General features: G+C 45.2%; 1 protein-coding gene across 1 annotated transcript; it reads right to left on the reverse strand.

Moving 5' to 3' along the window:
- Positions 1-7118: 7118 nt before the first annotated feature.
- Positions 7119-110384, reverse strand: STK24 (serine/threonine kinase 24). The gene is made up of 11 exons (XM_068267957.1): positions 110032-110384; positions 62806-63036; positions 31774-31830; positions 23601-23709; positions 23357-23514; positions 16705-16890; positions 14706-14848; positions 11041-11158; positions 10400-10486; positions 8853-8989; positions 7119-7598 (listed from the first exon to the last, which is right to left on the reverse strand). Exons 1-11 carry the CDS (start codon positions 110071-110073, stop codon positions 7562-7564), a joined length of 1305 nt encoding a protein of 434 aa, XP_068124058.1. The 5' UTR covers positions 110074-110384; the 3' UTR covers positions 7119-7561.
- Positions 110385-144179: the final 33795 nt, after the last annotated feature.

The raw sequence follows: 144179 nt of genomic DNA on the forward strand, positions 1-144179 counted from the left end.
TTAGAAATGTATTTTCTTCACAGTATAAAGGGCAATCTTATCTAACTCATTAGAAAAACTAGTGCTCCAGCTGGTTTTTGTAGACATTGCAAAGTTCATACTGATTTTTATTTTGTAATGATAAAACAAAGCGTAAAAGCTACAACCAGGTAGCATTTCTCTATAAATAAGCAGCCAGCAAGACGCTATATTAAGGCTTTTAATAGCAGCCAATGTCCTGTATGGCATCATAAGCTATGTAAAACCTCAGTTATTGGTGGCAGATTGGCTATTTCTATTAACCCTCCTGGCGGTCTATTAAAATCCGCCAGGAGGCAGCGCAGCAGTCTTTTTTTTTTTTTTTTTTAAATGTTTTAAATTATGTAGCTAGTCCAGGGCTCGCTACATGATAGCCGCTGTGCAGCGACATCCCCCTGCTTCGATCAGGAAATCCCGTTCAAAGAACGGGATTTCCTGGAGGGCTTCCCACTGATTGGCCAGGCAGCGCACGGGGTCTGGGGGAAGGGGGGGCGGCGCGACGGATAGCAGCGAATCGGAGTGGCGGCGATCGGTGTGCTCACGCAGCTAGCTGCTAGCTGCGTGCAGCAAAAAAAAAAAAATTATGCAAATCGGCCCAGCAGGGCCTGAGAAAACCTCCTGCGTGGCTTACCCCGAACGTAACGCCAGGAAGGTTAAAGAGGAACTGTAAGGGCCCTTTTACACTTAATGCGTTAATGTGCGTTTTTTCCATAGCAGTGCACTGTGAAAAAGCTTTCAGTTAAAGCGCGTATAGTGGAAACTGAGCCATAGGAAAACAACTGATTAGGTATAAAAGGGGCCATAGGTGGAAATGAACTCACCACCAGTGTGAAGCTAATGGCAGGTTTGTCAGGGAAAATCCTGCAGCCTATGGAAATCCAGCTGAAAAGGTGAAACTTCCCCCACTCTGTAGCCCTAGCTAACCACTTGAGGACCACGGGGTTAAACCCCCCTACAGACCAGGCCATTTTTCATAAAATGGCCCACTGCAGCTTTAAGGACTCGCTGCAAGGCCGCACAACTCGGCACGCAAGTGCTTTTCCCCCTCCCCTTTTCTCCCTGCCAACAGAGCTCTCTGTTGGTGGGGTCTGATCGCACCCCCAGTTTTTTTTTTTTTTACAAATATTTTTATTTATATAAAATGCCTATTTTTTTTTTTTTATAAATTTTCCCTCCCCCAGTCAGTCTATCACCGCCGATCAATTCTGTGCCCCCAGGGGGACACAGCCGTGTCACATGGCTACCTTATGGTGGCCACTAATGATCCAATCTTTTTCATCCAATCTTACCAAATCTATGTAGTAGAAGAGTAAACTGATGGAATATATTAATCGGATACTATATAGGCAGTTCCCTTATATTAGATAGAAATGGTAAGATTGGTTGAAAAAGATTGGATCATTTGTGGCCACCATTAGACCAGTACAGCGCTGCCAGGACCTTCCAAGCAAATTTAAATATCCTGATTTAAATATGCAGATATTAAAGGCCGTATATCTCAGCACTCATATCTCATACAATCCAAATTTTGAGTGTAGGGAGATGACCCCGAGTTACATCTGTGCTAAATTACAGCCCCCCAGTCTGGTTCCTGAGTTAAGGTATAATGGTTCACAAGGTAGCTTCCATATACCCTATCTCAGGAACCAGCGGGACTGGGGGGCAGCAATTAAGCACAGATGTAGTTCTCTTTAATACCCTTAAAATTTGGAGTGTGTAGGAGCTATTAGTGCTGAGATATCAAGCCTTTGATATGAGTAATCGAATATAATACTGTAGGCATAGGAAGATCAGACACAGCATCAGCACCTAGTAGAGGGCAGAAGATTAACAGCAGCAGCAGAGGATCACACACAGCACTGACATAGCAGCCTAGTGGAGAGTAGAGAAATAGCAGAAAAAAAATTCTACTTGCAGTTCCTCTTTAAAACACTCCAATTTAAGTCTATCCTCTCTCTCACTTTCCAGGAGCTAGGCCAAATTAAAGGCCAACTGAAGTGAGAAAACTATGGAGGCTGCCATGTTTATTTCCTTTTAAACAATACCAGTTTTCTGGCAGCCCTGCTGGTCTGTTTGGCTGCAGAAGTGTCTGAATAATACCAGAAACAAGCATGCAGTTAATCTGTACACTCACCTAAAGGATTATTAGGAACACCTTACCAATACGGTGTTTGACCCCCCTTTCGCCTTTAGAACTGCCTTAATTCTACGTGGCAATGATTCAGCAAGGTGCTGAAAGCATTCTTTAGAAATGTTGGCCCATATTGATAGGATAGCATCTTGCAGTTGATGGAGATTTGTGGGATGCACATCCAGGGCACTAAACTCCTGTTCCATCACATCCCACAGATGCTCTATTGGGTTGAGATCTGGGGACTGTGGGGGCCATTTTAGTACAGTGAACTCATTGTCATGTTCAAAGAACCACTTTGAAATGGTTTGAGCTTTGTGACATGGTGCATTATCCTACTGGAAGTAGCCATCAGAGGATGGGTACATGGTGGTCATGAAGGGATGGACACGATCAGAAACAATGCTCAGGTAGCCTGTGGCATTTAACCACTTGCCGACAGCACACTCGTACCGTGCGGCGGCAAAGTGGTAGCTGGAGGACCAGCGACGCACACCTGCGTCGCCAGGTGCCTCACTAATTAATCAGGAAAGGCCGCTCTCGCAAGCAGCCGTTTCCTGTTAGATCACGGAGCGGGTCTCCGTGAATAGCCTGCTGATCGCGGCTCGCAGACTAAATGTAAACGCAGGAGACGTTTGTCTCCTTTGTTTACATTGAACGGCGCTGCTGCTACAGCAGCGCCGTAAGGCAGATCGGCGATCCCCGGCCAATCAGCGGCCGGGAATCGCCGCCATGTGACAGAGGACAGCCTGTCACAGGCTGCACAGGACGGATAGCGTCCTATGCAGCCCCGATCACCAGGGGTGAGAGGGAGGGGGGGAATTTCGCCGCGGAGGGGGGCTTTGAGGTGTCCTTCCCCCCGCAACACCCAGGCAGGAGCGATCAGACCCCCCCCTGCACATCATCCCCATAGGGGGGGGGAAAAAGGGGGGCGATCTGATTGCTCTGCCTGCAACCTGATCTGTGCTGGGGGCTGCAGAGCCCACCCAGCACAGATCATAAAAAACCACGCTGGTCCTTAAAGGGGGGGGGGGGTAAACCCCTGGACCTTAAATGGTTAAACAATGCCCAATTGGCACTAAGGGGCCTAAAGTGTGCCAAGGAAACATAACACCACCAGCCTGCACAGTGGTAACAAGGCATGATGGATCCATGTTCTCATTCTGTTTCCGCCAAATTCTGACTATCGAGACTCATCAGACCAGGCAACATTTTTCCAGTCTTCAACTGTCCAATTTTGGTGAGCTTGTGCAAATTGTAGCTTCTTTTTCCCATTTGTAGTGGAGATGAGTGGTACCCGGTGGAGTCTTCTGCTGTTGTAGCCCATCCGCCTCAAGGTTGTGCATGTTGTGGCTTCACAAATGCTTTGCTGCATACCTCGGTTGTTATTTCAGTCAATGTTGCTATTCTATCAGCTTCAATCAGTTGGCCCATTCTCCTCTGACCTCTAGCATCAACAAGGCATTTTCGCCCACAGGACTGCCACCAGGGATGGTCGTAATCAGCCAACTTCGCTACGCTGGAACTACGCGTAGTTTTACGCAATTACGCTTCGCCAAACTACGGCTTTGAAATAAAAAAATTCGCTTCGTATGCATTTCGTAGAATACGCGTTAAAATACGCAATTACGCGTAGTGCGAATCATAGTGTATGCGAATGCTTATGCCTGTATGCAGAAAATGTTACGCATTAATTCCTCTTTAGATGCTTATTCCGGGATCTCTTCTATGCGTACATTCCCCTTTCCAATGCGTAAATTTGTAAGCATACAATCGTACGCGGAAAAATAGACGCGAGTAATGCATACGTAGTTCACTACGCAATACACATGTTAACTGCGCATAGTAAGCTACGCGTAGCGGTAATTCGCTACGCGTAAATTCATAAGCGTAGTTCTGCAACTTCACCTACGAACTACGATGCGTAAATTCGCACTGGCGTAGTTTCTGCTCATCCCTGACTGCCACATGTTGGATGTTTTTCGTTTTTCACACAATTCTTTGTAAACCTTAGAAATGGTTGTGTGTGAAAATCCCAGTAACTGCAGATTGTGAAATACTCAGAGCAGCCCGTCTGGCACCAACAACCATGCCACGCTCAAAATTGCTTAAATCACCTTTCTTTCCCATTCTGACATTCAGTTTGGAGTTCAGGAGATGGTCTTGACCAGGACCACACCCCTAAATGCATTGAAGCAACTGCCAAGTGATTGGTTGATTAAATAATTGCATTAATTGAACAGGTGTTCTAAACAATCCTTTAGGTGAGTGTATGTCAGAACAAACAGTCTCTACAACAGTTCCAAGCAAGCTAGTCAGACTTTATAACTACATTAGAGTCAAGATTATGGCAGATTTTGGAAGGTCTGCAACGGCAGCCTCCACATTTCTCTCATGTATGACAGATGTAATAGTAAATGCTAATGGGTAGGAAATACATACAGATGAAATAATAAACTTCAAAAGATGCATAGCCATTCTCTCCTGTGAGTGTGAAATCTGGAGATCAGCAAATATTAGTTCTGCAGGAGACATTGGCGACACCCCTGTATGCAGTCACAGTCTACTTCCTAGCCTTTGCTGGAAATGCATTGACTGGAATAGGGCTGGTGGCAACAGAGGCATGTCTGGGTTATCACTATTCTTGTGATAGACTACATTCCTAACACCGCTCAGTGTAATGTCCCACTGCACTCCCCTCAGTTAGCACTGTCCCACGGCACTCCCCTCAGCCAACACTCTCCTCCCACTGCACTCCCCTCAACTGGTCTAGCACTGTCCTCCCACTGCACTCCCCTCTCAGCTGGCACTGTCCTCCCACTGCACACCCCTCAGCTAGCACTGCACTCCGCTCAGTAGCACTGTCCTCCCACTGCACTCCCCTCAGCTAGCACAGTACACCCACTGCATTTCCCTCAGCTGGCACTGTCCTCCCATTGCACTCCCCTCAGTTGACACTGTACTGCCACTGCACTCCCCTCAGCTAGCACTGTCCCATTGCACTCCCCTCAGCCAGCACTGTCTTCCTACTGCGCTACCTTCAGCAAGCTGGCACTGTAAAAACTGCACTCCCCTCAGCTGGCACTGTCCTCCCACTACACTCCCCTCAGCTAGCACTGTCCTCCCATTGCACTACCCTCAGCTAGCACTGGCCTCCCACTGCACTACCCTCAGCTAGCACTGGCCTCCCACTGCACTACCCTCAGCTAGCACTGGCCTCCCACTGCACTACCCTCAGCTAGCACTGGCCTCCCACTGCACTACCCTCAGCTAGCACTGGCCTCCCACTGCACTCCCGTCAGCAAGCACTGTCCCACTGCACTCTCCTCAGCTAGCACTGTCCTCCCACTGCACTTCCCTCAGCTAGCACTGTCCTCCTACTGCACTTCCCTCAGCTAGCACTGTCCTCCCACTGCACTTCCCTCAGCTAGCACTGTCCTCCCACTGCACTTCCCTCAGCTAGCACTGTCCTCCCACTGCACTTCCCTCAGCTAGCACTGTCCTCCCACTGCACTTCCCTCAGCTAGCACTGTCCTCCCACTTCACTCCCCTCAGCTAGCACTGTCCTCCCACTTCACTCCCCTCAGCTAGCACTGTCCTCCCACTTCACTCCCCTCAGCTAGCACTGTCCTCCCACTTCACTCCCCCCAGCTAGCACTGTCCTCCCATTGCACTCCCCTCAGCTAGCACTGTCCTCCCACTGCACTCCCGTCGGCTAGCACTGTTCCCCCACTGCACTCCCGTCAGCTAGCACTGTCCTCCCAATGCACTCCCCTCAGCAAGCACTGTCCCACTGCACTCCCCTCAGCTAGCACTGTCCTCCCACTTCACTCCCCTAAGCTAGCACTGCCCTCCCACTGCACTCCCCTCAGCTAGCACTGTCCTCCCACTGCACTCCCCTCAGCTAGCACGGTCCTCCCATTGTACTCCCCTCGGCTAGCACTGTCCTCCCATTGCACTCCCCTCCCACTGCACTCCCCTCAGCTAGCACTGTCCTCCCACTGCACTCCCCTCAGCTAGCACTGTCATCCCATTGTACTCCCCTCGGCTAGCACTGTCCTCCCACTGCACTCCCGTCGGCTAGCACTGTACTCCCATTGCACTCCCCTCCCACTGCACTCCCCTCAGCAAGCACTGTCCTCCCACTGCACTCCCCTCAGCAAGCACTGTCCTCCCACTGCACTACCCTCAGCTATCACACCCCCCCGCACTCACGTCAGCTAGCACTGTCCTGCCACTGCACACCCCTCAGCTAGCACGGTCATCCCAATGCATGCCCCTCAGCCTGCACTGTCCTCCTACTGCATTCCCCTCTGCTAGCACTGTCCTGCCACTGCACTCCCATCAGCTAGCACGGTCATCCCAATGCATTCCCCTCAGCTAGCACTGTCCTCCCATTGCATTCCCCTCAGCTAGCACTGTCCTCCCATTGCATTCCCCTCAGCCAGCACTGTCCTCCCTCGACTGCACTTCCCTCAGCTAGCACTGTCCTCCCTCCCCTGCACTTCCCTTAGCTAGCACGGTCCTCTCTCCCCTGCACTTCCCTCAGCTAGCACTGTCCTCCCTCCCCTGCACTTCCCTCAGCTAGCACTGTCCTCCCTCCCCTGCACTTCCCTCAGCTAGCACTGTCCTCCCTCCCCTGCACTTCCCTCAGCTAGCACTGTCCTCCCTCCCCTGCACTTCCCTCAGCTAGCACTGTCCTCCCTCCCCTGCACTTCCCTCAGCTAGCACTGTCCTCCCTCCCCTGCACTCCCCTCAGCTAACACTGTCTTGTACACTTTACAGGTGACAATCCAGCCTGACAGCAACCATCTGCTTTCCTTAGAATAACAAGGACAGAAAGCTACTTAGAACCATTCTAAGTTAAAATATCCTATTCAACGTTTGAGTGTGAAATTTGCTTCATGTAATATTTTTCATTCATCGTAAAAGACAAAGTAGAAAAATTCATTTGCCAAACAATTTTAAATTTACAGTTAATAAAATGGGTAAAACTTTAATCTGGCCTTTTAAATATTTGATGCAATAACAGTATGTACAGATGCCTTGGGCCATGCTGACAGAGGTTCAGTAAAAATGATGCTATATACATTTCTGTACACAAGATCCAGTGCGGCTTTTAGTCTCCCTCTTAGAGGAGCTGCCTGCTTAACACAGGATACCTGAGGATTCACAATATCTTCATCTGCCTTGTCACAGTGCTGCTTGTACAGATCTGTTAATATCTGCACTAGGACTACAAAACAAGAAAACCATTAAAAAAAACAAACAGAGCTTTCCAGAAGAAGTGTTTGGCCATCCATAGAGTCACCTATAATTAAAGCTATGTCCACTTCCTGTGACTCTCTGCATGAAGGGGCGGAGCCCTGATGGAGAGAAAGAAGGTAACGTCCGACTGTAGGGATTCAGACTTCAGTGTGGCGAGGAGTTTGCCCCATTGATGGAGTATCTGAAACCAGAACCAAACAATAGCCTGTCAGAGTGTCCTGTCACTCAATGACCATTTTGATTACTGACAAGATACATGATACATAAAACCAAATACATTCATACAGTGTTCAAGGCAAGAACATTTCATTACCTTCTGACTGGGATGTTTAGATTTCAATTTTGTCTCTGTATTTGAAGTTTAAAGCCTCTGCTCATTTTATTTATTTATTGAAGCAGAGGTCTTCCCCCACCCACTAGAGATGTATAAAACTCTGAAAATGGTTTTCAATATTTTTTTTATATCAAACATCTGTGGTCATGTGACTTGTGGTTTACATAGCTCTCCGAAAGCTGTAGAAAACACCCCTCCCCTCTACTGTTTAAGTGACACGTTGGCCATGCCCTCTACCCCATCCTGACTGAAAGGGCTAGTAGGCGGCAGCTTGGCCACACCTCTCTTAAAGAACGTAGTGTGGCTAAGAGGACTTTGGACCAACGTAGCTCAGAGACAGCCAACACCAAAACTTAAAGTCCAATTAGACCCAAAAATAAACTAGGCAAATTCTAATAGCTATTTGGTTGACAAGTGAATATCCAAAGTACATAGAAGCAAAGCGGTGGACAAAATATCTTTTTCATGAGTAATAATCTGCTTGGAGCTGCAATATGATTTTTTTTCTTTTTGTACATTCAGCTGGCAGGTGGCTCAATCAGGAATGATCATGTGACTGTTAAAGTAGGAAAAACAATAGATGCCAGACGACATTTCCCAGTGTCTCAGGAGAAAACACAAAGGTGGTGGAAAATGGCAGGGACTGAGGCAGAGACAAGGGTGGAGTACAGAAAGGAGTTGCACAGTTTTTTAGCTGCATAGCACAGTTCACTGCCAGTCTCATCCATATTCAGCTGTCTGCACAAGAGATGGGCAGAATCTTGTGTCACTCACAATGCTGACACAATCTACAGTACACTTGGGTTTACAGGAAGCATCATTTTAAGCCCCACTTTCTAAACTGAAAAGCAGTCTCAGTCAGTCTGTATCTGTATAGATAGTTCTACGGCTGCAGATAAATAAGACCAAGATCACATGGTTTTAGACAGTAAATTTGTCTTAAACAGAAGGACCTCTTCATCTACAGCAGCGATTCTCAACATCATTACAGCATTTTAAAGATGGTATTTTGTAGTGTAAACAACAATGAGAATAAGAAAACTTCAGATCTAATTGAGAACCTTTTTAGGTCTTTGAATGGGTTTTATTAAGTATTTTTACCTTTCAAATCGCGTGAGAAGCTGTACTACCATGTTGTCAGAGATGCCCGGACAGTCCTCTTCGGCTAAGTAAATCGCTTTACGCAGTTCTTCTATAGACCCTACATTGCCACCAGATGCTTGACTCCTCTCTTTTAACTGACATATGAAAATAGGATATCATTACAGTGTTTTAGCAGCAAGACTGCAAGGTATGTCAACACACATACAGGTACATCATCCAAACTGAGTACAGTAAAAACAGTAAAATATGACATTGGTTATTCAAAGTTTTACAAACATAGGTGCAGGCTTTAGATTCTCCTCAGATGAAACGTTCATTCCTGATTGCTTTATCTGAAGAAATGAAGTGTGTCTACTGTGACAGATCGCTCTTGCCCAAAACCTAACCAACGCCTAACCTACCCTTTCCCCTCCTTTAACCCTTTTCAGGTGTCCAAACCTAACCGCATATTTACCCTTTTCAGAATTCCTAAACTTCCTTTCATTATGGTATCGATGTACAAAATGGAGACGGCACACAAATGGCTTCAGTAGCAAAACTGTATTAAAGCATGTAGAGGCACACACGACATGTTTCAGGCGGAGCCCTTCCTCAGGTGTGCCACACCCAACACCTGTGACCCTTAAATACCCACCCACAAAAAGTCATGAGACCAACATAGTCATATGACCAATTGACATCACTAACAAACAATACAATTTCCATCTGGGGAACTACACTAACAGTGTCTACCCCAGTTAACTGAGGAAAAGATCACCCAGATACTGATATGGTATCCCCTTCCTGATGCCTATTACTAACCATCAACACCTCTCCTTACCCTTCCCTCAACACTAATCTTCCAAAACTGCTGATTAACCAATAATCCTAACACTGATATAATTAAACACCAGCACACAAATCAGCCTCCTCTTGGGTACAGGCACTGACCGTTAGGGCTTGTTCACACTACAAGAGCTTTTCTAAGCGCTTTGTGATTTTAAGAGCTCTTGCTAATGCTATCCTATGTGTGTGTTCACACTGGAGCGATAAGATTTTGTACAAATCCCCCACAGCATTGCATTAGCAAGAGCTTTTCAAATCTCTAGTGTTTAAAAACCTCTTGTAGTGTGAATCAGCTCTTACAGCCAAGAGAACAGCAAAACACACACTGCTTCACCTCGGCAGCCCCACAAATGAGTAACTTTTGCCACAGGCAAATATGTGCGATGTGGTCCTTGTAGTAAGCCTCACATGAATATAAAATAGGGTGCCAACATTTTCTGGCATTGAAGATGTGAACTGACAGCCTGAATTTTAACACCACTTTTTAAACAGGCCTGTCAGTATAGGGAAAACAGTTTTCTAAATACACTAATTGTGAAGCCATGTTATGAGACAGCAAAATGTGTGGGTGTTCCTGATCTGACAGAAGAGGAGGTAGAATTCTAGATCTGTAATTATCTGATTAATTAGAGTGTTCAGTCATGGTAAGCATTCACCTCTGTGGGTAAATATTAGGAATATGAATCATGAGAAGAAATGCAACATTGCATTCAACATACCTCAGCAAATAATGGGGACAGGATAGTAGACAAACACTGAGACGGGGGTCTCTTCTGAGATGGGGCTCTCTTTGGGACAACAATCACCTTGTATAGAATGAGAAGACACAATGAGAATCAGTAATATTAGTACATAGGAATCCAGTGAAGTACCACTTCTAACATTACCTATTTTGGTCTCTCTAGTAGTAATGCTAATGAAATGACAAAGTCTTCTCATCATGGTAACAGTTTGGATTACAGAGCAGACAGTGATGACTGATCTAATTCTATAGCAGCTGGTTATCCAACCAGTTCATATGGCATAAAGAAAACAATATGTCCAAAATGCTGGCAAAACTGCAAGCACTTTATCCAGGCAAGAGGGATGCATGGAGGAAATCACTGTGTTGTATATATAAAAGCACTTTGTGTGGAGCAAATGCTAATAGATATATGCTATGTCACCATGTTAGTGTCATGGCTCAGCCTGCCACCTTATCATGGAAAGCCAGAAACATTCCTCATCCTCTGACTTCTAATTACACAGAGGTTACCAATCCAGTTTGCAGATTGTAATAAGGAAGGGTAGGGAGCCTTCAGGGATTCCTGCCATTCCAATAATGATGTGTTCACATTGCATGTACATTACACAAACTCACTACAGGTTTATCCAGGTTTTCAGGTTCTACAGGCTCATTTTCAATTTTCTCCTGGTCCTCGTCAATAATTGGGAAAGTCCAGGGCTTGGGGCCCGGTGAAGGCTCCTCCACATCACTCCTTCAAACAAACAAAAATCTCAAGATGGCATAGTACACATAACAGAGCAAACAACAGCTGTTTTCTTTTAACCAGTTCACCCCCAAGGGTTTTTATCCTAACGGACCAGAGCAATTTTCAGTTGTCAGTGCTCCTCCCTTTTATTCCCTAATAACTTTATTACTACTTATCACAAGAAAATGATCTATACCTCATTTTTTTTGCCACCAATTAGGCTTTCTGTGGATAGTACATTTTGCTAAGAATTTTTTTTATTCTAAATGCATTTTAATGAGAAAAACTGAAAAAAATAAAAAAAATCATTATTTCTCAGTTTTCAGCCATTATATAGTTTTAAAATTAAACATTTTCCTGTGGATAAAACAAACACGTTTTATTTGCCCAGTGGTCCTAATTATTAAACCGTTTAAATTATGTCCCTATCACAATGTATGGCGACAGTATATTATTTTGAAATATAAGTGTTATTTTTCTGTGCTGTTTTTTTTTGTTCTGGCCATAATTACAAGCCCCTATGTAATAAATTAAAATTCATTTTCCCCCATAAAATATAGAATAAAAAAGCTGAGTCCCTAAGGCAACTATTTATTTTTTTAAGCTGATTTTTTTTTTTTTTTTTTACAAGTGATTTTTTTTGGGGGGGGGGGGGGGAGGGTTGGAAGTGTAATTTTATTAATGATGTGTATATACTTGAAAATGTATGTATTTTGTAGGTGTAATATACTTTTTGCCCACAAGATGGCGCTAGTGAACACTCGTTATAGGAAGTGTTCCCTTTTTTTTTTTTTTTTTTCTTTTTTTTTTTACACTTTGTTACATTTCCTGTTTTTACGAATGGACGTAGCCGCTGTTTGCGGTCACATCCATTCACTCCAGGCACTGCGATTGGGTAGAGGACCGTTCGGTCTTCTTCCCCAATCACCCAGCACGGGATCGCGACAGAAACAGCGGCGGTAGCGGCGCGCAAATGGCGGTAGCAGTGGCGGGAATGTGCGACGTATTAAAACGTCATGTTGCCGTTAATAGCGGTAAGCATGACGTTTTAATACGATAGGATGTCTGTAAATGGTTAAAGAGGAACTCCAGTGAAAATAATGTAATAAAAAAAAGTGCTTCATTTTTACAATAATTATGTATAAATGATTTAGTCAGTGTTTGCCCATTGTAAAATCTTTTAAATCCCTGATTTACATGGTGACATTTTTTACATGGTGACATTTTTACTGTTGGCAGGTGATGTAGCTGCTGCATGCTTTTTTGGCAGTTGGAAACAGCTGTAAACAGCTATTTCCCACAATGCAACAAGGTTCACAGACAGGAAACTGCCAGGAGTACTACGGTCCTCAGAGTTTGTTGTGGGAGGGGTTTCACCACAATATCAGTCATACAGTGCCCCCTGATGGTCTGTTTGTAAAAAAGGAATAGATCTGCGTGCCGCTGCTCTGGTCTAGACCAGACTAGCGGCAGTGGAGTGCTCCCTCTCGCGCCGGAACGAGGAAGAGGTAAATCCCGCCCGCTGCCAGCACATTTTAGTTCTGGAGGGGAGAGTGAGGAAGGGGGAGCACCAAGGTGAGGGAAGGGGGGGGGGAGAGACGTACCCCTTCCCCACCACTGTGCCAACAGCTCCCCTTTACTACGCTGCTCCCCTCCTGCTGGGGGGAGGGGGGGACACACCTGGCTACCTATTCTGAGGCCTTATACTCCTGACTACATATACTGGGGACTACTATACACCTGGCTACCTATTCTGGGGACATTATACACCTGGCTACCTATTCTGGGGACAACTATACTCATGGCTGGGGACACCTACAGACCTGGCTACCTATGCTGGGGGTACCTATTTTGGGGGAACAGCTGTCAGATTATCTGCATTTTTGTGGAACCGCTGTTAACAGATTAAGTGTACTTTGGGGAACTGCTGCCAGATTATGTGTATGTTAAGTGAATGACTGCTGCCAGATTACGTGTATTTTGGGGAACTGCTGCAAGATTGTGTATGTTTGGGGGACCACTGCTGCCAGATTACATGCGTTTTGAGTGTTACGTGTATTTTGGGTTGTCTGCTACCAGGTTTCGTGTATTTTGGGGAACTGCTTCCCTATTATGTGTATGTTGGGGAACTGCTACTGCCACATTGTCTATTTTGGGGGAACCACTGCCATATTATCTGTATTTTGGAGGAACTTCTACCAGATTACATGTCTTTTTGGTGAAATGCTGTCAGATTACATCTATTTTTGGGGATACACTACAGCAGAGCTCAAACTTCACCGGCAGACCTTTTACATCACTGCTAAGGTCATGTATATTTAGCCCCACCCATGACCACGCCCACATTATGCTTGACCATGATGCCCATTTTGGGGTGAGTCCACTCACCTCTTTTCCCACGACTAGACCCCTGACAGTAGCCTTTTAAATTTCAATAGGCTAGGTTTCCGAATCTGAGTTTAAACGAGGGGAAACATAGCAAATTGCCCCGAACAGAAGGAAGCCCTAAGCTTCTCAACTGTAAATAATACAATTTTCATGGATAGAAGTCAAGAATTTAGCAGCAGTTACTTTCCACCCTTAATGCAAAAATGGACATGAAATTTCACAAGCCTGTGCTATGAAAAAAAATAAAGCCACCCCAACTAGCCATTCATATAACTAAACAAAAGGAGTGAGTAAAGACAGCCATACACTGGTTGATTGCCACCAGATCAACTAACAGATAGATCCCTCTGTGATCTAATCTGATCACAGAGGGATCTTTTGACTGCCTACACTGCAAACAGATTTTGAATCGATTTCACTATGAAATTGATTCACAATCTGTGGAGCTGCCGCTGCCCCCAGCATGCGTTACCTGATCCGACCGGCTTGAGTCCCCTGGTCTCCGCTGTCTCTTCTCCACTCTGGGCTCCGGCTTCACTTTACTTCCTGTCGGGGGGAAGTTTAAACAGTAGAGGATGCTCTACTGTTTAAACTTCCCCCGACAGGAAGTGAAGCCAGCCGGAGCCCAGCACGGAAAAGAGACCGCAGGGACACGCGCCGGCAGAACAGGTAATGTATTGCCGCTAGCGTCGGTCGGACATTCGAACGTCGCCATCGACGCACTCCCGACCCGCCGGCGATCGAACAAAATTTTCTGCGCTGACATGACATATCGACGGGATCGATCGATTTCGGAAATCGGTCGATCGGTCAGCGTTTGCATATCGTTTTCACAGCAGATTCGATCATAGTGATTGAATCTGCTGTCTATAGGTGGAAAATCGAGTAAGTGTATGGGCACCTTACACTTAAACACAAAATATTCAGCAAGGCACTTCATAAATGAATGAGCACATACAAAGTGCAGTAATACATGGTAACCAACAGCTCTTCACTAGACTTTTACTGGCCTCTGAGGTACACTTGGCAACCCATCATTCTGCATTTACTTCCTTCCTGGTGAAGCATATCAGGGTACATGTACTTTAATCCTGATTTCAGTCTAATCATTAGAATAAAAGTCAAGTTTGGTTTAGCAGAGTTGTCCTCTGGGCTAAAATCTTACCCATCAGAATCAGAACTGGAGCTATCCTGACCTTGCTCCATCTTCCATCGCTTATACCGGTCTATCAGATCTGTTAGATATGACGTCTTCTTGGCATTTCGCACAATATATTTGTGTCTCAGAAGGTCTTTTGCTGTCGGTCTCTGCATAAGAAAATGTCAGATTGAAGTTTGCCAGGCAATAGCAATGGTGTGAACTGTTATAATCCCTGACTAAACTTCCACAGGTGGAGATGCACTTGCTTTTACCATTTTACAAAGCTTCTCTCGGGCCCAAGTTGCATGTAAAAAAAGAGGATGAAGATGTAAGTCACACAGACCCAAAGCCTCCTCCTTCTCTCTGTGTCCTATTAGTTGCTGGCACAAAATCAAGACTGCCAGAATGGAGGCCACGTTTCCGTTACCTCAGCATGTTCAGCAACAAATCTAAATAGTATGGTAAGGAGATTCATTTGTGTAGTTAAATAAATCCTCAAATATTAGAAATACAAAAGAAACACTTTCTTTTAACTACAGATTTTAACTGAGCGGTAGTGCCACTTCTGCTCTAGTGTTCTGTGCACTAATGTTGATAAATGGAAAGCGGTATGCATATCAGGTGTCCTGTCTCCACTGGCTGCAGGCCTGCTACAGGTGCAGGAGACCCAAGCCAACTTCCACATACCGCTTACATTATCTTTCCTAATGGGTCTCTTCGCAAGTCAGGAAATCCTTCTCCAGTTCAATTAATATTTACAATAAGTTATCACCAGCCAAAGGTATAAACCAAACTTGCAGTGGGAGTGTCTTCTCTATAAGTAAATGGCCAGGGGTGCTGATAGAAGCAGGCTAATAGTTTTTACTGTTCCTTGTGCAATAGATTTTAATTTTATATACTGACAAGTCCTTTTGTTTTGTGTTTTCTGAGAATATTCAAGAAGTGCAAAAACATTTTTCTAAGCATTACCCCTCTCATATGTGAAAATGCACTTGCTGAATAGTTCACCTTACTGTGTATGCAGAAGGAGACGGTGCTCCAGCACTATTCTGAGACATGGCTGGGATGTGCGATCTTAACAGTGTATCAGCCCCTGCTCATCTTTCTTGGACTAAAGCCTGGTACACACTTTCAATTTTGATTGTCCAATCACTGACCAATTTTACTACCTTCATGTAGCAAGAGGGCCAACAGATATTGAATACTATATGAACAGATTGTTTAGGCAAGCTCTTACACTAAATGGAGGTGATAACATTGGTTAGTGAGTGGCCAAAGTTAACCACTTGAGGACTGCATGGCTAAACCCCCCTAGTGACCAGGCCATTTTTAGTAAAATTGGCCACTGCAGCTTTAAGGCTAAGCTGCAGGGCCGCACAACACAGCACACAAGTGATCCCCTCCCCTCCACCCACTTTTCTCCCCACCAACAGAGCTCTCTGTTGGTGGGGACTGATCGCTCCCCCCATGTTTATTTTTTTAAATAAATATTAGTGTTTGTTGTTAAAAAAAAAACCCTGTCTCTTTAAATACCCTCCTTCCCCACAGCCAGCCAATTATGGCGATCGGCTGTCATAGGCTTCTGCCTATGAGTGCTGATCGCTCTCTCTTGTCCCCCAGGGGGACAGCCGTGTCACACGGCTGTCCCCAGTGCAGCGCTGCTGCTGATCGCAGCACTGCACCATGTAAATAGACAGCGATCACGCCTTCTAACAGTCTCCCGAGAGACTGAAGGTGGGGCGGAGCCCCAGAACTTTACGCCAATCGGCGTTGGGCGGTCCTGGGGCTGCCGCCGCGGCCACGCCCATTGGATGTGCAATAATAACAAAAAAATCAGGGGAAGTAAATACTTATAAATAGATTTCCCACCAGCATAGAGGAAAAACAACGGGCACTGTGTGCATTCTGGATTTATTGATCACTACTAATGTGAGAGCATTCAAATATACTCAGCTGTGTCGGAATATGGATATAATAGTCAGTTCACCCAACATGTATAAGATATGTATCAAATAGAACTTACAAAGCTAGGCTCCTTGTTCAGACAGGCTTCCACAAATTCCTTCAGGAGTTTACTATAGTTTCCCTCTAATGTAGGGGGGTTGTTCTTGGGAATATGGAACAAGACTTTCATAGGATGCATTTCTGACAGAGGCGGTTCTCCTTTAGCCAGTTCAATAGCAGTTATACCCAATGACCATATATCAGCCTGTAGGCAAAACACAGCATAAATGAATAAGCACCCCAGAAGTAGTACTTAAGGTGCCCATTAACGGTACAATTTGTTCACCAAATGTGATCTTTTGATGCAATTTCTACGAATTGTATAGAAAATGTGCTGTTTAAGAAGGCAATCGATAGTGAACGATTCTTTGGTCGATTGCTTTATAGGATAAAATCGATCAATCGAATAGTTGGAAAATATGATCACATTTACTGAACGATTCTTTCTTCAAATGTGAAGATTTGATAAGTGCCTTCAGATTACTTACGATCATTCAAATCGCATCGAAAGATCGCATTTAGTGAAAAATTGTACCATTAATGGGCACCATGTTTATTGGTAAACATGGTACAGACATACAGTACAAACATTCTGCTTTGCTAATTGAGGCAAACTTACCATCATATGTATTCAGAAAAATGGAAGGCTGGACTAAGGCTTTTAAAGAGGAATGGTTGCGAAAGTCTCAAAATGTAAAACGCATACAAATAAGAAGTACATTTCTCCTATAGTAAAATGAGCCATAAATTACTTTTCTCCTATGTTGCTGTCACTTACAGTAAGTAGTAGAAATCTGACATTACCGACAGATTTTGAACTAGCCCATCTTCTCATTAGTGAATGGCAGTTGCTCTGTCCAACTGCCAAAATAGTCTGCAGTGAGCAGGGAAGCTGACCAGCATTATTGTATTAATCATTTTCAGAGAATGTCTTTATAAAGAATAAAGGCCATGCTGAGAATCCCCTATGGAGAGATGGACTAGCCCAAAATCTGTCGGTAAGTTCAGATTTCAACTGCCTACTGTAAGTGACAGCAACATAGGAGAAAAGTAATTTATGGCTCATTTTACTCTGGAAGAAATATACTTCTTATTTGTAGGCGTTTTAAATGTTAATATTTTCGCAATGGTTCTTCTTTAACCACTTAAGGACCGGGCTTGTTTTCTTAGATCTGTGCTGCATGGGCTCTCCAGCCCGCACCACAGATAGTGTGGCAGCCAGGGCAACCAGACTTCCCCCCTTTTTTCCCCACTATGTGTGACAAGCGGGGGGGGGGGGGTGCTCCGCAGCGATTTCCGCCGCATGATTTCCTCCGCAGCAGCGCCGTATGATGTAAACAGCAGAGATTTCTTCCCCACGTGTTTACATTTTTTACATTTAGCCTGCAAGCTGCGATCAGAGGCTTGCAGGCTGTTCACGGAGACACCCTCCGTGAACTGACATGGAACGGCCGCTCGTTCATGTAAAACCACTAACGACCTACCGCCGCCTATCGGCGTTAGGCAATCGTTAAGTGGTTAAAGGGAAAGTAGAGTGTCTTTAGTGCACTTCTTTAAAATATTTATTGCTACTAGCACTAAAAAAAAGAAAAGCATTTTTATTAAAAAAAAAATATAAAAGAATGTCTCAAGATGCCTATACACCAATCTATATTCCCAAACAGATTTGATCACTGTGATTGAATTTGCCAGAGACTGACGTCCCAACATTGCCGCCTGATCGTAATTGAATGATTTCTGGCCAAAATCAATGGAAATTATAGATAGGTGCAGATGGCAAATACTGCTTGAAAAGGGGCAGCACAGGGGCACAGCGGTATGTAATTGCCTGAAGGGTGCCAGAGCCTGTAATGGGTCTCCCCCAAGCTGCAGTGCTCCCCCCCCCCCCCGTGCCAATGCAGAGCACTTGCAGCAGAGCACACTCACCTCTAGTACAGAACGTACATGCTGCTGGGTCATCAGGGACAGGGACGGATCAAGACCAAGTTGTGCCTGGGGCAAGATCAGGTTTTGACGCCTAAAGATCAGGTTTTGGCGCCTAAACTGCCATTCATTTTGCCGCCTTTTTAAGAATTCAACAAACTGCGCCTGGGGCAAGATACCCGCTTGCCCCCCCCTAGATCCGTCCCTGATCAGGGAGATGAAGAGGGAAGGGAGCAGGAGAGTGCACTCTGCTGGGAGTACTCTGCAGGGGCCCAGGGGAGCACTATAGCATGAGGGAGACCTGCCCCCCCTCCCCCATTAACTGTTCTAGGGCACCAGGGATAACAAAGTTGGTGCAGCGATCCGGTAGATTTTTAAAAAAATTAATGCTGAAATCTATTACAAATCTATTTTCTGTGTGTGGCAGTAATCAATCCTCTTACATCAGGTTTTGATCCAAGCAGGATCTATCTTTTGGGCATGTCGGCTGGCCATCAGCTTGCGAGTGGCCACCTAATCTAATTAAACACAAAATGTCTGCATGACCACTTTAAACAAGATCATACTGGTTTGAAAGGAGTGAATTTTTCTATGGCTGTTTTAAAGACACAATATAATGGCAGATGGCCACTCGACGTGCCCAAAAGATAGATATGTCTGATTAAAATTCCATCAGAGAGAGATCTATTCCTGCCACACATCGCAAATATTTTTGAAAAGAGATCAGCTTGAAATCTATTATAAATCTGTGGAACGGCCACCGAAAAAGACCAGCTGGCAGGCCCTACTTCTCCCCCCCCCCCCCCCCCCGATTAATAGTGCTCCTCTGTTTCAATGCAGAATACTTGCAGCAGAGCGCACTCACCTGTCTGGCCGACGCACTCCCTACTGTATCCTTCTGTCTCCATCCCCACCGGAGCCAGTTCCCCGACTTTCAGCGGCATGTACATGTACTCAGGCCAGACAGGTGAGGGTGCTCTGTTGCAAGTACTTTGCCCTTAAACAGAAAACTTAAACTGGGGGGGGGGGGGGGGGGGGAAGGGGGGAGGGAGTGGGATCACCTGGTGGCCCTATAACCAGCCAATGATCTACCATTTGTGCCCGCTTTCCAGCAAGATCTTCTGTTCACTCCAGAGTAATAATTCCCATCAATTTCAGCAGGAATTCAAAATTACACTTGGGTGGCCATATTGGGGCATCAATCTCAGTCATTTGATCACAGTGATCAAATTTGCTGGGGAAAAGCAATACATTGTATGGGCACCAGATCAGTAGATACATAAGCACACACAAATAAAAAAAGTAAGCTATAGTACTAACCCTAATAAATAAAATACATCACCCTTAAATGTATAACTGTAGATCTTTGCAGGTGAACTTACAGAAAACAGTAAAAACCAAACTGGATTAAACTTTGTTTCCATTACAGGCTAGCGTTTTAAATGTGGGAATTTGTATGTGCGAAAAAAAGCAAACGGAAAATGCAGCGGACATATAGGACAACTTCCCTTAGCTCCCTTGGTAAAAACATATGGGAATTTTCGCATCACACATTCAGAGCCATTTAGAGTCAACTAGTGTGGCATGAGAAAGAAAACAAGCCCATAGACTTTCATTAAGATGCTTTTTTTTGCACATTAGAATGCAAAAAATAATGCATGTAGTAGAAGTGAGAGGAATGCGGAGGCTGCCATCTTCATTCAATTATAAACCATGCCAGTTGCCTGGCCGTCATGCTGAGCTTTTGGCTTTAGTGGTTTTTGAGTCACACCTGCAGCAAACATGCAGCCAAAGCATCTGATCTGCATGCTCATTCTGGGACAGTGACTTAAAGCGGACCCAAACCAAACATTTTTTTAATTAAAAATATTTAGTTGCACCACTCTGACACATACAAAGATAAATAAACACTCCTTCAAACCTATGAGCATTTCAGTGCATGCTTTTCACAGCTAGGGTTATACTGGGGGCAGCCATTAGCAATTCCTCCATTGCCACAATCTACTCCACCAGTTTGCCGGAAAAATCCCAGCAATTTGAAAGGAAGGGAGGGGTTTCTCCAATAAATGTAAAATATTTTATATGTGTCATCATCCAGCTGAAAAAAGGCTGCCATTTATTATTATAAATTAGAAAATAGATTTTATTTCTGAAATCTTGTATTTTTAATTTGGGTCCACTTTAAAGCATTAGAGGCAGTGCATCGGCACAGACATCAAGCAACTGGCATTGTTTATCAGAGAATGAAGATGGCAGCCTCCATATTCCTCTCACTTCAGGTTCCCTTTAACAAACTAATTGCAGAAGAAAAAATATATTATTCCCAACATACACATTATTTTATGCATTTAGCAATGCACATGGCCCATATGCAATTACCTTAGTTTTCCTGAGTTTTGTCCTAGTTATTTTCACAGAGTGACAACAAAATGCATTTAACCACTTGCCGACCGCACACTCATACCATGCGGCGGCAAAGTGGTAGCTGGAGGACCAGCGACGCAACTGTGCGTCGCCAGGTGCCTCCCTAATTAATCAGGAAAGGCCGCTCGCGCGAGCGGCCGTTTCCATTTAGATCACGGAGCGGGTCTCCGTGAATAGCCTGTGAGCCGCTGATTGCGGCTCGCAGACTAAATGTAAACGTAGGAGACATTTTTCTCCTTTGTTTACATTGTACGGCGCTGCTGCGCAGCAGCGCCGTAAGGCAGATCGGCGATCCCCGGCCAATCAGCGGCCGGGGATCGCCGCCATGTGACAGGGGACAGCCTGTCACTGGCTGCACAGGACGGATAGCGTCCTGTGCAGCCCCCATCACCGGGGATGAGCAGGTAGGAGAGGGAGGGGAGAATTTCGCCGCGGAGGGGGGCTTTGAGGTGCCCCCCCGTCCCCCCGCAACATGCCGGCCCACCGGAGCGATCAGACCCCCCCTGCACATCATCCCCATAGGGGGGGAAAAAGGGGGGCGATCTGATCGCTCTGCATGAAACATGATCTGTGCTGGGGGCTGCAGAGCCCACCCAGCACAGATCACAAAAAATAACGCTGGTCCTTAAGGGGTAGTAAAGGGTGGGTCCTCAAGTGGTTAAAGCCTCTGTCGCGAAATCTTAAAAGTTAAAATACATGTTAACATTAACAAATAAGAAGTACGTTTCTTCCGGAGTTACATGAGCCATAAATTACTTTTCTCCTATGTTGCTGTCACTTACAGTAAGTTGTAGAAATCTGACATTACCGACAGGTTTTGGACTAGCTCATCTTCTCATAGGGGGTTCTTAGGGTTTTCTTTAGTTTTAAAAGCTCTTAGTGAATGTCAGTTGCTCCGTCAAACTGCCAAAAAAGTGTATGGTGAACAGGGAAGCTGGCCAGCATCTTTGTATAAATCTTTTTCAGGAATGTCTTTATAAAGAATACAGACCATGCTGAGAATCCCCCATGAAGAGATTAACCCAAAACCTCTCGGTAATGTCTGATTTATACTACCTACTGTAAGTGACAGCAACATAGGAGAAAAGTCACTTATGGCTCATTTTACTCTGGAAGAAATGTACTTTTATTTATATGCGTTTTAAATTTTACGATGTTTGCATCAGCTCCTCTTTAAGCCTCCAGCAAGCAAGAAAATACCTCAAATATATTTTTTTCACCTACTTTTTGGTGCTTTTCTGGACCAGCACCCTCTGCCCCCTTAAGGACCAGAGGGTGCTGGTCCAGCAAACCGCCGCTTCCCGACGAACCGCCGCAAGTTACCGTCGCTCCCGCCGGGCACGTCACTCTGTCCCCGCCGCAGGCGTCATAGTGACGGCAGAGCGCTGTGCGCCGGTCAGGAGCCGCTTTCATTGGCTCCTGACCCTGTCATTCCATGTAAGCCAATGGGAACGGCTTACATGAATGACAGGGCCAGGAGCCAATGAAAACGGCTCCTGCCCGGCTCACAGTGCTCTGCCGTCATAGAGGCGGCAGGGCATCACATTGCGGCGGAGGCAGAGGGACCGAGCGACGGGGACGGGCGGGGGTGCGCGGTCAATGGGACATAGAGTTTACGTCCAGTCAGGACCGCAGCGCCCCCTGCCCGCCGTAGATTCGCACTCGCTCGGTCCGCAGGTAGTTAAGCAGAAGAAAAATGATTTCCTAGGAGAAAACTTAGGAGAAAAAGTGAATTGAATAAGGGATGAAAGTATGATACACAGGGACAACAGAAAGTGCATGCACGGTTTGATGTTCCCACTTACGGTATGTGCTGCTCAGCAAGGTTTTTTTGTAATGGACTCCTGCATGCATTTTTGTACACAACACACCACTGTTGTACTTCGTGTCACTGAATGGGATCCGCACTGCAACAGACACTGATGGCTTTTATTTACTTCTGACTACGTTATCTAAAAATAAGGCCCAACTCACACAAGTGACTAAGCATTAGTTACACGCACAATTACGTTTTCAACTAAATGTGTGCCATTATTTTTTTGAAACCTGAAAGTAATAGCTGGCATCCTTTTCAGTAGAAAATCCAGGCTGGTTAGGCCTCAGCGTGAGACCTTAAACAGTGGTGTACACATTACAAATGCTGTTCTACAGGTTTCCCCATGCTAAGTATTCATGAAGCCTTCAGTAGAGAGCACATGCAGGTCAGCCCTTAAATGGAACACAAGTAGACTGTGTATACACAGTGATTCATTATTCATGGCATGACTTGTGATCTTTAATTAAAGTCAGGCACAAGAAAGGCAAGAGCCGCCTTGATTCCTTACCTTGGAGTCGTACGCAGATTGCTTAATGACCTCTGGTGCCATCCAGAAAGGGGTGCCCACAAATGTATTTCTCTTTATCTGTGTGTCTGTAAGCTGCCCGGCTACACCAAAATCAGCCAGTTTAACATCCCCATTTTCAGACAATAACACATTGGCAGCTAGCAGAAGAAAAGGCCACAATTAGAATTCAGTTACTTATTTACAAGCTATGTATACAGTGCATTCTAACAGTTATGCCCTTTACCTTTGATGTCCCTGTGGATTTTCTTTTCTGAATGTAAATAATCTAATCCTTTAAGTATTTCCCTTAATATTGTGGCAATCTGAGTCTCATCTAGATGTCCGGGCTCCAGCTAACGCAACAAAAGAGACAACGGTCCATTAAAAAGTTAAAAACCCATGTATAATTATCATAAAGACAATATGCAGTACGGTCTCTGTGTTACTACATGGATATACAGTATACCTTTAATGCCTGGTACACGCCGTGCAATTTTCCATCAGATCGACGGGTTTAAATTGATAATTTCCAACAGGTCCAATCAGATTTCCGATCGTTTGTCCGATTGATTTTCCAATCACTTCTGTACAAAACAGTTCAGTAGCCTGATCGGACCTGTCGGAAAATATCAATGCGATCCGTGGATCTGACAGGAAATTGCATGGTGTGTACCAGGCATAATACTGTACATATAATATACATATAATACATTCAGAACTATCTGTCACACGTAAACATAGCTGTATGTCTGTAGATTTAACTTTTATGGCTTTTATTTATTTCTGACTACTCTACCTAAAAATAAGGCCCAACTCACACAAGTGACTAAACATTAGTTATACGCAAATTAAGTTTTCAAATAAATGTGTGTCATCATTTTTTTGAAACCTAATAGCATCCTTTTCCGTAGAAAATCCAGACTTGTTAGGCCCCTGCGATTATTACAGCAGATTATTAACCGAATGAGAGTCCTGAGACTACCGCTAATGAATCTGTAACACTGTAACACAGAGCAATAAATGAGTCATAGATATACGGTAAAACAGCTTGATATACAGTATTACAAACAATGGCTTTCTTTAGTTCTAGTTCTACATGTGAGGTACCAACAATCATTCCTACTCAACCAACTAAAAGGTTGGAAACTCAATAATATAAGTAGATTTAAAAAGGCTAGTATTGCCCAAAGGGAACCAGCACCTTTGCCTTCTGCCTACAACTCCTCCCCAAATAGGCATAAGCAGAAATGTTTAGCCAATCAAAAGTTACAAGCACAGTGGATTTTAATTCCTTGAAAATACAGTAGTTTGTGATTACTTCGGATGACAGTATTCCGTCAGCCTCTTAAGGTAGCCTTACATCGAGCGAGTTTGCCTGCCGATCGGCCAAGAGACACATCTCTCTCTGATCAAATCTGATTGGAGAGAGATCTGTTTGCCGCCATGAACCACAAGCCGATTCCCAGTCAGTTTCGGCATGAAATCTTTTGGGAATCGGCCTTGAGACACCAACACGCCACCCTTGCCACTGTCCCCCGAATGTATTATGCCTAATGACTGAAATTAGTCAAATTGTCAATCAGGCATGCACTTGGCAGCAGCGCTTTTCATTAGGTTCGATAATTATTGATCTGATGGTTGATCCATCCGCCAAGTCTATAGATGTATGGCCATCTTTATACTCTTGCAAGTATGTGTTCTGTACAATCTAAACATCATGAAGGAGTCCGCACACAGACTAATCGGAGCAATCACCATAAATTTATTGTCCCATCACATGTATAGATACATATATATATGTCTTTTCTGCTACCCGCCTTGATAAAGGGGACCCTGAGTGGCCCCGAAACGATTGTCGGCCTATGCAGGTCAGACTCTTGTATCTATACATGTGATGGGACAATAAATTTATGGTGATTGCTCCGATTAGTCTGTGTGCGGACTCCATGATGATTGGATGTGATGGCCTGGGAGCCCGGCACCAGCTTACCCACTGACGTGAGTGCGGTCTTTTTGATTTGTCTGTACAATCTGAAGGCGTGTAAGAACACAGACACAATAATAAACTGGACTGAGTAGCATTCAATTCTGCTTCAGCTGAGAATTGAGTGCATGCACAGATGTCCCTGCACTGCCTACAGTTACCACAAAAAGCTGCTGCCAGGCCACACACAATTCTGTCATATAACACAGATTCTCTGCCACGTCTGTTGCCTGCACTATCTACCTCTGACCTGGGCTAAGTATCAAATTTACTATGCACTTTCTTATATGGGCTGCTTCAGTTATCTAGCACTACAGTGGGATGCGAAAGTTTGGGCAACCTTGTTGAATCGTCATCATTTTCCTGTATAAATCGTTGGTTGTTATGATAAAAAATGTCAGTTAAATATATCATATAGGAGAGACACACAGTGATATATGAGAAGTGAAATTAAGTTTATTGGATTTACAGAAAGTGTGCAATAATTGTTTAAACAAAATTAGGCAGGTGCATAAAAAATAAATGAAATCAATATTTAGTAGATCCTCCATTTACAGAAATTACAGTCTCTAAATGCTTCCTGTAGGTTCCAATGAGTCTGGATTCTGGTTGAAGGTATTTTGGACCATTCCTCTTTACAAAACATCTCTAGTTCATTCAGGTTTTATGGCTTCCGAGCATGGACAGCTCTCTTTAAAGGAGAACTGTAGAGAGAGTTATATGGAGGCTGCCATATTGATTTCCTTTTAAACAATACCAATTGCCTGGCTATTCTGCTGAGCTATTTGCCTGCAGTAGTGTGAATCACACCAGAAACAAGCATGCAGCTAATCTTGTCTGATCTGACAAAAATGTCAGAAACACCTGATCTGCTGCATGCTTATTCAGGGTCTAGGACTGAGGGCTCGTTTCCACTATCGCGAATCTGCATGCGTCCAACGCATGCAGATCCGCACATGTAATACAAGTGGATGGGCCTGTTTCCACTGTAGCGTTGTTGAGGTGCGTTTTTTTCAGCGTGAAAAAAACGCACAAAAGAGCCAACGATTTCGCCTGCGTCGGGAATCCGTGCGAATCGCCGCTAATGTATTTAATAGTAAAAACGCATGAGTTTGTTACATGCGTTTTTACCCGCGATTTCGCACCTTTTTCAATTTTATTTAGCCCTGGCAGTGTCATGGTTAATTTCGCATGGCACCCTGCCATGCGAAATCGCAGGCGAAATCGCGGGTAAAAACGCATGTGGAAACGCATCCGCATGCGTTTTTACAAGCGTCGGAATGCGGCCGAAATCGCGTCGCAACAGTGGAAACAAGCCCTAAAAGTATTAGAGGTAGAGGGATCTGCAGGTTAGCCAAGCAACTGGTATTGCTTAAAAGGGAAATAAATATGGCAGCCTCCATATACCTCTCACTACAGTTCTCCTTTAACTCACACTACAGATTTTCAATTATATTCAGGTCTGGGGACTGAGATGGCAATTCCAGCACGTTGTGCTTGTTCTTCTGCATGAATGCCTTAGTGGATTTTCAACAGTGTTTAGGGTCGTCTTGTTGAAAGATTTAGCCCCGGCGCAGCTTCAGCTCTGTCACTGATTCCTGGACATTGGTATCCAGAATCTGCTGATACTGAGTGGAATCCATACGTCCCTCAACTTTGACAAGATTCCCAATCCCTGCACTGGCCACACAGCCCCACAGCATGATGGAATCACCACCATATTCAACTGTAGGTAGCAGGTGTTTTTTTTGGAATGCTGTGTTTTTCCTCCATGCATAACGCCCCTTGTTATGCCCATATAACAACTTTAGTTTCATCAGTCCACAGCACCTTATTCCAAAATGAAGCTGGCTTGTCCAAATGTACTTTAGCATACCTCAAGCGGCTCGGTTTGTGCTGTGGACAGAGAAAAGGCTTCCTCTGCATCACTCTTGCATACAGCATTTCCTTGTGTATAGTGCTCGAAATGGTTGAACAATGCACAGTGACTCCATCTGCAGCAAGATGATGTTGTAGGTCTTTGGTGCTGGTGTGTGGGTTGACTGACTGTTCTCACCATTCATCATATCTGTTTATTCAAGATTTTTCTTGGTCTGTCACTTCGAGCCTTAACTTGAACTGAGCCTGTGGTCTTCCATTTCCTCAATATGTTCCTAATGTGGAAACAGACAGCTGAAATCTCTGAGAGAGCTTTCTGTATCCTTCCCCAAACCATGATGGTGAACAATCCTTGTCTTCAGGTCATTTGAGAGTTGTTTTGAGGCCCCCATGTTGCTACTCTTCAGAGAAAATTAAGAGGAGGGAAACTTGCAATTAACCCCCTTAACCACTTGCCGACCAGGGGATTTTTCACTGATCGGTGCTGCGTGGGCTCTACAGCCCGCAGCACCGATCAGCAGTGCAGCAGGGCGATCAGACTACCCCCCTTTTTTCCCCACTAGGGGAATGTCCTGCTGGGGGGGTCTGATCGCCGCCGGCCATTAGTGGGTAGCGGGGGGGGGGCTCCTCAAAGCCCCCCTCCGCAGCGTTTTGTGCGCTCCCTCCCTCCCCTTACCTCTCTCTCCCTTGCTGGGCTGCGCAGGACGGATAACCGTCCTGCGCATTGTGGGATAGGCTTCAGCCTATCATATGGCGGCGATCCCCGGCCAATCAGAGGCCGGGGATCGCCGATCTGACTTACGGCGCTGCTGCGCAGCAGCGCCGTATGATGTAAACAGCGGGGATTTCTTCCCTGCCTGTTTACATTTTGCCGGCGAGCCGCTATCGGCGGCTCTCCGGCTGTTCACGGAGACACCCTCCGTGAACTGACATGGAAAGGCCGCTCGATCGAGCGGCCGTTTCCATGGTAACTCGCAGACGACCAGTTTACGCCAATCGGCGTTAGCTGGTCGTCAAGAGGTTAAATACACTTACAGGGCTCACTAAGCATACCAAGCCAACTTGAGTTCGAATAATTAGTTTAAAGGTTTTGGAATCAATAAAATGACAACAGTACCCAAATGTATGCACCTGCCTAATTTTATTTAAACAATTATTGCACACTTTCTGTGAATCCAATAAACTTAATTTCTCAAATATCACTGTGTGTGTCTCCTATATGATATATTTAACTGACATTTTTTATTGTAACAAACAACAATTTATGCAGGAAAATCATGCCGATTAACAAATTTTTCCCAAACTTTCGCATCCCACTGTATATCAGGTTGACATGCTATATAGTAGTCTGTAGGTTTGTATCTGCACAATAGTCAGCACTTAAAATTTATATTGATTGATGTGTTATCTATATTTTCCTCGTCACTCAATTGCTGTAAAAAGGTGCTACAGAACAATAACACTTTATTCAACCTATTTGCACTGATCTTTATCGCTGAACGTGGGTTCTACAACCTGGGGACACTTTTTTGAGCCCCCAGTGTTGATCATAGCATAAATAATGTGTGTTAGATCATTTACTTGCAACAGTTGATAATTGGCATCGAGTTTAATGGGTCTGTTTTATGTGAGTTACATTTTTGGGATTATCATTAAGTGCATAATTATTTGATTGATCATGAAATGATAAAGATCATTGTACATTTTTGGCACGTCTATATATTTTTCGAGTGGTGCTTGTTACTGGGGTTCTGTTCTCTTTGCTTGGTTTGTTATTGATTTGATAGCACACTGAATTTTGCAGGTGGTGCGGACATTTTTTGCTAATAACACAGATTCTTGCTCAAGCCACTGGTTGCTTATAACATGAAAAATTACTTTCAAAATTGGCCTTCAGGTCCTTGTACAGGTGACCCCCTAATTACAAACAGGTTCAGTGTTTGTAAGTTGAAATAATTTGTAAGTCGAGTCAAGAGTTATACACAGTGAAATGTGGATAAATGTATATGGAATAAAAACTTTTTTTTTGGGGGGGGGGGGGGGGGTTCCAATAGTGATGGCACGAACAGTTCAACCGGCCCTGTGACGAACTGTTGGCCAACAGAGCGCTCCTGGCCAGGGGCGGGTGATCAAAGACACGCACCGATGGCAAGCTCCTGCACATTACTTAAAGACCTCGCAGACCTTAAAATAGCTGCAAGTACTATTCGTTGGAGATCAATTAATCACAGGGCCAGGCGGACTGTTCGTCCCATCGGTATTTTTCAACAGTTTATACAATACTGTAACATGTAACAACAAAAATATGTAATAACAAAAACAGTACATTTTGTACATGAAACAACTCTGTATGTATGAAACGTTGTGACCCGTAGGTAAGTAGGAGACTATCTGTATCAGTACAGGGTGCAGAATAGTGCATTTTTAGACTCTAAAAAATAAGGGAGGTACGCATTATGGTGGGACAGGTGTCAGGGGGAGAGCCAATACTTACCTGGGGAGTGCTGATGCTCTGGTCCTCCCATCTTCTCCCGTCCGCAGCTTGTATGGGAATTTGTACTTCCTGGTGGGGTTTCATGTCGCAATTCATGCTGGAAGATGTAATTCGGTTAGTTGCAAGTATGCTGTACTCGCTTGTAACTGGATTACATCTCCCAGCCTACATCATGGCCCTGCCATGATGTATGATAGCTAACCTACATAATTTTTTCAAAGTATTCAAAATCTGTTGGCCTTCATATTGCATAGAAGCTGTAAAACTGGCCAATCATTGGGCAATCAAAATTGGATGTGTATGCACTCCACACGTATGAGACACGTTGGCTGGGGGGGTTTGCCACCCAATCTTATGAGCAACATTTCAGGTCTGAAGCCATTCAGATGCATTGTTAGCCTAAAGGCTACCAATGTGTTCTGTTGTTATGCGGGAGGTAGGCAGAAAACCAATGGAGCAGTGCAGGACTGATACTACACAAAGGGCAATGTGAGTGGAGAGAACAATCTCGGCCAGTTCTATCCGATAGGATGATCTTTGGCCAAGGAGTCGGGGACCGCTGTACACATGCTCAGCAGAGACGGTCGGTATCGGCTGCCTTGGCAGTTTTTCATATACCGTAGTTTTAGACACCCTGGTTGTCTAAAGATTTGCTTTGTCCGCAACCTCCCACAACATGAGATTAATAGCATCTAAAAACCACCCCTGAGTAAACTTGAAAGTCTTTGGAACCAGAGCCTCTTTCTGTCATACTTCTCCAACCCTGTGGACTCCCTTACCCGATTGAATCAGGGTAGTTAAATTCCTGAAGGGTGTCCGAACTGAAAGCCTACCCGTTCAGTCTGGCATTTATGGGAATATACCTCTTCCCACTGTATCAAAATACAACCTGCCACAAACATTACTGAACTGATGATGCCCAGTGCACACCAAAAACCTCTAGCAGATCTGCAAAACGCTAGAGGTTTTTGAAGCAGATTTCAGAGCGATTCTAGGCATGTTTTCTACACATGTCTAGCGTTTTTTGGAGCGTTTTTGTGTAGCAGATTACAAATATTGTTACAGTAAAGCTGTTACTAAACAGCTTCTGTAACAAAAACGCCTAGAAAACAACTCCGATTTAGCGTTTTTCAGAGCAGTTTTCCACTTTCCTATACTTTAACATTGAGGCAGAAACGCCTCAGAAATCTAAAAAATATGCTGCAGCCCCAGAGTTTGCGTTTGTGGAAAAAACGACCCGCTCTGGTGTGCACCATCCCATTCACTTTCATTAGTCAAGCAGTTTTCCCCCTGCAAGCGTTTTAAAAAATGCTCCAGAGCTGCTCTGTGGTGGAGTAGAGTCCTGTGGGAGAAAAGCACTTTACAGCTGCTGCTGGTTACTTTCCTTACTGCATGAAAATAAAAATTACAATCTAGCTTGAGCTGACAATCATCTGAAAAAAACTTGCTTTCAGCAGTCAATGATTAGTTAAAGGAAAACTTAAGTCAAATAAAAAAAATGACATTTACTCACCTGGGGCATCCCTCAGCACCCCGAAGCTGGATGGTGCCCTCGCAGCCCCGCTCCGATCGTCCTGTCCCCGCCGGCGGCTACTTCCGGTTCGGCGACAGCCGCCGACAGGCTGGGAACGCGGCTGATTTTCCGCGTTCCCAGCCGCTGCTATCACCCTCTATGCTGCTATAGCGTATATATAGACGCTATAGCAGCATAGAGGGTGATAGCAGCGGCTGGGAACGCGGAAAATCAGCCGCGTTCCCAGCCTGTCGGCGGCTGTCGCCGAACCGGAAGTAGCCGCCGGCGGGGACAGGACGATCGGAGCGGGGCTGCGAGGGCACCATCCAGCTTCGGGGTGCTGAGGGATGCCCCAGGTGAGTAAATGTCATTTTTTTTTTTTGACTTAAGTTTTCCTTTAAGCTCATTATTTTAATTCACTGAAATAACCTACAGCAATAACAGGTTTATCAAACCCATATTCTGAAAAGAGAAAAAGAATAAAAAAAAAAAATCACTGAAATATTTTTTAAATAAAAGAAGAAAAAAAGACATTTGATTATACAGACCAGATCCAATGCAGAGCCTCCCCCGAGGTATTCCATTATAATCCATAATTTTGTGTCCTACAAGAATAAGTGTATATTCAGTATCAAATGTAGTATGAAAAAGGATATGCTCCTATATGCATGTTAGTGTTCAGATTACATTTTTTTTAAAACAATGTTAATAGTGCAAATATAAAAAGGCATTTACATTGAAACAAGCATCACACTTTGCAGAGCACCAAATAGAGTGCTGTACAATGATATTGCATACTTTAGGAGAGAAGAATTTGGGGGCTGCCATATTTATTTCCTTTTAAACAATAACAGTTGCCTGGCAGTCCTGCTGATCTATTGGGCTGCAGTAGTGGTTGTCAATATTGTCAGAAACACCAGAACTTCTGCATGCATGTTCAGGGTCTATGGCTGAAAGTATTAGAGGCAGAAAATCAGCAGGATAGCCAGGCAACTGGATGTGCTACAATGTTATAAGTTACATGCATCACACTTATTACTGTGCTTAGAATCATCATCTAGGAGGTTTACATGTATCAAGATGCTTAACCAAATAAAGCAAATTATGGTCAACAGTATGAATGAGTTATAATCAATATGGGCCAGAGAGTCATTATTTACATGCGTTGCATTACCTTGTATAATAGGCATTGATGCAGCCTGACCAGTAGTCACCCCCGGTGTTTCCACCTGTCCCAGATTACATTAACTCTTTTTATAGCTCCATGGTGTATATACACTGACCTCTTGTAAGGAAGCTACTATCCATTCTTTTAACCAGCCTAGAAATGTTGGTGGCATGGGCACAAGCCGTCTGCACGCCACCTCCTGTCTTACCATGAAGAGTGTTCCAGACAAAAAAGGTCAAGATCTTTGTCTTGAATCACACCTAGGATGCAGAGTATTGGGTCACTATTCACGGGACATCCCATTTTATCATGTAGGAACTTGGTAACTTGTTGCCAACATGCTTTTACAACCAGGCAATCCCATACAAGATGGAAGAATGTGGGAGATGAAGCATTGTATTTGGGACAAGAGTCTGTGGTGTCTGGTTTATATTGAGGTAGGCTAGTAGGTGACAGGCAAGATTGATGAACAATATATATTTGTGTCATCATTTCTTGTTCCGATTTACAATCACATTGGTTTCAGAAACTGCTAGACTCTAATAAGAGGAACGCCATTCAATTTAATTGGACTCAGACAAAGATTTGTGGAGCACATGTGAAGTTCTTCTGAGGGATTCTGGACATAAGTTTTTACTGTAATCTTTCTGTGAACACTATCTAACTCTTATGCTATGATCTGCGCTTCTGTGAACTCTCAAATTTAATGCAATCTTTGAATATTCTGAAGTGCTGCAATACTTTGCATTTTTAGTATATCTAAGTGGCTGGCTTTGTATATTCCATGAATTATGCTACGTACACACATGCGACAACGATCGTTCGTTGAGAACGACGAACAAACTTTTAATTGATGAAAGAACGACCTAAGTAAAGTTAGTTTTAAAAGGTGTGTAACGATCTGATCGTTAGAACGAACGTTACATCACGTAAAGCAACTATTGCGCCTGCGCATAAAAATGAGAAGTTTTACAGAGAAATTGTGAAATGCGCATGTCAAGCCTAGTATGAACGACCGTTATCAACGATGTACTACTTTTGCAAACGATCGTCGTTGGTTAAAATCCGCCGAGACAGAACTTTCTTTTGTAGCGATTTGGCTCGTTCGTCGTTTGCCGTAATAGTCGGTGGTTCATTTTTTGTAACGATCGTTGTTGGTAAAGATCGGGGAATGATCGTTACAAACGACTATAGTCGCATGTGTGTACGCACCTTTAGTCTGCTCTCCACTGGCTCATATCTCTGGCTCCATGCTAATTTGGCACTAACACCTATAGACAATTAAGCTACTTCCTGCTTAATTACCTGACTTGTACTGTGATCTGCTACAGGCTGAGTGCTCAGTTCCTCACCTGCATCAGTCAGTCAATCTACAATCAGGTCTGCTAAGCATAGGCTATCAGGCTTACTATATAAATGCAGCTCTAAGTCGATTTAGACCTTGGTCGTTTTTGCACCGGTATTTCAAAGGACACCGGTTTCTAAGTACAAAGAGAACGACCGAATTAGACCAAAATTAAGCCAGAAGAGACCAGAAGGAACAGACACAAGACTTTAGCCATCTGAGTCACAGTTAGTGCAATAATGTTGTCTCTGCTCTTCATGATTAGCCTGCTTTCCCCTGCTATTCTCAAATCTGTACACTCACTGCATCCTCCTGCTGTCAGCAACACGCTCTACATTTCTTCCTCTCTTTTATCATCTCCACAGGTTGCCTCTCACGAAACTTTCTTATTCATACAACCTCGCTATACATTTCATGCGCCTTCTACCCATAAATCTAAATCCCACCCTATCCTCCGCTCTCTCTGCCTCCTACTTCTCCTTGCTGCAGGTGACATTTCACCAAACCCCGGACCCTCTCTGCCAGCTGCAACAACCTTATTAATATTCCTCTTCTCCCCCTCCTACCACACCTATCTCTGCTGCTCTCTGGAATGCCCGCTCAGTCTGCAGCAAACTTCCTTTCATCCATGACCTTTTCAACTCCAACGCCTTCACCTTCTTTGGGGTCACAGAAACATGGCTGACTCCTGACATGGTCTCACCTGCCGCCCTCTCTTATGGGGGATTCCACTTTAGTCACACGCCTAGAAGTGGGAATAAACATGGCGGTGGTGTGGGCATTCTTTTCTCTGATAGATGCTCCTTCAAGTCACTCACCCTCATTCCTTCTCTTTCTCTACCTTCCTTTGAAGTCCATGCAGTCAGTCTATACTCTCCCTCTAACCTCCAGATCGCAATAATCTACCGCCCTCCTGGCCCTGCTTCCTTCTTCCTAGATCACTTCTCTGCATGGCTCCTCCAGTTCCTGTCCTCCAATATTCCTACCATCATTATGGGTGACTAACATTCATGTTGACACCAACAATTCGGCCGCCACTAAACTTCTGTCACTTACTTCCTCCTACGGCCTGTCTCAGTGGTCCACTGCTCCAACTCACTCTAATGGTCATACACTTGACCTCATATTCACTCGTCTCTGTTCTATCACCGATTTCACTAATACTCCTCTCCCGTTCTCTGATCATAACTTACTAAACTTCTCTCTCTCCCTCTCTCTTCCTACCATGCTGCCTCAAGCATGCTCATATATACGCAGGAACTACCACAACATAGACATGCAATCTGTCTCTGATGCCTTGGCACTTCTCCTCACACAACCATCCACTGACCCTGACTCAGCAGCTGCACACTACCACAGCTCAATCACACAAGTCATGGATTCAATCGCACCCCTCACCAATGTCCGCCCACACCGTGTCAGTCGCCAACCCTGGCTGACCAAAGCTACTAAACAGCTAAAGGGGTGCTCTAGGGTAGCTGAACGCCGTTGGAGAAAAACTAATACTAATGAAGATTTCATCTCTTACAAAAAAAAAAAAAAAGTTGAACAAGATTAAAACCGCTCTTTCTTCTGCAAAACAATCATACTTTTCCTCCCTCATATCCTCCCACTTGCACAATCCAAAGCGCCTGTTCAGTACTTTCAACTCCCTTCTCCGTCCACCCCCTCCTCCTCCTTCTTCATGCTTATCAGCTGAAGAATTTGCAACATACTTTACAGATAAAATTGCAAAAATCCGTAGTGTGTTTTCCATGCAGACCTCAAACTCCATCTCCACTCCTCTTGTTGACTGTTCTCTTTCCAGTTTCTCTCCACTCTCCGAACATTCGCTCTCTTCTCTTATCTCCAAATCCCATCTAACCACCTGTTCTTTGGATCCTATCCCACCACATCTCATTCCACAGCTATCCACATCCCTCATCCCTGCCCTAACATCACTGTTTAACCTATCCCTCTCCACCGGAATTTTTCCATCCTCACTCAAGAATGCTGTTGTAACACCACTACTTAAAAAAAACCATCTCTTGACCCCACCAAACTTGCTAACTACCGCCCAGTGTCACTTCTCCCATTTGTATCTAAATTACTTGAACGCCACATTCATGCTGAACTAAGTCAGTATTTATCTGCAAATTCCTTGCTTGATCAGTTCCAGTCTGGCTTCCAGCCAAACCACTCCACAGAAACAGCCCTCGTCAAAGTAGCAAATGATTTCCTCACAGCTAAATCCAAAGGCTATTATTCCATACTCCTCCTTCTAGATCTGTCAACAGCATTCGACACTGTCAACCACACTCTGCTCCTACAGATCCTTTCATCTATAGGAATAAAGGACTTCGCTCTCTCCTGGATATCTTCCTACCTCTCTGGAAGGTCTTTCACGGTTTCATATTCAGATCAGGCCTCCTCTTCATATCCTCTGTCTGTAGGGGTACCTCAAGGCTCTGTACTCGGTCCCCTCCTCTTTTCCATCTACATGCACGGTCTTGGTAACTTAAATCAACTCATTTGGTTTTCAATACCACCTATATGCAGATGATACACAACTGTACCTCTCGGCCCCAGACCTTTACTCCCTCCTCACACAGGTTCCCGACTGCCTGTCCGCTATTTCCTCTTTCATTTCCTCTCGCTTCTTAAAACTTAATATGAATAAAACTGAACTAATAGTCTTTCCACCATCCCTGTCCACCCCTTTACCTGATATTACAATAAATGTTAACAACACGTCTCTAACTTCAGTCCCCAAAGCACGGTGCTTAGGGGGTTATATTTGATTCTTCTCTCTCATTTATTTCTCATATTAACGCCCTAACCAGCTCCTGTCATCTCCATCTCAAAAAACATAGCACGTATCCCACTTTTTCTCTCCCATGACACAACCAAAATGTTAGTACATGCTCTTATTAAATCTCGATTGGACTATTGCAATATATTGCTTGGTGGACTTCCAACTAACCGATTAGCACAGCTCAATTCTGTACTGAACTCTGCTGCTCGACTTATTCATCTCTCCTCTCTGTCAAGCTCTTTACTGGCTACCAATTAACGAGAGGGTTCAGTTCAAATTCTTAACCCTAACCTACAAAGCTCTCCACAATCTCTCTCCCCGTACATCTCCTCACTAGTATCTAGATACCAACCCAACCGCAATCTCAGATTTGCACACGAGCTTCTTTTATCCTCTTCTACAATTACCTCCTCACATTCACGTGTACAAGACTTCTCACGTGCCTCACCCCTCCTCTGGATTGCCCTTCCACAGCACATCTGCCACTCTCCCACCTTTGAAATCTTTAAACGCTCCCTCAAAATCCACCTTTTCCGACAAGCATATTCTCTAGCTTAGGCCATGCACCCACTAAATAACCTAATTACGCACTGCCTGTACATATACTGTATACTCCCCCCACCTCTTGTTTCCACCCCATTCCTTTAGATTGTAAGCTTGCAAGGGCAGGGCTCTCACCTTTTTGTGTCATGGAATGTTATTAATTTAATTGCTTGCACTCTGTTAGACATTTATACATTTTAGTCATCATGTTAAATTTGCAATTGTAATCAGCAGTGCTGTATTTTGTACCAGTGTTCATATTTGATGTATATCATTGTCTGTATCATTATGTATCCCTTGTTTTCTTACATTGTACAGCGCCACGGAATATGCTGGCGCTTTATGAATAAATAATAATAATGTAAAGCACTCCAATATGACATTAGAACAGGAACATAATTTTCAGATTGATTGTCACTACTTTCAACCACTAGGGTAAGACTCTGCTTGCTTTGGTGCAGTACAGCAAAGTCACAGGGGCATGAGGAAGGGGCGCAGACGATGGCTGTTCATCTTCATGAATCACACAGCAGGAAGGAGTGAGCTGCTCTAAAGCTACGGATAAACTTATAAATTTATGTCAGGAACAGGTATCGAGGCTTGATACCTTGGGTGGCAGTTCAGGGCAGATATTAGTGGTGCACCTTTAACTATGGGAGGAGGGAGTGTGAACAATGCACAGTGGAATGGCTTACAGCAGGGTGTGGTGAGTGGAAGAATAACATGGCAGAGGGCAAGTCAGACATCAGTAAAGAGCTGGCATGCTGACTCTTTAGGGGACATCGGTGGGGTCCTTTACACATGCTAAATTCTTATCCAAGACAGTCCATGATGGCCGCTTCAGCAAAGTTTAATCCAGGGTATGTACTGGACTTAAGTTTAGAGACTAAAAAAACATATTAGCTTGCCCTTTAGGACTCATGACGGAGCGATCGCATGAGCTTCCAGCTCTTTTACTGTGAAACCAGAAGTCTGGCACTCGTACAAAGAAAGAAAAAAATTAAATTTACATTTCAACTTGCACTGAAGCCTATAAGGGAAGGGGGTTATTATAGCTTTTTATACTGACCCCAACTGAGGGCTGCTAGGCACATTATCAATATGAAAATGTCATACTTGCCTATATCCCAACTGACCTGTCAGTTTGTCTTTATAGTGTGGATCTAAACGGGTGGCCAATAGTGATCTCTGTCCCTGAGGCACATATACCGTACTTTCCACAAACACTGCAACATGTAGTTTCAGCAGTCTCAGCTGCCAGTGGCCATAGTTCCACACTTTCCCCATAAAGCTTACATGCCTTCCTGAATAGTGTACTGGTTAAGGGCTCGGCCTCTGACACAGGAAACTAGGGTTCGAATCTCAGATCTTCCTGTTCAGTAAGCCAGCACCTAGGAGACCTTGGGCAAGACTCCCTAACATTGCTACTGCCTAAAGAGTGTGTCCTAGTGGCTGCAGCTCTGACGCTTTGAGCTGCTTTTCTCCTAAAAGCGCAATATAAATGTTCTGTGTCTTGTCTTGTCTATTTGTATTCCTGTTTCCCCCCCCCCCAAGGAACCAATTCATACAGTCCTCCCAACTGTTCAACAGCTCCCACCTTTCCTTTGATACAGAAGGCAGGGTTTGTCAGCTCCCACTCCACTGGCTTCAGAAATCCAGCTAATCAAGGTAAAAGTGTGCACAGGGCATTATGCATCTGTGCTAATACATCCACTCCAGATTCACATAAAATTCAAAACTGTTTTGGATTGTGAATCCCATTACAACTCTGGTCCACATGCCCAGGAACACCATAACCACATGCAATACCTAAATGTAGGAGACTCACTAATCAGATGATCCATCCTAGCAGTTCAAAATTGAGGAGAACCAGTTTTGGCCCATAATGTTCCTATTAAATATGAAACAGTCCATTCTACTCTGAAAATAGGCAAGGTATAGGAACGTTATTAAAGGGCAAATGCAACATAACAGATTATGTATAATGTGCTTTTAAATAGTGCCCTGACCAATAATTCAATATTATTGATCTAGTAGCTATTATTAGATATCACAAGAGCATCAGGGCTTAGTGTATGTCAGAATTTGGCTATGACCTAATCTGTAAGCTTTCTAATATGCCCTGTGATCCTTGCTTGAGATAGTCAACTCTCCTAGTAGAATTTCTACTGTAAAAAATATTGACAGAAAAGAAAGCGATTGGCTTTATCAGGTGATCAGTTTGCATTTTTTCTCACTTTACTTCCTGTAAAGACTACAGCAGGAAGCAGGATTAGGATAAGATTACAAAATTGTGACCAGCCAATTAGAGGAGTACAAAGCAGTCATGTGCTTATCCATAAATTCTCCAATAGAAATTATCCAAAGAGAATGGATTACATCCCACCTCCTTTACTCTCATATTTTCACCTCCTTCTAGCACTTCAGGGACAAGAACAGAGTTGCTCCTGTGTAGCAGAATGCGATCAGTTTTACCGGGTGATAAACACTAACAAATATTGGGTACTATATGCTGAATAAACACTTGATCATAAATACAATCACAAAGCCCATCCTTGAAACTACATTTTAGTTCAGGTCCCAGCAAACGCCTGACTAGCCATCTATGCAAAGCCCTCCTCTAGCAAAAGGCCTTAAATTTTACAGTTTGCTCCAAAGAAAAATAGGAGACCACTAGTCTATCTCTTCATACAGAGGACTGGGATGTGGCTTCACAAGTCATAAAGCCACCTCGCCTTACCCAAAAGAACGCTTAACCCAACTATATGTGGTATGCCAGGCATATCTTGTACCTGCTCAAATAGCCAAATACCAAGGGGAATGCTGTGCATCGTCTCAAGTGCCAGCTCTCTTCTTCATGGTTTTATCATCTTATTTGGCAAGTCACAAAATTCCTGCATTTGTAATGGGCTGTCCCACACCAAAATGACCCCTAATGATGTATCCTTGGGAACACCTTAATAACATACTTTTAAAACCAAAATGCTATTCTGAGCAAAGCAAGAAATTACCTGCAAATGGCTCTCAGGTTTAATTGAAAGGTACAGAGACAAAACTTCACAAAATGTGAATCAAATGGAGAGAGTGCAAGTAGTTAGCCCAATTCATATTCTCCGGGAAGAAATCAAACAACATTATAGTAGAGTCTAAATTATCCGGGACTCAACCAACCAGCACAAATCACTCACAGTAGTGAAGGCCAACTTCTTGGGCAGTTTACACAAAAGGAAAACGGAGCGCTCCGATGGTGCGTTACCACTTTTAATAAATTAACACGCTTAAAATCAATGCACTTACAATGTATGTGCAAGGAATGCACATTTGAGAGGCCAGCAGCGAGTCCCCTCTGCGTCCTGTGCCTGGCCAGGGCTAACAGGGTCCGTGCGGATGGTGGGCAGGTATGGAGGAGGACAAACGCCGACTCACGATCCTCTCGGCAAGCCGTCTGACGTCACTACGCGTTTCGGCGCTTAACCACGCCTTTAAGCGCCGAAACGCGTAGTGACGTCAGACGGCTTGCCGAGAGGATCGTGAGTCGGCGTTTGTCCTCCTCCATACCTGCCCACCATCCGCACGGACCCTGTTAGCCCTGGCCAGGCACAGGACGCAGAGGGGACTCGCTGCTGGCCTCTCAAATGTGCATTCCTTGCACATACATTGTAAGTGCATTGATTTTAAGCGTGTTAATTTATTAAAAGTGGTAACGCACCATCGGAGCGCTCCGTTTTCCTTTTGTGTTCCCTATTTTAGCATACTGGCACCACCCAGTTTACTGAGCAGCACCGAGGTGACAACCATTTAAAGGGCCATACCCATCTTAAGCCAGCGCCGGTACTAACACTTTGCAGCTTCTTGGGCAGTTTGTGGGCTCTACTGTGCCTAACCTCCCTGGCGGTATGACTTTTTCCTGATATTAAGGACTAAAATCGGTACAATTTTTTCATTATCTTTTAGACCCTAACATCAAAAAAAAAAAAAAAAAAAACCCCTGGAGAGCCTACAGCCAGGGGATGAGCAACAGATGAATTCCGAATAGGTTTTATTCGGAATTCATCCAAGGTAATTAGCACACCTGGGGGGGGGGGGGGGGGGGGGAGAGGGTTAAACTCACCCGGGAGCCTTCTGCTTTAATCCGTCCCACGCTGCATTCCATTTCACGGTCACGTGGCTACCGCACTTTCTCCTTTCGGGTTGAAGGAGTAAGTGCGGTAGTCATGTGACCGTGAACTGGAATGCGCCGTGGGACGGATTAAAGCAGAAGGCTCCTGGGTAAGTTTAACCCTCCCGCGCCCCCCCTTCCCCCGCTCAGGTGTGCTAATTACCTGGATGAATTCCGAACACCACCTATTTGGAATTCATCCGTTGCTCATCCCTGCCTACAGCAGCCCCTGCAATTACTCAACTCCCTTGGATCCAGTGCTGCAATTATCCCCCTGTCCTCCAGGTGGCGCTGTAACCATATAGTGAGATTGCCATCTGTCATCATGATGACAGACTGCGATCTCACCAGAGGGATCCAGAGCCTCTGAGGACCGGAAGGAGAATGGCTGCCGGCCCTGGATCCCAGTGAAGGTGAGTTACAGAGTCCGCTGCATGCTATGCTCTGCATTGACCTCCCCGCAGCTAACATTAAATCTCAACCAACGAGAAAGCACACCTTTCCGGCATCAGCCAATCCTTGTAGGTGCCGGTTAGCCGAGACGCAACTGTACTGGCAATTTTTTATGCTAGCAGAGTTTTCTACCATGCAGAACCTGCTGTTTGCTCACAGCAAACTGCTTACCAAGCTTACCTGCTTACCAACAGACCTGATTGTACAAAACAGCTCCTGATCTTCCAGCCTCCCAGGACTGGACTGTTTATTATGTCTCTCCTTCAAAATGGGAGAAAGTCCATAAAAAAAATGTTGAGCCCTGTTGGCTGGAAGAAGCAGACATCCACCAATTTAGTCATTTGGTACTTGCAGGCTCTGGATGATGGAAGACCTAGACAGGATTTGAATCTCGGCTCTTCCTAATAGTAGGCAAGGACCTGTTCAGTAAGGAGCCCTTGGGCAACACTCCCCAACACTGCAGGGTGGCCTACTGAACACGCCCCTAAAAGCTGCAGCTCTCAAGCGCTTTGAGTCTGACAGGAGAATAGAGCTATACAAATGTTGGAATTATTTTAACACCAACACAGACTCTTCTCTTGAAGGTATAGAGCAGCAACAGGGTAACTGTATTTAAAAATACACTCCTGCTTTAATTAGAACTCCAGCTTTACAGAAATCACATATGTAAACACAAACAAAATCATGCAGCCAGAAGCGTAGTGCTTTATTGAATTTTTATGGCACTAAAGGCGTTCATACAGTTATGCCACCGGTGAGCTGGGAGAAGGCTGAGCTGACTGACTGCTAACCCTTCTGCTGTTCAAATTCCTGGCAGGGTTAAATACTATTCCACCTCTGAGTTGTCACAACTTGGAGGAAGAAGTAATTTGGGGCCCGGCGATCAACAGAACCCTGAATTACCCTTACGCGCCCCACGCATTATATCATTACTGCTATAGCAGCACCCAGTGTCGGCACTGAGCGCCATAGCCATCTGCTTTGCACTATAGAGGTAATAAAACAAAAAAATGCTGCTGCATAAATTCAAATATTATTCAAAGTTTATCCTACACAAAGTTAGGTATTCACATAAAGTCACAAATATGATGTATGATTGTAATTCTGCCTGCAATACATTCACCTAAAGGGCTGGATTCCTGTCTGTATTCATAAGGACATATCACATGGGCCATTCCCTCTCCCGAGTCCAGCACAAACATGGCCACTAGCAATCAAAGCTTTATGTTGTTCCAAGATTAGTTACTGAGTGTCAGCAGTTTGAGCATGAGCAGCAACAGGGAAATTCTGTGCTAGATCTATAGCTTCAGGATCGAGCCATAAGGGTTCTATTACATTAGCTAACACATGCATGAACTCAATTTCATGCACGCGTTATGAGCTACGCCGTGCTGTTGGGAAGTTGCAGTTTGATGCTGATCAGCGGTGCTAGTTCTAATTTATCAGACGGAAATGTCGGCACTGGACGATTAAAAGCTCCCAGATGCGTTACGACGTAACACTCTAGAACGCTTTGTCTAATGTGAAAGGTACCATGAAAGGTAATAGACTTTCAAGTTACCCCTCTTACCACATCTTAGGAGCGATCCGTCAAAACGCATGGATCAGCTCCTAGTGTGAAAGAGCGCTAAGAGTGCGGGTCATATGGAATCAGAAGGCACGCTACAAAAATCCTGTAATCCTTAAACAGAAGAGGTTTACATTCTATCACTGACATCATAATGTACAGTAAACAGAATTTATATATTAATCACTTTGAAAGGTAACAAGGCACAGCTGGTGGGCTTTGCCCTTGAAAGAGTAGTCATTCTCTAACTCATGAATCATCTATTAGTTTCCAGAGAACTGAAGCAGTAAGAGGTTTGTTTGTTTTTTTGCCACAAATTCGATCAATACAACAAATAAATCAGCTTTTAGCGCTACAGATTTCCAGCAGATTCAAAAGTGATGGAATCTACCTGGGAAAATCGAGTGTATGGTTGCTTTAAGGTGGCCATACACTGGTCGATTTGCCATCAGATTCGACCAACAGATCAATCCCTCTCTGATGGAATCTGATCAGAGAGGGATTGTATGGCTGCCTTACTGCAAACAGCTTGTGAACCGATTTCAGCCTGAAACCGATCACAATCTGTGGTGGTGCTGCTGCCGCTCCCCCCCCCCCCCCCCCGCATACATTACCTGCTCTGCCGGCGTGACTTCCCAGGTCTCTGCTGTCTTCTTCTCCGCTCTGGTCTGGTCTCCGGCATGCTTCACTTCTTGCTGCCCGGCAGGAAGTTTAAACAGTAGAGCGCCCTCTACTGTTTAACCACTTGCCGACCGCACGCTTATACCGTGCGTCGGCAAAGTGGCAGCTGCAGGACCAGCGACGCAGTATTGCGTCGCCAGCTGCAGGCTGATTAATCAGGAAGCAGCCGCTCGCGCGAGCGGCTGCTTCCTGTCAATTCACGGCGGGGGGCTCCGTGAATAGCCTGCGGGCCGCCGATGGCGGCTCGCAGGCTAAATGTAAACACAAGCGGAAATAATCCGCTTTGTTTACATTGTACGGCGCTGCTGCGCAGCAGCGCCGTAAGGCAGATCGGCGATCCCCAGCCAATCAGCGGCCGGGGATCGCCGCCATGTGACAGGGGACAGCCTGTCACTGGCTGCACAGGACGGATAGCGTCCTGTGCAGCCCGGTTCACCAGGGGGGGCGGGGATTTCGGCGCGGAGGGGGGCTTTGAGGTGCCCCCCCCCCCGCAACACCCGGCAGGCAGGAGCGATCAGACCCCCCCAGCACATCATCCCCCTAGTGGGGAAAAAAGGGGGGCGATCTGGTCGCTCTGCCTGCACCCTGATCTGTGCTGGGGGCTGCAGAGCCCACCCAGCACAGATCAGCTAAAACAGCGCTGGTCCTTAAGGGGGGGTAAAGGGTGGGTCCTCAAGTGGTTAAACTTCCTGCTGGGCAGGAAGAAGTGAAGCATGCCAGAGACCAGACCAGAGCGGAGAAGACAGCAGAGACCAGGGGACTCGCGCCGGCCGGAACAGGTAATGTATACCCGCTGTATTGCGTTGGTCGTCAGGCATTCGAACGCCGCTATCGACGCACTCCCGACCCGCCGGCGATCAAGAAAAATCTTCCGCACGGACGGAACGACGGGAATCGATGGAAACGATCTATTTCGGACAGAAATCGATCGTTCTGTCAGCGTGTGCGCGGCGATTTCACAGCCGATTCGATCACTGTGATCGAATTGGCCGTATAATCGTGGGAAAATCGTTAGGTGTATGGGCCCCTTTACTGGTCTTTTTGACGCAGTTCAGAAGCCTGTTCTGCGCTTAATCTAGTGGCTGGTTTTAAAACTTACAGGCTTATCCACTCCTCTGATAGGAGTGTCTTTAAAACTTGAAAAGAGTTAATAAATATAAATTCATTTTATTAGCTATGAGTTACTGGCCTTCATAAGGGAAGGGAAACGCAATGCAGCAACACCCTTGAAAATGACAGGCCAAAGTGATGCCTCCACCCATGCCGTCACATTTCATAAATCACACCTTTGTCTATTTACTCCGTCACTAGCCCAACACTGAAGTCTCTCTTGTGTGTGTCTTATTGCAATAGTGGAAAAAGCTCTCTGCAGTTGTGCCTGAAAGACTGAGTACTGCCTGCTACTCACAGGAGCATTTTATCTCAGACAGACCAACTCACCGCAGCAGAACTAATTCAAGCAAAAACAATAATCCACATGACCACTTGGAGATTTCCCGTCTAACTCAGAAGCACAGATCATGTGTCGCATGTGGTTGACATGGTGGGCAGGTTGTACTACACCAGGAATTTACTGTTCAATTTATTCAATAGAAATTACTAGGATATTCAGATGGAAACCACTGTTTATTTGTGGAAGATTTGATTTACATTACGCCCTTTTGCAGGGCTGTGGAGTCGGAGTCGTGGAGTCGGGGCAATTTTGAGTGCCTGGAGTCTGAGTCGGGAGAAAATGCACCGACTCCGACTGAATTTAAACTGTAATTAAAATAGAAAATATGATAAAATGTTCTATTTCTCAGGTAATAGTCATCATAAATCATTTATACATACAGTAATAGCTGTGCTTAGTCCACAAAAATGAAATAAACCAATCAAAATTAGTTACTTGTGCTGCTTCAGTAAAGCAGTACCTGTATTTTTAAAGTCAGATATACACATCTGATTGTGACTGTATATATGATGTGTACACAGGAATCTCTTATATATGTTACGGCCAGAACCCGAAGTTTGGCCACTTCTAGTTCTGGCCGGCCACTTCGGGTTCTGGCCGGCCAATGCGCGAAGTGGCCGCTGCGCTGCGGCCAATGTTAGAAATGGAATGATTCCTCTGACATTAATGTATCTTCTGGCCGCAGCGCAGCGGCCAAACGTAGAACAACTTAGTTCATGTAATGCAATTCAGCCGGCGGCAATGTAACAATTCAAGGCTTTTTCTCTGCATCTCTCTCTCCTCCTCTGCCTCTCTCTCTCTCTCCTTCTCCCTCCCCCCCTCTCTCGCTCTCTCCTATGGGCAGCCGGGCGGGGACACGAGTGTCCCCCCGGAGTCGTTCGTCGCGGCAGGGGAATCCTGCCGTTCTTGCAGAGCGGGTGCTGGCAGAAGCGATGTCTGCAGCCTCCCCGCTCTGCTTACCTGGTGCGACGAACGACTCCCGGGGACACGCGTGTCCCCGCCTGCTGCCCATAAGAGGAGGAGAGAGAGGCAGAGAAAAAGCCGGCGGCTTGAATTGTTACATTGCCACCGGCTGAATTGCATTAAATGAACTAAGTTGTTCTACGTTTGGCCGTTGTGCTGCGGCCAGAAGATACATTAATGTCAGAGGAATCATTCCATTTCCAACATTGGCCGCAGCGCAGCGGCCACTTCGCGCATTGGCCGGCCGGAACCCGAAGTGGCCGGCCAGAACTAGAAGTGGCCAAACTTCGGGTTCTGGCCGTAACATATATACTAAACAACATCTATGCTGTAAGAATAAAGCCTGATGTGTAGCCGTGTCACTAATAGAGATGGTCAATAATTCTGCATTGATGCTGGTTTATGCAAATGTACGCACTCTCTTTGCTCATGAAATCAAATAATTTGATATGTTGTTAAAATTTGGTTTGGTGACTACGAATTAAATGGTACCTGAGAAGGATGAAAAGAAAAGTGTTATACATACCTGGTGCTTCCTCCAGCCCCCTTCAGGCTAATCAGTCCCTCGTTATCCTCTTCCACCACTGACTCCAACTCCTCAGGTTAGGATTCCACCGACTACTCTAATTTGCATATTACAATTTTGTTGATTGAAAGTATGTAACATGAAATGCCTCTCAACTGCCAATGCTTAAGAGGAAGCCCCAGGTATGTATAAAAAAAAAAAATGTTTTAAACTTTTCTTTTCATCCGTCTCAGGTACCCTTTAATTCATAGTCATCAAACCAAATTTTAACAACATGTCAAATTGTTTTATTTCATGAGCAAAGGAAGTGCATACATTTGCATAAACCAGCATCAGTGCAGAATTATTTCCATCTCATTGACCATCTCTATTAGTGACACGGCTACACATCAGGCTTTGTACTTACTGCATAGATGTTATTTCGTATATAGAAGAGATTCCTGTGTACACATCATATATACAGTCACAATCATATGTATATCTGACTTTAAAAATACGGGGACTGCTTTAAGTAGCACAAGCAACTATTTTTTGATTGGTTTATTTCATTTTTGTGGACTAAGCAGAGCTAATACTGTATATGTATATATATATATATATATATATATATATATATATATATATATATATATATATATATATATATATATATATATATATATATATATATATATGAGTTATGATGACTATTATCTGAGAAATAGAACATTTAATCATATTTTCTATTTTAATTACAGTATAAATTCATTAGGAGTTGGTGCATTTTTTCCCGACTCCAGGTACCCAAAAATTGCTCTGACTCCGACTCCATAGCCCTGGTGCGCTGCTTATTTATGTCCTGTTGCTAGTAATTATCACATTGAAATAAATTATTGACATTGACCCAATGGAAGTCTGGAGAGCCAAAAGAGGGAAGAAAGAAGTGGTGCTGGCGCTAGCAAACGCAAACCATACAAATTTGCTAAATTATTGGAGTTCCTGAAGCCACATACTACTGGAGTGTAAGTATGGCCACTGATGCAGGGGTTAGCCATGATGCTTACAGTGAATAAGGAGACGATTATTACTATTCTCTTTTCTTAACAGTACTGAAGACAGTTTTCCTGATGAAGAGACCCCAGGAGCTTCAAATGAAAATGTAGATATCAGTGACCCTTCAACACAGAGTACTAGCACAACATCTGTGCAGGAAGAAGAAGCCCAACATGCCCATGCACTCTCCAGACAGCCCATCCACACATATGTCACCACCAGTTACACGTACTGTGTCATACAGAAGTAGCTCCAGCTATCAGTACAGAAAATCAGGAAGAGGCATGAGTAGAGCAGAATATGAGATGAAAATGGTCACTTCCATAGAAAAAGCTGTCACACATATGGAAAAAAGAAATGAAGCTTTTGATCCACTGAATGAGCCCTGTACTCAATTCCTTTTGAGTCTAGTGCCATGTTTGCAAAAACTTCCTGAGGAGAAATTGTTGCTAGCTAAACGTGATAGGATTGAGGTTTTGACCAAATCTATGACACCAGACTCACCTATGCGAAACCAAAACAATGCAGATTATGGCCATAGTCATATGGGTCAACATAGTGAGCCATACAGGCACCCAGTACAGCAACCTTACCATAGTCAACCTGTCTATAACTCTCATCAGTTCTCAATGCAAAGTATGCCATCCTATCCTCATATGTCTGCACAGCAGTACTATCCACCCATCAAACCACCCATACCTCCAAGAACATCCAGCCTACAAGAACCCTCTCCTGACACACCAGTGTATACAGATCTAGTTGGTCAAGGTAGTGGCTACAACAGGCCACACCAAGAGTTCCCAGCCAGTGAGACACACAGTATCTCACCAGAATGGTTTGTGGACGATAATTAATGTGTCCTCCTTCCATTTAGGGTGCATTTTTGTTTGTATGTTATTGTTGACATTTTATGTTGAGAAGATTTTACTGTTATTTCTTATCTGACATTTACAAAATGACATTTTTTAACACGTCAGTGTAAAAAAATGGTTTTGCTCATACTCTGGGTACAACATATAGGCTGCATCAACAGTGTAGGTCATTGTTGAAGTCTGGGCCACAAATTGTCCTGCCCATATTGTACGCTCTTGAACACCCCAAAAAATGTCATTATTACATGTGTACCATTGTCATTTGTTGGTTGCAAATATAACAGTTCCTGCTGTTAACTGTTTTGATTTAGATTTTGATTTTTTTTGCATGAATGGCAACCTTAAAAAACAAACAAACAAACAAACAAAAAAAACCACTAAAACAAAAACATTTGTCCTCTCTTCTTTTTAGATAAGTTAAAGTATTGCAGGATAACGAATGTGCCTGTGACATTTTTAGAAATGTGGGTATAGTGGGAGCAAAGTGATAGTCTATAGCTGGTGGTAAGGAAGTAGGTGTTAAATATGGTGATATTTGACTAAAACAACAAATATGAGGTGCACTTGGCTATGAGGGAACATTAAATACCTTACACATGGTACTACAGAAACACATGCAAAAAAAAAAAAATGAAAACCAGCTGACTATAATCAAACAGGTGTATACACATATTTTGTAAGGCTGAACGCACAAAACAAGGTAAATTGAGTGACACTGAGCCATGACATCTCTGCTGACATTCATGGGATGCACCCAGTACTGTCAAGGCCTGGCCCTTCTACTCATCATTAAGACATCAACACACAAAAAAACAAGCAACTCATCATCCATGGCTATAGTCCTCTCCACAACCCACAAAGCATTGCAGGTAAGACTCCCCTTATATATGCTACACATTACACACATTTAATCTTTAATAATGTTAATGTGCATTATTTGGCGCAAGGGCTCTTTAAAATCTTCAAAAATGTAGCCGAAAAGCGAACCCCCCCCCCCCCCCCCCCCCCAGAAAAGCATACAAAATGCACACAAAACAAAAACAAAACAAAAAAACAACCTGCCCACCGAATAGCCGGGAATTGAAAAAAAATGCGTTAACCAGTTCGGCCTATCTGGACGAGTTTCCTCGTCCAGATAGGCACTGCTGCTGCCGCCGGCTGGTGCGCGCGACCGGGCGCGCCCCCGCTGCCCGCCGCTAGCCCCCCGATCAGTGAATGGAAATATAATTCCCATTCACCGATCTAACTTCCCCGCAGAAATACCGACGCTTTCTCTCCAGAGAGCGCGGTATTTCTGCCCCCAGGAAACTTCTCCCCAGCATTTTAGTTCCTGGATGCGAGTTCCTGGATGCGAGATCGTTCGCATCCAGGACTTTCACTGTGGCCATCTTGTGGCCAAATAGTAAACTGCACCAACATACATTTAAATGTAAAATAATATTTTTTTTTTAATTAAAAAATTAGCAGTTTCCCTCCCACACCAAAAATTACCCACATACACTCTTTTTATTAAAAAAAAAAAAAAAATACAATTAAAAAAAACAAAAACAACATAGTTACCCAAGGGTTCGAACTTTTTAAATATGCATGTCAAGAGAATATGTTATTATATTATTTAAAATTATAAGCTTATAAATAGTGATGGACGCAAATTGAAAAAATGCACCTTTATTTCTAAATGAAATATCGGCACCATAAATTGTGATAGGGACATCATTTAAACGGTGTAATAACCGGGACAGATGGGCAAATAAAATACATGAGTTTTAATTACGGTAGCGTATATTAATTTCAAACTATAATGGCCAAAAAATGAGAAATAATGAATTTTTTTCATTTCTTTCTTAATCTTCCTGTTAAAATAGATTTAGAAAAAAATAATTGTTAGCAAAATGTACTACCCAAAGAAAGCCTAATTAGTGGCGGAAAAACAAGATATAGATCAATTCATTGTGATAAGTAGCAATAAAGTTATAGGCGAATGAATGGGAGGTGAACGTTGCACGGATGCATGAGATTTTCGGACTGCGGTGCTGAACCGGTTAAAAACCGCAAACCGCGAACGCTAATGCAAACTGAAAGCAATATGAACAAGGCCTTTTTGCTGTCTCCAAAAGTTGGGAGGTATGATTTGTCACTGCTTTACAATACACTGGGCATCATCAAATAAGGAAATAAAAAAACAAAATAAAAAAAAAAAAAAAAAAGATTCTGTCTAAAATAAAGATGTCAGGAAAATAACTGGGCTGTTTTACACAAAAAAAACTTATTTTAATTATTACATCACAGCAATGCACTGTACACGCTTTACATAATATTTACACAAATGAAACTCTGAATAGTTAGCAATTAGTCTACCAGCCACCACAGCTAGCAATAGGCTGTGTGCTAAGATCAGAATCATTTATTTCGCCAAGTACAAATGGGGGTTGTACCTGGTTTTGGCTCATACAGGTTCTGGAAGGGGGGGGGGAGGGGGAGAGGATAATGGCCGAAAGTCAAGGGCCGAGGCTGCCATACTACGGCGCCACCAGCCGCACTTGGCAAGACATTGGCGGAGGGGGACAGAGGGAGGCGAACATTTTAAAATAACGTTTTGGAAACCATGTATTCAATAATCTCATACTGATAAAGCAAAACATGAAATCAAATCCTTTCTAATATTGTAACAGGTCTGACCCACAGATTCATGGACTACAAAAAAAAGATGCCTGACCTGTGGTATCTGACACCTAGAAATTAACATTAGACCCCTTTTATAAGGTGCTAGGTGGGGCCTCAATACGTCAGACTTGTTCTTCCCAGCATCCCACAGATGCTGAATCATACGGGAATTTGGAGATGATAAAGATTAGGCCACCTTCTTTATACCCCCTAGTTGACCAGGCGATTTTTTTTACATTTCAGCACTTTGCCACTTAAACAATTTATTGCTTGGCCATACAACTTGGCAGCCAAATTAATTTTACCTCCTTTACTTGCCACTAATGGAGCATTTTTTGGGTGGTCTCTGACTGCTGCTGCTATGTTTTATATTATTTTTATTAAAATTTTTAAAGTTTTTTTTTTTTTAATAAAAAAAAATCCTTTTTTTTTTTAAATTACCTCTCTCCCCCTCAACTTGGTCCTGACTGCAATCCTTATGGCCCATACTCACGAGGGACTTTTGTCGCCGCAACACGCGGCGCGCGCGTGTTGCGGCGACAGGTCGCCCGTGAGTATGGGCCGTCGCACGCGCGCGCACCCCGAACTGTCGCCCGTCGCTCATGTCGCCATGCGATTTAAACTTTCAATCGCATGGCGACAGTCGCCGCCGCACCTCCCCCGCAACTGTCGCTAGTCCGCGTGAGTACGCGGACTAGCGACAGCAACCTCCATTGTGGTAAATGGAGCTTCCGGCGGGGGGAGGAGGAACGTCGGCGACAGCTTCCGTCTCGCCGCTGGTCCCTCTTCCGCATGTGTACGCGGAGGGACCTGGCGAGGAGCTGTCGCCGGCCTGTTGCCCACACGCTCACGTGTGATGGCGACAGGCAACATTTGCAGCCCGTGAGTACGGGCCATTACACTACACTACCCTCTAAAAGGCATCATCCTATGAGGGATTACATTGTGAGCCACTCCTGGAGACAGTTAAGTGACGAGGGAGTCCCCTGTACAGTGCTGTGCTAGATCGCAGCACTGTACAAATGTAAATTAGGTTTTTTTCCCCCATTTTATTACAACCTGCCAGCTCCAATCGCTGTTGATGGACCCCCGCTCTGTTTATGAGCATGCATTTCCTGCTAATCCCGCCCACCGCACTTTGACACTAATCAGCGTTAGGTAGTCCCCCAGCAGCCACGCTCCCACTGCCCGTCAGTGTTAGGTGGTCGGTAGCTGGTTAAATAAATGACAGAAAAATAAAGAGGGGGTGAATGCTGCATTTCTTATGTGGGGGTAATTGCTGTATTTCATATGTAGGGTTATTGCTGCATCTCATATGTGGGGCAATTGCTGCATCTCATATGTAGCGCAATTGCTACATCTCATATGTGAGGTAATTGCTGCATTTGATATACAGTGGGGTGCGAAAGTTTGGGCAACCTTGTTAATTGTCATGATTTTCCTGTATAAATCGTTGGTTGTTACGATAAAAAAATGTCAGTTAAATACATCATATAGGAGACACAAACAATGATATTTGAGACGTGAAATTAAGTTTATTGGATTTACAGAAAGTGCGCAATAATTGTTTAAATAAAATTAAGCGGGTGCCTAAATTTGGGGACGGTTGTCATTTTATTGATTCCAAAACCTTTAGAACTAATTTTTGGAACTCAAATTGGCTCAGTAAGCTCAGTGACCTCTGACCTACATACACAGTTGAATCCAATTATGAGAAAGAGTATTTAAGGGGGTCAGTTCTAAGTTAACTTTTTTTGAAGAGTAGCAACATAGGGGTCTCAAATGACCTGAAGACAAAGATTGTTCACCATCATGGTCTAGGGGAAGCATACAGAAATTCGACTCAGAGAATTCAGCTGTCTGTTACCACAGTTAGGAACATATTGATGACATAGAAGTCCACAGGCTCAGTTCAAGCTAAGGCTCGAAGTGGCAGACCAAGAAATATCTCGGATAAGCAGAAGCGACGAATGGTGAGAACAGTCAGAGTCAACCCACAGACCAGCACCAAAGACCTACAAAATCATCTTGCTGCAGATGGAGTCTGTTATATCTTCGGCCGCTGTTGATTCTTCCACCGCAGGAAGAGATGTTGCCCAGTAGTGGGGTCTAAGCGTCCATGGGTCTTCACCGACAAACCCCGAAGGGAAGGCTGGACTTAGCTGCCTAGTGTGCACCAGGTCACTACTGGGATAATCTCAGCTGGTGGTTGAAAGAACAGCGACACCTCAGTGTAGAGTATCCAGTAAGCGTAATCCGGGTCCGGGCAAAGGTCAGGGCAGGCAGCAGACAGACGTAGTCGAGAGGCAGGCGTGAGGTTGAGGCAGGCAGCAGGCAGGCGTTTAGTCGGAATACAGGCGTAAGGTCGAGGCAGGCGGCAGGCAGACGTAAACCAGTTGCAGGCAGGGTCAAGGCAGGCGGCAGACAGACGTGGTCAAGTATCAGGCAAAGGATCAAACCAGGGGCAGAAGATCAAGAGTAGTCAGGCAATCCAGGTCACAACGGCAGATCAAACAAGTAAAAGGCTGGCCGGAGCTCAAGGGCTAGACAGGCGAACCACACACTAGCTGTCAGAACGAACAGCACCGACTGCTGGGAGAGCAGGCCTTTTATAGGGGCAGGGCTGCACTTTGGCGCGTAATCCTGGCCGCTGCGTATGCGTACAAACGTCCGCCAAAACCCCGCGCATGCGTACGCGAGGTCTGACGCCATTCCGTACAAACGTACGCACGCCCCCGGCAGCCGTCGCTAAACCGCGGCCGGCAACGCGCGCGCGCACAGACACCAGAGGACGCCAGTGCAACGCGGAAGTAACACGCGGAGGACGCCGAGGACGGAGCAGAGCCACGTGAGTATGACACTGCCCCCCCCCCCCCCCTACGGGCAGTCTCCGAATGCCTTCAGGACAAGGCTTTTCTGGATGCTGTCTATGAAACGTATTGACTAATATAGGTGCGTGAACGTTCCGTGCTGGGTCCCAAGAGTTTTCCTCCGGACCAAAACCTTTCCACTTAATAAGATACTGAACCGATCTTCCCCGTCTCCTGCAATCCAAAATCCTCTCCACCTCGAATTCCTCCCCACCATCAACCAAGACCGACTGAGGCTGACCGACCGACCTTCCAGGAAATTTGTCCGGAACTACTGCCTTAAAACAAGAAACATGAAAAACAGGATGGATCTTCATTGAATCCGGCAATGCAACTTTAAAAGCAACCTCATTAATCTTTTTAATAATAGGGAAAGGACCAACATACTTAGGTCCCAGTTTCTTCGAAGGACATCGTATCTTCAGATTAGTTGTGGATAACCAGACTTGATCACCCACCTTGAAGTCAGGACTTTCCTTTCTCCTCTTATCAGCCTGTGTCTTCATTCTTGCCTGAGCTTGCTGAATATTTTCCTGGAGTAATTTAAAATTTTCAACAAGCCATTCCATCCTTGCCTGAACCTCCGGAACCTGAGAATGCACTTTAACATCTGGGAATACTGTAGGATGGAAACCATAGTTTGCTAGAAATGGTGACTGTCCTGTAGAAGAGTGGATGTTGTTATTATAAACAAATTCTGCAACAGGAAGTAAAGAGGACCAGTCATCTTGTGTTACTGAAGAAAAGCAACGAAGGTATTGTTCTAAAGTCTGGTTCGTTCTTTCCGTTTGACCATTAGATTGTGGGTGATATCCTGATGTCAATGAAGAACGGATCTCCAGTTTCTTGCATAACTCTTGCCAAAATTTGGAAGTGAACTGCACCCCTCTATCAGTGACAACGTCAGAAGGAAGTCCATGAAGCCTCACGACCTCTCTGATGAAGACCTCAGCTGTAATGGCCGCAGTTGGAATGGATTTTAATGGTATAAAGTGAGCCATCTTGGTGAGACGGTCCACGATCACAAAGATCACGGTGAAACCAGAGGAAGATGGTAATTCTACAATAAAATCCATCGCGATCATGTCCCAAGGGCGGGATGGGATGGGAAGTGGAGATAACAAGCCCCATGGTTTTGACCTCAGACTCTTAGACCTAGCACATGTCGAGCAGGAAGAAATATATTCACAACAATCTTTCTTCAGACCGGGCCACCAGAAGTTCCTTTGGAGTAACTCTGCTGTTTTGGCCACACCACCATGACCGGCCATCTTATGGTCATGAAATAACTGCAAAACCGAGCATCTTAGTGGTTCAGGAACAAAAATATTCTCTTCATGCATAAAGAGTCCATCCCGAAACTGAAGACTTAAAGAAGGATCGGGTTGCCAGGAGGTTGATACTTGTTTGATTTGGGATATGAGGAAGTGCCGAGATGAGAGAATTGTATCAGATGTCTAGAGGTCAACTTCCCCCGGATACATTCTGGAAAGTGCATCTGCTTTAACATTCTTGGAACCGGGTCGATAGGTTAAGTGAAACTCAAACCTGGAGAAAAATAATGCCCACCTGGCCTGTCTGGGGCGGAGACGTTTAGCAGTACGGAGGTATTCCAGATTCCGATGATCGGTGTAGATAATGAATGGATGTTGGGCACCTTCTAGTAGATAGCGCCACTCCTCTAATGCCAGCTTAATTGCCAAAAGTTCTCGATCTCCGATATCATAATTTTTCTCGGCCCCACTTAATTTCCTGGAAAAGAAAGCCACTGGGTAAAGGAGATTCTTTGGTCCAAAGCGTTGTGATAAAACTGCACCAACCGCAGTTTCTGAAGCATCCACTTCTACTATAAATGGTTGAGTAGGATCTGCATGGTGTAAAATTGGAGCGGAGGTAAACAGAATCTTCAACTGTTCAAAAGCTTTTTGTGCCTCAGAAGTCCAACAGAAACTAATGTGAGCCTTCGTGAGTTGAGTGATAGGTGCCACCACTGCCGAGAACCCCTTTATAAACTTCCGGTAAAAGTTGGCAAAGCCAATGAATCTCTGTATTCCCTTCTTATCAGTGGGAACTGGCCAGTCAAGAATAGCAGAGATCTTCTGAGGATCCATGGCTATACCCTCGGGAGAAATATGAAATCCCAGGAACTGAACAGTTGATCTTTCAAACTCACATTTTGTAGGTTTTGCAAAAAGACCATGAACTCTCAGGCGCCCTAGCACCCTCTTAACCTGCTTCCGATGTTCCTCCAAGGAAGAAGAGTAGATAAGAATATCATCCAGATAAACGATCATAAAAGTATCCAGAAAATCTCTAAAGATGTCATTCACGAAGTGCTGAAAGGTTGCTGGGGCGTTGCACAGGCCGAATGGCATCACCAGATACTCATAATGTCCGAAGCGAGACCGGAATGCCGTTTTCCACTCGTCTCCTTCCCTGATGCGGACAAGATTGTATGCTCCCCGGAGATCCAACTTAGAGAACACTTTGGCTGTACGAAGACGTTGGAAGAGATCGGGTACCAAGGGCAGAGGATATCTGTTCTTAATGGTGATTTTATTTAACGCTCTGTAATCAACACACGGTCTAAGAGTTCCATCTTTCTTCTCCACAAAAAATATGCCTGCGCCTGCGGGTGAGGTAGAATGTCGAATAAATCCCTTCCGAAGATTTTCTTCAATATAATCTTTCAAAGCTTTGGTTTCAGGGTCAGAGGAAAGATGTGTCCAAATGGAATTTCCGAACCCGGGAGAAGTTCTATAGGACAGTCATAGACTCGATGTGGGGGTAGAGTCTCAGCTGCCCTTTCATCAAAGACGTCTAGGAAGTCATGGTAACAGGCAGGAACTGTGGACTTGATCTCTGAACTAACGCATAAGAGACGTCCAATCTGAGGAAGGCAAAACTGTGCACAGTATGATGATGAGAAGTTGATCCTGCCTGTTGTCCAGTCAATGCTGGGATTATGTGCCTGCAGCCATGGTATACCCAGAATCACAGGAAATAAGGGAGATGGGAGCAGATCAAAGCTGAGATACTCTTGGTGTTCAGAAGAGAGGGTAACCAGTAAAGGTAGGGTTTCTTGTGCAATAGGCCCAGAACTAATGGCCGATCCATCGGCTAATTGTACAGGAAGACATTGGCTCTTGTTTCGAACTGGTAGATGTAGTTGCTGGGCTAAGTTGGTATCCATGAAACAAGAGCATGCTCCGGAGTCGACAATGGCTTTAAGTACGATCACTCCTCCTGGACCCTGCAGGGAAAGAGATAAGGAGATATGAGCTGAGGATCCTGAAGAGACCTGTGAGAAGTAATCCTTACTTATAGTAGACTTACTTGGAGGCCTTACAGGGCAGGCTTGGAGGAAGTGACCGGTAGCTCCACAATAAAGGCATAGGTTAGCGGTACGTCGACGTTGGCGTTCCTCAGTAGTTAATGGAGAACGGGTAAGCCCAATCTGCATCGGCTCGGGCTCTTCTAATGAAGAGGAAGGACCACTAACCACCGGAACTGGTGGGATAACAGGAACTGACGGACTCCAGGCGGATCTGAATACACCTGATTTCTCCAAACGTCTCTCCCTTAATCTACGATCAATTTGAATGGCTAGTTTTATAAGCTCTTGAAGAGTCTCGGGAATACCCACTCGGGCCAGCTCATCTTTAAGAGAATCACAAAGACCCAATCGGAACTGGAATTTTAATGCAGCGTCATTCCACTGTGTATCAGGACTCACACGGCGGAAGTCAGTGACATACTCCTCCACAGGGCGTCTACCCTGTCGAAGGGATTGTAGAGCCGATTCTGCAGAGGCAGCTCGTCCTGGATCGTCATACAGTTCGGCCAGGGCAGTAAAGAATGTTTCCAAGGTACTAAGAGATGCATGTTGCTGGTCTCTCAGCTGCAGAGCCCAGGCCTGAGGCTCTCCTTGCAGAAGGGAGATGACCGTTCCCACCTTAATTGGCTCAATAATTGCGCAATAATTGTTTAAATAAAATTAAGCGGGTGCCTAAATTTGGGGACGGTTGTCATTTTATTGATTCCAAAACCTTTAGAACTAATTTTTGGAACTCAAATTGGCTCAGTAAGCTCAGTGACCTCTGACCTACATACACAGTTGAATCCAATTATGAGAAAGAGTATTTAAGGGGGTCAGTTCTAAGTTAACTTTTTTTGAAGAGTAGCAACATAGGGGTCTCAAATGACCTGAAGACAAAGATTGTTCACCATCATGGTCTAGGGGAAGCATACAGAAATTCGACTCAGAGAATTCAGCTGTCTGTTACCACAGTTAGGAACATATTGATGACATAGAAGTCCACAGGCTCAGTTCAAGCTAAGGCTCGAAGTGGCAGACCAAGAAATATCTCGGATAAGCAGAAGCGACGAATGGTGAGAACAGTCAGAGTCAACCCACAGACCAGCACCAAAGACCTACAAAATCATCTTGCTGCAGATGGAGTCTGTTATATCTTCGGCCGCTGTTGATTCTTCCACCGCAGGAAGAGATGTTGCCCAGTAGTGGGGTCTAAGCGTCCATGGGTCTTCACCGACAAACCCCGAAGGGAAGGCTGGACTTAGCTGCCTAGTGTGCACCAGGTCACTACTGGGATAATCTCAGCTGGTGGTTGAAAGAACAGCGACACCTCAGTGTAGAGTATCCAGTAAGCGTAATCCGGGTCCGGGCAAAGGTCAGGGCAGGCAGCAGACAGACGTAGTCGAGAGGCAGGCGTGAGGTCGAGGCAGGCAGCAGGCAGGCGTTTAGTCGGAATACAGGCGTAAGGTCGAGGCAGGCGGCAGGCAGACGTAAACCAGTTGCAGGCAGGGTCAAGGCAGGCGGCAGACAGACGTGGTCAAGTATCAGGCAAAGGGTCAAACCAGGGGCAGAAGATCAAGAGTAGTCAGGCAATCCAGGTCACAACGGCAGATCAAACAAGTAAAAGGCTGGCCGGAGCTCAAGGGCTAGACAGGCGAACCACACACTAGCTGTCAGAACGAACAGCACCGACTGCTGGGAGAGCAGGCCTTTTATAGGGGCAGGGCTGCACTTTGGCGCGTAATCCTGGCCGCTGCGCATGCGTACGAACGTCCGCCAAAACCCCGCGCATGCGTACGCGAGGTCTGACGCCATTCCGTACAAACGTATGCACGCCCCCGGCAGCCGTCGCTAAACCGCGGCCGGCAACGCGCGCGCGCACAGAGACCAGAGGACGCCAGTGCAACGCGGAAGTAACACGCGGAGGACGCGGAGGACGGAGCAGAGCCACGTGAGTATGACAGAGTCACTGTGCATCATTTAACCATTCAGCGCACTTTACACAAGGAGCTGCTGGATGCGAGAGTGATGCAGAGGAATGCTAAAGCACATTTGGACACACCAGCTTCATTTTGTAATAAGGTGCTGTGGACTGATGAAACTAAAATTGAGTTATTCGGGCGTAAGAAGGGGCGTTATGCATGGGGAAAAACAACAAAGCATTCCAAGAAAAACATCTGACACCTACAGTAAAATATGGTAGTGGTTCCATCATGCTGTGGGGCTGTATGGCCAGTGCAGGGATTGGGAATCATGTCAAAGTTGAGGGATGCATGGATTCCACTTAATATCAGCAGATTCTAGATTGTAAGCTCGCAAGGGCAGGGTCCTCCTCCTAATGTTTACTGTTTTTGTCACAATATTTGTGCTGCTTGGAACTCTGTTTTACAATTTGTTAGTATATCTATGTTCCCCTTGTCGTCTTATTGTGCTTTGTAAAGCGCTGCGGAATATGTTGGCGCTATATAAATAAAAAATAATAATAATAAAAATAATAATAAAAGATTCTGGAGACCAATGTCGACGAATCAGTGACAAAGTTGAAGCTGCGCCAAGGCTGGATCTTTCAACAAGACAACAACCCTAAACAATGCTCAAAATCCACTAAGGTATTCAGAGGAACAAGTACAATGTTCTGGAATTGCCATCTCAGTCCCCAGACCTAAATATAATTGAAAATCTGTGGTGTGAGTTAAAGGGAATGTCCAAGCAAAATAAAAAAAATGAGTTTCACTTACCTGGGGCTTCTACCAGCCCCATGCAGCCATCCTGTGCCCTCCCAGTCACTCACTGCTGCTCCAGTCCCCCGCTGGCAGCTTGCCGACCTCGGAGGTCGGCGGGACGCATTGCGTACATTTTTGTAGTGCAGGAACATTAACACATACATTTTTACGCATTACTGGTTCAATGCGTAAAAATTTACGCATTGAACCAGTAATGCGGTGGCCAATTGCTTTATGGCATTCATGATGTGTTTGTATGACATAATGATTACATTAAATCCCACTGTAATTGGTTTACAGAAACTGAGAAGAGAGAGAGAAGAGGAAGCCTGAACTCAAAAGAAATTGCCTGGCTGCTGTACTGATCCCCTGCCTTTATCACTTTGATCCCTTCATTCAGAATGCGCACACATCTCAGGTGTGATCGCTCTCTGACTTCTCTGGCTGCATGCTTGTTGAAGATGAAGACTCAGGCAGTACAAATTAGCCAGGATAACCCCAGAACATTTTAAAGAGAGTCTGAAGCGAGAATAAATCTCGCTTCAGAGCTCATAGATAGCAGGGGCATGTGTGCCCCTGCTAAAACGCCGCTATCCCGCGGTTTAACGGGGGTCCCTTCACCCCCAAATCCCCTCCGTACAGCGGGGGAGCGCTTCCGCATTGGGGCAGGGCTAACTGCCGCAGCCCTGCCACACGTGCGTCTGTCAGACGCGTATCTCTGCCTCTCCCCGCCCCTCTCAGTCTTCCTTCACTGAGAGGGGCGGGGGAGAGGCGGCGATGCGAGTCTGATAGACGCGACTAGAGGCAGGGCTGCAGCAGTTAGCCCTGCCTCCAGGAAACGAAAATTTCACGACCAAGTTTGCGACCAAGGTTTGCGGGGGTGGGTTCGGGGGTGAAGGGACCCCAGTTTAGCCGCGGGATAGCGGTGTTTTAGCAGGGGCTAACTATGAGCTCTGAAGCGAGAATTTTTCTCGCTTCAGAGTATCTTTAAAAGGGGATACAGAAGGCAGTTTTTACATCCCTCTCAATACAGTACAGTATGGAGGCCTCATATTCATCCACAGCAAAGCTTTTGACAGAGGCAAACTGTGCAGGATTGTATATTCATCCTTACAATTCAGCATAAATAATTTGGATGAAAGAGACAGACATCTATTGGTATGTTGACTACCTAGGTACTTGCTGCATAGTTACCCATACACAACAGGTAACCATCTTTTAAAGGGAACCCGAGGTGAGAGGGATATGGATGCTGCCATATTTATTTCCTTTTCAATAACACCAAATGCCTGGCAGCCCTGGTGATCCTGAGCCTCTAATACTTTAAGCCATAAACCATGAACAAGTATGCAGCGGATCAGGTACTCTGACTCAGCTGATACAGGTTTTACTGGATTAGACATATGGTTGTTCCAGGGTTTTGACTCGGACATTGCTTATGCCAGAAAATGAACAGGGCTGCCAAGCAACTGGCATGGTTTACAAGGAAATAAAGAGGTCAGCCTCCAAATCCCTCTCACCTCAGGTTACCTTTAAGCTTTATGTAGAGAATTGTAAAACCTAGCTACAAGACATAGGTTATGCTTTGTGCTTACAGGGAAAGACTGGGCGGTGCACCCTACCAGCTACTCTCTGACCATCTCACCTGAGCAATAATGGGAAAAGGGGGAGGAGTTTGGACTAAAGAAGGCTGTTTTGTCAGCTGAACAGCGTGCAGCTTTGGCAAGAGAGCCCTTTATACAAACCAAGCCAGACAGGTAATAAAATAATACATCGTGAAAAATACTCAAACGAGAGAATTTGGGAGCCATTTAAGCTTCTAGAGCAACCTAATAGGAGTACTTCTGTAGTGGCAGAACTATAAAGTTTTAAACCTTGTCATATAGCAAATGACTGGGGAAACTGGGCCCTTTCTCTAAAGATTTCCCACTCCTTTCCTAACGTTCTATAAATCTTTCTTCCCTGAGGGCATAAAAGGAGGGAAGGCTTCTATGAGACCCTCTCAGCAAGCCAACACATTCTTCCTGATGGTGCAAACCTTTGAGACTCTGAATGCTCCAGACTGTCAACAGTGGCCATTCCTGTCCAACAACTTCCAGATTCACTTGTAGTGGTTAAGTTGTTGTGACAGCCAACACCCCCCCCCCCCCCCTCTACACACACACACACACACCAGACCCAGCAGTACTGTATTTGTATTTATAAGTGGATTGCGTAACAACTATATTACTTTCTTGACTTGACTCTATAACTTTTTCTAAGTTGATTATCTTGTCTATGTAAATAATCTCTCCATGTATGTGCATGTGGATAATGCAGATCGTAGGCGGAATGGAAAGTATAAAATCCCCTATATTTATGTTGCACTATACAGTTTACATTGACTAGACATGCAATGTCAAAAAAGAAACACTATACACTAGGCAAAATTTCTATTTCTATGTCCCTTACCTTCAGATAAGAGCCGTAGTACTTTGTTACATAAGGGCTATCGCACTGGCTCAGCACTGTGATTTCTTGTTGGATGTCTTCTATTTCATCTTCAGCCTCTTCAAGGTCTATGATTTTAATAGCGATGACTTTCTGAGTCCTATTGTCAATCCCTTTAAAAACTTCTCCAAAAGATCCCTTGCCAATCTTTTCCAGTTTTCTGAATAATTCTTCAGGGTCAGCTTTCAGATTCTGTAAGGGCCAAAGAAAGCATGTAAGAGGTCAAAATAAAATAAAGATGTGCCCACGCAAAGTTCCCTGCATGTAAAAGATACCTATGAGCTGTATTCATAGCTGATGAGTTAAAAGAACCTCATTAGCATTCATGACAGATGTTTGTATTTTGGCTACAGGCCAGGGTTTTTTTGGCAAGTTCCTCTAATTTATTTACTGTGTTAAGCACTAAAATAGTAATTTTTATTAGGTGTGCATAGATCATTACAAAACTATTTTTAGAAAATTGTATGCTGGTTGGTGTTAGAGCACACAAGTGCATCTCGTTACTGCTCCAGCAATCACTTCTCGGACTGCATATAAAAAGTAACTCATGCTCTCCTGCTTATTAAAACCCTATTGTTGTCTAAGCTGCCATCTTCTACTTCAAAACAGTCATTTAAATTGACAGAATGACATTGTAAATCCAAGGAGAAAGAAATGATCAATATACGATAGCAAATTGGTCCCAATATGACCCAATATAATGTGAATGAATTCAGTATTTGATTGCGGATGGCTGCCATATCACAAGCTCTGTGTTTTTAACATGCATTCCTAGCAAACTCCTCTAATAAGAGTATTGGCTATCTGGCTCCTGGGATTTGTCCAGCTGTGCTGTAGGGCCACCAGTAATAGTAGGGAAAATTCAGAAGCACATCTTCTGTTTGGTTGTCAACAATCCAAAAGGACCAATGATGATTAACTGTTTGTTTATCCCTGAAAATAAATACTGTAATACAAAATAACCTTCAAAAAGGGAGAGTGGAGGGCGCTCACTTTTTTGGGAGGCTGGTTGATTGTGTGTAGCAGAACTGATAAAGAAGAATTTGATAGATTTGATCAAGTGACAGAATGGTTAAGGTGTCCTCATCCTCCTCCTGGGTAACAGTCCTTGTACGTGTGCACAAGGCTATGAGAAGGAATAGATCACAGCAAATCAAAGCCTTTTAAAATCTATCACCTGATCAAACATGCTTCTCCATGAGAGTTCTGAGGGTAGGTGCATGTATAACAGAGCAATGAAAGGCTGCGTTTTATGCCAGGTTTCATTTTATGTTGTGTGCGTTGTTGCTGCTTTTTTGTGCATTTGCGTTAGGGTTTTTTTTACCGTAGATACATTTTTCAAACGTTTTGTGTGCGTTTTAATGCATTTTGGTTCGCATATACAAATGCATATGCATTTTATATGCGATTTTCTTTTGTGCTTTATGCAAATCACTAGGAAGACAACAGGAAGCGGAAATACATAACACTTTTTTTTTTTTACCAAAACACATAGAAAACGCATGGAAAATGCATACCATTGCGTTTCCATTGACTTCCATCATGTGCGTTTTTTTATGCAACAAAACCTGCGTTTTTAAAAATGCACGCATCAAAAACGCATGCGGTTTTTTAATCTGCGTTTTTTCCTGCGGCCCATAGACTTCCATTAGTGGCAAAAACGCAGCATTTTCCGCAACGCTTGCGTTTCTGCTAAGTATGCACGTAGCCTGATACAAAACAGCAACTCAAGTACCATTGAGGCAGGAGGTGATGGGAGTGGCTGTATGTAGTCTAACATGTTGTGAATTTCATAAGTGCTATATAACTGAATTAAATAAATACAACTTATTACAATAACGAAAAGTAATGTACAAATGTATATACTTTCTAAAAACAGCCGGGCATAAACTCCCTGCATATTCTGGTTACTCAGTCATAAGATCCAGACATTCCTCTGGTGCACTCATCTGGATAACTTTAGATGTTTATATTCAACATATGGCAAAGCAGCACACACTTTCCCTCTCTATCCATGCCAAAGACAAGCCTGTTGTATTCTGTAGACCAGCAATAGGAGTGAATTTGCAGTGACAATTTAAACAATGGGCTACAAGAAAGATGCACACTGCTATTTCCACAGTAGTATCCATTTAGGCTACTTACACACCAGGACGTTGCGTTTTAGGGGACGTTATGGTCGCATAACGTGCCCCTAACGCAACGCATGTTGGTGCGGGAGAGGACGGTAGAGTGAGCCGCGTTAGGCGGCTCTATCCGCATAAGGTCTCCCAGGGTGGCGCTGATTGGCCGGCGGGACCACGTGATGCGGAGCGAGACACTCCGCATCACGTGGTCCCGCCGGCCAATCAGCGGCCGCCAGTGCAGTGCATATTAAGTAGCCATGTGTGCGGCTACTGTAGCGGCATCTCCCCGCCTCCTCTCCGCCCCCCACTGAGCATGTGCAAACAGTCTAACGCGGCTAAAGCCGCTAGAACGCACAGCGTACTGCACTTTCACTACAACGTGCATCGTTACATGTAACGCAACGTGGGCAGTGTGAACAGCCCACTTGTGTTACATTGCTGTGCGTTGGGGGAGCGTTACAGGCTGCACTAACGTGCACCTGTAACGTCCCTGTGTGGAAGCAGTCTTATAGTAAACTTCAAGGGACCTGGCCAAGTAGTTTACTATTCCAGAAGTTTACTATAGTAGATCAGAATTTGCTATACATTGTATAGAAATACAAGTCGATTTGCTGGGACCTAGGGAAAGAGTTTACTATGACCAGAGGTACGGGTGGAAATGCTTAGTAAACTCATGGAGAAGCATGTGATCAGCTGATAGTTTGTAAGTTTCTAAATATGCTGTGATGACTTCCTGGTTTAACATGATTATGACCAGCAAATCAGAACATTACAAATGTATCGGCTGATACTCCACGAGTTCTCCCAAGCATTTTCATCCCTAGCAAGAGGTTTACTACATCAGGGTAGGAACACACTAGGCAGAATCAATTTGCCATGGAAAACGCATATGCGATTCTGCCTAGTATGCTCCGACCCTCAAAGTTTACTGTAATGAGATACTGCTGCTACTACTATTACCATGATGGACATGATCTGAACAAAGCTACAGGTGACCTGGATGCATACATTTGGAGCAGCCAGCACAAGTACAGAGTCAGTCATTAGGATCTTCCAACATTCAGGAAAATATTAGCATCATCACTTAATCATCCTTTCACGCCACATAAAGTTACATTGGAATCTGGAGCTCTGCAATGTTAGTGGGAAAGAAGGGCAAGCCATGTAATAGCTTACATCAGATATGTCAAATGGATATGACACAGACTACCACATTAGGAGGACAAATAGCACAGATGTAACCATTTAGAGACATATTACCGTATATATACATACATAAAAAGGTGGAGGAATCCAAAGTGTATTTGTATATATGCAATTTGGCAGAACCCTAGTATTTTCCACAGGTGAAAAAAAAATGTCCAGCTTATTTATAAAATCCTCATACAGGGATAAAAGCAGATTCACTGTGCTGATGTATTTTTCCTCAGCATGACTGTGAGATGTCCATGGGTGCCCCCACCCTCCGATGCCTCACTATCCTGCTGCTTCTGGCAGAGATAAGTAGCCACCAGCCCTGCTTATCAAAGCGATTTCCTTTACTTTCCCCTAGAGGGGATAACCAGGAGGAGTGGGACACAGTGGCCATCTTTGAAGGCATGGCTGAAACAGCCTCAGCATGATCACGGGAGAAAAGATATTTCCCTGGTGTTTTCCATGGCAGCATACTAATGGGTAAAGCCCCGCCCCCTTTACCCCATGTAGGACGTCCCAAGATGTTAAAAGCCCTCCCCTTGCCTCCTTTAGCATTCTTAATTTTTTCCTCGCCTCAAGAAGCAGATGTCCTAAGATGTCCCACGTATGTCTTACCTCCGCTGCCGCGGGAACCAGTAGGTTAACACTCTCCTACTGAAGTCTGTACCTTAGGCTGATAAATTCTCCGACAAAGTACAGAGCCCCTCTAGTATCTCTCTGGGCTATAAAATAAAATAATCCCCCTGGGATAGTCCTGTGTCCACGCTACATACTTAGTATGGTGGCCCTATGCAGCTTAGTATAGTTCAGTGTTAAGGTCTGAGGGTGTCTCACCTGAGGGTTACATGACGCTGGGGAGGTATTAGCTCTATCTCTCGCGCGCGCTCCGGGTCGCTGCGTGGAATAGGACATTGTATGTCTTTTAGTTGTGTTTGATGGCAGAGACGCGGGACGCGGATACTTCCGGGTTCTCCATGATAGTGATGCGACGGACGCGCATGCGCAGTTGCCGCTCAGGGTATGGTCGCGCTGGGCGGAAGTTCAGAGGCGGCCATACTAGTTAAGGGAAGTGACAGGAAATGAGGGCTCAGGACGGAACACTATAAATTCCGCCTTCCTGAGTGTCTCTCTGTAGCTGTATAGCCTGGGGGCGCGCTGCTGTGGAGCGATAAGAGGCTGTGGAGTATTTTCAAGCGGAATTCGGTAGGCCAAAGTATTTGTTTTATAAGAATAACTTTGCATGTTTATTATATAGGTGTAGGTTAGTTAGTTAGGTAGCTGATTAGATCTATATTATCATTTTTTCAGCTGCATCATGGGGAAGAGGAGAGATCACTCAGATGAAAAAGCTAAAGCTAAGTCAAAATCAAAAACAAATAGGTAAGACTGGGTGAGTATGTTTATTTAAAAGAGTGGAAGAGGAGTTTATTAAAAGGGTACTCCTTCTTCACAGATCCAGTAAGGATCAAGAGGATCAGCAGAGACTACCAAGGGAGCCAGAAGCACTTAAAGAGGCAGCGCCAAGCAAGGAGACACAGCAGACATTGGAAAGACAAAGGTCTCCTTCAAAATCACAGTCTAATGACAGTTATCAGCAGCCGGGTCCAAGTACTGCGGTGGATAAAAGACAAGCATCTCAAGGTTCCTCTTCTAGTGAACAGTCAAGTTTCTCGACAACTGGTCTACGAACTTCTGAAAGAAAAGATTGTTGGATATGCGGAAGATCGTCTCTACCTAACAAAAAAGTCTGAACTGTGCCATTTAGATATAGCTAGAGAGGATAGAGAGGTTTCATCCTTAATTAAGCAAGTAGTAAAGGATACCGTGTCAGAATTATTAAGGAGGAGTTCACCAGGCCGGGGGGCCTCTTCTGCACGATCCCCAGAGCTAGTAGATTCTCTCTCGGATACTGACGGATCAGAGGACGAAGATGAAGGATTTGATTTTAAACTTATTCCGTCATTTATTGCACAAGTGAAAGAAGCCATTGATTGGGAAGATTTGCAATCTGCTAAAGAGAAAAGAGTAAGATATTATAAACATCTGAGCAAAAAATCAGTAGCTTTCCCGCTAATGGAGGAAATAAAGGATCTCATCTTGCAGGAATGGGAGAAAACGGTCAAAAAACCTTCTCTAAAAAAAATCGCTTCCAGAAATTGTATCCAATAGAAGAAGATAATTTATATTTATTCCAAAATACTCCTGTGGTAGACGCATCCCTAATGAGAGTAATCAGGAATGTGACCCTGCCAATGGAAGATGCGGCTGTGTTCAAGGACGTCATGGACCGTCAAATTGATATAGATTTAAGAAGAGCATATCTGTCAGCAGGAGAAGCTTCCAGAGCGGGGGTGACTTTGACATCAGTGGCCAAGGCTATGAAAGTTTGGGTCTCAGACATTCAGGGAGCAGCCAGAAATGGGCGTAGTAGAGAAACTATTATATCCATGTTAGAGGATTTAAAAATTACGTCAGAATTCGTAGGAACAGCAAGTGTAGACGTAGTAAGGTCAGCTAGCAGATCTATGCTATATTCAATAATGTCAAAGAGGTCGTTATGGCTAAAACCGTGGGCAGCTGACCCTAATTCGAAGCAAAACTGGACGAAAATTCCATACGATGGCAGAAAGTTATTTGGAGAGAAAATGGACGATGCGATAGCAAGGGTAACAGGTGGAAGATCTGGCTTTCTACCTCAAGACAGACGTTTTAAGAAACAAAAGTTCATACCTTTCAAAAAACAATCTCAAAATAAGTTTAATGAAGTGAAGTCTTATAAACCTGGAAGGGAATTCAGAAGACCATGGAAGAGTAATCAATCCTCTATGGGGAAATTAAGTAGATCTCGAAATACAGCTAATCCTTCAGAAAATACGAAGTCCTTTTGAAACGAGGCCCGTCCAGACTATGGCAGTCGGGGCCAGACTATCCCTTTTCAAAGAAGTCTGGGCGGAGTCAGTTACCAACAAGTGGATCCTTTCAACAGTAACAAAAGGTCATCAATGGATGTTCAAGAATTTTCCTCCTCAAAACAAGTTCGTAAAGACGAGAATTCCAAGAGACAAGGGAAGACGATTAGCCATAATAGATTACGTGTCAAAGTTGCAGACTCAGGAGGCAGTGGTCCAAGTTCCCCAATCAGAAAGAAAGAAGGGATTCTATTCCCAGTTATTCCTGATAAAAAAGAAGACGGGCGACCTCAGGCCGGTCCTAGATTTAAAAAATCTGAACAGATTTATTTATCTTCCAAAGTTCAAAATGGAAAGTCTGCATTCTATCACACTAGCAGTACAACCGGAGGATTGGATGTGCTCAATAGACCTGAAAGACGCTTATTATCACATTCCTATCCACTCAGACTTTCAAAAGTTTCTACGTTTTGCAGTAGGAGAACTTCACTTGCAGTTCGCTTGTTTGCCTTTTGGTCTATCTACCTCTCCAAGGACCTTCACAAAGGTGTTGCTAGCAATTATTGCCCATATTCGATTACAAGGAATAAGAATCATGCATTACTTAGACGACATCCTGATTCTAGCTTCGTCAAGGCTAACCCTCTTGCATCATCAAGAAATAGTGATCAGGACTCTAGAAGCATTTGGGTGGATCATAAACTACCCCAAAAGTCAACTAGTTCCAGTCCAACAGATGGTATTTCTGGGAGCAATGTTCAATACTCGAAACAACACCATTGCACTTCCTCAAGAGAAAGTGGACGGGTTTCGGAGCAGACTGATGAGAATACTTCAGGAGAATTATCTTCCGGCAAAAGTCTGTATGCAGATTTTAGGCCTAATGTCTTCAGCCATTCCTATGGTGAAATGGGCCCATTGGCATCTACGCCCCTTTCAAATGAACTTTTTAAAGAGATGGACAAAGAAATCCTTTGCTCAGGAAATCTATATTCCAGCAGAAGTGAGACATTCCCTGTACTGGTGGATGGAGGCAAAGAATCTCCAGAACTGCCACTCGTTAATACTCCCTGTTTGGGAGGTGGTGACAACAGATGCCAGTCAGACTGGTTGGGGAGCAGTGTACAGAGACAAGATAGCTCAAGGCATATGGCAGTCGTCAACACAGAACATTGTATCAAACATTCTAGAGCTCAGAGCTGCCCACCAAGCTTTAATTCACTTTCTCCCGGTGTTAAAAGGGAAATCGGTCCTGTTCAGGATGGACAATGTTGCGGCTGTTGCTTACATAAAGAAGCAGGGAGGCACGTACAGTATGTCATTGCTTCAGGAGGTGTCTCCAATTATGCAAATAGCGGAAGAGTTGCTTATGAACATTTCAGCCATTTACCTTCCAGGTATTCAGAATCTTCAGGCAGATTTCCTATCGAGGAATCGGTTCGACAACACAGAATGGTCTCTCCATCAATTAGCCTTCAAAGTCTTAGTAGAGAAATGGGGTCATCCGGAAGTGGATCTCTTTGCTTCCAACAAGAACCACAAGCTGCAGAAATATTTCTCCAGATATCCGGATCCGAGAGCAGTCGCAGTAGATGCTCTGATACAGCCATGGGAGTACAAGTTGATATATGCGTTTCCTCCGATTCCCCTGATATACAGGTTCCTGAGAAAATTGAAGTTAACAAAGACCACCTGCATTGCGGTTCTTCCATTCTGGCCCAGGAGGCCCTGGTTCCCGCTATTGCTTCAACTCAGTACGCAGGATCCGGTCCCTCTTCCTCAGTTGTCAGATCTGTTAACACAAGGGGCAATGATACACCACAATCCTCTTCGTCTGACCTTAATGGGGTGGAATTTGAGAGGCGGAGACTCAGGGCAGTAGGCTGTTCAGAAGAAGTAGTAGAAACTCTAGTTTCTTCAAAGAAACACGTTACGAATAAAGCATACAGCAGAGTATGGAAAATCTTTTCAAACTTCGCAAAGGATTCAAAATTCTCGATACACAACTTTACAGTAGCGCAGTTGCTGTCTTTTTTGCAGAAGGGTCTTCAAATAGGGTTAGCCTACTCTACTCTGAAGAGTCAAGTTTCAGCTATATCTTCTATTTCAGGAACCTCATGGGCATCTAATCCTTTAATTATTCAGTTTTTTAAGGCAGTTATTAAATTAAGACCACCTGTGAAATCACGTTTTCCAAAATGGGACCTACCTATGGTATTAGACTTCCTAACATTTCATCATTCAATGTCACCAGAATCTATCTCATTACAGAACCTTTCAAAGAAAGCAGTTTTTCTAATAGCGGTCACATCTGGTAGAAGGATTTCAGAAATCCAGGCCTTAGGATGTAAGGAACCGCATCTGACATTTTTCAATGACAGGTTGGTATTATATCCAATGCTAAAATTTCTACCTAAGGTTACTTCGATATTTCATTTAAATCAAGAGTGGGTACTCCCAACTTTTAGAATGCAAGATGACGAAACAAGAGTACATCCTTTGGATCTTCCAACTACAATTAAGTCCTATCTTGAGAGGACAGAAACTTTCAGAGACTCAGATGGTCTATTTATTGTCCCTTCAGGTTATAGAAAAGGGAAAACAGCTTCCACCAGAACCTTAGCAAGATGGGTGGTGGATATAATTCAAATGGCATACAAAGCCAAGGGCTTGCAGCCACCACAGGACTTTGGAGCCCATACGACGAGAAGTGTATCGTCTTCCTGGGCTTCACTAGGCAGAGTTTCTTTACAAAATATATGTAAATCTGCAAACTGGGCTTCAGATCATACGTTTATAAAACACTACTGTATAGATCCAGCTTCGCTGACTGCAGTGGAATTTGGAAAGACTGTAATTTCCTCCACTGTGCCCTCTGCAGTATAATGTCACTATGGTTATATTATTTTGTTATACTTTTATTAAAATTTTCAGTTGTATTCAGCATTTATTGGCCCACCCTTGTCTTTGTCTAGTTAAGGCCCATTAGTATGCTGCCATGGAAAACACCAGGGAAACAGGAAAATTAAAATACTTACCTAACGGTAATTTTCCTTTCCTGGTGTTTCCCCATGGCAGCATACGGGCCCACCCTATACTTTCGGCTCGTTCTAATTGACTAAGAATGCTAAAGGAGGCAAGGGGAGGGCTTTTAACATCTTGGGACGTCCTACATGGGGTAAAGGGGGCGGGGCTTTACCCATTAGTATGCTGCCATGGGGAAACACCAGGAAAGGAAAATTACCGTTAGGTAAGTATTTTAATTTTCCTGTTTCTAGGGGTGAACTGGAGAACTATGATGGAGGAGTGTGTAGTTTTTCTCACAGCAGGGCATTTTTTTAGCACTTTCTAGAGCTTTACTTTACAACACGACTGTTCTGTATTTACCCATATAAATAAAATATCTGTTTGTCCCACTAAAAGCGAAATAAAAAACTAAAATTGGACCTCCTACATAGAAAGCCTGGATACAAAGATCTGGCAACCCAGACCAAGTGCCCCTCCAAACCACACTGACAGGGGCATAACGATAGACACTGCAAGGAATGCAGCCGCTGGGGGGCCCAGAAGCCACAGAGGGCTTGGTGGGGGGAGAAGCTTATTTTCCCTGTCCTGAGAGAATGACAACTAAGGGCACGGAGAAAAAAAACAAAAAAACAAAAAAAACTTTATGCTCCCTGCACAATTGTTCTAATTACTGCATCTGCTCAGCTACCGATAAGGAATCATACAAGGTTTTGCGGACGAAGATTTGTATACAGTCCCTATTCAGTGTTCAGCAGGGTCTTGTGTACCCCCAGCTTCTCTACCCCTCTCCAAGTTCTGTGTACTGTAGTGATGCTGGAGAAGTCTGCAGAGACATTTCTGCACGATCAGAGGTGGACAGAGTGAGTGTAATAAGCTGAGGTTGGGAGCACACTCGTCTGTCGGTTATCTGTATGTGTTTTCTGCACACCATGGGCTTGATTCACTAAACCGTGATGACTGATATCACGGTCGCACGCGTTATAACGCACGTAATGGTTTCCGCACGCAAACGGGAAAATTCACGATTGCGCACGAAAACCATTACGCGCAAAAACGCTAGCGCGACCGTGATATCAGTTATCACAGTTTAGTGAATCAACCCCCATGTGTGTCTGTATGTGTGAAAACATGCACATTTATCACAGAAGCTAATGTAATTGATAGAGAAAATGCATGCAGTGCTTCACTGCTGTCTGTTTTTATCTGCATGGGGAAAACTCATTCAAGTGTGCACTAGCCAACTGAATACCATCAGTTCTCAGTTTACCTGTGCAGAAAGGGGGGGGGGGGGGAGGCATCAAAAGTTTTGCTGGGGGGCCCAGAGTTTTGTAGTTACGCCCATGCACACTGACATTTATCAGCAAAACAGACACCCTCCCCTACCTTCAAATCTAGAAGGTAGGAACTTCTGGTGTAAGGAGCAGGGATTTGGAAGCCTGAATGATAGTTCAAGGATACCTTAACGCTGATACAAATGTAAAAATGGGGAGAGAAGACATGTGTAGTATGCTCTCCGTTCCCCCCGTTTTCCTTCGTCCACCTCCGCTACTTCCAAAAGCTCCTTCCAGGTCAGGATGGTCACCCCCCGCGACGCACACCTGCGAGCACTCTGTGTATGCGCACTACGTCAAAACTTTGTAGTGCGCATGCGCAAAGCGCTCCCGGGCAATGGAGGGGAACAGAGGGCAATGAGCGTAGGACATGAGGAGTGAATACTACACATGCCTGCTTACATTTGTGTAAGTGCTGCGGTATCCTTTACCCCCTTGGGTTAAAGGATAAAAGTGGTCCAAATTATTTTGCATGTTTTTAGACCAGGGGTGCCCAAACTTTTTTAGCTTGCGAGCTACTTTAAAATTCACCAAGGCCAGGAGATCTACCAACGTTTCAAATGCTAAGCTTAAACCCACCCCCACATAGGTGCCTTCAGAATAGGTTAGCTAGGTATATGTGCCTTCAGTAGAGGTTAGCTAGGTATATTTGCCTTCAGTATAGGTTAGCTAGATAGTATAGCTAATTGAATTAGGCGGCTGAGGGAGCGCTCTGGAGGGCAAAGGGGTGGCGAACAGCGTGCGTGGATATAATGTGTCCAGCGCCGCCCCCAGCCATGACATCGTGCCTCTCTACTCCCGCTTCCCTATTGGCCAGCAGCACAAAATTTAATGGGACGCTGCCATGAGATGCACTGCACAGAAAACCCCGATACACACAGCGATCTACTGAGCAGACGGTCGCTATCTACCAGTAGATTGAGATCGACCTATTGTGCAGCCCTGTTTTAGACCCTAAAACTGGGAAAATATCATGCTGCTAGGAAGATCTGCAGCAGCCCAGCACTCACTCACCTTCCTGGGATCCAGTGCTGAAGTTTTTCCTCTGTCTTCCGGGTGTAACCCAGATGACTGTGATGCGGTTTATGATATAGCAGCCATTTTTGTTTACCGTATTTTTTCTGCCATATAAGACGCACTTTTTCTCCCCAAAATACGGCAAAGGCAGGGAATCCCCGCCGATACGAACCGCCGACATCGGGGATTCCCTGCCTTGCCTGTGTGTCTGCGTTCCCCCTTGCCCCGCTTGTCTATACCCCCTCCTGTGTCGCCGGGTCCCCCAGTGTGAGAAGCGGCAGAAGCTTACCTCCTCCATCTTGCCCGCAGCGATTGAAGACATCCGGCTCCTGTGTGCGGCTTTCCTCTAGTGCCGGCTTGTAATGACGCGTCATCAATTACGTGTCATTACATCATTACAAGCCGGCACTAGAGGAAGCCGCACACAGGAGCCGGATGTCTTCAATCGCCGCGGGCAAGATGGAGGAGGTAAGCTTCTACTGCTGCCGCTTCTTACACGGGGGGGAAACCTGGCGACACAGGAGGGGGTATAGACAAGCGGGGGCAAGGGGGAACACAGACACACAGGGACCCGGCGACACAGGAGGGGGTAGAGACAAGCGGGGGGGGGGGGGGACTCACAGCAGTACACAGAGTGTAGGAGGCACTTGGAGGAGAGAGGAGGACACATAGGGCTGACAGTGGGACACTTGGGGGAGACAGGGGAACACTTGGACACATGGACATGACAGAAGGACACATGGGGAGAAAGCAGGACACTTGGGGTGACAGGAGGACACATGGGGGCACAGCACTGACACATGGGGGCACAGCACTGACACATGGGGGAGACATGGGGCCACAGGAGGGCACCATTTGGGGGAGGTCATGTACAAGATTCTTCTGAAATATGGACGCACCAGGTTTAGTTTATATTTTTTTCCTGGTTTTTGCCCTCTAAACCTAGGTGCGTCTTATATTCCAGAGCGTCTTATACGGCGCGAAATACGGTAACTCTTATCTTGTGGGAGCCTCCATTTTCTGTGTTAACTGAGAGCAACTGATTAAGTGTAAAAGGACCCTTAGTGTCACTTACTAGCTGTGGAGCAGGTCAGCGCTGAGGCAGGAAGCTGTGTGTATCGGGGTTTTCTGTGCAGTGCATCTCATCCCTTTAGATGTGCTGCAGCCACCAGGGGAAGCACTTTTGTATAACAGTATACAGATTTTTTCATATCTAAATGGATGCAAAAAGCCTCATAAAAAGTCTCTTTCCCCTGCTCTGCTACAGTGAAGACCCGCCTTCCACCATGTCGGAATAAATCAGGATGAGAAGCAGGGCAGTGTGTCTCTCCCTATTGGCTGTCTGTCAATGTTTTCGGCCAGAGACAGCATGGGGAGAGCGAATTATCGGCTAGTCAGAGCTGGAAAAAAATATTGAACACTTTTGCCTGATTTACCAAATCTGTAAACCTTAGTGAATTGCAATTTCTTGACATTTCCTGAGACAATTACCACACAAGTCGGTAATTTACCTCACTGGTCAGTAATTCTTATTTTCTGTGCGGTAATAGGTTTAGTGAATTGGAATTTGGAAAGGTAAAATCAGTAAAATCTGCTGTTTTCAGCATTACCAAATACGATTATGCTTAGTGAATTGAGGTCATTGTCTCAAGTACACTTTAACACATATTTATTAATTGTATATAAAATGCATTTCGGACATGTCTTCATGCTTGTGAATAGAAATATTCTAGTATTTGCTTAATCTCAGCATCTTTCTCTGATGAGTTGATTTTGACGAACAGAAGTACTCCATGAAGCTATTAGAAGTACTTCTAAGGTCCCAAGCTCATGTGCTGAGAACCTGTGCTCTATACCAGGAATCATTCCTCAAAAAACGGAATCTCCACTCCATGGTCCCAAACGTGTGAAAAGCTACTGATAAACTTGGTATGTAGCCTGTAAAACATGGTAATGCTGCACACTCTTGCCCTGCATGCAATAGTATCTCCTGTATTTCCATCCTCACAGGTTTATATCACATGATAACAGCCTGACACCCTGCTCACTGCTCAGAGATCAGAGCTGTATCATGATGTTTGGTTCACACATGTAAGCCATGTGACATCATACAATAATTAGAAAAGTGGAAGATGCCTTTATAAAAACATTTCTAACTAATGATCTCGTGTTTTGTCATGAATGCCATTATTATTATTGCAGAAATGCCATGCTTATTTTATTTCCCTCTTGGTCCTGGACTTTCTAAAACAACACTACCGAATTATTAGATACCCCCTCCTGTAAAGCTACTGTATGTTTACTCAGTTAATAACAAATTTTCAAGTTTGCATTTAAATTGAATTCAAAATAATAATAATAATAATAATAATAATAATTTACAATGAAGTCTCACTTTCTTTACTGTTGCCACCTCAGAAAAGCATTTCCTTCCACTACAGTGTTCTCCCCAGAAATGTTTTCCAGCCGGGTGGCATGAAAAAGTAGCAGGGTGGAGCAAGATGAGAGAATGCAGGGCTGATGCGAGGTGAGCCAATGACAGCCAGGTGCTCACCAAAGCTAGCCGGGTGGAGCACCCGGCTAAAAGAGCCTAGGGACAAAACTACACTACATCTCTATTCCCTCTCACATGCCTGGCCTGCCCCAACCCAATTGCTGCCCTGCCTCCAAATGAGTAAAGAACAGTATGGAAGTTCCACAGTGTGACACACATGCTAAAGTCATCACATACTAAAAGGGACATGCCAGGAACAAACATGGCACCTAAAAAGTAACATACTGAGGTATTTTGGGGACAATAAGGCCTCTTTTACATGGGAGGCTGAAGGTGGTGATTGGTTCGGCTGTCAGCTTTTCTCACGGCCGATGGGCAGTAAAGAGGTGGTCACTGTATTGATTCACATCTGAGTGTAGACTCAGGCATGCTCAGATACGACATGATGCATTTTTGATGCCAGGTATCTGCCATGTCAACATGGTGCGTGGCGCTTGCTAGCCAGCAGACTGATCTGCCCAACAAGTGGGCAGTTCCCCTCATCCCCTCAGGGATCTATTACACATTCTTCATGATCTGAACCAGGTGTGCAGGTGATGGATAACACCACTGCGTTCAATGTGCACAATATTCTCAGTGAACTCACAACAGCTCTGCAGGGCATGCATATGTAGACTATAGTACTACTGTGTAAACAGAATTTGTAGTCACCAATCCCAAATTTAACCCATCAAATTCATTGATTTAAGCTGGTTTCACAGTGGGACGTTAAAGTCCCACGTTACAGCAGCCAGTAACGCAGCCCAACTCACAGCACTGTAAAATCAATGTGCTGTTCACAGTGCACATGTTGCGTTACATAGTAACGCAGCACGTTTAAACAAAGTGCTGCATGCTGTACGTTATACTTGACTAAGCAGCGTTCGACTGTTTGCACATGCTCAGTAATGTTGGAGGAGGAGGTCTCCCCTCCTCCGCGGCCAACCACATGGCTAATTAATATTCACTGCACCGTGATGACTGGTGGGACTGTAGTGTTGTTTGGTTCATGAACGAATCGTTCATTTGATCCGGATCTTTTTTGTGAGTCGAATCATCCGGATCACCACAATGAAAGATTCGGTTCACAGTGGATGTCTGTCTGGAAGAAACAGGAACATACAGAATGATTCGGTTCAAAGATCCAGATCTTTTCAATGATCCAATTCAAATGATCCGAATCCTTAAAAAGATCCGGACTTCCTATCACTAACCTGGAGGGGCTGCTTTGAGAGGTGCATAACGCAGCTCAATCTGACGTCCAACTTCAACACCACCATACGTTGTGTTAGGGGCAGGTTATGCGAACATAACGTTCCCTAAAACGCAACGTCTTGGTGTGTAAGTAGCCTTAATGTGCAAAGGGAGTGCATACATTTGCATACAAAATTTGAATAAACCTGCATCATCACAGAATTATTTGCATCTCATTGACCTTCCCTACTGGTGGCACAACTACCCATCAGGCTTTATTCTTACAGCAGAGATATTATATATAAAGCAGAGATCAGATTTGTGTGTGCACATCAGATACACAGTCACAATCAAATACGTATATCTGACTAAAATACAGTGACTGCTTTATTGCAGCAGATCAAATAATTTTTTTTAATTGGTTTACTTCATTTTTGTGGACTTAGCACTGCTATTACTGTATATACACAAGTTATTTATGATGACTTATCTTTGAAGTAGAACATTTCATCATATTTCCTCTTAAAGAGTCTGAAGTCTTTTTTTTTTTTTTTTTTTATCCTGTTCAGCATCATATATTCCAAGTAAATTTGCTGAATTCCTGCGGCAGAACGAGGGTTGTAAAGCAGATAAATAGCCCAGCAAAGTTCCTGGACTCTGGAGCTTCTATTTCCGCATAGAGGCAGAGCTTTATGCTGTAGCTCTGCCTCTACTCCAGTCAATCTCTGCGGATCGCCCCCTCTCCCCGCAGCTCTCAGTCTTCTTTCACTGGGAGGAGGCGGAAATTCATGGAGATTGATTGCGGAGAGGCAAAACTACAGCGCAAAGCTCTGCCTCTCCAGGGCAGCACGAAGAAGACTGTCTTTCTACTAAGTACAGCTCTGCGATCTGCAGCAACGCTGTACTGGGGACAGCCGTGTGAAAAATAGTTAAAAAAAAAATATATATATATATAAAAAAAATAACAAATATGTGCCCAACAAAATAAATAAACACGGGGGGGTTATCAGACCCCACCAACAGAGAGCTCTGTTGGTGGGTGGAAAAGGGGGGCGGGGGAAATCACTAGTGTGCTGTGTTGTGCGTCCCTGCAGCTTGGCCTAAAAGCTGCAGTGGCCAATTAACCTTCCTGGCTGTAACCCCGAACGAGCCGCGCAGGAGGTTTTCTCAGGCCCTGCTGGGCCGATTTGCTTAATTTTTTGCTGCACGCAGCTAGCACTTTGCTAGCTGTGTCAGCACACCGACGGGAACGAGATTTCCTGATCGAAGCGGGCGGGGGGATGCCACTGAGCAGCGGCTATCATGTAGCGAGCCCTGGGCTAGCTGCATGATTTAAAAAAAAAAAAAAAAAAAAAACTGCTGCGCTTATTTGATCTGCTGCGTTAAACAAAAAATAGCCTGGTCTTAGGGGGGGGGGGGGGGGGGGGGGGGGGGGGGGGGGGGGTTAGCACTGTGGTCCTGAAGTGGTTAACAACACATCTAACAGCAATAAATAAAACCATCATCCTGCAGTGTGGAGAGGAGTTATCACCTCTGTCAAGATTTCATTGTGGTCTTTCCTGCTCTAGAGACCACCTAGGTTTATACTACGCAGGAAGTCAGTAGTAGCGATGATCAATTCATTGTAAAGTTTTCCAGCTTGATGTAAATTTTGTTGCATTTTGTATGCAACTTAAAATTGGGCCAAACAAATGCTGCCAGTTTTGATTATACCAATTTCATGCTACATATCAGAATCAGCTTTATTGATTCTGAATACATTTTAATAATGAGGATTCTGATACATCTTTAACAAGTATGCCAACAAGAAAAAGAACTGTACAAAATACTGCACTACCAATACAATTCAAAAAGGTACACATTTTATTGAACAATGGTCTTAAAAAAACATTTAAAATAAAAGGTCCCATGGACCATGATACAAAACCCATTATACAGACACATGATAATGTCATAATAAGCATTGCTTCACCTCATATAAAAAGTACTGCCTGGAATGACAAATTTAAATTGGGGTTCTACAAGAACCCCAAATAAAGAGTGGGGACCTGGGTCATACACTAAAGGCCAAAAATGAATAAAAGGTGCAAGTGCTATAGAGCAGTGAAAGATAAGGATCCGTGATCGAAGGTGCAAAAGGGCATATGTTCATAGACATGTGATAAGCATAAGTACAAAAAAATATGATAAGCAGGCAAACAGTTAAATGGTGTGTAACTGCCAAATGGTTAAGCATACTATACCAGCCCAGGGCTACACAAAGTGTCCAGCTGTCTAGTGCGATAACTCAGGCTGAGGGAAGCAGGAAGCGGCTCCACGCGTGGCGTGATCTGAATGATCACTTCATCAGGCGTAAATAAGGTAAGCGCTCGGAGCTAGTCTACTTTAGGGGACCCACCGTAAATCCCCATAGAGAACTTGAGCTGTGCTGAAAACAGAGCGAATTTCCGCTTTCAGCTCTTCTAAACCCCCACAAGTTATATATCTATGGAAAGCTGAGAATCTACTCTAACGAATGATGCTACTTTTGGTGAGCAAAAGGTGAAACTCACCGTGTACGAGGCGCCGAACAGCCGCGATCGCGGCTCCGTCGGCCATCTTGGTTCTGTGCTGCTCCTATTTTTCTCCCTCCTCATTGGAGGGATTGTTAGCTGGGGGTGTGCCAGAGAGAAGGAAAGAAAAAAAAGTGAAATGTTTTCTACTGCCTTCCTATTACTACTGCGCTGGGCGGTGTGTGTTGGCAGATGGGAGCAGGAGGATGTAATTTCCTATCTGTTCGGCACAGTTTAATTTCATTCGGCCAAACTATTATTTTTCACAGCCCTGAAGGTCGGTAGACATAGTAACATGTGAGTCTTGTGAGAGAGCAGTTTCTGGCACGCCCCCCCCCCCCCCAGCTAACAATCCCTCCAATGAGGAGGGAGAAAAATAGGAGCAGCACAGATGTCAAGATGGCTGACGGAGCCGCGATCGCGGCCGTTCGGCGCCTCGTACACGGTGAGTTTCAGCTTTTTCTCACCGAAAGTGGCACCATTCGTTAGAGCAGATTCAGAGCTTTCCATAGATATATGACTTGTGGGTGTTTAAACAGGCTGAAAGCGGAAATTCGCTCCGTTTTCAGCACAGCTCAAATTCTCTATGGGGATTTACGGTGGGTCCCCTAAAGTCAACTAGCTCCAGCGCTCTTAAATGCTTGCTCTCTATAGCTTCAATAAAAAATACCCCCTTCGGGGAGAGACTCACTGGACTCCGTGGAGTCCGGTGAGTCTCTCCCTGAAGTTGGGATTTTTTATTGAAGCTATAGAGAGCAAGCATTTAAGAGCGCTTACCTTATTTCCTTAAAGACTAATTATCGATGGTGCACACATCCAGGAAGAGCGCCCCACTGTTTTAACTGTCCACTAAAGACACTTATGTGGTTTATTGCTTGGCTCATTTGAACCTCTTTTACTAATTTGTGATTTATTGCCCTGTGTATGTGCACAGTATTTGGGTGCTGTTTGCTGGTTTGATTCTGATATGTAGCATGAAATTGGTCCAATCAAACCTGGCAGCATTTGTTTGGCCAAATTTTAAGTTGCATACAAAATGCAACAAATTTTGCATCAAGCTGGAAAACATTACAATGAATTGATCATTGCCACTACTGACTTCCTGCGTAGTATACACCTAGGCGGTCTCGTTAGCCGCCCGGTAACGTAGTTCTGGATCTGCAACGGGAATGCGGCGAAAACGTCACTTCCATCGTGGAAGTATGAAAGTCTCCATAGACTTTAATTGCAAGGCAGTGGGGTGCGATATAAATACCACATTGCCCTGGTGTGAAAAGGTCTTAACAGTTTTCTACAACAGCTCTACTGCTCATATTACATAAATGGAGACTAACTATAGAAAAAAATATGACTTGATTAACAGCCCCAGGGTAATAAGTATCTTTCAAGACAATAGAAAGGCTGGGCCAGGAACTGGAGTATCTGGTTATCATTGTTAACATGCAGGAGATGTAAAAACACGTTCTAAGGAGATGAAAATTATGTTTTTAGCAATAATTCTAAGCAAGAAGGGGAACCATGTGCAAGGATGTAAAGCAATAACTGCTGGAACTTGGTGGATACACATCCCAGGATTCTCCTGTAAAACCAACCACAGGAATTTATTGTTCAGATTCGGAAGGTTTGGAATGCCATTCAATCCGCTTTGATTTTTTTTATTACAGTCTGTGTCTCTGTTGGAGTGACATCCCACTTCTGGAGATGATCAGTGAGATTCCAGTTTTTCCAGCCTCGATACAAATTTTGCAACTTTTTTTTTTTTTTTTTTTAACAACACATCCAACAGCAAAAAATAAAACCACCATCCTGCAGCGCCAGCGTGGAGAGGAGTTATGATTTCTGTCATGGTTTCATTGTTGGCCTTTCCTGTCCTAAACACCACCTAGGTTTATACTACGCAGGAAGTCAGTAGTAGCGATGATCAATTCATTGTAATGTTTTTCCAGCTTGATGCAAATTTTGTTGCATTTTGTATGCAACTTAAAATTGGGCCAAACAAATGCTGGCAGTTTTGATTGGACCAATTTCATGCTACATATCAGAAACACCTTTATTAACCCCCCTGGCGGTATGAAAAATTCCACCAAGGGGGCAGCGCAGCAGTTTTTTTTTTATTTTTTTAAATCATGTAGCGAGCCCAGGGCTCGCTACATGATAGCCGCTGCCCCAGCCTCCGGCGATAGGGCGATCAGGAAATCCCCGTTCAAAGAAAGGGATTTCCGGGAGGGCTTCCCCCGTCGCCATGGCGATGGGGCGGGAGGACGTCACCGACGTCATTGGGAGTCCCGAACCACCCCTCGGCGCTGCCTGGCACTGATTGGCCAGGCAGCGCACGGGGTCTGGGGGGGGGGGGCGCATCAGATAGCAGCGATCGGGCGGGGGCCGGCGGCGATCAGAGTGCTGGCGCAGCTAGCAAAGTGCTAGCTGTGTCCAGCAAAAAAAATTATGAAAATCGAGCCCCAGCAGGGCCTGAGCGGCACCCTCCGGCGGCTTACCCAGTGTCCAGCACGGGGTTACCGCTAAGGAGGTTAAAGGAATGCTATCGATTCAAATATTTTTTTCAATTGAAACAGGAATTGTTTGGGAAGTGCTGCTAAGTGACTGGGTGTATACATTTTAGTAGCAACTTCTTTGTTTACTGTTATCAAAATACATTCAAACTTTAAAAACTGACAGCTAACTGAGCCATGAGGAGAGGGGAAATTCCCCTCACACTTGATCAGTTAACTCTATGTGTAGCTCTGTGTGTGATAGAGAGAGAGAGAGGGAAAGAGAGAGAGCTCCCAACAGCTGCAGCTCCTGTGTCCTGTGTTTCTGACTGAAGTGTCTGAAGAGAGCAGAGGAAATGTAACTAATTGTCACAGCTTTTTCATATTGTTTTTGCTTTCAGAGTTTGATATGTTTGATATTTGCTTTCTGTAGTCTGATATGCAACTCTGGCTGTGCATTGGAACAGACACCCCTTCTGCAATTGATTTGTCCCAATATAGCTAAATCCTACCCTCAATAAATTACAGCTTTTGCCTCTGATATTTAACATGAAAAGTAGGAAAATGTTTACACAGCTACTTAGACATTATTTGCACACTGTCATTTTAGAACACTTGGGTATCGTTAGTATTCATTTAAGCTTTATTCAGAATCAATAAAGCAGCTTCTGATATGTAGCATGAAATTGGTCCAATCAAAACTGGCAGCATTTGTCATTGGATATCTTGATTGTACAGTGTTTGACTAGTCATCAGTCTATTCCACCATTATCATAGATTTTTGTTCTATGTAGATAGCTGCAGAACATGTTGGCGCTATATAAAATAAATAATAGTAATAAAAAGCTTTCCACTATTGAGAGATCTACTCCCCCCCCCCCCCTTTCAGGTTCCCTTTAAAGAGACACTGAAGAGAAAAAAAATTGTGTAGTACAGCCAAGAAATAAAACATTAGGACCAGAGACAAAAGTCTAATATTGTTTGCAGTACGGGAAAAGTTAAGAAACTCCAGTTGTCTATGGAAAAGAGCTCCACAACTTTAAAGTCACAGAGAGCTCTGACATCTCAACTGCCAGTCACTGTATTTTTCTTTTTCTCTCCAGAGGACAGGTCAATAGTTCACTGGGCTGCTCTGTAAAATCATTTAGAAAGCTGAGTAGTGTGTAAACTGCAAATATTAGATAATAATGCAATGTTATAAAAAACACTATATAACTGAAAATAAAAATATTAGAATATTTTCTTTGCTACTAATGTTCTAGTAATTATCCTTACTACACAACAAATTCATTATATCATTTTTTTCCGCAGCATAGGGGGCGATATACAGGCTGGGAACGCGAAGAATCACTCGCGTTCCCATGCCTGTCGGCCGGTGACGGCCAAACCGGAAGTGTTCGCCGGCGGGTGCAGGAGCATCTGAGCGGGGCTGCGAGGGCACCGATCGGCTGCTGGGGGCTGAGGGGAGCCCCAGGTGAGTAAATCTCATTTTTTATACTTGCCTTAAGTTTTCCTTTAAGCCTTGTACACATGTACAGGGACTGTCTTCCATAGGGATCAGGACCATATCCCTCAGGTGACACTTCAGAGCAGACTGCTGCACAGACACATCACTAGCCTTCAGGCTAGTGGCCACACATGCTACTGACAGCTATTAGCTTATCCATACACACAGCATTGATCAATAGGCGGAGCCTAAACAGAGCTAGATATGCTGATTACACAAGGATGTTGTTTTAACGCGATTACTACAGATGTTTAAGTGCACTACTTTTTACAAATTCTATATAATAAAACAGTGTTACGCTATGACGGTCTCCTCTTGAGTTTGTTTAAAGGAGATGCAGCAATGTCGGACACTGACTATTGAGAGGGGGCCTAGATTGAGGCATAAGTGGGTTTTCTGGACTGTTGGGGGTCAGCCTATGATTCTGGTGATCTGCTTTGTGTACTTGTGACAGTTGCAGTTGGAGTCACCGTCACCACGCACCGGTGCATGCAGGAGTGGCACAGGCACGGGTGATAGGTGCATCTATGAGTCATAATGGTATTATGCTATGTGCTGTATCATCTATGTTACATGTGAAGGGACTGAGGAAAGAGCCACTTAATGGGACGGATATCTCCATTATAAAGCGAGCTGTGCTGGTCTATAATAGGGTCAGCGATAACATCAGGCGAGTGCAATCTAAAGTGTCTTTTTGCATGAGGGTTGCATGCACACACAAGGCTGAATACTAGCACAGATGATACACTGGGATTGCTGAACAGCCTAAAGTGAACTGGCAGTATCAAACAGAGAAAAGACAAAATAGTGTAAGGCCCCGTTCACATCACAAACGCGGACGGGCACGCACGCGGAACGCAACGCGTACGAATACACGCCATTCGCGTTTGTGTGCGTTGCGTAGCTGATCCCATCACTGAAAAGTGAATGGGACAGCCACGCGTTTTTACGAAAAATGCGTGCAGCATGCGTTCCCGGACCGCACAGGTCCGGAACGCATGCAGTGTGAACATCAGACATTGCACTCTATGCAATGTCTGATGTCGTGCGTGTCGGCCACCTGCACGCATTTCCAAAACGCGGCTGGAAAGCGTGCAGTGTGAACGGGGCCTTAGAAGGAGCAGCGCACACAGGATCCAAGATTGGAACGAAGGAGTGGACTGATATAAAGGTCAAACTGTGTTGATGAACTTTTAAGGAATAAGTTCAATGGTGATGGACCTTTAATTTGATTTAATCCATTTATTAGTAGGGTCACTCAAAGATATGCAAATACTTCTGAGTTTATGCAAATATATGCAGCTTGAAAATGGACCAATCAATTTAAACCTGGCTTAAACTTCATAGGTCCATTTTCAAGCTACATATATTGGCACAAACATTTACATAAATTCAGAAGTATTTGCATATACCGTAATTGATCATGTCTATTTATTAGGCATTTTTTGACATAGCGTGTTGGTGAGCACTTGACTATTTTTGCATTGATCAATACAGTTGGAAATGCTTGGACTGTGTGACTGTTAAGATGCCCATACACTAATCGATCTCCTAACATGGCCGCCCAATCAAAACTATGGATCGCACCGGGCGGAAGATCTTGCTCAGAAGTGGAGAGGCCGGGGCACTGCTGTAGGCATATGAATAGAGCCCCATAGCCGTTGACAGGCTACACAGGTCTCCCCATTGTTAGTAGTGCTCCCCCCAGGACCCTGCAGAGTACTCATGGCAGGGAAGCGCACAAACACCTGTCAGGATGGCGCACTCCCTCCAGAATACAGGTGCCTCTTCTAAGTGACCTGATGGCGTGTTAAGCCAATATGTAAATGCCAAATCACAGACAGCAGGCGTTGGTTAGCCATTATTGGTAAATAATAAGCAGCTGCCTAAAACTCCATCATTGTTTTGCACAAATGAAATCTGGCAAGTAATTGAGATCATTTTCCAACGTACTGAATCTCATGGGATCTTATAGCAGAGCAACTGCATCAAACATAGAAAGAAAGAGAATGCATTTGTGACTCAGACACTAAAGGCGCTTACACACATGCGACTATAGTCGTTTGAAACGATCGTTCACCACGACGATCGTTTAAAAAAAAGCAGCCAACGACCATTAAGTCTAACGACGGACGAGCTAGATCGTTAAAAACGAACGATCTAGCTTGGCGGATTTTTTTCAACGACGATCGTTTGCAAAATTAGTACATCGTTGTACTAGGCTTGACATGCGCATTTCGCTATTTCTCCATGGAACTTTTCATTTTTATGCGCAAGCGTAATAGTTGCTTTACGTGATGTAACGTTCGTTCTAACGATCAGATCGTTACACACTTTTAAAAACTAACTTTACTTAGGTAGTTATTTCGTCAATTAACCTCCCTGGCGGTTTATTTATTTTGCCAGGGAGGCTGAAATGGGGTTTTTTTTAAATAAAAAAAAAAATATTTCATGCAGCCAACTGAAAGTTGGCTGCATGAAAGCCCACTAGAGGGCGCTCCGGAAGCGTACTTTCGATCGCCTCCGGCATTTGAAAGTAACAAGATAGGCCGCAATGAGCGGCCTATCTTGTTTCGCTTTCCTCGTCGCCATGGCGACGAGCGGAGTGACGTCATGGACGTCAGTCGACGTCCTGACGTCAGAGCCGCCCGATCCAGCCCCTAGCGCCGGCCGGAACTGTTTGTTCCGGCTGCGCTGGGCTCGGGCGGCTGGGGGGACCCTCTTTCGCCGCTGCACGCGGCGGATCGCCGCTGCACGCGGCGGATCGCCGCGGAGCGGCGGCGATCGGGCAGCACACGCGGCTGGCAAAGTGCCAGCTGCGTGTGCTGCTTTTTGCAGAATGCAAATCGGCCCAGCAGGGCCTGAGCGGCGACCTCCGGCGGCATACCCCGAGCTCAGCTCGGGATTACCGCCAAGGAGGTTAAAAGTTTGTTCGTCGTTCACAACGAACGATCGTTGTTGCATATGTGTACGTAGCTTAATAAACCAAAGAAAGGAAATGCGAACCATGCCTCTAAACAAATATTTACTCTATATATATATAGATATATATCTATATATATCTATATATCTATATATATCTCTATCTATCTACGGTAAATAAGAAGCAGAACCAGTCCATATCAAATATAATACACCTATGCATAAAATAAGAACTGTTCATGGCAGGGCAACCTGAAGACCAGCAGGTTTTTAATGTGCCCATTATAGGGGTTTAATTATATGTACATTAATAAAAGCTGAATTTCTCTGAGACGGAATAATTTTCCACCTTGTTTGGTTTATAGTTAGAACAAATATTTGTACTTATGTGTTTAGAGATGGACTTTTTTTGTGTTTATTAGTGTTCGAGTCAGAAACTGCTGCTTTCCTCATATAGGCTGGTGGAATAGCAAACATACTTAACCACTTGAGGACCACAGTCTTTTCGCCCCTTAAGGACCAGAGCCTTTTTCTCCATTCAGACCACTGCAGCTTTCACGGTTTATTGCTCGCTCATACAACCTACCACCTAAATGAATTTTGGCTCCTTTTCTTGTCACTAATACAGCTTTCTTTTGCTGCTATTTGATTGCTGCTGCGAGTTTTACTTTTTATTATATTCATCAAAAAAGACATGAATTTTGTCAAAAAAATGACTTTTTTAACTTGCTGTGCTGACATTTTTCAAATAAAGTAAAATTTCCTATACATTTGAGCGCAAAAGTTATTCTGCTACATGTCTTTGATAAAAAAAAAAAAACATTCAGTGTATATTTATTGGATTGGGTAAAAGTTATAGCGTTTACAAACTATGGTGCCAAAAGTGAATTTTCCCATTTTCAAGCATCTCTGACTTTTCTGCGTCAGGTTTCATGAGGGGCTAAAATTCCAGGATAGTACAAATACCCCCCAAATGACCCCATTTTGGAAAGAAGACATCCCAAAGTATTCAGTGAGAGGCATGGTGAGTTCATAGAAGATTTTATTTTTTGTCACAAGTTAGCGGAAAATGACACTTTGTGACAAAAAAAATAAAAAGTTTCCATTTCTTCTAACTTGCGACAAAAAAAAAATGAAATCTGCCACGGACTCACTATGCTCCTCTCTGAATACCTTGAAGTGTCTACTTTCCAAAATGGGGTCATTTGTGGGGCGTGTTCACTGCCCTGGCATTTTGGGGGGTGCCTAATTGTAAGCACCCCTGTAAAGCCTAAAGATGCTCATTGGACTTTGGGCCCCTTAGCGCAGTTAGGCTGCAAAAAAGTGCCACACGTGGTATTGCCGTACTCAGGAGAAGTAGTATAATGTGTTTTGGGGTGTATTTTTACACATACCCATGCTGGGTGGGAGAAATCTCTCTGTAAATGACAATTGTTTGATTTTTTTTACACACAATTGTCCATTTACAGAGAGATTTCTCCCACCCAGCATGGGTATGTGTAAAAATACACCCCAAAACACATTATACTACTTCTCCTGAGTACGGCGATATCACATGTGTGGCACTTTTTTGCACCCTAACTGCGCTAAGGGGCCCAAAGTCCAATGAGTACCTTTAGGATTTCACAGGTCATTTTGAGAAATTTCGTTTCAAGACTACTCCTCACGGTTTAGGGCCCCTAAAATGCCAGGACAGTATAGGAACCCCACAAATTACCCCATTTTAGAAAGAAGACACCCCAAGGTATTCCATTAGGAGGATGGTGAGTTCATAGAAGATTTTTTTTTTTTTGTCACAAGTTAGCGGAAATTGATTTTAATTTTTTTTTTTTTTCACAAAGTGTCATTTTCCGCTAACTTGTGACAAAAAATAAAATCTTCTATGAACTCACCATACTCCTAACGGAATACCTTGGGGTGTCTTCTTTCTAAAATGGGGTCATTTGTGGGGTTCCTATACTGCCCTGGCATTTTAGGGGCCCTAAACCGTGAGTAATAGTCTTGAAACCAAATGTCGCAAAATGACCTGTGAAATCCTAAAGGTACTCATTGGACTTTGGGCCCCTTAGCGCACTTAGGGTGCAAAAAAGTGCCACACATGTGGTACCGCCCGTACTCAGGAGAAGTAGTATAATGTGTTTTGGGGTGTATTTTTACACATACCCATGCTGGGTGGGAGAAATATCTCTGTAAATGACAATTGTTTGATTTTTTTACACACAATTGTCCATTTACAGAGAGATTTCTCCCACCCAGCATGGGTATGTGTAAAAATACACCCCAAAACACAATATACTACTTCTTCTGAGTACGGCGATACCACATGTGTGACACTTTTTTGCAACCTAGGTGCACTAAGGGGCCTAACGTCCTATTCACAGGTCATTTTGAGGCATTTGTTTTCTAGACTACTCCTCACGGTTTAGGGCCCCTAAAATGCCAGGGCAGTATAGGAACCCCACAAGTGACCCCATTTTAGAAAGAAGACACCCCAAGGTATTCCGTTAGGGGTATGGTGAGTTTATAGAAGATTTTATTTTTTGTCACAAGTTAGTGAAAAATGACACTTTGTGAAAAAAAACAATAAAAATCTAATTTCCGCTAACTTCTGACAAAAAATAAAATCTTCTATGAACTCATCATACACCTAACAGAATACCTTGGGGTGTCTTCTTTCTAAAATGGGGTCACTTGTGGGGTTCCTATACTGCCCTGGCATTTTACGGGCCCAAAACTGTGAGTAGTCTGGAAACCAAATTTCTCAAAATGACTGTTCAGGGGTATAAGCATCTGCAAATTTTGATGACAGGTGGTCTATGAGGGGGCAAATTTTGTGGAACCAGTCATAAGCAGGGTGGCCTTTTAGATGACAGGATGTATTGGGCCTGATCTGATGGATAGGAGTGCTAGGGGGGTGACAGGAGGTGATTGATGGGTGTCTCAGGGGGCGGTTAGAGGGGAAAATAGATGCAATCAATGCACTGGGGAGGTGATCGGAAGGGGGTCTGAGGGGGATCTGAGGGTTTGGCCGAGTGATCAGGAGCCCACACGGGGCAAATTAGGGCCTGATCTGATGGGTAGGTGTGCTAGGGGGTGACAGGAGGTGATTGATGGGTGTCTCAAGGTGTGATTAGAGGGGGGAAATAGATGCAAGCAATGCACTAGCGAGGTGATCAGGGCTGGGGTCTGAGGGCGTTCTGAGGTGTGGGCGGGTGATTGGGTGCCCGCAAGGGGCAGATTAGGGTCTAATATGATGGGTAACAGTGACAGGTGGTGATAGGGGGTGATTGATGGGTAATTAGTGGGTGTTTGGAGGAGAGAAGAGATGTAAACACTGCACTTGGGAGGTGGTCTGATGTCGGATCTGCGGGCGATCTATTGGTGTGGGTGGGTGATCAGATTGCCCGCAAGGGGCAGGTTAGGGGCTGATTGATGGGTGGCAGTGACAGGGGGTGATTGACGGGTGATCAGGGGGGATAGATGCATACAGTACACGGGGGGGGGGGGGGTCTGGGGAGAATCTGAGGGGTGGGGGGTGATCAGGAGGGAGTAGGGGGCAGATTAGGGACTAAAAAAAAAAAAAATAGCGTTGACAGATAGTGACAGGGAGTGATTGATGTGTGATTAGGATGGTGACTGGGTGCAAACAGTGGTCTGGAGGGTGGGCAGGGGGGGGTCTGAGGGGTGCTGTGGGCGATCAGGGGGCAAGGGGGGGGGGGAAATCAGTGTGCTTGGGTGCAGACTAGGGTGGCTGCAGCCTGCCCTGGTGGTCCCTCGGACACTGGGACCACCAGGGCAGGAGGCAGCCAGTATAATAGGCTTTGTATACATTACAAAGCCTATTATACCCCGTTCATGCGGCGATCCGGGTGCTAGTAACCCGCCGGCGCTTCCGAACGGCCGGCAGGTTACAGCGAATGGGGGGGGCGGAGCCAGTCCCCGGCGGCTGATCGCGTCACGAATGACGTAATCGCCGCATAGCAACACCCGCAGCCGCCCCCGCCGATGGGCGTATTGCGGTCGTTTGGGCCCGGACTTTGCCGCCGCCCATCGGCTGGGGGAGGTCGGGAAGTGGTTAAAGGACAGGTCCAAGGGGGGGGGGGGGGGGGGGGGGGAGGGATCTACTTACCTGGGGCTTCCTCCAGACCCTGGCAGACGATCTGTCCCTTTCGGCGCAGCTCCAGTGTCCCGGGTCCCCTCCGTCATGCACTACTGCGCCTGCACAGAGCGCTTCTGGCCTGGCGTGGTCGGCATCTGCAACTGAGGGGACCCGGGGACACGGGAGCTGCGGCGAGGGACCAATCGGCTGCCAGGGGCTGGAGGAAGCCCCAGGTACTGTAAGTAGATCTTAAAGATTTTTTCCCACAGATGTATCCTTTAATTAGCTATAATTACAAACATCAGCTAAATGAAAGACCCAGGTGAATGGATGATGTATACAGCAGGCTATTTTTTTACAACATTTCTGCAACAAGCATATAGTCATGTCAGTTGGTGTAGAGACAGAGCAATTGATCTACATACTCATTCTTGGCCAGTAGGTCCTCAAATGACCATCCTCTAGGTTTTGACTGGCCCGGTTCCAAGCTAAATATAATTTACATTAAATTTACATGCAAGCCACAATTATCTGCATCTCATTGACCGTCTCTAGTGCTTAAAGAGAATCTGTATTGTTAAAATCGCACAAAAGTAAACATACCAGTGCGTTAGGGGACATCTATTACCCTCTGTCACATTTTCGCCGCTCCTCGCCGCATTAAAAGTGGTTAAAAACAGTTTTAAAAAGTTTGTTTATAAACAAACAAAATGGCCACCAAAACAGGAAGTAGGTTGATGTACAGTATGTCCACACATAAAAAATACATTCATACACAAGCAGGCTGTATACACCCTTCCTTTTGAATCTCAAGAGATCATTTGTGTGTTTCTTTCCCCCTGCAGCTATCTTCCACTGAAGTGTCAGGCTGTTTCTTACTGCAGAGTGCAGACAGCTCTGCCCATATGTAATTCATCAGTATGTGAAAGCCCAGCCAGCTCAGAGGAGGATTTATCCAGCTTGTAAAAGATAGGAGAGAAGAGAGAAGCTGCCCTAATCTAAATAATACACAGGCAGTGTGCAGAGAGGGGCCTGGAGGGGGGAGATGCATCACAGAACCACAACACTGAAGAACTTGGCAGCCTTCCAGACACAGGCTGACAATTCTGACAAGAGAGAGATAAGTTGATTTATTACAGAGATGGTGATAGTAGAACGTGCTGCAGTAAGCCAGAACACATTAGAATAGCTTTTGGAACTTGTAGGATGATAAAAAACAGGATGCAATTTTTGTTACGGAGTCTCTTTAATAATGGGAAAAATAAGCATCCTGTTTCAGAAGAGTAAAACTGATCATGCTCCAGGTGAATGTGACCTAAGGCGCGTACACACGCCAGATTCCAGTAAACGACGGGTCGTCAGACCCACCCGCGGATGAGTCAAACCCAGCCTTATCAGCCTGCCGACAGACTGTGCACAGAGGGAAACTGTCGCTAGAGCGGCAGCCCCGCAGGCGGGTCTGATGTCCCGTCGTTTACTGGAATCTGGCTTGTGTATGCGCCTTTAGGATGAACATTGAACTATACTCAGGTATTTATAGCCTGACTTCAGATATATGAGTTTTTATTATTTTAATTTTAAGTAGTGTGAAAAGGAGGATAGAAAGTTTTGAGTTTTATTTTTATCTGCATCCTCTTGGGAGACACGTTGCTTCACTCCCTGTTTCTGGATCTCTGTGTACCTGTGTGGATAAACTGAAATAATTTGTGGTTCCAAGAAGAGTAAATGAAAAGCATCAATAACAATTAGTAAGATTGTATAGATGGCCATACATCAGGCACTGCCACCCCTAATGTTAATGTTCCTCCCGCCCGTGCATTTATTCTTTGCCTGTTCGCAGTCGCCCCCCGCGATGCCCATCCATCTTCCGCTTCCTCCATTCGCGTCTCACACACTGCTGGTGTATAGCTTGTGGCGCATGTGTGACGTCACACACACTCCCTACATGCTGTACAATGGCAGCGTGTGGGGTCAACGACGGAGACGGCAAGCAGCGGATGCAGGATCACACAAGGCCGATGACTGAGAGATTTTATGCTGTATGTACAGCCAACAGATCTCTCCCTGATCAGATTTGATCAAAGAGAAATGTCTTGGTCGAATCTGCTCATCATCGCTAGATGTATGGGCAATTTAAGGAGCATACACACAGACAATGCTTGCCATCCAAAGCAATCAGGACTCAATCCCTCTGGTGACAGTTTGGGGGCCAAATACTGTACAGACACCTTGCTCTCCTATAGCAGAGGGGCGGAGGAATGAAGGACAGTACACAATGAAGCATCTTCTGGTAGGAAGGGTAAGGGGGGAAACAATGTATTTAAAGAATCACTGTTTTAAGATCTAGTGTAGTAGCATTAGTGCTGCCTCATTTTGTGCTGCCCCTGCTGAGCACTACGAGTCCCCTAGCTCTGGCACCTGCGCACTTCCATTCTCCATTGGGTTATGTAGGTTAGTGTGAGGTATCGAAGAGGGGATGTCAGACATTGGAGAGGGGGAGGTTAGTATTGGGTATAGGAGAGGTTAGTATTGGTCAGAGGAGAGGGGGAAGTTAGTATCATGCATTGGAGAGGGAGAGGTTAGTGTCGGGCAGAGGAGAGAGGGAAGGTTAGTATTGGTCAGAGGAGAGGGGGAGGTTAGTATTGGTCAGAGGAGAGGGGGAGGTTAGTATTGGTCAGAGGAGAGGGGGAGGTTAGTATTGGTGAGAGGAGAGGGGGAGGTTAGTATTGGTGAGAGGAGAGGGGGAAGTTAGTATCATGCATTGGAGAGGGGGAGGTTAATGTTAGGTATAAGAAAGGGGAAATTAGTGCGAAGCAGTTCATTTCGGCACAAGCTCTTCCCCACGCTGCGTATGACTTAGGCGCCACCATAGACATAATGTTACTATGTCTATGGCCACGCAGCAGTGTAATTGCTACGACTCGAAGGGGGAATAGTAATGCAGCCCTTTGTGCGGCAGTACGTGAGCCTTCATTCGTTTCACCCTGCGCTAAAATGACAGGCGCTAAAAAAGGCATGTACGCAGATTAGTGTTAGGCGGAGGGAGGTTTAGTGTTAGGCATGGGAGGAGAAGGTTAGTGTCAGGCAGTGGAGAGGGGAATGTGGGTGTCAGGCAATGGAGAGGGGGAGATTAGATTTAGGCATTGGAGGGGGACAGGTTAGTGTCAGGCATCGGAAAGGTGAGGTTAGTCTAAAAGGTGGCCACTAACGATCTAATATCTAGCAAAAAAAAATAATTCGAGTGATCAGAAAATTCTGCTCGGAAGTGAAATCATTCACTACACCATCAATGAACCAATCTTTGGCCTGGTGCACACCAAAAACCGCTAGCAGATCCGCAAAATGCTAGCAGATTTTGAAACGCTTTTTCTTATTTATCTGTAGCGTTTCAGCTAGCATTTTGCGGTTTTGGGAAGCGTTTTTTGGTGTAGTAGATTTCAGATATTGTTATAGTAAAGCTGTTACTGAACAGCTTCTGTAACAAAACCGCCTGCAAAACCGCTCTGAACTGCCGTTTTTCAGAGCGGTTTGCGGTTTTGCTATACTTTACATTGGAGGCAGAAACGCAGCCGCAATCCAAAATCTGCAGCAGCCCGGGTGTATGCGTTTCTGCAAAACGCCTCCCGCTCTGGTGTGCACCAGCCCATTGAAATACATTACCCAAGCATTTCCACATCCGCAAGCGGATCGAAAAACGCTGCCGAACCGCTCTGGTGTGCACTAGGCCTAAGTTTCCTATCACAACCAACAAGAAAATCCAAATTTTGGTTTGATGAAAATCCAGTCGGACGACTATTTTTATAATCGTTCCTAATCTATTGTGCCCATCAACGGAGATTATTTACAACCAATCAGAATTTCTGATCGCTCGAACAATTTTTCACTAGAAATTGGACCATTAGCGGCCACCTTTAGAAATAGGAGAGGGGAAGATTAGTGTTGGGCAGAGGTAAAGCTTAGTGTTGGTCAGAGGAGACGTGAGGTTAGTATTAGGTGTAGGAGAGGGGAGGTTAGCTTTAGGTATTGGAGGGGGACAGGTTAGTGTCAGGCATCGGAAAGGGGAGGTTAGTTTTAGGAATAGGTGAGGGGAAGATTAGCGTTGGGCAGAGGAGACTTGAGGTTAGTATTAGATATAGGAGAGGGTAGGTTAGTGTTGAGCATAGTAGAGGGGGAAGTTAGTGTCAGGCATCGGAGATGGGGGAGGTTAGTGTCAGGCAAGAGAGGGGGAGGTTAGCTTTAGGCATTGGAGGGGGGCAGGTTAGTGTCAGGCATCGGAGATGGGGGAGGTTAGTTTCATGCAAGAGAGGGGGAGGTTAGCTTTAGGAATCATAAAGGGGAGCTTAGTTTTAGGAATAGGAGAGGGGAGGTCAGTTTTAGTCATTGGAGACGCTGTGCAGCTTAATGATGAAGGGCAGCACAAAATGTCATTACACCACTTCAGGTCTTTAAAGTGGATCCGAGATGAAAAACGAACTATAACAAGTAACTTGTCTATATCTATATATCTTATATAAAGTTTAGATAGTTTACACAGCAAATCTAGCTGCAAACAGCTTCAACAGAATATGATCATTTCTTCCTGTGATACAATGACAGCGGCCATGTTCTGTTTGTAAACATTACACACGGGCAAGCTGATCTGTATCTCCAGCCCTCAGCCTTTGAAAACCTAATTCCCTCTCCTCCCTCTGCCTCTGATATCTCTGGCTAGTAACACCTCCCCCTCCTCCTGCTCAGACTGAGCTCCCATAAGCCCTTGCTACTGTCTGAAAATGCCAAGGCACTCTGAAAAGCTGTGGGCGAGGCTTGTTTAGTTTATAGGGAATTAGAGTATTAAAACAAAAACAAAAAAAGTATTTGGCTTGAGGAATTCCCTATACACTATATGCAATGAGTAAAAGTTTATCTCGGAACCACTTTAAACAAGCTCAAGCGACACCTGTACAATATAGTCTATTCATGAACAGTCACCTCATTAGCATGTTTACGCACTTTTTTTTAAAGAAATAATATTTTTTGTCATTTTTTTCATAACCACAATAAAAACGGAGTGACCGTAGTAACATTCTATACAGTCTGAACATACTGCAGCGTTGACATTTAGTGAAATACATAACTACTGCAGCAGAATGAAGTTAACACTTATCAATGACCAACTGTCTTTGGTCTGTCTGCGCCCCCCCTCCCAGAGAACCCCCACCATGTCACAACAAAAGTAAAAAAAAAAATCAATCACTTCATTTCAACTAACAGAATATGGTCCAACAGCCCAAAAACTTTCTTTAGTCATAATAAACACACTTTCTCTAGATCAGCTCCCAATACACAGCTAACACCCAGTTATTTTGTCAATCAAGGACTATTTTGGTTTAATTTAAGCACAATCATTTTGCGTCAAGATTGCAAGGCAATAAGCTTGTTTGTGGATAGCAGACTGTCTGCCTACGTTTCTGGTAATAATGGAATGCTAATCTGGAATACTTTCTGTTGCTTCCTGTGCACTAGTGTACCATAATGCTGGATTTCTGAGCAGTGCCATACTATATGGATTAAGTCATAGGAGCACCGGCCACAGCAACCTGTCGCTGTAGAGTCTATTTTATGCTGGTGAGATGGAGAGTGGTATCTAATACTGTATGTAGGAATTTTAGGGTCTTTTTACACTTATGTGTACACAATGTGTAAGTATGCGTTAGTATGTGGTTTTTTTTCATAGCAGTGAATTGTGAAAAAGCTTTAAGTTAAAAAGCATATAGTGAGAACTGAGCCATAGGAAAACATGGACATTTCTTTGAAAATTGTATTTTCAGTTATAACACAGCATGTGATTAAATGTAAAAGGGTCCTTATAGGGGAACTTCAGCCTAAACAAACATACTGTCATTAAGCTCCCAGTTGCTACACACTTTCGGTCCAACGGACACAGCATGGATGATCTTCGTCTCACTGCCCTGAAGGGTGGCTTCAAAACGTCAAATGATCGATTAATAGCAGAAACAAAATTTATAAATTGGTTCAAAGCTGTGCAGAAGGGTTTGAATAAGGACAACAACTTTCTATATTGGTATGAGACTGATGATATTTGAACTTTCTCAGCCATTATAGCTGAACTTGTGAACTAAGAATTTACGATACCTCTGTGTCAGTCCAACTCCCAGTTCTGTGAGCAGGTGTTAAACAAGGATCCTTATCTTAGCTAATAACCTCTAACCCCAGGTCGATGGTCTGTGTGAATTAAGGCATCTTAATGACATGTATTTATGCTTGAAAAAATATCTGTTTTCCCTTTTGATGTTGGATGTATATAAGCTGTCTGTACCACCAGTTTGCAAACTAACAGGATATAAGCCAGACGAAGACTGCAAGGCCGAAAGCTTGCTTATTTTTATTCATTTTTAGTTAGCCAATAACGGAAAATTGAATACTTACCTTCCGTAATTTTCCTTTCCTGGATCAAACGATGGCGGCATACCTATGGGTATTGGCTCCGCCCCCCAATCCCGATAGGACAGATCATCTATAAGTTTTTAGCGCCCGCCCCCTCCAGCCATTCTGGTCTAAATCAGTCCTCGAATGGACAAGTGGGAGGGATTCGTATGCCGCCATCGTTTGATCCAGGAAAGGAAAATTACGGAAGGTAAGTATTCAATTTTCTGTTTTCCTGGACCAAACATGGCGGCATACCTATGGGATATAACAAACCACACTTGAGGGAGGGAATGCTGCAAAATATACGTATTTATTTATACAGACAACACAGCTTTGCCAAACTCGACAGAAGACAAAGAGGCGGGATCAACATGATAGTGCCTCAAAAACGTATTCACAGAAGACCAACTGGCTGCTTTACAAATAGATTCTACTGACACTTTTGAGAAGCATGCCCAAGAAGCAGCCAAGCCCCTGGTAGAATGCGCATAAATCTCTTTTGGGGCAGGCAGCCCCTTAACAGTATAACATTTCTGAATAATTCTAACTAGCCATGAAGCCACAGTTCGGGTAGTTACAGGAAGGCCCTTTCTTGGACCTCTGAAGTTGACAAATAAGCGATCTGAGTTTCTAAATGAAGCTGTAGTCTCTAGATAAGACTTAATAGATAGGCCAACGTCCAAAGGATGACATTCCCCCTCTGAGGTGAATGTGGGCAAGGAAAGCTCTTGGTTAATGTGGAAACCAGACGCTACTTTTCGTACAAACTGTAATACTGGCCTAACTACTACCCTATCCGGGAAGAATTCCAGAAGGTTATCCGAGCAACCTAAAGCCTGGAGGTCTGACACTCTCTTCCCAGAGGCTATAGCTGTTAGGAATACTGTTCTTAAGGTCAAATCTTCCAGAGAGATGGACTGTAGCGGAAAGAAAGGTGGAGAAGAGAGGACTTCCAACACCATAGGCAGATCCCACTTTGGGAAAAATGGCTTTCTTGGAGGGCGTATCTTAAAGACTGCCTGCACAAACTGTACAATCAAGGGATTGAAAGCCCATTTCTGATTTGTCAAGGCCGAAAGAGCTGATATCTGAACCTTGGTAGCTGCCACACTAAGACCCTTTTCTACTCCTAACTGAAGAAAGTCCAGGATGTTCTGAACTTCAGGTAACATACTATCGAATCCGTTTTCCAATGAGAAGAAAATGAATCTTTCCCAAATGCGATAGTAAGTTGCGTTAGTGGAAGGCTTTCTTGCTCTTAGAAGTGTCTCTACCACCTGACTGGAACATCCCAAGTTTGCATATTTTTGCCTTTCAATTTCCAGGCCGCTAAACACAGGCCTTTGACTCCTGGATGAAGAAGGTTCCCCTGAAGTAGAAGGTCGTTAGTCGCTGGTAACTTCATTGGTTCCTCTATGCTTAAGGACATTGCCAGAGGAAACCATGGCCTTCGCGGCCAAAAGGGCAGGATAGCAATGATCGTGCATGATTCCCCGCACAGTCTTTGCAGAAATCTGGGAATCAGTGGAACTGGGGGAAAGGCATATCCTAGCAGGAAGTCCCACTTCTGAACTAGACAATCCACTCCCGCTGAGGTGGGATGATGGTAAAGTGAAAATAACTTCCGAGCCTTGTTGTTCTGCGGGGAAGCCCATAGATCCACCTGCGGCTGACCCCACATGACGACTATCTTCCTGAAGATCTTTTCGTTCAAGGACCACTCGTGGGGACTTGCGAACTTCCTGCTCAACTGGTCCGCTAACACATTCATTTCCCCTGGAAGGTATGATGCCGTGAGGTCTGACAGATTTCTCATAGCCCAATTCATTATCAGGATAGATACTTGGAGCAATGACTGACTCCTCGTCCCTCCTTGCCTCCTGATATAAGCTACTGCCGTGATGTTGTCTATCCTCAACAAGACCGATTTCCCATAAATGAGATGACGAAAAGCCTTCAGGGCCAAAAAGGCTGCCCTCAACTCCAGGAGATTCGAAGGTACACCCTTTCGTACAGTTCTCCACTTTTCCTGCACTCGGATCCCATTGCAGTGGGCACCCCAACCCTTCAAACTGGCGTCCGAGGTGATGACAACTGGAATCTCTGTCTGAATCTGACAAAAGTTTCTCAAGTTCCGTTCCGTGGACCACCACAGAAGTGAGTCCCTCACAAGCAATGGGAGATGGAACTTTTGAAGCAAGTTCCTCTTGTTCCAACGATGCAGAAAGAATATCTGAAACTCCCTGAGCGCCCAATGGGCCCATTTCACCATTGGGATACAAGATGAAAAAGTCCCCCGCAGGCTCAAACACTCTCTGGCAGACAGGGACTGACAACTCAAGGCCCCTTGAACCTTCCTCTGAAGAGCTGTAATCTTCTGCTCGGGGAAGCACACTTGATTCTGGACTGTGCGAAACCTCGCCCCCAGGAAAACCAAGTCCTGAGACGGCACCAGCTGGCTCTTCTTGAAGTTGACTAGCCATCCTGGGTGTTGCAGAAGCTGAAGCAGCCTGAACTGGTGTTGGATCAACTGCTTCTGATCCTGGTGAAGTAGCAGAATATCGTCCAGGTAGTGGAATATCCTCAGACCCTGGAGCATGAGATATGCGATGACTGGTAGAAGCACCTTGGTAAATGTCCGTGGAGCGGTCGACAGACCAAATGGCAGGCACTGAAATTGATAACCTCTCCCTTCTACCGAGAATCTGAGGAATTTCTGAAAACTGGGTTTTATGGGAATATGCAGGTAAGCATCTGCCAAGTCCACTGTTGTCATCCAATCTCCAACACTTATCATTGGGATGATGGATTGCAGAGACTCCATCTTGAAGTGATTCAACTTTATGTGTCTGTTCAAGTATTTCAGGTCGAGAACTGGTCTCCAACCCCCTGATGCCTTTTCCACCAAGAACAGAGGAGAAAAGATTCCTGCACGGCATTCTCTTTCTGAAAGTGGAATGATCGCCCCTTGATCCAGTAAAGACTGTACGTACTCTGTGAGGGCAAGGTTTCTTTCCCTGTGTTGCGGCACTCTTGTTGGCATAAACTTGAAGCGTGGGGGTCTCCTTTTGAATTTCCAAGAATGACCCATCTTCAGGGTATTCAACACCCATGAATCTTCCACTATTCCCACCCAAGACTCCCAAAAGAGGCTCAGCCTGGCCCCCACTTGGCAATCTTGAGTGGTCGTCCCATCAAAAGCGCTTCTGATTTTGCTGCGCATCAGATGAGATCTTGGACTTCATCCCCTTTCCGAAGGTAGATTGAGTCCCTTTCCAGCTTCTGTCAAACTGTCTGCCTGGCCTGTAGGATCTTGACTGTTGAAATCTACTGCTAAAACCTCTCCTAGAGGTTTGTTGCCTGGAGGATCTCTGCTTCCTGTCTTGCGGAATTAATCCCGACTTTCCTCCTGTCACTTTCGAGATGGCATTGTCCATTTCGGGGCCGAACCTTTATCTGCCCCTGAGTTCAAAGCTGTCTCTATGTTGTCCACCCAGACACGAGACGCTTTAGCTAATGAGGTTAGGGCAACACCGGTTTACAAGCAGCTCCCGCATTCAGAAAGGCTCTCTTAATATCAGTATCAATCTTCCTTTCAGACGGGTCCTTAAAGGCAATGGCATTCTCCATGGGCAGAGTCACGTGCTTAGTTAGTCTCATCACTGAAGCGTCCACCGCTGGTGCAGAGTCCAACAGCTTGCAATCCTCTTGCCTCAGTGGATAAAGTTTTGATAATCTGTTGTTCATGGAGGGCTTCTGCTCCACCTTACTCCATTCCTTAAGAATTACCTTCTTTATGACTTTCATGAATGGGAAAACCTGCGGTTGTTGATCTAGGTGCGGGTAATATTTGTCTGGCTCTGGGACTGAACCTCCCCCATCCTGCCACTCTATTGCCGACCTGATAGCCGTCAGGAAAGCAGGTACTAGAGCAAAACTAAAACCTGCTGCTGATACTTCCCCTTGCGCGAGGGCATCCTCCCCTGGCGCTTGCGGCATTGCCGCCGCCATAGGTTGTGGAGGAGTCATATTCTGAAAAGTCTCTTTCACAGCTTGCTGGATAAAGGCTAACACTTGCTGGTTATCCGTGTCTCTCTCTCTACCCAGTTCCGCAAAACAGACCTCGCAAACTCTTTTGCCTGGCAACGCCGGCTGAGTGCAAGACCAACACAAGTTCTGAACTGGCCTCTGAAAAGGTTCCAAAGGCTCAGATTCAGGGGAAATGTCCCAGTCTCTTCTGGCCCTCCTAGGGGACCTATCTCTTCCTCGATATTGTCTACGAGGGGAATAGCGCTCCGAAGACCGTCTTCTTCTCCTGTCACGGGAACATCTATGAGAGGACCTGGACCGGTGCCTTCTCCTAGAGGAGTCCCTGTAGCGTCTCCTACTTCGGGACCTGGATCTATAATCCCTTGAAGACCTCCTCTTGTCCCGAGAGCGATGACTTCTACTTCGTTCCCTTGATCGAGGACGGGACTTCTGTCTCCCAGTCGAGGAAAGACGTTCCTTAGGGACCGCCTGACCACTTCCTCCTTCCCCTGGACTGTGGAGACATAATATAATGTTCCACTGTCATATCCACCATATAATTTATAAATGGGGAACACTAGCACTCTTTTAAACTCCCACAGGGCCTGTGCAAAGGATACTTTTAACAACAGACACCAGGTGCATATGATCAGAGAAAGGCTGCATTTAGCCGCCTGTTACCTGACAGGGACCACCTCCTCCGCATGCTCAATATCCTCCATTCTCTATTTAAGAGAAAGATAGATAGAGCCATTAATACAAACAGAGCAACCGAGCTTCAGCCAAAAAGTCAAACCTTGCAGAGCAAGGAACATTACATACCTGCATCCAGCAGACCAGGACAGGGCACAGTAAAGAACAGCTTTCCGAGTAATTTCTGGGCCGACAGCGTGGTACCAGCGCGGAAAAACACGCTACCCACCGCTATCACGCCGGTAACAGCGTGCATCATCTCTCTGCTCTTCCTGGAGGCCTGAAAAACACTTCCCCTGGCCAATCAGCGCTTGCCAGCGCGAAATCTCGCCTCTCGCGAGACTTCCAGCACTGCAATGCGCAGGACATGATGCGGAGAGGTCCGGCGGCGCCATCTTGCATAAGGGCAGCCACCACGCAGCCTGAAGGCTGCCATGCACCCTGGAGTCGCCGTTCGCCCTGTTTAAGGGCTAGAGACGCTCCAGCCAAGCGGGAGAGGCTGAACCCGCACAGGTAACCCACACAAACGGGGAAAGAGGGAAACAAAAGGACCTAAAATAAAAAAGAAACCAAACAAAAATTAGCACTACTATATAGACGAAACTGTCCATTCGAGGACAGAAAAAAGAATGGCTGGAGGGGGCGGGCGCTAAAAACTTATAGATGATCTGTCCTATCGGGATTGGGGGGCGGAGCCAATACCCATAGGTATGCCGCCGTGTTTGGTCCAGGAAAAATGGTATCATCCTGGTTTAAAACTTCTTGCTTTTACTGATGGCTAACACGGTACAATACCCTACTGCTACTACTAAGTTACATTAGTAATGTTAATTAAAATAGGTAGGTAATATAATCTCTTACCCACCCTGTTTTAAAAGAGCAGGCAAATGTATGTGATTTCATGGGGGCAGCCATCTTTTTGGTTGAAAGGAGGTGACAGGGAGCATGAGACACAGTTCCAACTGTCCTGTGTCCTGATCACCCCTCCCAGCTGCGCGCAATAGGCTTAAAATCTCAAATTCTACATTAAAAAAATAAATAAATTTAAAAGTGCGCCAAAACAGCAGAAGGACAAAAACATCAGAAATCCCATAATGCTTTGCCCAGCATCAGGGGAAAAATGCCCAGGCAGTTTTCTTCTGTGCAGCTAAAAATGAGGCTTGGGTGAGAAAAACAAAGATCTGATGCTGTGAAACTGTTAAAGAAACACCGAGACGTTTCAGTGCTGCTGAGTAGATTTTTAGTCTGGAGGTTCAGTTTAAAGAGAAAAAAAAACCGCATACCAACGCATTAAGTGTAAAATGGCTCTTACCCAACTATCTAAACCTAAAGTCACGTTTTCTTTCTAGAATTGGGCATTAAAAAAAAAAATAATAATAATAATAATAATAATAATCAACCAATGGCTTGTGGAACTTCACTGGTTCCTTTCGCAACGGACAATACAGTCACATCTCAACTCGATGCAGTTATATTTCTATGGTATGTTGGCATCGGTATATCAGCGGTGTGGCATGTTCCAATTGAAAAACTTGCAGCATTACATAGTTACATAGTTACATAGTTATTTTGGTTGAAAAAAGACATACGTCCATCGAGTTGCATTGCAAGTGTGTTTACCGGACAACACGTACAGTGCAGAAGCACACTTTTAATATATTGTACCCCTCACTGTATGCTTCGCACGGCTACCTCGCCATGTGACTCTTTACCACATTTACAATTGCAACGTGCATAGTATGAAAGGACCCTTAATGGAGACGAGTTAATCTAAAAGTTTTAGACATACCTGGGGTTTGCTCCAGCTCCCTCCGCATGGATCGCTCCCACGCCATCTTCTGTCGCCGCCTCCTCCTCCCGGTAGAAGCCCCGTAAGTTTAGTCAGTAGGGGCGCACTGCCCATGTGCGGCCCGGATGGGAGCGTTCTGCACCTGCACAGTACTACTGCGTAGGCGCAGAATGCTCCCAGCTGCTGGAGCAAGTTGGGAGGAAGCGCGCAGCCGCACTGTGCATGTGCCTACTGGCCAAACTTACGGGGTTGATACCGGGATCAGAAGGTGGAGGAAGACGGCGTAGGAGCGATCCATGCAGAAGGGGCTGCAGGAAGCCCCAGGTATGTATAAAACTTTTAGATTAACTCGTCTACACTTTAGGTAAAAATTAGCTACCAAATCTGACTGGATCTGTGCAATGTTCTGGTTCAGACCCGTAATTCCAGGAATTGAAGCTAATCCCAGACTTAAAAGACATCCAAGGTGACATGCGACATAATGAGATAGACATGTTTATGTACAGTGCCAACTGCACAAATAACTCTGCATTCCTTTTTTTCTTTATTTGCCTGAAAGTGTTAAACATCAGGTATTGGGTCAGGACTGGGTTAAACCATAGCGTAACCCTCACTGATGAGAATTTATAGCCATAAAATATTTTCCTGGCACTAAATGGCTTTTACGAGCAGTAAGAATTTGCGATAATTCAGGTTGGAGTGAGCTTGAGATGTCTCCCAGTGCATCACTGCTGACTATATGCAAATTAACCATTGTTGGACTATTGCATGTTGGATTATTATGGCTCTGTACAAATTAACAAGCTGACACATCATTGCATTCCAGCGGTTCTGGAGGTGTGTTTAGCTTCTAAGGGTAACAATGGTTCCTTTGCATATATTCAGCAGTGATGCACTGGGAGACATCTCAAGCTCACTCCAACCTGAATTATCACAAATTCTTTCTGTTTTAAGAAAGCAAACTTTTGTTTTTCTTAGCATTTTAGTAAGTGGGCTCTTAGGACCTTTGTAGCCCCTCACACACTCCAATGAGTTCTGGTTCACCTCGAGCTTGCTGGTTAGTCTGTACCTCTCGTTACAAGCCCTACTCCATAGAGCCAAATTAATCCATGCCATGCACTGACGAGGATCAAACAAACAATCTGAAACAGTCTGTATGCATGTTGGATTATTATGGCTCTGTACAAATTAACAAGATGAGCCTGCTGGTTAGTCTGTACCTTTTAAGAGCAGGGAAGAGATAAAAAAAAAAGGTCAATAGTTCATAAAAGCTCTGGCATACTTCAATGTATGTGTCATTGAGCCTAGACAATGAAACAGTAATTACTCAAAAAGTAGATTTAAATTTAAAATAAAACGGTGGGATGTCTTAAACCACTTGCCGACCAGGGGTGATTTGCCTGATCTGTGCTGCGTGGGCTCTCCAGCCCGCAGCACAGATCAGTATTATGCCAGGGCGATCAGACTTCCCCCCCTTTTTCCCCCACTAGGGGGATGTCCTGCCGGGGGGGTCTGATCGCCGCCGGCCATCTGCGTTTTGCGGGGGGGGGGCTCCTCAAAGCCCCCCTCCACAGCCATTTCCGCCCTCTGCCTCTTTACCTCCCTCCCTCTCTCCGTAATGCGCAGGACGGAATTCCGTCCTGCGCATTGAAGGATAGGCTTCCGCCTATCAGATGCCGGCGATCGGCGATCTGCCCTATGGCGCTGCTGCGCAGCAGCGCCGTAAGATGTAAACAGCGGGGATTTCTTCCCCGCGTGTTTACATTTTGCCGGCGAGCCGTGATCGGCGGCTCTCCGGCTGTTCACGGAGACACCCTCCGTGAACTGACATGGAAAGGCCGCTCGATCGAGCGGCCGTTTCCATGGTAACCCGCAGACGACCAGTTTACGCCAATCGGCGTTAGCTGGTCGTCAAGAGGTTAAAAAGTCATTTTCAGGAGAATAGACACAATTGTTTATCTCATAAGTTTATTTTCACCTCAGATCTCCTTTAAAGAGAATCTGTATTGTTAAAATCGCACAAAAGTAAACATACCAGTGCGTTAGGGGACCTCCTATTACCCTCTGACACAATTTCACCGCTCCTCGCCGCATTAAAAGTGGTTAAAAACAGTTTTAAAAAGTTTGTTTATAAACAAACAAAATGGCCACCAAAACAGGAAGTAGGTTGATGTACAGTATGTCCACACATAGAAAATACATCCATACACAAGCAGGCTGTATACAGCCTTCCTTTTGAATCTCAAGAGATCATTTGTGTGTTTCTTTCCCCCTGTTCTCATGCACTGAAGTTTTAGGCTGCTTGTTTCTTCCTGCAAACAGCTTTGCCCTTGTCTGTAATTCTTCAGTATATGAAAGCCCAGCCAGCTCAGAGGACGATTTATCCAGCTTGTAAAAGATAAGAGAGAAGAGAGAAGCTGCTCTAATCCTAAATAAGGCAGTGTGCATAGAGGGGCCTGGAAGGGGGAGTTCGTGGATAGCAGAACCACAACATTGAAGAACTTGGCAGCCTTTCAGACACAGGCCGACAAGTCTGACAGGGGAAAGATACATTGATTTATTACAGAGACAGTGATAGTATAAAGTGCTGCAGTTAGCCAGAACACATTAGAATAGCTTTTTGAACTTGTAGGATGATAAAAAAACAGGATGCAATTTTTGTTACGGAGTCTCTTTAAGGCTTGGTTCACACATAAATCTTTACATTTCCGGTTCAGTCCTGTCAGTTTTGAACCAGTTTTCTATCAGTTTTACTTGTCTGGATTGGAACTGTACACCTGTTATTCACAGTATTAACACAGCCATAGAAACACATACAAAACCAACAGGACTGGACTGTAAATGTACAGATTTATTTGTGAACACATCCATAGAATTATATAATAACACTTGTAATAACTACCAAGTTTTTGTTACCACCATCAACTTCTGAATAGTGACCTGTCTTTACTTATTTAAGAACACCTGAAAATGTATGTATGTATGTATGTATGTATGTATGTATGTATGTATGTATGTATGTATGTATGTATGTATGTATGTATGTATGTATGTATGTATGTATGTATGTATGTATGTGCCACCCAACGGCTTCATACCCAATTCAACAATGTGACTGTTCTGGGCACAAGCATCATGCTTCTCATACTAATCGCTAAGGAGATGGAATGAGGGACGATGTTGTGGTGTGCAACAAAGTGGCTTTCAGCAGGGATTGGGGGGTAGAAGAACAATGTGCCAGGTCATCACAGACATGTAAAGATCTGGTGTGCGGGATCTTTAAACATTGGGGGAGGCTGTGATGTACACACATTATATTCTCGTCTGAGGTGGCCCTGGCCAGCCAGCTCTGCGGACCTCATCTATCACATGTACAAAGCTTTGGTCTGAGACAAGGAGAATGATACAGTCACTTCTTTAAAGAACAATAGATTCTGCCTGAGAGAACTTGCTTATCTATCTTAGCATAGCAAAAAAAGTACAGAAAAACTTCTGGCAGGTCAATTAAACAGTTGCTTTGGAGGGGCAGAAAAACGCATATCTGAAGTGATATTTCAATATGGATTGTAAGAGAAGTTAATGGCAATAACTTGGGTAGATAATTCTATTTGATACTTTGTGCATTTATTTTGTAAGATCACCTCTCTGTCTCTACTAGAAATGTTATGCAGCCTCACAATTTGAGAATAGCTGCCCTACTCAGTCCTTCCAGAAGTAATATACCTGCGTGTTTTTGTGACTGATTCATAACTTTAATCAGTTCCATAAGCTGCAATCATGTGGCCAGCCAGCACCTGCTAATGCCTGACCCGAGCTGCAAACCTGTCCGGCAAGCTGCTTGTGGTTAGGTTACTCAGAGCGGGTGACTTCCTCCTGTGCTCGGCAGCAGAACACACAGGAAGGCGCTCCTCCCTCCCTTCTCCTCCAGAGACAGGGCGATACAGCCGGGCGGCCAGCGGCGTACTTACTGCTGTGCGGACACTGGCAGCACACATTGCGTAACCTCCAGATGTCTAGCAGGAGGAGAACTGCGCTGCTTCCTCTCCCCACACAGAGAGCCTGGGAAAGTAACTGCAGCACACCCTGTGTCAGAGGCCACAGCACACCCCTTGTCACCGGACGCAGCGCAAACCCGTCGCCAGACGCAGCGCAAACCCCTGTCACCGGACGCAGCGCAAACCCCTGTCACCGGACGCAGCGCAAACCCCTGTCACCGGACGCAGCGCAAACCCCTGTCACCGGACGCAGCGCAAACCCCTGTCACCGGACGCAGCGCGGCAACCCCTGTCACTGGAGCGCGGCAACCCCGTTCGTTGGACGCAGCGCGGCAACCCCGTTCGTTGGACGCAGCGCGGCAACCCCGTTCGTTGGACGCAGCGCGGCAACCCCGTTCGTTGGACGCAGCGCGGCAACCCCGTTCGTTGGACGCAGCGCGGCAACCCCGTTCGTTGGACGCAGCGCGGCAACCCCGTTCGTTGGACGCAGCGCGGCAACCCCGTTCGTTGGACGCAGCGCGGCAACCCCGTTCGTTGGACGCAGCGCGGCAACCCCGTTCGTTGGACGCAGCGCGGCAACCCCGTTCGTTGGACGCAGCGCGGCAACCCTGGTCGCCGGCCCCAGCGCAACCCTGGTTGCCGGCCCCAGCTGCGGCCAGTGACAGCAGCGCACTCTTAGTCACTGTCTGCAGGGCGCCACTTGTCGCTGGCTGCAGGGCGCCACTTGTCGCTGGCTGCAGGGCGCCACTTGTCGCTGGCTGCAGGGCGCCACTTGTCGCTGGCTGCAGGGCGCCACTTGTCGCTGGCTGCAGCACACTTAGTCTCACTGGTCGCTGCAGCAAGTGACAGCAGCACACCCATTTTCAAGGGTCACAGCGTACAAATTGTTGCTGGCCGCAGTAAACTGTTCCAGTGTGTGGCTGCTGTCACTGACAGGAGCCACACACACTGGAACAAAGTTTCTGGTAGGCGTGTACCATGAACTTGCCAGCTACGTACCATTGCATAATGTCCTGATGGGTAAGCTAGCCCGTCTCTTATCACTGGGCTGCTGGCGTCTTATCATGGCACGATGCCTGTATGCCTCCTATGAACTAATCATAATCCCGCATAAAAGCTGCGGATTAACCGCGGGCTCTGTGCTATTAAAGTGGGCGAGACATGAGTCTGTGTGAGAGTTCCACTGCAATCACATCGTTCCATGAATAGACAGAGAACAGGCAGGTCAGCGGCAGGGTGTGCACAGTGTGACCTCAGAGAAGTCCAGCAGCCTCGCACAGCAGCAACACTCTTCTCTGCTAGAAGTTATGAGGAGATCCCGCCCCTCGTGCGCCCCCTCCCTCCGGGCTTACCTGCACCCCAGGCAGGCCGATCTGCACCGGGGAGTGGCTCATACTGCTGCCCCCTGGATCTTCAGCTCAGCCCCAGCCCCGGCCCCGAGATCCACAGCAAGCCGAGGATAGCTCCCCACAGCCGGCCTTCCCTTGCTGTCAGTGTCTGCCAGTCCGGGCCCAGTAGGCGGAGAGATTGCGGGGGACAGATGCACAAACACTGGCAGAGTTTGGCAGCAGGAAGAGATTTGCTTTCTTCTTCTCAGTGTGATGATGATTTCCGGCTGCTACAAAGTGTCAGTGCGAAGCTCCAGCTGCAACGCGCTCTGCCTCTCTGGGCTGTTTCCTCGTTAGCAGCAGACAACTAGACCAGGAAACAAGAAATAAAAAAAACAATAATAACCACCCACCTACCCTCCTCCTTCAGAGCCTCTTCCCTCTCCCAGCTCCTCCTGCTCACTCACTGTATGACCTAACGCTGGCTGATCATGTCATTGCAGTGACAGCATTGCCCAGCACTCTGACCCCATCAGTCGCTCTGTCTGTGGCAGAAACACACATATATATATAAATATATGTTTACTCATGGCAGTGTCAGATCCTAAGGATTGGGTGAATCAAGGGCACATCTATCTACCTGGAACCTCCCGAGTGGACCTCCTGCATCCACTGACAACATTCAGACCTCTTCACATCTAAAATCAAAATAGTTGACTCGAGAGATTTTGTGGGCGATTTTTTTTTCTCCTCCTGGCGCTCGGGTGGGCGCTGCGTTTTTTTTAAAGCGCTTTTCTAAATGCTTTTGCAGAGCGTTCGCGTTTTTTTCACTCCCTGACGCAAGTCAGGAATTGAACTCTTTGATCCGGAAAAGAATAAATACAATGTATTTATTCTTAAAAACGCGAACGCAATCGATGCACAAAGCGATTTTGTGAGGTTTTTCCTATACCTCCCTTTGAGGCAAAACGCCTAAAAAATGGTACAGGCACCACTTTGCTGAGCAGATCGGAAACGACCCTCTCAGATGTGAACTCTCTCATAGGAAGAAGGGGGTAAAGAGGCGCCCAATGGAGTATAAAAGAGTTAACACTAAAAACTAAAAGGTTGAGGTGGCTTACCTCAGACAATCACTCACTTTTGAGCAGAAATGTTTATTAATAAGCACAGGCAACGTGTATCGTGGGATCTAGCCCATTTTGTCAGGCCAAATAAAGTGTCACTGCAGTCTAATAGCCGCATTCGGGGTGCCTCTAGAGGCAGCGCTGGCCCCACTGCTCTTAAATAATCTTATGGCAGATTTCTGCTCAAAGTGAGTTGTTGTCTATGAGGTAAGCCACCTCAACCTTTTAGTTTTTAGTGTTTCTAACTCTTTTATACTCCATTGGGCTCTATTCTCAAAGACCAAACTTTTCCGCAAAATTTTACCGCTATATTTCCGCCAGCGGTAAACTCCGCATTTTTTCCACATTCACTAATATTTTCCGCATGCGGGGGAAAAGATGCGGAAACAGCCATTATTCATGCGGGAATCATGCGGTAAAAAGGTCGCATGAAAAAGTGTTAAAAAAAAAAATATTTAAGTCCACCAAGCATAGCCCTTAAAGAGAATCTGTATTGTTAAAATCGCACAAAAGTAAACATACCAGTGCGTTAGGGGACATCTCCTATTACCCTCTGACACAATTTCGCCGCTCCTCGCCGCATTAAAAGTGGTTAAAAACAGTTTTAAAAAGTTTGTTTATAAACAAACAAAATGGCCACCAAAACAGGAAGTAGGTTGATGTACAGTATGTCCACACATACAAAATACATTCATACACAAGCAGGCTGTATACAGCCTTCCTTTTGAATCTCAAGAGATTATTTGTGTGTTTCTTTCCCCCTGTTCTCATGCACTGAAGTTTCAGGCTGCTTGTTTCTTCCTACAAACAGCTTTGCCCTTGTCTGTAATTCTTCAGTATGTGAAAGCCCAGCCAGCTCAGAGGACGATTTATCCAGCTTGTAAAAGATAAGAGAGAAGCTGCTCTAATCCTAAATAACACACAGGCAGTGTGCATACAGGGGCCTGGAAGGGGGAGTTCATAGCAGAACCACAACACTGAAGAACTTGGCAGCCTTCCAGACACAGGCTGACAAGTCTGACAAGAGAGAGACAAGTTGATTTATTACAGAGATGGTGATAGTAGAACGTGCTGCAGTAAGCCAGAACACATTAGAATAGCTTTTTGAACTTGTAGGATGATAAAAAAACAGGATGCAATTTTTGTTACGGAGTGTCTTTAAGCCTCCACACTTCATTAAAGTCAATGGGATGCGGAATATATCACCTACTATTTGTAGGTGATAAAAAATCGGTAATTAACGACAAAATGATGCGCCTGAACATTTTTGAGAATTGATCTTTTATTGCGGAAAATATTGACTTTTATGAATCCCGCACTTTTACCACACTTTTTCCGCATGCAGAAAAAACATGCGGAATATTTTGAGAATTTCAATGTGGCGGTGTTTTGGTCGGTAACTTCCCGCATGCACTTTACCGCATGCGGGAAGTCTTTGAGAATAGAGCCCATTGGGCGCCTCTTTACTCCCTTCTGTGCCATACTCCCCTCCACGTTCCAGTGAGGGGAGTTGCACCAAACTTGAGGTGGAATCCACACCACATCATAGTTTTAGAGTGAATGAGGTTCTTTACCAAGAGATCGACCGCCTCCAGGATCACTGGCTTACCTGAATGGAGTCCGGTATAAGACACTCCACCTGCTTGAAGTGGTCGGTTGCCCCGTGTGCAACCCACCTTTGTGAGTATTCCCTTTTCAAACACTTTATTTATCCATCTACCTGTGATATACTGCACAATTTGGGCTCACGTTGTCTTTGTGTTTTTTCCCAGTACCCTATATCTCTCATAGTGAATCATTGCACAAGCGTTTTGAGGGCGATTTTGAAAATTGCCTGCACTTGAAAAAAGGGCAAAAACGCCCTTAGTGTGAACAAGCCCTCAGTGCCAGAGCTGTAGAGAGCTAAGTAACCACCAGGCCTCTATTTAAATATGGGATTTAGCAGTCCTAGCATTTTTTTTATAGTGTTTGGAAAATTAGAGTTATTATGTGATACTGTAAATATAACCGTACACACACATACACTTTATTATAACACTGTTTTGTTGTTTATCAGATGTGTCAGTGACATGGTGGGCGGCTCCCAGTGGACAATTTTCTTTGCTTTTTGCTGTAACAATTTTCTTTGCCTTTTGCTGTAACGCAGTGCATTGGTATGACAAACGTTGTTAAACTACACTGCACAGGCTGCACTGTGAATGCCGTATAGACCACCCATTGCAGTGCGGAAAGCCACTCTATAATGCAGCCATTACACTGCACCACAATGTACCACCATGAGCGTAGTCTTAGGCTTAGTTGGGGTAGATTAGTGTTCGGAGTAGGTAAGAGGGGTTAGGCCTCTTCTCTACCTGAACGCATCTTAAAATAGAAGTGCCGGCTCAGTACACGTTCTCATGCGATTGTCATTCTATTCACTACAATGAATGGAAATAGCAATGCGTTTGCATATTTTACGCAGTACAGTCTATGCACTTCTGATGTCCCCGCGGATTGCGTCACATTTCAGTTCTGAAAACGAGGAGAAAAATGCATTATGTGGGTAAGGGGTCTTAGGCTTAGATAGCAGTAGGTTAGTGTTAGGAGTAAATGGAGGGAGAATTATGGTGAGGAAGGTTTGGTAAAATGATAATAAAATATCGGTATAGTTACAGATATTCTATTGTCGGAATTATCCAGTACCCAACAGTAGAGTATCGGCAGTATTGCCTGAACCACATAGATCAGCACACTACATTAAATGCAAATCTTCTTGCTCTTTAATTGAAACAGATATCCAAACAGTGTAAAACAAGTTGACAAGTATCAGTCACTGGCAATAGATAGGCGTTAGAAACCATGCCCGTTTTTAGGGGCTTGCCGCCGCCCGGGGCGCTGTTGGGAGGGGGGGCACTATAATGGAGGGGGGAGCCGGAGCCGCAGGGAGGGCAGCCCGACCTCTCCCTCCCTCTCCTCTCCCGGACGCCCTCCGTGCTCCCCCCTCAGATGCAGAGCGAGCAGCCGGGAAGCGCTGTTTACAACTCGCCTCCCTGGCTCCAAGCGCTGCTCTCTCACCGCTGGTCTGTCTCCTCTCTCTGCATAGATGCGGATACACACGCTGCTTCCTGCTAAACAGGAAGCAGCGTGGCAGCGTGTGTATCCGCATCTATGCAGAGAGAGGAGACAGACCAGCGGCGAGAGAGCAGCGCTTGGAGACAGGGAGGTGAGTTGTAAACGGAGCTTCCCGGCTGCTTGCTCTGCATCTGAGGGGGGAGCACGGAGGGCGCCCGGGAGAGGAGAAGGAGGGAGAGGTCGGGCTGCCCTCCCTGCGGCTCCGGCTCCCCCCTCCATTATGGGGGACAGCTACCTATCTAACCTATCCTGGGGGCACCTACCTAATCTAACCTACGGTGGGGGGCACCTACCTAATCTAACATACACTGGAGGGCAGCTACCTAATCTAACCTGCACTGGGGGGCACCTACCTATCTAACCTACACTGGGGGGCACCTACCTAATCTAACCTATACTGGGGGGCACCTACCTAATCTAACCTATACTGGGGGGCACCTACCTAATCTAACCTATACTGGGGGGCACCTACCTAATCTAACCTATACTGGGGGGCACCTACCTAATCTAACCTACACTGGGGGGCACCTACCTAATCTAACCTACACTGGGGGGCACCTACCTAATCTAACCTACACTGGGGGGCACCTACCTAATCTAACCTACACTGGGGGGCACCTACCTAAACTAACCTACACTGGGGGGCACCTACCTAATCTAACCTACACTGGGGGGCAGCTACCTAATCTAACCTACACTGGGGGCAGCTACCTAATCTAACCTACACTGGGGGGCAGCTACCTATCTAACCTATACTGGGGGGCAGCTACCTATCTAACCTATACTGGGGGGCAGCTACCTAATCTAACCTACGCTGGGGGCCAGCTACCTATCTAACCCATACTGGGGGGCACCTACCTAATATAACCTACACTGGGGGGCAGCTACCTATCTAACCTACATTGGGGGGCAGCTACCTATCTAACCTACATTGGGGGGCAGCTACCTATCTAACCTACACTGGGGGGCAGCTACCTAATCTGACCTATACTGGGGGGCAGCTACCTAATCTAACCTATACTGGGGGCACTTATCTAACCTGTATTGGGGGCACCTACCTAGCTAGCCTATACAGGTGGCCACTATACTGGCTACCTATATTGCAGGCACCTACCTAAATAATCTATACTGGGGGCACCTACCTATCTAACCTATGCTGAGGGCAACTATTCTGGCTACCTATATTAGAGGCACCCACCTAGCTAACCTGTACTGGGGCACCTACCTATCTAACTTATACCGGGGGCGCCTGCCTATCTAACCTATACTGGGGGCAACTATACTGGCTACCTATACTGGAGGCACCTACCTGGCTAACCTATAGCGGGGGCAACTATACTGGCTCACCTATGCCTGGCTACCTATACTGGGGGGACCTATACTAAGTGCAACTAGACCTGGCTAACCTATACTGCGGGCACTCATACCTGGCTCGGGGGGGAGGGGGGGCGCAATGTTCACACCCTTGCCCTGGGTGCATTTTAGCCTAGAAACTGCACTGTTAGAAACTCCCAAAAACCATCAACAATCTGCTGGTAGCATTGTCCATAAAGTTGTGGGAAGGTCAGAGTCCAAAGTCCACAGCAATGTCGATTAGATCATGGCGACAGACACTGGCCTAGGGCTGTTTCGGTCAACCTGCCCATTCTCAAACCTATAAATGTGCACTCCAAAGTTGGGTGAAAAAGCACCCAAATGATAAGACTTTCTGCCACAAGCAATAATGCAGAGTCTCAGTTATACTGTAGCTGAACTCCATGCACCCAAACTACACCCCACCTCACTTGTCTATACTATAGCTTAGCATCCAGTGCTGCACCAAGTATCAGTAGCCAGGCCTCCGGTGCCCAAACTGCGCAGCACTCTGCTCAGCGCCAAAGCCAATAACAGTCATAGCCAATAACAGTAACAACCACATGTGCCCAAACTACCCCACTCCACACTAATCTGTGCTATAGCTGAGTGCACAGTACTGAATATGAAAACCGTAGCGGAACCTGCAGTGCCCAACTCTTCCACATGGCACTCTGGTCAGCACTGCAGCAATAACAGTAGCCATAGCCGAGTGCCATCAGCAGTAGCTGAACCCTTGGGTACCCAAACTACCTTCTACAGCTCTCAGCTATACTATAGCCCACACTGAAGATGATATCTGTAGCCATTGCTGAGTGCTGGAAACTGAAGTGCAGCAACAATGCCCAAGTTAACTGAGTGCCGGTGCCCAATATATATGCTTCGTTTGGTGAGAGAGCTGTGAAAAGAATGGTGCAGTTTTGTGAGAGTTTCTGCTCCGAGATACAGAGGTTGTTTGGTGAAACACCCTCCCTCCTTCTACCAAACTAGTGGAACTCTTGTTTTTCCCTTGTCTGATTAATACCCTTTACATCCTTGTCTGTTCTGACTACATCTGCTATCCTGATCCCATTAATGACGTCGGTACTGAACTTTGGAGTGCACATTAAATAACTATGCCTTGTCTACTGCTGTCACAAGTTGGGCCTGTATATTGACTTTACCCTGATTAGTGGCGTGCCTACCACAAGGGTGCAGTGCTCACAGCACCGGGTGTAGCCATGGCTAGGGGTGCCACTGTGGTGCTCAGCCACTGTGTACTTCCACCTGGGACTTTTTTTCAAAGTTCGGGCAACATTTGGAAAAATTGCAGTAGGTAGTTCATGGGACTGTACTACTTCCTGCACTAGATGGAGCACTTCTCCCCCTTTCTGTCCTGGGGACAATGTGTTTCCTCTCTCTCTACACACAGCCTGCAGTGAGGGAATGTGTAGAGCAGCAGGGTGAGTAGAGAGAATGACTGCTGTGCTGCAGCTGGGACATTAGAAGGCAGAGGTGGCAGGATATGTTTAGTGCTTTAGAAGTTGCCTGTCATTAGTAGCCATGTGCACTGGCTGCTGTAATACCAGAGTGCCCTGGACTATTGATTATTTATCCTGATCAGAATAATCAATCTATAATGCAGGGCAGTCTGCCAGTGATACAGGTGCTGACAGCCGACTTCTGTAGTGAGCAGAGAAGCAAGCTCCAGGCAGTTTAGATTAGCTTGATTGCAGGTAATCTTAGCTCTTTTCCCAGCTCCTCTTCCCACCCTGTTGTTTTCCCCAATTAACCTTTCCTCTTTTCAGATTTTAGTGGCTTCTTTTAACAGCATGTCCCTGCCAAACAGCGTTGGTGATGTCTGCAGTCCTGATTAGAGTCCTTCCTGCCATTTCTCCTCTCCCACCAGGCTCTCTGCCCTGTGCATCTTCCTCTTATCTTTTTTCATATGTCCCCTTTTTCTGACTGTCCTCAGAGAAGCTCACAATCTAATTGTACCATAGTCATATGCTGGATACACACGGTGCGTTCCCGCACTCGATGCGCCCGTCGATTCGCGTCAACTCGAGCATTTCCGAGCGCATTTCGATGATTGTTAGGTCCATTTACATGTAAAGTATGCCTGGAACTTATCAAGCAAGCAGATAGAAGATAAATGATTGCTTAAAGGACCACTATCACGAAAATTGTAAAATTTAAAATACATGTAAAGACATACACATAAGAAGTGTGTTTCTCCCTGAGTAAAATGAGCAGGAAATTACTTTTTTCCTATGTTGCTGTCACTTACAGTAGATAGTAGATTTCTGGCAGAACCGACAGGTTTTGGGCTAGCCTATCTCCTCATGAGGGATTTTCAGGGTTTTGTTTAGTTTCAACAGAATAACGTTATGTTAAAATCAAGCACACCATTGTTTTTCTTGTGAAATCCCCAATAAGTTTGATGTGTCACATGACCCTCTTCCTATTGAAAAAACTAAAGTTGGACTCAAAATGGCCAACTTCAAAATGGCCGCCATCCATCTTCAAAAGTTTCCCCTCTCACATATACTAATGTGCCACAAACAGGAAGTTAATATCACCAACAATTTCCATATAAATGGCCCACCCTGTATTTGTTTACATACAGTGGGTTGCAAAAGTATTCGGCCCCCTTGAAGTTTTCCACATTTTGTCATATTACTGCCACAAGCATGAATCAATTTTATTGGAATTCCACATGAAAGACCAACACAAAGTGGTGTACACATGAGAAGTGGAACGAAAATCATACATGATTCCAAACATTTTTTTACAAATAAATAATTGCAAAGTGGGGTGTGCATAATTATTCGGCCCCCTTTGATCTGTGTGCAGTCAGTTGCCTATAGACATTGCCTGATGAGTGCTAATGACTAAATAGAGTGCACCTGTGTGTAATCTAATGTCAGTACAAATACAGCTGCTCTGTGATGGCCTCAGAGGTTGTCTAAGAGAATATTGGGAGCAACAACACCGTGAAGTCCAAAGAACACACAAGACAGGTCGGGGATCAAGTTATTAAGAAATTTGAAGCAGGCTTAGGCTACAAAAAGATTTCCAAAGCCTTGAACATCCCATGGAGCACTGTTTAAGCGATCATTCAGAAATGGAAGGAGTATGGCACAACTGTAAACCCACCAAGACAAGGCCATCCACCTAAACTCACAGGCCGAACAAGGAGAGCGCTGATCAGAAATGCAGTCAAGAGGCCCATGGTGACTCTGGACGAGCTGCAGAGATCTACAGCTCAGGTGGGAGATTCTGTCCATAGGACAACTATTAGTCATGCACTGTACAAAGTTGGCCTTTATGGAAGAGTGGCAAGAAGAAAGGCATTGTTAACAGAAAGCATAAGAAGTCCCGTTTGAAGTTTGCCACAAGCCATGTGGGGGACACAGCAACCATGTGGAAGAAGGTGCTCTGGTCAGATGAGACCAAAATGGAACTTTTTGGCCAAAATGCAAAACGCTATGTGTGGCAGAAAACTAACACTGCACATCACTCTGAACACACCACCCCCACTGTCAAATATGGTGGTGGCAGCATCATACTCGGGGGTGCATCTCTTCAGCAGGGACAGGGAAGCTGGTCAGAGTTGATGGGAAGATGGATGGAGCCAAATACAGGGCAAACTTGGAAGAAAACCTCTTGGAGACTGCAAAAGACTTGAGACTGGGGCGGAGGTTCACCTTCCAGCAGGACAATGACCCTAAGCATAAAGCCAGGGCAACAATGGAATGGCTTAAAACAAAACATATCTATGTGTTAGAATGGCCCAGTCAAAGTCCAGATCTAAATCCAATCGAGAATCTGTGGCAAGATCTGAAAACTGCTGTTCTCAAACGCTGTCCATCTAATCTGACTGAGCTGGAGCTGTTTTGCAAAGAAGAATTGGCACGAATTTCAGTCTCTAGATGTGCAAAGCTGGTAGAGACATACCCTAAAAGACTGGCAGCTGTAATTGCAGCAAAAGGTGGTTCTACAAAGTATTGACTCAGGGGGCTGAATAATTACGCCCACCCCACTTTGCAGTTATTTATTTGTAAAAAATTATATAAGAGAGAACAGAGGCGCCAAAAGGATAAAAGGGGTTTTAAAGGCGCTTAAAAGCCAAAACTTGGTAATTAGAGGAGGCAGTGGTGGACTTACCCCCTCCAAGCAGACACAACACGACTGTACATTCAGTCTATTTATTAACGAACTCCAGATAAAACAAAGCAACGCGTTTCACGGGTCAGCGCCCGCTTCCTCAGGCAATAGAAAAAGGAGTTACAGCTGCAAATGACAGAGATCAGAGGGTATATTGTTTCTGCTATGATACATCCTACATTTAAAGCTTCAATCATTGAGTGACAAACATGTGCAAAATAATATAGTACATTGGCAGTAAGGTCCAGTATTTTGTATTATAGAAATATTATGTTGGTGGGCTGTGTTGGTGGGGGGGGGGGGGAGTTAAAGAATTTGGTAGAGATAGAGAGAGAGGGAGGGGAGGGGGGGAGAACCACACAGGGGTGGGGGTTGGGAGAAACCTAGGGGGGGGGGGGGACCAAGGGAAGGGTGTGTGTCAGCAGGAGGGAGTGGGGGGGGGGGAAGAGGGGGGAAAAATAAAAGGAAGGGGTTTATCTATTGTGTCCATGGGATGTGCAAGTTACAGAGCAAGTAGCATCAGAGGTGACTGTAGGTCAAAGATAGTAAAAAGAGTGTGAATAGCAGCAAAACAAGCGAAACAGTGGCAGCAAAACCGACATACCCCAGTATGGGGGTAGAAGAGGCCACCATCTTGGAAGAGGCATGCCTCTTCCAAGATGGTGGCCTGATTCCTCTTTGAAAGGGTAAGTCCTTGCAGGCTCCGCCCACTGATGATGCACTTCCTATCTCTAATTGATGTCACATCCTGCACACTATTTAGCATGCTCAGACACTCTCTGCCATTGCAGAGGTGCTGAGTGTCGTTTGTTTTGCTAGATGGTAAGTCCTGGTGGGTTTATCCACTTACATCTTGTATTTGCTGCTGCCATCCATATCTTCTAACCCCATACTGGGGTATGTCGGTTTTGCTGCCACTGTTTCGCTTGTTTTGCTGCTATTCACACTCTTTTTACTATCTTTGACCTACAGTCACCTCTGATGCTACTTGCTCTGTAACTTGCACGTCCCATGGACACAATAGATAAACCCCTTCCTTTTATTTTTCCCCCCTCTTCCCCCCCCCCCCACTCCCTCCTGCTGACACACACTCTTCCCTTGGTCTCCCCCCCCCCCTAGGTTTCTCCCAACCCCCACCCCTGTGTGGTTCTCCCCCCCTCCCCTCCCTCTCTCTCTATCTCTACCAAATTCTTTAACCCCCCCACCACCACCAACACAGCCCACCAACATAATAATTCTATAATACAAAATACTGGACCTTACTGCCAATGTACTATATTATTTTGCACATGTTTGTCACTCAATGATTGAAGCTTTAAATGTAGGATGTATCATAGCAGAAACAATATACCCTCTGATCTCTGTCATTTGCAGCTGTAACTCCTTTTTCTATTGCCTGAGGAAGCGGGCGCTGACCCGTGAAACGTGTTGCTTTGTTTTATCTGGAGTTCGTTAATAAATAGACTGAATGTACAGTCGTGTTGTGTCTGCTTGGAGGAGGTAAGTCCACCACTGCCTCCTCTAATTACCAAGTTTTGGCTTTTAAGCTCCTTTAAAACCCCTTTTATCCTTTTGGCGCCTCTGTTCTCTCTTATATAATATTGTATCCACCCTTGGTGGAGGGTTGCGACCCTTTCTACTATCTACAGAGAGCGACTTCTTATTCCTGAGTGGGGTCAGGATAATCTCCCCACCTGCCTTTACAGTGGTTGCCTATTGGTGACCCATGTTTGTGAGTATAACAACTATTACTCTTTGTCATTACCCCCTTTGTCAATACATACTACACTATTGGGGCTCTTGGTGTTCCTCTGTTTATTTGTAAAAAATGTTTGGAATGATGTATGATTTTGGTTCCACTTCTCACATGTACACCACTTTGTATTGGTCTTTCACGTGGAATGCCAATAAAATTGATGCATGTTTGTGGCAGTAATGTGACAAAATGTGGAAAACTTCAAGGGGGACGAATACTTTTGCAACCTACTGTATATTTATGTAGGTAAAAAAAAAAAAACTTTGAAAAGTAATACCTTTATAAGACTTTGTTTTTTTTCTACCTACATAATTTGTTTGGCTAACACGGTACAGAAACAATTTTACTACTATTTACATATATTTAAATTTTTTTCAATTTTTTGCGATAGTGGTCCTTTAACCATTCCCCCTCCCCCGGGTCGAGTAACTACGTCCCTGCAAAATCCCATATCACCATGCAGGGACCTCCCCCCGCGCACTCTTGTGATTGTTTCCACCGCCAAATCATTGATCTAAGTCCCCATGTGATGTGAATGACCGCAGCCATCTGTTAGACGGCGCCGCCATTCACAAAAAACGATACTTACACATCCACGCATTACTTCCTCTTTGCATAGTAATACTACACATGGGAAGGTATGTGTGAGGACATATTGTGACCAAATAGTAAAATTACATCTACACACTTTTTTTTTTCATTAAAAGACATTGTTTAACATCTAAAATTAACCCCTTACCCCCCCCCCCATATAAATAGTTGCCTTAGGGACTGAACTTCTTTAATATGTATGTCAAGAAGGTATATTACTGTTACTTTATAAATGATGGGCTTGTAATTAGGGATGGATGCAAAACTGAATAAAATGCACTTTTATTTCCAAATAAAATATTGGCGCCCTACATTGTACTAGGGAAAAATTTTGAACGTTGCAACAACCGGGACAAATGGGCAAATAAAATGTGTGGGTTTTAATTACCATAGCATGTATTTTTTTAAAACTATAATGGCTGAAAACTGAGAAATATTTTTTTTCTTCTTTTTCCTATTAAAATGCAGTTAGGATAAAATAATTCTTAGCACAAATTACCCCCCAAAAAAAGCCTAAGTGGTGGTGAAAAAAACAAGATATAGATTGTTTCGTTGTCATAAGTAGCAATAAAGTTATATATAGGTGAATTAATGGAAGGAGCGTTGACAGGTGAAAATTGCTTTGGAGGTGAAGTGCTTAATTCAGCATGGATATGGCGTTTTAGTAATTTGGATGAGGACGGGAAGATGTTAGGTTAAAAGCGGAGTTAGTGCAGGGATGAAGGACGAGAACGGCTGCGGAATGAGATAGGAGGAAATAGGATGCAAATAACAGGTAGTTAAATGGGATTTGGAGATAAGGTAGAGCAATTGTTTAGAGAGTGGACCGAAGGCAGAAAGACAGCAGTCAAGAAGAGGGGTTACATAGAAGAAAATGAAATACCATGAATTTTGTCAATTTCATCAGTGAGGTATGTTACAAATTCTGCAACTGATAAGCTTGAAGAATGTAGAGGGTATGACATGAAGGCCCTTATTCAATTCATTTTTTCTTCAAAGTTTTCTACTAGGAGATAATTTTTCATCTTCTATTTAAATTAACTTTTCAGCACTCTGCAATTGAAAAAGTACCCAAAAGTCAGTTAAAAAGGTACTGTCACAATTAAGCCTCAAACACACTTTTAATTATAATTTGTCAATCACTGACCAATTTTCCCACCTCCATGTAGTATGGGGGTTTTTCCTACACAATCTACTCATAGTATTCCATATCTGAAGCAAAGCAGATGGTTTCAGCTCACCGCTGGGTGCCGAAACCATGCTCCCCAGAGCAGCAATGTTATGCTGAGCGGGGAGAATAAGGGGTAATTCGGGGGTTCCGGTGGTTGCTAGACGCCAAAATACATCTCACATAACATGCGACAATTCGGAGAAACTTGAAGGGGGAATAGTATTTAAAGGGACTCCGAGTAGTGCAGAAACTATGGAAAGATGCATATAATTTTAAAGCTCTCTTTCTCCTCTTTCCAATGATATATAAACCGCCGCCGTACGCCTTTTAGTGTTCGCTATTTTCGCGATTGAAATTGCCGTGGCCACGATTTCGCGCTGCAAGACAATAATGCTATTCACTACGCCACCGTGCTGCCCATTTTTTTTTTTTATAAAGGTGTGATGAGTCCAGACACATTTTCTGGGAAAACCTTTGGTGTATGTTGCATAGAAAATTTATCCGTGGGCAATATGCAATAAATCCCAGGTGAGTGTGAAGTATTTGTGGACCTTGTCCAGAGAGCACAGCCAGAAATCTTTGGAATGATGCAAGGTGCACCAAGTCCAGAGTTGTAGTAATTGGTATGCTAAGTATTTTGATGGACATAACTTTTACTGCTTTATAGGTAATAGGAGTCTTATCAAACTAATATTCAGCTTGGAAAGAATGGCCAATCCAGGTGTTTACTGTTTAGCACATATTAATGGAAAGGCTGAATTTGTCAGACTAAAGGCAATGAAAAGACTCTACAAACTTTAGTAGTTCACTAATGTTAAGTATGTGTGATTTTTAGAGTGGAAACTAGTATATATTTTACCACTTACAAATACTGTCTGTAGATACTTTTGGTAAACATTTATATACAAGCCTTTAAAATATAGCAGAACTACAATCCACTATGTGGGAGGAAAAGGGGGTGCAGGGGGACCCATGATAAACCTGCTTATGGGCCCAGGGGGCTTTTGTTTCACCCCTCGGAGAAACCAATTAACGTATGGATATGGTTTTGTGCGTCATGGAAGGAAATCAGAGAGAACCCTCCTCGACATGGGGGGAAATAGAAACTCCATGGAAATATTTTCTAAGCTTCACCCCACCTCCCTCCCTGCATTTTACATCAATTGAGGCCCACACTATCTGCCTCTACCATCCTCTCCCAGCCATTGTTGCGGTCTTATACCGCCCTCCATTGAGTTCCACACCACAATTTCTTGACAACCATGCCTCCTGGCTCCCATACATCCTCTCCTCTGACCTCCCCACCATCATCCTTGGAGACATGGGCGTAACAATAGGCCCTGCAGCCCCTGCTCCCGCGGGGGGGGGGGGGGGGCAGGCCCCCCCCCCTGGGGCCCACTCGGGGCCATTTTGTGGGGGCTGGAGGGGTGGCAGCATGAGGGGAAAGCCTTGGCCACAGTCCGCGGGGAGAGGGGAAGTCCCCCCCCTCTCCCTCACCTCGGGGCGCTCCCCTCCAGCTAGTTACAGTTTGGGCAGCAGGGGCAAGATACATACTTTCTTCCTTGCGTTCCACCGCATACTGCTCGCTCTAGCGGCTGACGTCACTTCCGGAAGGGGTGGAACGCAAGGAAGAAGGTATGTATCTTGCCGCCGCTGCCCAAACTGTAACTAGCTGGAGGGGAGCGCAGAGGGGAGAGCCCCAAGGTGAGGGAGAGGGGGGGAACTTCCCCTCTCCCAGCCGACTGTGGCCAAGGCTTTCCCCTCATGCTGCAACCCCTCCAGCCCCCACAAAATGGCCCCGAGCGGGCCCCAGGGAGGGTGGGGGGGCCCGCAATGTAATTCTGCAGGGAGACCCGGTGGGGCCTAGTTACGCCCCTGCTTGGAGATTTCAACATTCCCATCGATGAACCCAACAACTCTGTTGTGACCCGGCTACTCACCATAGCCAACTCCCTTGGCCTAGTACAACACACTAACACCCCCACCCACTCTGCAGGTCACACCCTCAACCTTATACTCACTAAATCCACCACCATTACAGACCTTGACATCACACCCTTCCCGCCCTCAGACCACCACCTTTTCACCGTCAACCTCCTCACTGAAGTCACCTCCAAACCACCTGCCCACACACTTGGTCGATGATAGCGAGACCTACGTCAGCTCAACCCCAGTGTCCTAGCCCTCTCCTCTCTTTCCATCCAAACCTGTCCTAATCTTGCTGCAGCTTAGTATCGTTAAAACCCTCTCATTGGCCCTAGAGAAAGCTGATCCCCCAAAATTCCTCCGCAACCGCCCCCTAACCCCCAGCCCTGGTGCACCACCCATATTCGCAACCTCCAGAGGATAACACGTGCCACTGAACAGAAATGGAGAAAAACTCAACTTAACCAGGATTTCCTGCAGTACAAGGCTAACCTGCTGCATTTGCACACTGCTCTTGCTGATGCGAAGCAGGAAAACTTCACAAAGCTCATCGGAGCACAAGCTTCCAACCCCCAGTGTCTCTTTGCCACTTTCAACTCTCTGCTTAAATCCCCCCACCCCACCCTCTGCTTCTTCCCTCTCTACCACGGATTTAGCCTCCCACTTCACCAACAAAATTGTCTCCATCTGTCACAAAATATCCAGCCTTCAATCCTCACCCCCACCCCCTCTCATCCAGCTCCTCCTCCACCCTATCCTCCCCTCACCTCCTTCACTCCTACTACCATTGAGGAAGTCCCACCTACTGCAGACTTCCCATACCACTACCTCCCCCCTTGATCCTGTCTATTCTGACTTACTCCGTCCTCACTCCTGGCTTTGACCCCAGTCCTTACTGCCCTGTTTAGCCTCTCCCTATCCACAGGCACCTTCCCCTCAGATTTAAAACAGGCCACTATACTACACCTGCTGAAGAAAGCACCCGTTGACCCCTCACTGCCCTCCAACTACCGCCCTATCTCCCTCCTCCACTTTGCATCCAAACTCCTTGAGTGTCTACTGTACCTCAATACCAACTCCTTACTGGACGCGCTGCTATCTGGATTTCGGCCTGCCCACTCAACCGAAACAGCTCTCACCAAAGTGGTCAATGATCTTGCCTTAACTAAAGCTGAAGGCAAATACTCCATTCTCCTCCTCCTTGACCTTTCAGCAGCTTTTGAAACAGTGGACCATCCCCTACTCCTCCAGTTCCTCCAGTCCATGGGCATTCATGACCTCACCCTGGCTTGGCTCACATTCTACCTCTCCAACCACTCCTTCACGACCTCCTTCAATGAGTCCTCATCCACCCCAACCACCTCTTGGTCGGATCCCCCAAGGCTCGGTCCTTGGTCCCTTACTGTTCTCCATATACACATCCTCCATTGGCAAGGTTATCTCCTCCATGGGTTTTAACTATCATCTGTATGCCGAAGACAACCAGATCAACCTCCACACCCCTGACCTATCCACCACTACCATGGACAAGGTCTCCTCCTGCCTATCAGCCATCTCCTCCTGGATGTCCCCTAGGTACATGAAACTAAACCTGGACAAGACAAAATGTATGATCTTCCCACCCTGGCCATCCCTGACCCTCCCTGATGTGTATATCACTGTTAACCACAATAGCATTCGCCCTACCTCTCAAGTCCACTGTTTGGGTGTCACCCTGGACACCCCCCACATCAAAAACCTCACAAAGTCCTGCAACTTCCACCTCTGCAACATCTGCAAGATAAACAAGACAAAATTTATGATCTTAGATCTGCAAAAACCACCACCAAAAAAGTTTAGCCCAGGCCTCGCTTGTCATATATCAAAAATTACTTTATTGTGAGGAAAAACACAGCAATAACAAACTGTATCAAAAGACTCTTATAAAACTTTTAAAAACACTTACAACCTAAGGATTGGCCTGGCAGTCCCCGCGTCCCACGCTTGCTTCACACATCCATTCATACCATTCATCCAGTAAGAGAAGGTTTGCATGCATTTATAAGTTGCCACAGAGCACTGGGTAAACAGTTCAAAATTGCTTTGAAAAAAATTGTCAGCATAACAGTCCAAGATGCATCCAGATCTGTATTGACACCATCAAATAGTGAGCTAACAAGCTCCAAGGGATATAAATGTCTGTGCAACTCTTCAATAGACACTGTCCATTGCATATAGGTCTGCAGATATTCACAGATCAGCCAAGTTTAGCAACAGAACTTGAGCGTCCAGAAAATGTATGATCTGCCCACCCTGGCCATCCCTCACCCTCCCATATGTGATTTCACTGTTAACCACAATACCATTCGCCCTACCTCCCAAGTCCACTGTCTGGGTGTCACCCTGGACACCCCCCACATCCAAAACCTCACATAGTCCTGCAACTTCCACCTCTGCAACATCTGCAAGATCCACCCTTTCCTGACCCCTGTCACCACCAAACGCCTCATCCATGCCCTCATAATTTCCAGCCTTCACTACTGCAATGCCCTTCTGTCTGGTCTCCCTATGACCCGAATTGCCCCGCTGCAGTCCGTCATGAATGCGACAGCCAGAATTATCCACTCCTCCCATTGCTCCACCACGGTGCCTCCCCTCTGTGAATCCCTCCACTGGCTTCCTATCCAGTCCAGAATCAGATTCAAGATACTGTGTCTGGCCTACAAATCTGTCTACAAAACCTGCCCAACCTACATTTATGATCTTACTCAGAGGTACACAGCTAGCCGCTCACTCGGCTCCTCCCATAAACTTCACCTGACCGCCCCCCTCATCACCCAGTCCCATGCACGCCTCCAGGACTTCTCAAGAGCTGCTCCAACACTATGGAACTCCCTACATCCCCTCATTAGGGCTGCACCCTCCTTCAACATCTTCAAGAAGACCCTCAAAACTCACCTTTGGCCTAATCACCCTGCTCCCATCCAGTGACTAAATAAGCATTACCCTGTACTCATACTGTACTGTGTGATCTGGTTTGCATGTATTCCTATATTGTCGTATTGCTGTATGTCACCCTTAAATATTGTCTGTAACCTTAACTAATGTCCAGCGCTGCGTAATATGTTGGTGCTTTATAAATACAATAAATAAATAAATACTCCAAGGCTTTTAGAAAAGAAGGTAGTTTATGTACAAACTTCCTGTTAGATTGAGAAAATTCTAGTGTTGGATGCATGTGTCAGGTTTACATGCCATACTCATACTAAACTCATTTCTAACCCTTTTCCTATCTGTGCGGTTAGCTCTGTGCTCAGGGCCGGGCCGAGGCATAGGCTGGAGAGGCTCCAGCCTCAGGGCGCAGTGTAGGAGGGGGCGCAGAATTCATTCAGCTGTCATTCCTAATTGTGTTTGAAGCAGGAAGAAATAAGAAAAGGGGATACATAGCAGTGACTGCAAGCCAGATAACTAGATATTAAGGTGTTGGGGAGGTTGTGGGCCCTGTGGCCCTCTTAGTCTAATAGCAATCAGTGTGTGACAGCTGGGGTGGGAGGGGTGGAGGGGCGCACTTTGATGTCTCAGCCTTGGGTGCTGGAGGACCTTGTCCCGCCTCTGTCTGTGCTACAGTGTTTTCGGTAGGTTGGTCTGGGAATGTCACTTTAAATTTGTCAGTGTGTGTGTCTGGCAATTGATCAGTATTAGTTTGTTTGTATCACGCTGTATATCAGGGAGGTGAGTAATGTTTTTTAAAGGACACCTGAATTGAGAGGGATATGGAGGCCACCATATTTAGTTCCTTTAAAACAATGCACATTTCCTGCCTGTCCTTCAGATCCTCTGCAACTAATTCTTATAGCCATACAGTTCATATATAACAAGCTTATGCAGATCATCTGTTTGGGTAGGGTCGAGGAGGCTTACCTCTTCTTAGGTAAGTACGGTATCTAACTGTTGTTTTTTAGGCTCCTCTGGTTTGCTTTCACTACTGGCTAACCTGCTATAATACTCTACTGCTACTTTTACAGAAAACTTTGGGTGATGGCATAAAACAGTTTTTCATACACTAATAAATCTTGTTTTTTGTGAGATCAGATTTAAATAAAAAAAAAAAGGAATTAGTAAGTACCCTAAAGTTTGAGTAAACAGAAAATTTGGTTCCACAGAAACTGGAATTTGTAGGGGGTGGATTAAAACTTGGCAGTCGTCTAATCAGATTTGGGAGCTGATGGTTAATTAACTGGAGCTGAGTAACTGAAATATTCTTTATATATATATACACAATATATCCTTGAGACACATATCTGTCATTGGCAGTAAAGAAAAGGTTACAGTGAAGTTGTCCTATGAATTTCAGTGTAAATGCAATGAAGTCATCATGTTATAATGGTGGTAATGGGCCTGATGCACAAAAGGCCAGTCATTTTTCTCATATCAAGGTCGCGGTAGTGTTTTCGCGCTCATTTTCGCATCGCGGGTGCAGATTGCAAAAAATCGCAAATTGCACATGAAAACACAAAAATGCGTGCGAAAACGCTAGCTCAGCCATGATATGAGTTATCACGGTTTAGTGAATCAAGCCCTATATGCATTACAGTGCGCATTTCAGCAATACACAGTGTGTCATATGCAAGAACATCAGAAGTGCATAGTAAGTGTGCTGCAATAATGCTCTGCTGCATGCATTTTTGCCTAAAACGCAGTGCTTACCTTTTCACTGTAGTTGGCACTTTTCCATTATGGTAGCACCACTGCTAGGGGGAGATTAGTGTTAGGCACTGGAGAGGCCAAGGGGAAGGTTAGTGTAAAGCAGAGGAGAGGTGGAGGTTGAAGTCATCGCCACGCCTAAATGCACCTTGCTGGTGTATGATAAAAAAATGCAACTCACAGTAACCTCCCCCCAGCCTGTGCCTCAAACTAACATTCCCCTCTCCAATGCCTAAGACTAATCTCCCCGTCTCCAATGCCTCACATTAACCTCTCCTCTGCCTAAAACTATCATCCCCCTCTACTATGTCTAACGCTAACCTCCTCTTCTCCTATGCCTAACGCTAACCTCTCCTCTGCCTAACACTACCACCCCACGCTCTCTGTTATGCCTAACACTAACCTTTCTTCTCTTCTGCCTAAAACTAACCTGCCCCTCTCCCTTGCCTAACATTAACCGGCCCCTCTCCAATGCCTAACGCTAACCTGCTCCTCTCCAATGCCTAACATTAACCTGTCCCTCTCCAATGCCTCACATTAACCTCTCCTCTGCCTAACACTACCACCCCCCACCCTCTGTTATGCCTAACACTTACATCTCTTCTCTTCTGCCTAACACTAACCTCCCCTTCTCCTATACCTAACACCAACCTCTCCTCTGCCTAACACTACCACCCCCCTTCCCTTGTTATGCCTAACTAACCTTTCTTCTCTTCTGCCTAACACTATTCAATGCCTAACACTAGCCTCTCCTCTGCCTAAAACTAAGGCCCCCTCTACTATGTCTAACACTAACCTCCCCTTCTCCAATGCCTAACACCAACCTCTCCTCTGCCTAACACTAACTGAAACCACGGTGCTGGAAATCACTTTTCATCCATTATAGAACACAGGGTATAGGCTGCCCTCTGTAAAATGAGCGCAGATGCTTTTTTTAAGACTGAAGTAAACCTTTAAGTAATTTACTTTCAAAATCTGAAATTCATTGGTGGTCATTTTTTATACAATGAATAATATAAATATGGCAATTAAGGTTTTCCAAATCATTGCTTAGATGTAAAAGTGTAGATGATTTCTGACCTGTATGTGCTCTACTTCTTTTGTCTGATTAGTATAGAAACTAAACATTAATAATTGGCTAATAGCTTCCTGTGTAAGATTGTACAGTTCATGGCTTGACACAGCTAATCGTCCATGCTTCATAGGAAGACGGCAATTTGTAGAGAAGGAAAATAATTATACCAGTTAAGATCATAATCTTAAATATTGTGTTATTTAGTATGTGAATTTCTATGTTTATAGAAGATATTTTTTCCCTTCAAACTCAGCTGCTTTTCTTTGTATGCATTTAAATGCAGAGAGATATATACAGAAGATCAAATAATTATTTGTAAATATAAATTTATAAGTGCCCATTTCCATTTGCGAAGTGATGTGAGTGCAGGAACCTCACCTCATTGCATCACTTCCGCTTGCAGTCACGTCACTTCCGCATCGGGAGATGCAGAAGTGACTGGAGAGGGGATGCAGATGCGGGCAGATACGGCCATGCAAGAATCTGCAGCATTCTGCAGATTCCAGGATCGCTCTGCACTGCTCCACATAAGGGCCCGTTTCCACTGTACACTGTACATAGCCGCATCGCACTGTGGCCGAACTGAAACCAATGCATGGCAATGGAACAATTTCCATAGCGTGCTGGTTATGCGGAGTGGTGCGGAGCAATCCGAGAATTTGCAGCATGCTGCAGATTCTCGCACGTCCGCATCCGCCCTCATCTGCGTCCATTCTGCATCAGTCACTTCCGCTTCAGGAAATGCGGAAGTGACGTGACTGCAAGCGGAAGTGATGCAATGTGGCTAGGTAGCCGCACTCGCATCAATTCACAAGTGTAAAAGGGTCCTAAGGTTTAATGGAAGCTTAAAGTGAAGGTAATATGGACACTGGAATCTTTACACCATTTCAAAGAATGCCAGTTACATCTGTGTGATACTCATCTTTTTCATACACACGTGTGAAACAAGCTTGCATCCATTATAGCCAGACGGGACTCGACATCACTCATTCTAGATCAAGCATTCTTAACCCATTATCCCCATGTAGGAAGGTATTCCCCATGGAACTTGGAGCCTGCGAGCATAGGGCTCTGCCCTCTGAGGAATACCAACCCACTTGGCAGGGGCGTAGCAATAGGGGTTGCAGAGGTAGCGACTGCATCGGGGGCCCTTGGGCCAGAGGGGCCCCCGAAGGGCCCTCTCTCAACTACAGTATCAGCTCTCTTTTGGTCCTGTGCTCATAATAATCACTTCTATAGATACTTTGAACAGTGGTAATCATTAACAAACTGTTTCCCATCCCCTTCTTGTACCTCTGACACTGTAGTTGCCATTGGCAGGTTTTATCAATTGTTATGTATAGAGCGCTTGGGGGGCCCCATTGTAAAACTTGCATCGGGGCCCACAGCTCCTTAGCAACGCCACTGCCACATGGGCCACAGTTGTAAGGTTACAGGCAAGGGCGGCTTAAAATTGAAGAATAGAAAACACTTTTTAAAGCTATTTTAATATTTGTGAATAACCACAGATACCCACATTATATTAACAGTCTTAATCTGGTATTCTGACTGAGAACCCCCCCCCCCCCACACACACACACACACACACTAACAACATGTCCACACTTGCCGCACACCTACCACAATACTGAAAAGGAGCCCCAGCAATCATCCTTAAATGTCCCACCAGGGCTTTCCATGGCTCCATTGATATTTACCAATGAGAATCCTTCCTCAGAGGATTCTCATTGGTCAGGCAGTGTGCCAATAAGATGCCCTGGGGGAGTTTTCAAAGATGTTTTTGTGCTTGGGCCCCACTCTGCTTCGTATAATACAGATCATTAAGGGAATCCCAGCAATCAAATCTTTGAATTTCCTGTCTGGGTTTCCTACTGTCCTGTTGCACTGAGAGTCCTCAACAGGGTATCATTCCTCCTTATTCTTTTATTTATTTAAGTATTTATATAGCACCGACATATTACGCAGCGCTGTACAGAGTATATTGTCTTGTCACTAACTGTCCCTCAGAGGGGCTCACAATCTAGTCCCTACCATAGTCATATGTATATATTGTGTAGTGCATGTATCATAGTCTAGGGCCTATTTAGAAGGAAGCCAATTAACTTATCTGTATGTTTTTGGGATGTGGGAGGAAACTGGAGTGCCCGGAGGAAACCCACACAAACACGGGGAGAACATACAAACTCCTTGCAGATGTTGACCCGGCTGGGATTTGAACCAAGGACCCAGCGCTGCAAGGTGAGAGAGCTAACCACTACGGCACCGAGGCCCACACCATCCGCCTCGACCACCCCCTCCCTGCCATTGTCGCAGTCTTATACCTGGCTCCACCCCACAATTTCTCGATGACCTTGCCTCCTGGCTCCCTCACATCCTCTCCTCTGACCTCCCCACCATCATCTTCTGGGATTTCAATATTCCCATCGATGAAGCCCACAACTCCATTGTGACCCGGCTACTCACCATTGCCAACTCACTTGGCCTAGTACAACACACCAACACCCCCACTCACACTGCAGGTCACACTCTCGACCTTATACTGTATTCACTAAATCCACCACCATTGCAGACCTTGACATCGCACCCTTTCCACCCTCAGACCATCACCTTCTCACTTTCAACCTCCTCACGGAAGGCACCTCCAAACTACCCGCCCACCCACCTGGTCGATGGCAGCGAGACCTATGCAAGCTCAACCCTAGCGTCCTTGCTGACCCCCTCCATGCCCTCTCCTCCACTCTCCCCACCCTAACCTGTCCTAATCTTGCTGCAGCTCTGTATCGCCAAACTCTCTCATCAGCCCTAGAGAAAGCTGCTCCACCAATATTTCGCCGCAGCCGACCTCCTAACCCCCCAGCCCTGGTGCACTACCCATACTCGCAACCTCCAGAGGAAAACACGCGCCACTGAACGGAAATGGAGGAAAACTAGACTTAACCAGGATTTCCTACAGTACAAGACTAACCTGCTGCAGTTCCACACTGCCCTTGCTCATGCAAAGCAAGAATACTTTACCAAGCTCATCGGCAGTGTTGCCAACTCATCCCTTTAATTACTGACACATATGAATTATACAGGTTTTGTGGCTAGGTAGATGCAGTTAAAGCACTGATTATGTGCAAATAGCCCCAGAACCTGTATAACTTAGATGTGTCAGTAATTAAAGGGATGAGTTGGCAACACTGCTCATCGGAGCACAAGCTTCCAACCCCCGGCGTCTTTTTTCCACTTTCAACTCCCTGCTTAAACCCACCCTCCGTTTCCTCCCTCTCTGCCACAGATTTAGCCACCCACTTCACCAACAAAATTGTCTCCATCCTCAGAATAGCTAAAGTGTACCCTTCAGCCAATCCCTTTTGCTTTGGAGGCTGTAGATCACCAGGGGACATGCTGCACATATGGTGGACTTGCCCCCGCCTCACCAGATTTTGGTGTCAGGTATATAGACTCCTCTCAACCCTCTTCCATACGCGCATCCCCAGAGACCCTTGGCAGGCCCTCTTACATGCAAAAGTGGAATCTCTGACTTCCTCCCAAAACAAGTTGGCCTCCTTTATCTTCTCAGCAGCCACAATGACCATTGCAAAAAATTGGAAGAAACCCTCTGTAAATATTTCCGAAGTGAAATCTAGAGTAAACGCCTTTATGACTAACGAGAAACTGACTAGTATCCTAAGAGACACTCATAAAAAATTCGAAAAGGTTTGGGACCCCTGGATCCAGCTTGAACATCCATCTTTGGAGAATTCCTTTATAACGAGGCTGTGAGTCGGGACTGCCCATCCCCCCACCTTTCCCCTTTCTGCTTCATCTCTTCTCTTCCTTTCTTTCTTCTTCTCCCTCTCTCACTTGAAGTACCTGCCGCGCCTACATTGGCGACCTCTTTTTAGATTGCCCAGCTATCGCTGGACGTTGGGCATCGGAGGTCACATTTTTCTCCTGACCATTGGTCGGGAACCTCCCCTTTCCTTCTGGTATGCCTATAACACGCCCCAGATTGTTGGACATGGTCCTCTGGGGTTCACTTACAGCAAACTATGATTATACTTCCCCCGAAAGTGTTCTGTTTTAAGAGTCTTGTTCAGTGTGTTTGACCCTTTTATTACCTCTTAAATGACAATAGGCAATTGTTCAACTCTATGTTATCCCTGTTTGTAATCCTCATTAGGCCTTGTGTATAGCCTTGTTTTACCTGTAAAATTGTAAAATTCAATAAAATTTTTGAAACACAAAATTGTCTCCATCCATCAGGAAATATCCAATCTTCACATCACACCCCCTCCCAACCAGCTCCTCCTCCACCCTATCCTCCCCTCACTTCCTTCACTCCTACTACCACCGAGGAAGTCAACCACCTACTGCAGACTTCCCATACTACTACTTCCCCCCTTGACCCCATCCCTTCTGATTTACTCCAGCCTCACTTCACGGAATTGGCCTTAGTCCTCACTACCCTGTTTAACCTCTCCCTGTCCACAGGCACCTTCCCCTCAGACTTCAAGCAGGTCACTGTACTACCCCTGCTCAAGAAACCCTCCCTCGACCCCTCGCTACCCTCCAACTACCGCCCTATCTCCCTCCTCCCCTTTGCCTCAAAACTCCTTGAGTTCACAAACGCCTGACCCAGTACCTCAATGCCAACCCACTGCAATCTGGATTTTGGCCTGCCCACTCAACCAAAACTGCTCTCACCAAAGTGGTCAATGACCTTGCCTTAGCTAAAGCTGAAGGTAAATACTCCATTCTCCTCCTTCTTGACCTTTCAGCAGCTTTTGACACAGTAGATCATCCCCTACTCCTCCAGTCCATGGGCATTTACTATCTCGCCCTGACCTGGCTTTCATCCTACCTCTCCAACCGCTTCTTCACGACCGTCTTCAATGAGTCCTCGTCCACCCCCAACCACCTCTCGGTGGGAGTCCCCCAAGGCTCGGTTCTTGGCCCCCTACTGTTCATCCTATACACATCCTCCATTGGCAAGGTTATCTCCTCAATGGGTTTTAACTATCATCTGTATGCAGATGACACCCAGAACTACCTCCACACCCCTGACATATCCACCACTACTATGGACAAGGTCTCCTCCTGCCTATCAGCCATCTCCTTCTGGATGTCCGCTAGGTTCCTGAAACTAAATCTAGACAAAACGGAATTTATGAACTTCCCAACCTGGCCATCCATGAACCTCCCAGATGTGCATGTCACTGTTACCCACACTATTATTCGCCCTACCTCTCAAGCCCGCTGCCTTGGTGTCACCCTGGACTCCGCACTCTCCTTCACTCCTTCTCACATCCAAAACCTCACAAAGTCCTGCAACTTCCACCTTCGTAACATCCATGCCCTCATAATTTCCCACCTTGAGTACTGCAATGCCCTTCTGTCTGGTCTCCCTATGACACGAATAGCCCCACTGCAGTCCATCATGAATGCGGCAGCCAGAATTATCCACTGCTCCCATCGCTCTACCACAGCGGATCCCCTCCTTGAATCCCTCCACTGGCTTCCTATCCAGTCCAGAATCAGGTTCAAGATACTGTGTCTCACCTACAAATCTGTCCACAAAACCTGTCCAACCTACATTTCCGCTCACTCCGCTCTTTCAATGAATTTCGCCTGACTGCCCCCTGCATCACCCAGTCCCATGCACCCCTCCAGGACTTCTCAAGAGCTGCTCCAACACTATGGAACTCCCTACCTCCACCCATTAGGGCAGCCCCCTCCTTCAACATCTTCAAGAAGGCCCTCAAAACTCACCTTTTCACTCTGGCCTAATACCCCTTACAAGTGCTCTAAACCCACATCTGAACTCTGGTCCCCTACCTTTCGTGTCCCTACCTCTCCCTCTAGATTGTAAGCCTTTGGGCAGGGTCCTCCTCCTTTTGTGTCCTACCTGATCATGCACCTCCATTACTGTAAACCCATGCTATGCATCTGAGTGAACCTAACTTGCCTAATCTCCATGCTCCATCCAGTGACTGACTAAGCATTACCTTATGCTCATACTGTGCTGCATGATCTGGTCTTTCTTGTATTCCTGTATTGTCGTTTTGCTGTATGTCACCCCTAAATATTGTCTTTAACCTAAACTAATGTCCAGCATTGCGTAATATGTTGGCGCTTTATAAATACAATAAATAAATAAAATACTGCAAAATTCAAGCAGAGTGGACTCAGACGCCTGCATTTCACACTCCAGTCTCTGATAATACTGTTGAGTTAAAGTTGAGGCAAGTACCATAATACATACTAATACACTGAAGAGTTATTATCACTGGCATTCTCCTTTGTGATTTAAATTCTCACACCTTTTTATCCATAAGTTAACCTCCCTGGCGTTCTGATTATATGCGGTGCACGGCCGCGGGAGGGTTTTTTTAACCTAATTTTTTTTTCATGTAGCTAGCCTAGCGCTAGCTACATGATTCCCCCCTCCCTGCGGCATCCCCCTACCTCTTCCGATGGCCGGCACGATCATACCCATCAGGAAATCCCGTTCTGAACGGGATTTCCTGCAGGCAGGGCCGGGCCGAGGCATAGGCTGGAGAGGCTCCAGCCTCAGGGCACAGTGTAGGAGGGGGCACACAATTCATTCAGCTGTCATTCCTAATTGTGTTTGAAGCAGAAATAGATAAGAAAAGGGGATACATAGCAGTGACTGCAAGCCAGATAACTAGATATTAAGGTGTTGAAGAGGTTGTGGGCCCTGTGGCACCTCTTAGTCTAATAGCAATCAGTGTGTGACAGCTGAGGGGGGAGGGATGGAGGGGCGCACTTTGGTGTCTCAGCCTTGGGTGCTGGAGGACCTTGTCCCGCCTCTGCCTGCAGGGCTTCCCCCATCGCCATGGCAACGAACAGAATGACGTCATCGACGTCGTGACATCACAGGGAGTCCCGATCCACCCCATAGCGCAGCCTGGCAGTGATTGGCCAGGCTGCGCAAGGGGTCTGCAGGGGGGGCCCTCTTTCGCGGCGGATCGGCGGCGATCGGAAAGACACGCAGCTAGCAAAGTGCTAGCTGCGTGTTTTAAAAAAAAATTATTCAAATAGGCCCACCAGGCCCGAGCAATCCAGCGCAGCGTTACTGGACGAGCTGAGCTCGTCTGTAACACCCAGAAAAAAATCTAAAATCAATACTGATACTATTTGACAAAGGCTTGACAACATTTCACACGGCCACACTCTCATCCGTGCACAAATTTGGCCCATCTCGTGCCTGTGCAGTAGGACAGAGCCACTTGTGCATAGTTTTTTCCTCTGTGCATGAGCGGGTGCTACTGTGTAGGTATGGGCCGCTCGTTCACGGCGCTCTTCACATTCACGGTGTTCATTCATGAATGGTAGCACGGCTGCAAGGAAGAAAAGGGTCCTCTACTGAGGTAAGTCACAAGTTTGCTTTAACCTCCCTGGCAGTGCATTTCTGTCTGGAATTATGAGTCAAAAGCGGTACATTTATTCCAAGAATTTTAGGCCTTCAATTTTTCAGTCATAACTCACCAAAATATGTCTGAATAAAAGCCTGGTAGACATTCTGCATATAAATAAAAGAATGGGACACAAATGTGTTGATTTAATTACATTTATGAATAAACTTTAAAAATTGTGAAACTGTACAAATAAGTCAGGCAGAGAGTAGTCAAAATCCAGACAAAAATCGGTAACTGTTTTTATATATAGTGTCATCCTGTGCTTTTCAAATTAGCTTATCTGCCATCTCTGCCTTGGCAGTCAGGTGACACGGGAGAGATCAAATTTTGTGTTTATAGAGAAATGAGGAGAAATTAGACACACTAATATATATACACGTGTGTGTGTGTGTATATATACTGTGTATATACATATATATACATATACAGTATATATATATATATGTATATATATTACACACACATATATATATATATATATATATACACACAGTATAAATGTATATACACACAGTATATACATATATATGTATATATATATATATATATATATACAGTATATATATATATATATATACAGTATATATATATAGTATATATATACAGTATATATGTAAATACACATGCAGATCGTTTTTTTTTCTTTTCTTCTGCCCTGTGCGACTCTTCAGGGCCACCTTACATTTTTGTCCCGCCCTGTGGCGTCACGCCGTGCTCTGATTGGCCGCTGGGTCCCCGGAACAAGAGCGAGGCTATGGGGATCCCGCCGGCCAGCAATGGATAGAAAAAGGCCGGGGAGAGCCGGGGGAGATACTGGAGTCACCGCTCGCAGCTCATCTCTCCCAGCCCGAGTTCAGGTCGGGCTTACCGCCAGGGAGGCTACAGAAATTTTCTCAAACCTGTCCTCATGACTCCCCAAAGGTGCATGTTTTGCAGGCAACCTCACCATTGCACAGGTGGTGTAATTAGTGTCTCAGCTAGGTGGATTCCACATAGCTGGGATACTAATTAACCCATAGGTCTCACACCTCGGTTTCCTTTTAAGGCCTTGGGTGGCTTCAATTACTATCATAGTACTAGGATCACTCCCAGGAGAGGAGAAAAGGACAGCGCTCCACAGTAATATAAATATATAAATTAGCACCAATGTCACCAATTATGTATTGGGGATCCGCAGACTTCAACCGAGTACACACACTCTCCAATAAATTCCAGTCCACCAAACGAAGTTGCGATCACAATCCTGCCCTCCCAATAGGAGCCTAGGATTTCCCAGATTGCTTCTTGAGTTTTATGCAAACAAGCCCTCCTTCCTGGGCAACAACAGCAGCAGTAAACACCAGATTGAAGATCATACAAGCGCTTTCTATGTGTGCCAGCACCGCCGCGGTCGGATCTCCGCTGCACGCCACAGTCCCCGCTCTGATCAATTCCCCCTTCCGTCCTGCGTGACTCCTAGCTCCGCCCTGCGCGTTTCGTCATTCGACTCATCAGGGGCATGGAGTCACGCTGGATTAGGACGTTATTTCAATACCTCAACGTACCCTCCCTCTTCCCCTTACCAGTGCCCACCCCCCTCATGCATATCCATGCACCCCGCCCTATCTATCAAACGGTGACTCCATGCCCCTGATGAGTCGAATGACGAAACGCGTAGGGCGGAGCTAGGAGTCACGCAGGACGGAAGGGGGAATTGATCAGAGCGGGGACTGTGGCGTGCAGCGGAGATCCGACTGCGGCGGTGCTGGCACACATAGAAAGCGCTTGTATGATCTTCAATCTGGTGTTTACTGCTGCTGTTGTTGCCCAGGAAGGAGGGCTTGTTTGCATAAAACTCAAGAAGCAATCTGGGAAATCCTAGGCTCCTATTGGGAGGGCAGGATTGTGATCGCAACTTCGTTTGGTGGACTGGGATACTATCATAGTACTGCAGAAACTCTCTAGAGGTTGGAGTGTTCTCTATGACTGGCTTGATAAAAGTCTACACAACTCTATCTTTGGCAATCCTTTCTTCCACCTTCCACCTTTGACTAGCCTTACTGATGAGACCAGTAGAACAATTTATTCAATGGCCTTGCTCAGAGCCGGCCTTAGAGTACGCGGGGCCTGGGGCGAGTGTCATATGCATAGAGGCATAAGTGAAGGCCATGTACCGTACCACCACAGTCACGGGCTTGTCCACCTCTAAAGCAGTATGCCTTATTATTGTTTAAAAACTTGTTAAAGACCCCTAAGCCAACCAATACAGGAACAATTACAATACATAATGTAATCAAACTGTACCGGTCCCTAGCTCCCCAGCCAGCCTCTACTTATACCTAGTTCCCCATGAAACCTAGCACCAATCCCCAGCCAGTCTGGAAGGTCCAGCCTGAGCCCCCTCTAGCTCCAGTCCATGCTTGACTAACCTAAATGCCCCTGGGGCCCTAGGGCTTGCACGTTACCTTAATCTGACATTTGGCAAGCTTCATGTCAGTGCAGAAATTCATTACAAGAATGCAAACAGCTTAGTACAGTAAAGCATGCTGAAGACGAAAACCTAAGCAATAAAAGGGGGGGGCGGTGCAAAATATAAGGTATGTAAAACAAAACAGGAAAATCTGAGTATTTGTAAATGACACACTGCTCAGAACACAAACAGCTAGACTTCTGTAGACCTTTCCTTCACCACCACCAAAATGAGCATGGTATGGCGGGCATGACATGCGGGGCCCTCTTCATGTGCGGGGCCTGGGGCGATCGCCCCACTTGCCACCCCCAAAGGCCACCTCTGGCCTTGCTGGTCCTTCAGTAGGTGTAGACTTTTAATCAAACTAGGCTTCGGCACCTGCCACTTTTGATATCCTTATAGAAGACTAAAATATTCCCTCCTTTATCTTTTCCACTGCTTGACACTTCCAATGATCCTTTATCTGTGGACTACTATTACAATAAATGTATATAAAGTATAGGAAGTGGAAGGTGCATAGTACTAACAAAATGTGCGCAGTAAGGAGGAGTAGGAGCATAGCAATACAAGAAAGTCATAAAGCAGGCTGTTGTGACAGCACAGTTATTCCATGGAAGCCTTCGAGCTGTCAGTCTGCATCTTTCATTTAACTGTCATTGGTTTTAGAGTTTTACTGCTATTGCTACTAACCAGTGTAGCTTATTAATTTGCTTGTGCATCCATGGAAACTGCACGTTGGAAAACTCTTTCAGATCCTCTGTGACACTCATTCATCACTAAGTAACTAAAATGTATGTTTATAAAATATAAATTAATTCACTGAAAAGTATCTAAATTGGCACTTTACGATAAGAGTAGGATTGTGCTTTTGTAGAATTTCAGCTATAGCAGACATTGGGCTTGATCCACTATGCAGCGCTAAGCAGGTTTTCCCGCGGTAAATGGGTGTGCACGCACTAATACCGTTTGCGCGCATAAAGTAAGTACTGATCGCACGTAGCGCGGTGCACCGAACACATCCGTTAACGTCGCACCGTTCGCGTGGACGATGCGACGTTAAGCGTGCAAAGGCGAATTACCGCGTGAACGGTGTGACGTTAACGTCGCACCACGTTGCACGCGATCAGTACTAACTTTGTGCGCCCAAACTACCTAGCGCCCTAGTTTACACGCCCAAACTCTTTAGGCGTGCTAACTAGGTTAGCGCCGGATAGTGAATCAAGCCCATTGACTGACTATTCATCATTTTCCCACCTGATAAACCAGCAGCAGAAGTGTCTGATGAAAGGTTCTTTCTCTGAAGAATAAATGAGAAATCACAGCCGAGCCAATAGTTTTTGTTCACATATCCACTGGCAGATGGCATACCCTGATGTAGTCAAACTCTATCTGCATCTCTAAGCATCTTCAAGATGTCTATGGAGTATCTAAATGCTTTAACAATAGAGACACCACAAGGCTTATTAGGCAGACAGCGATTAGTCAGGTTTTCATTTTCCATGAATTCGCTTCTGTAAAGTAAAATTAATTTTTGCTTACTCATAATGCAATTATCACAGTTGTACTACATTGCTGAAAATGTTTGTCTTACACACCATTTCTGCCCATTGTGGCAAAAAGATCAATTCGTCTCTGATCTGAAAGTGATCAGAGAGGGATCGAATCCCCCCATACACTGCACACAGATTTTCAATACATTTCACCATGTAATGCACTAACAATGATCAAACTGCAGCACTGCACTGTTCAATACAGTGCAACACTCTGGGCCGTTCATCTCGCGCAGTTTTCCCGCGGGTCCAATCGTAATTTCAACCAATTTTTGCTGCAAATCAATCAAAATTATAATCGATACAGCTCATTACGTCACAAATAACTGGTAAATTTGATCATAGTGATCTAATCTGTCGGTAAAAATCGATGTGTGTATGGGCAGCTTTTGCTTGTTAATTCACTGCTATATCTTGAAAGAGAAATGTTTACTAAAAGCACTGCAGCAGTAAAAGTTCTCCTTTTCCTAATCCTCCTAGCTGAAAGTTGTTGAGAAATTTGAACCTAGTATGGTCTGTTATGGAGCTCTGTCTTGCCTCTCTGCTAACTCCCTCCTCACTCCTCCTCACCCCTCCCTTCCCCTAGGTCATGCTGTCTCTTCTCTGTGTGCAGTCCTCTGAGCTTCTCTGGTTGGCTTAAAATATCACTGACCACATAGCGCAGCTGTCTTGTCTCTGTAGCCTGAGCAGTCAGCATAGAAGGGGTGAGAAGGAAGTTAGTGGAGGGAATGGGCAGAGTTTTAGATCTGATCATCCTGTGTAAGGCCCTGTTCTCATCTAAAATGGCAAAACGCTAGTGATTACCGCGATTAGCGTAGAAAAATCACTGGACAAAGTAGTGTTTTGGGAACAATCGTGATTGACAGTTCTATACATGGTAAATGCGATCGCTCCAGCATCGCAGCCAAAACTCTGCATGTAAAGCATTTGCGATCATCGTTAATCGCAAAACGCCCACTATCGCGGCAGTGAGAACACAGCCACAAGATAACAACTGCTAAGAATTTTTAAAAACTGTTATCGGTTTGCAGTGAGCAGGAATCGCGAGATTCCCGCTCACATGTGAACGGGGCCTTATGGTTGAATTTCAACAGCTTCGTATCTAGAGATTGTGGGGCACCATAGCAAAACTTTCATGTGGCCATCAGATGCAGGCACTTTTGAGCATTGCAACCTGCCTTTACCCTATGGATATAAGTTGATTTGGCAATTTACTTTCTCATGAAATCAACACTGAGACAAAATGAGAGAGGGGAGGAACACAAGAAACTTAATAGTGAATACATCAAGTACTGCCTGGGCCCCCTTTGCTCCAGAGCCCCATAGGAGCTGCTGTGGCTATTTCTACGTGCCTGAATATCAACACAGTTCTCAACTGGTTGTATGTGAAACAGGGAACAAACAGCCAAAGTACTTCTGACAAACACTTCTCATGGTAGTGGATTGCAACTCTTGGATCCGCTACACGATCATTTTTTCCTCACATGTGAATTGGATGGCAACCTATTGATTTCAATAGTCTGCGTTTCCCTGTCCAAATTCACATGCAGGGAAATGCTGCAAATCGCTCCTTGTTGAAACAAGCCTTTCAGAAATTGTTACATAAGTTCGCTATCTTGCCTTAAAAGTCACTTAGTGAGAACTAGAAGTAGCAAGCTAACAGATGGGGCCTACAGAAGTGTAGCAGATCACCCTAGCTTGCTGGGTCACTATAAGTGCAAACCTCACCTAGTAGAAAAGTATCCAACAAGTTTCAGAGAAATAATAATTTATGAATCCCCAAGTGCTACGACAGCTGCAGATTAGG

This window comes from Hyperolius riggenbachi, chromosome 2 (genome assembly GCF_040937935.1).
Source record: "Hyperolius riggenbachi isolate aHypRig1 chromosome 2, aHypRig1.pri, whole genome shotgun sequence".
NCBI classification, from domain to species: domain Eukaryota; kingdom Metazoa; phylum Chordata; class Amphibia; order Anura; family Hyperoliidae; genus Hyperolius; species Hyperolius riggenbachi.

Excerpts from the sequence above, each read along its gene's own strand:
- STK24 (XM_068267957.1), bottom strand. The coding sequence starts at position 110,073 with ATGAGCCACTCCCCGGTGCAGATCGGCCTGCCTGGGGTGCAG. Across the intron at positions 23,710-31,773 it reads GAGGCTCTGCATTGGATCTG|CTGGAGCCCGGACATCTAGA; the intron begins GTCTGTATAATC and ends TTGTTGCGTTAG. Across the intron at positions 10,487-11,040 it reads AAAACCTGGATAAACCTGTA|GTGATTGTTGTCCCAAAGAG; the intron begins GTGAGTTTGTGT and ends ATTCTATACAAG.